The 144,179-nt window shown below is 45.5% G+C and overlaps 3 protein-coding genes and 4 long non-coding RNA genes across 18 annotated transcripts; 5 read left to right on the top strand and 2 right to left on the bottom strand.

Moving 5' to 3' along the window:
* Positions 1 to 51,329: 51,329 nt before the first annotated feature.
* Positions 51,330 to 60,962, bottom strand: phb2b (prohibitin 2b). Its single transcript, XM_052464651.1, has 10 exons — positions 60,795 to 60,962; positions 59,725 to 59,857; positions 59,550 to 59,634; positions 59,339 to 59,418; positions 58,880 to 59,064; positions 58,171 to 58,300; positions 57,888 to 57,991; positions 54,673 to 54,750; positions 54,235 to 54,311; positions 51,330 to 52,138 (listed from the first exon to the last, which is right to left on the bottom strand). Exons 1-10 carry the CDS (start codon positions 60,813 to 60,815, stop codon positions 52,117 to 52,119), a joined length of 915 nt encoding a protein of 304 aa, XP_052320611.1. The 5' UTR covers positions 60,816 to 60,962; the 3' UTR covers positions 51,330 to 52,116.
* On the top strand, positions 52,839 to 54,221 carry LOC127907944 (uncharacterized). 3 transcript variants are annotated; one of them, XR_008065631.1, is made up of 3 exons: positions 52,839 to 52,957; positions 52,996 to 53,109; positions 53,510 to 54,221. It is a non-coding gene; the product is annotated as an uncharacterized LOC127907944 (long non-coding RNA). The 3 variants fall into 3 exon arrangements; XR_008065629.1 differs by adding an exon at positions 53,288 to 53,325 and having other exon boundaries at positions 52,872 to 53,109; positions 53,434 to 54,221; XR_008065630.1 differs by adding an exon at positions 53,215 to 53,252 and having other exon boundaries at positions 52,872 to 53,109; positions 53,434 to 54,221.
* Positions 55,099 to 55,797, top strand: LOC127907946 (uncharacterized). The gene is made up of 3 exons (XR_008065633.1): positions 55,099 to 55,232; positions 55,589 to 55,659; positions 55,740 to 55,797. It is a non-coding gene; the product is annotated as an uncharacterized LOC127907946 (long non-coding RNA).
* On the top strand, positions 56,377 to 57,759 carry LOC127907943 (uncharacterized). 2 transcript variants are annotated; one of them, XR_008065627.1, is made up of 3 exons: positions 56,377 to 57,254; positions 57,290 to 57,464; positions 57,591 to 57,759. It is a non-coding gene; the product is annotated as an uncharacterized LOC127907943 (long non-coding RNA). The 2 variants fall into 2 exon arrangements; XR_008065628.1 differs by having other exon boundaries at positions 56,426 to 56,481; positions 56,528 to 57,464.
* A 167-nt stretch (positions 60,963 to 61,129) lies between the features above and the next one.
* pde6d (phosphodiesterase 6D, cGMP-specific, rod, delta) lies at positions 61,130 to 85,241 on the bottom strand. Its single transcript, XM_035787387.2, has 6 exons — positions 84,866 to 85,241; positions 65,409 to 65,497; positions 63,465 to 63,590; positions 62,069 to 62,174; positions 61,629 to 61,759; positions 61,130 to 61,526 (listed from the first exon to the last, which is right to left on the bottom strand). The coding sequence occupies exons 1-5, from the start codon at positions 84,931 to 84,933 to the stop codon at positions 61,678 to 61,680; spliced, it is 471 nt and encodes a 156-aa protein (XP_035643280.1). The 5' UTR covers positions 84,934 to 85,241; the 3' UTR covers positions 61,130 to 61,526; positions 61,629 to 61,677.
* A 6,094-nt stretch (positions 85,242 to 91,335) lies between these two features.
* On the top strand, positions 91,336 to 140,798 carry si:ch73-61d6.3 (occludin). The gene is made up of 8 exons (XM_035787378.2): positions 91,336 to 91,603; positions 95,869 to 96,672; positions 96,930 to 97,100; positions 115,146 to 115,303; positions 129,849 to 130,061; positions 134,494 to 134,665; positions 137,978 to 138,019; positions 138,131 to 140,798. The coding sequence occupies exons 2-8, from the start codon at positions 95,890 to 95,892 to the stop codon at positions 138,230 to 138,232; spliced, it is 1,641 nt and encodes a 546-aa protein (XP_035643271.1). The 5' UTR covers positions 91,336 to 91,603; positions 95,869 to 95,889; the 3' UTR covers positions 138,233 to 140,798.
* Positions 115,310 to 116,764, top strand: LOC127907936 (uncharacterized). 9 transcript variants are annotated; one of them, XR_008065603.1, is made up of 6 exons: positions 115,310 to 115,510; positions 115,556 to 115,645; positions 115,826 to 115,915; positions 115,949 to 116,038; positions 116,084 to 116,245; positions 116,498 to 116,764. It is a non-coding gene; the product is annotated as an uncharacterized LOC127907936 (long non-coding RNA). The 9 variants fall into 9 exon arrangements; XR_008065609.1 differs by having other exon boundaries at positions 115,949 to 116,128; positions 116,174 to 116,245; XR_008065611.1 differs by lacking the exon at positions 115,826 to 115,915.
* Positions 140,799 to 144,179: the final 3,381 nt, after the last annotated feature.

Raw genomic sequence — 144,179 nt, 5'->3', positions numbered from 1 at the left:
CCACCACAAGACTGTAGGACGGTACCACCACCACAGGACTGTACCACCACCACAGGACTGTACCACCACCACAGGACTGTACCACCACCACAGGACTGTACCACTACCACAGGACTGTACCACCACCACAGGACTGTACCACCACCACAGGACTGTAGGACTGTACCACCACAAGAGGACTGTAGGACTGTACCACCACCAGAGGACTATAGGACTGTACCACCACCACAGGACTGTAGGACTGTACCACCACCACAGGACTGTACCACCACCACAGGACTATAGGACTGTTCCACCACCACAGGACTGTAGGACTGTACTACCACCAGAGGACTGTAGGACTGTACCACCACCACAGGACTGTACTGTACCACCACCACAGGACTGTAGGACTGCACCACCACCACAGGACTGTAGGACTGTACCACCACCACAGGACTGTAGGACTGTACCACCACCACAGGACTGTAGGACTGTACCACCACCACAGGACTGTACCACCAGGACTGTACCACCACCCAAGAGAGGACTGTAGGACTGACTTCCACCACCACAGGACTGTACCACCACCACAAGACTGTTCCACCACCACAAGACTGTTCCACCACCACAGGACTGTAGGACTGTTCCACCACCACAGGACTGTACCACCACCACAAGACTGTTCCACCACCACAAGACTGTACCACCACCACAAGACTGTTCCACCATCACAGGACTGTAGGACTGTACCACCAACACAAGACTGTAGGACTGTACCACCACCACATGACTGTAGGACTGTACCACCACCACAGGACTGTAGGACTGTACCACCACCACAGGACTGTAGGACTGTACCACCACCACAAGACTGTACCACCACCACAGGACTGTAGGACTGTACCACCACCACAAGACTGTAGGACTGTACCACCACCACAGGACTGTAGGACTGTACCACCACCACAGGACTGTAGGACTGTACCACCACCACAGGACTGTAGGACTGTACCACCACCACAAGACTGTACCACCACCACAGGACTGTAGGACTGTACCACCACCACAAGACTGTAGGACTGTACCACCACCACAGGACTGTAGGACTGTACCACCACCACAAGACTCTACCACCACCACAGGACTGTAGGACTGTACCACCACCACAAGACTGTAGGACTGTACCACCACCACAGGACTGTAGGACTGTACCACCACCACAAGACTGTTCCACCACCACAAGACTGTTCCACCACCACAGGACTGTAGGACTGTACCACCACCACAAGACTGTACCACCACCACAGGACTGTAGGACTGTACCACCACCACAAGACTGTTCCACCACCACAGGACTGTAGGAATGTTCCACCACCACAGGACTGTAGGACTGTACCACCACCACAAGACTGTAGGACTGTACCACCACCACCACAGGACTGTAGGATTGTTCCACCACCACAGGACTGTAGGACTGTTCCACCACCACAGGACTGTAGGACTGTTCCACCACCACAGGACTGAAGGACCGTACCACCACCACAAGACTGTAGGACTGTACCACCACCACAGGACTGTAGGACTGTACCACCACCACAGGACTGTAGGACTGTACCACCACCACATGACTGTAGGACTGTACCACCACCACAGGACTGTACCACCACCACCACCACCAGGACTGTACCACCACCACAGGACTGTAGGACTGTACCACCACCACAAGACTCTACCACCACCACAGGACTGTAGGACTGTACCACCACCACACGACTGTAGGACTGTACCACCACCACAGGACTGTAGGACTGTACCACCACCACAAGACTGTTCCACCACCACAAGACTGTTCCACCACCACAGGACTGTAGGACTGTACCACCACCACAGGACTGTAGGACTGTACCACCACCACAAGACTGTTCCACCACCACAAGACTGTTCCACCACCACAGGACTGTAGGACTGTTCCACCACCACAGGACTGTAGGACTGTACCACCACCACAAGACTGTAGGACTGTACCACCACCACCACAGGACTGTAGGATTGTTCCACCACCACAGGACTGTAGGACTGTTCCACCACCACAGGACTGAAGGACCGTACCACCACCACAGGAATGTAGGACTGTACCACCACCACAGGACTGTCGGACTGTACCACCACCACAGGGCTGTAGGACTGTACCACCACCACAGGACTGTACCACCACCACTGGACTGTAGGACTGTTCCACCACCATAGGACTATAGGACTGTACCACCACCACAGGACTGTAGGACTGTACCACCACCACAGGACTTTAGGACTGTACTACCACCACAGGACTGTTGGACTATACCACCACCACAGGACTGTAGGACTGTACCACCACCACAGGGCTGTAGGACTGTACCACCACCACCACCACCACCACAGGACTGTAGGACTGTACCACCACCACAGGACTGTAGGACTTTACCACCACCACAGGACTGTAGGACTGTACTACCACCACAGGACTGCATGACTGTACCACCACCACAGGACTGTTGGACTATACCACCACCACAGGACTGTAGGACTGTACCACCACCACAGGGCTGTAGGACTGTACCACCACCACCACCACCACAGGACTGTAGGACTGTACCACCACCACAGGACTGTAGGACTGTACCACCACCACTGGACTGTAGGACTGTACTACCACGACAGGACTGTAGGACTTTACTACCACCACAGGACTGTAGGACTGTACCACCACCACAAGACTGTAGGACTGTACCACCACCACAGGACTGTAGGACTGTACCACCACCACAGGACTGTAGGACTGTACCACCACCACAGGACTGTAGGACTGTACTACCACCACAGGACTGTAGGACTGTTCCACCACCACAGGACTGTTCCACCACCACAGGACTGTAGGACTGTACCACCACCACAAGACTGTAGGACTGTACCACCACCACCACCACAGGACTGTAGGACTGTACCACCACCACATGACTGTAGGACTGTACCACCACCACAGGACTGTAGGATTGTACCACCACCACAACACTGTACCAACACCACAGGACTGTAGGACTGTTCCACCACCACAGGACTGTAGGACCGTACCACCACCACAGGACTGTAGGACTGTACCACCACCAGAGGACTGTACCACCACCAGAGGACTGTAGGACTGTACCACCACCACAGGACTGTAGGACTGTACCACCACCACAGGGCTGTAGGACTGTACCACCACCACAGGACTGTAGGACTGTTCCACCACCACAGGACTGTAGGACTGTACCACCACCACAGGACTGTCGGACTGTACTACCACCACAGGACTGTAGGACTGTTCCACCACCAGAGGACTGTAGGACTGTACCACCACCACCACAGGACTGTAGGACTGTACCACCACCACAGGACTGTAGGACTGTACTACCACCACAGGACTGTAGGACTGTTCCACCACCAGAGGACTGTAGGACTGTACCACCACCACAGGACTGTACCACTACCACAGGACTGTAGGACTGTACTACCACCACAGGACTGTAGGACTATACCACCACCACAAGACTGTAGGATTGTACCACCACCACAAGACTGTAGGACTGTACCACCACCACAGGACTGTAGGACTGTACTACCACCACAGGACTGTAGGACTTTACTACCACCACAGGACTGTAGGACTGTACCACCACCACAAGACTGTAGGACGGTACCACCACCACAAGACTGTAGGACGGTACCACCACCACAGGACTGTACCACTACCACAGGACTGTACGACCACCACAGGACTGTACTACCACCACAGGACTGTAGGACTGTACTACTACCACAGGACTGTAGGACTATACCACCACCACAGGACTGTAGGACTGTTCCACCACCAGAGGACTGTAGGACTGTACCACCACCACAGGACTGTACCACTACCACAGGACTGTAGGACTGTACTACCACCACAGGACTGTAGGACTATACCACCACCACAGGACTGTAGGATTGTACCACCACATCAAGACTGTAGGACTGTACCACCACCACCACCACAGGACTGTAGGACTGTACCACCACCACATGACTGTAGGACTGTACCACCACCACAGGACTGTAGGATTGTACCACCACCACAACACTGTACCAACACCACAGGAATGTAGGACAGTTCCACCACCACAGGACTGTAGGACCGTACCACCACCACCACAAGACTGTAGGACTGTACCACCACCACAGGACTGTAGGACTGTACCACCACCACAAGACTCTACCACCACCACAGGACTGTAGGACTGTACCACCACCACAAGACTGTAGGACTGTAGGACTGTACCACCACCACAAGACTGTTCCACCACCACAAGACTGTTCCACCACCACAGGACTGTAGGACTGTACCACCACCACAAGACTGTACCACCACCACAGGACTGTAGGACTGTACCACCACCACAAGACTGTTCCACCACCGCAAGACTGTTCCACCACCACAGGACTGTAGGACTGTTCCACCACCACAGGACTGTAGGACTGTACCACCACCACAAGACTGTAGGACTGTACCACCACCACCACAGGACTGTAGGATTGTTCCACCACCACAGGACTGTAGGACTGTTCCACCACCACAGGACTGAAGGACCGTACCACCACCACAAGACTGTAGGACTGTACCACCACCACAGGACTGTAGGACTGTACCACCACCACAGGACTGTAGGACTGTACCACCACCACAGGACTGTAGGACTGTACCACCACCACAGGACTGTAGGACTGTACCACCACCACAAGACTCTACCACCACCACAGGACTGTAGGACTGTACCACCACCACAAGACTGTAGGACTGTACCACCACCACAGGACTGTAGGACTGTACCACCACCACAAGACTGTTCCACCACCACAAGACTGTTCCACCACCACAGGACTGTAGGACTGTACCACCACCACAAGACTGTACCACCACCACAGGACTGTAGGACTGTACCACCACCACAAGACTGTTCCACCACCACAAGACTGTTCCACCACCACAGGACTGTAGGACTGTTCCACCACCACAGGACTGTAGGACTGTACCACCACCACAAGACTGTAGGACTGTACCACCACCACCACAGGACTGTAGGATTGTTCCACCACCACAGGACTGTAGGACTGTTCCACCACCACAGGACTGAAGGACCGTACCACCACCACAGGAATGTAGGACTGTACCACCACCACAGGACTGTCGGACTCTACCACCACCACAGGGCTGTAGGACTGTACCACCACCACAGGACTGTACCACCACCACTGGACTGTAGGACTGTTCCACCACCATAGGACTATAGGACTGTACCACCACCACAGGACTGTAGGACTGTACCACCACCACAGGACTGTAGGACTGTACTACCACCACAGGACTGTTGGACTATACCACCACCACAGGACTGTAGGACTGTACCACCACCACAGGGCTGTAGGACTGTACCACCACCACCACCACCACCACAGGACTGCAGGACTGTACCACCACCACAGGACTGTAGGACTGTACCACCACCACAGGACTGTAGGACTGTACTACCACCACAGGACTGTAGGACTTTACTACCACCACAGGACTGTGGGACTGTACCACCACCACAAGACTGTAGGACTGTACCACCACCACAGGACTGTAGGACTGTACCACCACCACAGGACTGCATGACTGTACCACCACCACAGGACTGTTGGACTATACCACCACCACAGGACTGTAGGACTGTACCACCACCACAGGGCTGTAGGACTGTACCACCACCACCACCACCACCACAGGACTGTAGGACTGTACCACCACCACAGGACTGTAGGACTGTACCACCACCACTGGACTGTAGGACTGTACTACCACCACAGGACTGTAGGACTTTACTACCACCACAGGACTGTAGGACTGTACCACCACCACAAGACTGTAGGACTGTACCACCACCACAGGACTGTAGGACTGTACCACCACCACAGGACTGTAGGACTGTACCACCACCACATGACTGTAGGACTGTACCACCACCACAGGACTGTAGGATTGTACCACCACCACAACACTGTACCACCACCACAGGACTGTAGGACTGTTCCACCACCACAGGACTGTAGGACCGTACCACCACCACCACAGGACTGTAGGACTGTACCACCACCAGAGGACTGTACCACCACCAGAGGACTGTAGGACTGTACCACCACCACAGGACTGTAGGACTGTACCACCACCACAGGGCTGTAGGACTGTACCACCACCACAGGACTGTAGGACTGTACCACCACCACAGGACTGTCGGACTGTACTACCACCACAGGACTGTAGGACTGTTCCACCACCAGAGGACTGTAGGACTGTACCACCACCACCACAGGACTGTAGGACTGTACCACCACCACAGGACTGTAGGACTGTACTACCACCACAGGACTGTAGGACTGTTCCACCACCAGAGGACTGTAGGACTGTACCACCACCACAGGACTGTACCACTACCACAGGACTGTAGGACTGTACTACCACCACAGGACTGTAGGACTATACCACCACCACAGGACTGTAGGATTGTACCACCACCACAAGACTGTAGGACTGTACCACCACCACAGGACTGTAGGACTGTACTACCACCACAGGACTGTAGGACTTTACTACCACCACAGGACTGTAGGACTGTACCACCACCACAGGACTGTAGGATTGTACCACCACCACAAGACTGTAGGACGGTACCACCACCACAGGACTGTACCACTACCACAGGACTGTACGACCACCACAGGACTGTACTACCACCACAGGACTGTAGGACTCTACTACCACCACAGGACTGTAGGACTATACGACCACCACAGGACTGTAGGACTGTTCCACCACCAGAGGACTGTAGGACTGTACCACCACCACAGGACTGTACCACTACCACAGGACTGTAGGACTGTACTACCACCACAGGACTGTAGGACTATACCACCACCACAGGACTGTAGGATTGTACCACCACCACAAGACTGTAGGACTGTACCACCACCACCACCACCACAGGACTGTAGGACTGTACCACCACCACATGACTGTAGGACTGTACCACCACCACAGGACTGTAGGATTGTACCACCACCACAACACTGTACCAACACCACAGGACTGTAGGACCGTACCACCACCACCACAGGACTGTAGGACTGTACCACCACCACAAGACTGTACCACCACCACAGGACTGTAGGACTGTACCACCACCACAAGACTGTAGGACTGTACCACCACCACAGGACTGTAGGACTGTACCACCACCACAAGACTCTACCACCACCACAGGACTGTAGGACTGTACCACCACCACAAGACTGTAGGACTGTACCACCACCACAAGACTGTTCCACCACCACAAGACTGTTCCACCACCACAGGACTGTAGGACTGTACCACCACCACAAGACTGTACCACCACCACAGGACTGTAGGACTGTACCACCACCACAAGACTGTTCCACCACCACAAGACTGTTCCACCACCACAGGACTGTAGAACTGTTCCACCACCACAGGACTGTAGGACTGTACCACCACCACAAGACTGTAGGACTGTATCACCACCACCACAGGACTGTAGGTTTGTTCCACCACCACAGGACTGTAGGACCGTACCACCACCACAAGACTGTAGGACTGTACCACCACCACAGGACTGTAGGACTGTACCACCACCACAGGACTGTAGGACTGTACCACCACCACAGGACTGTAGGACTGTACCACCACCACAGGACTGTAGGACTGTACCACCACCACAGGACTGTAGGACTGTACCACCACCACAAGACTGTTCCACCACCACAAGACTGTTCCACCACCACAGGACTGTAGGACTGTACCACCACCACACGACTGTACCACCACCGACTGTAGGACTGTACCACCACCACAAGACTGTTCCACCACCACAAGACTGTTCCACCACCACAGGACTGTAGGACTGTTCCACCACCACAGGACTGTAGGACTGTACCACCACCACAAGACTGTAGGACTGTACCACCACCACCACAGGACTGTAGGATTGTTCCACCACCACAGGACTGTAGGACTGTTCCACCACCACAGGACTGAAGGACCGTACCACCACCACAGGAATGTAGGACTGTACCACCACCACAGGACTGTCGGACTGTACCACCACCACAGGGCTGTAGGACTGTACCACCACCACAGGACTGTACCACCACCACTGGACTGTAGGACTGTTCCACCACCATAGGACTATAGGACTGTACCACCACCACAGGACTGTAGGACTGTACCACCACCACAGGACTGCAGGACTGTACTACCACCACAGGACTGTTGGACTATACCACCACCACAGGACTGTAGGACTGTACCACCACCACAGGGCTGTAGGACTGTACCACCACCACCACCACCACAGGACTGTAGGACTGTACCACCACCACAGGACTGTAGGACTGTACCACCACCACAGGACTGTAGGACTGTACTACCACCACAGGACTGTAGGACTTTACTACCACCACAGGACTGTAGGACTGTACCACCACCACAAGACTGTAGGACTGTACCACCACCACAGGACTGTAGGACTGTACCACCACCACAGGACTGCATGACTGTACCACCACCACAGGACTGTTGGACTATACCACCACCACAGGACTGTAGGACTGTACCACCACCACAGGGCTGTAGGACTGTACCACCACCACCACCACAGGACTGTAGGACTGTACCACCACCACAGGACTGTAGGACTGTACCACCACCACTGGACTGTAGGACTGTACTACCACCACAGGACTGTAGGACTTTACTACCACCACAGGACTGTAGGACTGTACCACCACCACAAGACTGTAGGACTGTACCACCACCACAGGACTGTAGGACTGTACCACCACCACAAGACTCTACCACCACCACAGGACTGTAGGACTGTACCACCACCACAAGACTGTAGGACTGTACCACCACCACAAGACTGTTCCACCACCACAAGACTGTTCCACCACCACAGGACTGTAGGACTGTACCACCACCACAAGACTGTACCACCACCACAGGACTGTAGGACTGTACCACCACCACAAGACTGTTCCACCACCACAGGAAGACTGTTCCACCACCACAGGACTGTAGGACTGTTCCACCACCACAGGACTGTAGGACTGTACCACCACCACAAGACTGTAGGACTGTACCACCACCACCACAGGACTGTAGGTTTGTTCCACCACCACAGGACTGTAGGACCGTACCACCACCACAAGACTGTAGGACTGTACCACCACCACAGGACTGTAGGACTGTACCACCACCACAGGACTGTAGGACTGTACCACCACCACAGGACTGTAGGACTGTACCACCACCACAGGACTGTAGGACTGTACCACCACCACAGGACTGTAGGACTGTACCACCACCACAAGACTGTTCCACCACCACAAGACTGCTCCACCACCACAGGACTGTAGGACTGTACCACCACCACACGGACTGGACTGTAGGACTGTACCACCACCACAAGACTGTTCCACCACCACAAGACTGTTCCACCACCACAGGACTGTAGGACTGTACCACCACCACAGGACTGTAGGACTGTACCACCACCACAAGACTGTAGGACTGTACCACCACCACCACAGGACTGTAGGACTGTTCCACCACCACAGGACTGTAGGACTGTACCACCACCACAGGACTGAAGGACCACCACCACCACAGGACTGTAGGACTGTACCACCACCACAGGACTGTCGGACTGTACCACCACCACAGGACTGTAGGACTGTACCACCACCACAGGACTGTACCACCACCACAGGACTGTAGGACTGTTCCACCACCACAGGACTGTAGGACTGTACCACCACCACAGGACTGTAGGACTGTACCACCACCACAGGACTGCAGGACTGTACCACCACCACAGGACTGTTGGACTATACCACCACCACAGGACTGTAGGACTGTACCACCACCACAGGGCTGTAGGACTGTACCACCACCACCACCACCACAGGACTGTAGGACTGTACCACCACCACAGGACTGTAGGACTGTACCACCACCACAGGACTGTAGGACTGTACTACCACCACAGGACTGTAGGACTTTACTACCACCACAGGACTGTAGGACTGTACCACCACCACAAGACTGTAGGACTGTACCACCACCACAGGACTGTAGGACTGTACCACCACCACAGGACTGCATGACTGTACCACCACCACAGGACTGTTGGACTATACCACCACCACAGGACTGTAGGACTGTACCACCACCACAGGGCTGTAGGACTGTACCACCACCACCACCACAGGACTGTAGGACTGTACCACCACCACAGGACTGTAGGACTGTACCACCACCACAAGACTGTAGGACTGTACCACCACCACAGGACTGTAGGACTGTACCACCACCACAAGACTCTACCACCACCACAGGACTGTAGGACTGTACCACCACCACAAGACTGTAGGACTGTACCACCACCACAAGACTGTTCCACCACCACAAGACTGTTCCACCACCACAGGACTGTACCACCACCACAGGACTGTACCACCACCACAAGACTGTACCACCACCACAGGACTGTAGGACTGTACCACCACCACAAGACTGTTCCACCACCACAGGAAGGACTGTTCCACCACCACAGGACTGTAGGACTGTTCCACCACCACAGGACTGTAGGACTGTACCACCACCACAAGACTGTAGGACTGTACCACCACCACCACAGGACTGTAGGTTTGTTCCACCACCACAGGACTGTAGGACCGTACCACCACCACAAGACTGTAGGACTGTACCACCACCACAGGACTGTAGGACTGTACCACCACCACAGGACTGTAGGACTGTACCACCACCACAGGACTGTAGGACTGTACCACCACCACAGGACTGTAGGACTGTACCACCACCACAGGACTGTAGGACTGTACCACCACCACAAGACTGTTCCACCACCACAGGACTGTTCCACCACCACAGGACTGTAGGACTGTACCACCACCACACTGTAGGACTGTACCACCACCACAGGACTGTAGGACTGTACCACCACCACAGGACAAGACTGTTCCACCACCACAAGACTGACTTCCACCACCACAGGACTGTAGGACTGTTCCACCACCACAGGACTGTAGGACTGTACCACCACCACAAGACTGTAGGACTGTACCACCACCACAGGACTGTACCACCACCACAGGACTTGTTCCACCACCACAGGACTGTAGGACTGTACCACCACCACAGGACTACCAACACCAGAGGAAGGACTGTACCACCACCACAGGACTGTAGGACTGTACCACCACCACAGGACTGTCGGACTGTACCACCACCACAGGGCTGTAGGACTGTACCACCACAGGACAGGACTGTACCACCACCACAGGACTGTAGGACTGTTCCACCACCATAGGACTATAGGACTGTACCACCACCACAGGACTGTAGGACTGTACCACCACCACAGGACTGCAGGACTGTACTACCACCACAGGACTGTAGGACTGTACCACCACCACAGGACTGTAGGACTGTACCACCACCACAGGACTGTAGGACTGTACCACCAGGACCACCACCACCACAGGACTGTAGGACTGTACCACCACCACAGGACTGTAGGACTGTACCACCACCACAGGACTGTAGGACTGTACTACCACCACAGGACCACCACCACAGGACTGTAGGACTGTACCACCACCACAAGACTGTAGGACTGTACCACCACCACAGGACTGTAGGACTGTACCACCACCACAGGACTGCATGACTGTACCACCACCACAGGACTGTTGGACTGTACCACCACCACAGGACTGTAGGACTGTACCACCACCACAGGACTGTAGGACTGTACCACCACCACAGGACTGTAGGACTGTACCACCACCACAGGACTGTAGGACTGTACCACCACCACAGGACTGTAGGACTGTACCACCACCACAGGACTGTAGGACTGTTCCACCACCACAGGACTGTAGGACTGTACCACCACCACAAGACTGTAGGACTGTACCACCACCACAGGACTGTTCCACCAGGACTGTAGGACCACCACCACAGGACTGAAGGACTGTACCACCACCACAGGAATGTAGGACTGTACCACCACCACAGGACTGTCGGACTGTACCACCACCACAGGGCTGTAGGACTGTACCACCACCACAGGACTGTACCACCACCACTGGACTGTAGGACTGTTCCACCACCATAGGACTATAGGACTGTACCACCACCACAGGACTGTAGGACTGTACTACCACCACAGGACTGTACCACTACCACAGGACTGTAGGACTGTACCACCACCACAGGACTGTAGGACTATACCACCACCACAGGACTGTAGGATTGTACCACCACCACAAGACTGTAGGACTGTACCACCACCACAGGACTGTAGGACTGTACTACCACCACAGGACTGTAGGACTTTACTACCACCACAGGACTGTAGGACTGTACCACCACCACAGGACTGTAGGATTGTACCACCACCACAAGACTGTAGGACGGTACCACCACCACAGGACTGTACCACTACCACAGGACTGTACGACCACCACAGGACTGTACTACCACCACAGGACTGTAGGACTATACCACCATCACAGGACTGTAGGACTGTTCCACCACCAGAGGACTGTAGGATTGTACCACCACCACAGGACTGTAGGACTGTACCACCACCACAGGACTGTAGGACTGTACCACCACCACAGGACTGTAGGACTGTACCACCAACACAAGACTGTAAGACTGTTCCACCACCACAAGACTGTTCCACCACCACAAGACTGTTCCACCACCACAGGACTGTAGGACTGTTCCACCACCACAGGACTGTAGGACTGTACCACCACCACAAGACTGTAGGACTGTACCACCACCACCACAGGACTGTAGGATTGTTCCACCACCACAGGACTGTAGGACTGTTCCACCACCACAGGACTGAAGGACCGTACCACCACCACAGGAATGTAGGACTGTACCACCACCACAGGACTGTCGGACTGTACCACCACCACCACAGGGCAGTAGGACTGTACCACCACCACAGGACTGTACCACCACCACTGGACTGTAGGACTGTTCCACCACCATAGGACTATAGGACTGTACCACCACCACAGGACTGTAGGACTGTACCACCACCACAGGACTGTAGGATTGTACCACCACCACAAGACTGTAGGACGGTACCACCACCACAGGACTGTACCACTACCACAGGACTGTACGACCACCACAGGACTGTACTACCACCACAGGACTGTAGGACTATACCACCACCACAGGACTGTAGGACTGTTCCACCACCAGAGGACTGTAGGATTGTACCACCACCACAGGACTGTAGGACTGTACCACCACCACAGGACTGTAGGACTGTACCACCACCACAGGACTGTAGGACTGTACCACCACCACAAGACTGTAAGACTGTTCCACCACCACAAGACTGTTCCACCACCACAAGACTGTTCCACCACCACAAGACTGTTCCACCACCACAGGACTGTAGGACTGTTCCACCACCACAGGACTGTAGGACTGTACCACCACCACAAGACTGTAGGACTGTACCACCACCACCACAGGACTGTAGGATTGTTCCACCACCACAGGACTGTAGGACTGTTCCACCACCACAGGACTGAAGGACCGTACCACCACCACAGGAATGTAGGACTGTACCACCACCACAGGACTGTCGGACTGTACCACCACCACAGGGCTGTAGGACTGTACCACCACCACAGGACTGTACCACCACCACTGGACTGTAGGACTGTTCCACCACCATAGGACTATAGGACTGTACCACCACCACAGGACTGTAGGACTGTACTACCACCACAGGACTGTACCACTACCACAGGACTGTAGGACTGTACTACCACCACAGGACTGTAGGACTATACCACCACCACAGGACTGTAGGATTGTACCACCACCACAAGACTGTAGGACTGTACCACCACCACAGGACTGTAGGACTGTACTACCACCACAGGACTGTAGGACTTTACTACCACCACAGGACTGACTATACCACCACCACAGGACTGTAGGACTGTTCCTCCACCAGAGGACTGTAGGATTGTACCACCACCACAGGACTGTAGGACTGTACCACCACCACAGGACTGTAGGACTGTACCACCACCACAGGACTGTAGGACTGTACCACCACCACAGGACTGTACCACCACCACTGGACTGTAGGACTGTTCCACCACCATAGGACTATAGGACTGTACCACCACCACAGGACTGTAGGACTGTACCACCACCACAGGACCGTAGGACTGTACTACCACCACAGGTCTGTTGGACTATACCACCACCACAGGACTGTAGGACTGTACCACCACCACAGGACTGTAGGACTGTACCACCACCACAAGACTGTAGGACTGTACTACCACCACAGGCCTGTAGGACTGTACCACCACCACCACCACAGGACTGTAGGACTGTACCACCACCACAAGACTGTAGGACTGTACCACCACCACAGGCCTGTAGGACTGTACCACCACCACCACCACAGGACTGTAGGACTGTACCACCACCACAGGACTGTAGGACTGTACCACCACCACAGGACTGTAGGACTGTACTACCACCACAGGACTGTAGGACTTTACTACCACCACAGGACTGTAGGGCTGTACCACCACCACAAGACTGTAGGACTGTACCACCACCACAGGACTGTATGACTGTACCACCACCACAGGACTGTAGGACTGTTCCACCACCACAGGACTGTTCCACCACCACAAGACTGTACCACCACCACAGGACTGTCGGACTGTACCACCACCACAAGACTGTTCCACCACCACAAGACTGTTCCACCACCACAGGACTGTAGGACTGTTCCACCACCACAGGACTGTAGGACTGTAACACCACCACAGGACTGTACTACCACCACAGGACTGTAGGATTGTTCCACCACCACAGGACTGTAGGACTGTACCACCACCACAGGACTGTAGGACTGTACTACCACCACAGGACTGTAGGACTGTACTACCACCACAGGACTGTAGGACTGTACCACCACCACAGGACTGTAGGACTGTACTACCACCACAGGACTGTAGGACTGTACTACCACCACAGGACTGTAGGACTTTACTACAAGACTGTTCCACCACCACAGGACTGTAGGACTGTTCCACCATCACAGGACTGTAGGACTGTACCACCACCACAGGACTGTAGGACTGCACTACCACCACAGGACTGTAGGACTGTTCCACCACCAGAGGACTGTAGGACTGTACCACCACCACAGGACTGTACCAGTACCACAGGACTGTAGGACTGTACTACCACCACAGGACTGTAGGACTATACCACCACCACAGGACTGTAGGATTGTACCACCACCACAAGACTGTAGGACGGTACCACCACCACAAGACTGTAGGACGGTACCACCACCACAGGACTGTACCACTACCACAGGACTGTACGACCACCACGGGACTGTACCACCACCACAGGACTGTACCACCACCACAAGACTGTAGGACTGTACCACCACCACAGGACTGTAGGACTGTACCACCACCACAGGACTGTATGACTGTACCACCACCACAGGACTGTAGGACTGTACTACCACCAGAGGACTGTAGGACTGTTCCACCACCACAGGACTGTACCACCACCACAAGACTGTTCCACCACCACAAGACTGTTCCACCACCACAGGACTGTAGGACTGTTCCACCACCGCAGGACTGGAGGACTGTACCACCACCACAAGACTGTTCCACCATCACAGGACTGTAGGACTGTACCACCACCACAGGACTGTAGGACTGTTCCACCACCACAAGACTGTAGGACTGTACTACCACCAGAGGACTATACCACCACCAGAGGACTGTACCACCACCACCACAAGCCTGTAGGACTGTACCACCACCACAGGACTGTAGGACTGTACCACCACCACAGGACTGTAGGACTGTACCACCACCACAGGACTGTAGGACTGTACCACCACCACAACACTGTACCACCACCACAGGACTGTATGACTGTACCACCACCACAACACTGTACCAACACCACAGGACTGTAGGACTGTTCCACCACCACAGGACTGTAGGACCGTACCACCACCACCACAGGACTGTAGGACTGTACCACCACCAGAGGACTGTACCACCACCAGAGGACTGTAGGACTGTACCACCACCACAGGACTGTAGGACTGTACCACCACCACAGGACTGTAGGACTGTGCCACCACCACAGGACTGTGGGACTGTTCCACCACCACAGGACTGTAGGACAGTACCACCACCACAGGACTGTAGGACTGTACCACCACCACAACACTGTACCAACACCACAGGACTGTAGGGCTGTTCCACCACCACAGGACTGTAGGACCGTACCACCACCACCACAGGACTGTAGGACTGTACCACCACCAGAGGACTGTACCACCACCAGAGGACTGTAGGACTGTACCACCACCACAGGACTGTAGGACTGTACCACCACCACAGGACTGTAGGACTGTTCCACCACCACAGGACTGTAGGACTGTACCACCACCACAGGACTGTCGGACTGTACTACCACCACAGGACTGTAGGACTATACCACCACCACAGGACTGTAGGACTATACCACCACCACAGGACTGTAGGACTGTTCCACCAACAGAGGACTGTAGGACTGTACCACCACCACAGGACTGTCGGACTGTACTACCACCACAGGACTGTAGAACTATACCACCACCACAGGACTGTAGGACTATACCACCACCACAGGACTGTAGGACTGTACCACCACCACAAGACTGTAGGACTGTACCACCACCACAGGACTGTACCACCACCACAGAACTGTAGGACTGTACTACCACCACAGGACTGTAGGACTATACCACCACCACAGGACTGTAGGACTGTTCCACCACCACAGGACTGTAGGACTATACCACCACCACAGGACTGTAGGACTGTACCACCACCACAGGACTGTACCACCACCACAGGACTGTAGGACTATACCACCACCACAGGACTGTAGGACTGTACCACCACCACAGGACTGTCGGACTGTACTACCACCACAGGACTGTAGGACTATACCACCACCACAGGACTGTAGGACTATACCACCACCACAGGACTGTAGGACTGTACCACCACCACAGGACTGTCGGACTGTACTACCACCACAGGACTGTAGGACTATACCACCACCACAGGACTGTAGGACTGTACCACCACCACAGGACTGTACCACCACCACAGGACTGTAGGACTGTACTACCACCACAGGACTGTAGGACTATACCACCACCACAGGACTGTAGGACTGTTCCACCACCAGAGGACTGTAGGACTGTACCACCACCACAGGACTGTACCACTACCACAGGACTGTAGGACTGTACTACCACCACAGGACTGTAGGACTGTACCACCACCACAACACTGTACCAACACCACAGGACTGTATGACTGTACCACCACCACATGACTGTAGGACTGTACCACCACCACAGGACTGTAGGACTGTTCCACCACCACAGGACTGTAGGACTGTTCCACCACCACAGGACTGTAGGACTGTACCACCACCACAGGACTGTAGGACTGTACCACCACCACAGGACTGTAGGACTGTACCACCACCACAACACTGTACCACCACCACAGGACTGTATGACTGTACCACCACCACAACACTGTACCAACACCACAGGACTGTAGGACTGTTCCACCACCACAGGACTGTAGGACCGTACCACCACCACCACAGGACTGTAGGACTGTACCACCACCACCACAAGACTGTAGGACTGTACCACCACCACAGGACTGTAGGACTGTACCACCACCACAGGACTGTAGGACTGTACCACCACCACAACACTGTACCACCACCACAGGGCTGTATGACTGTACCACCACCACAACACTGTACCAACACCACAGGACTGTAGGACTGTTCCACCACCACAGGACTGTAGGACCGTACCACCACCACCACAGGACTGTAGGACTGTACCACCACCAGAGGACTGTACCACCACCAGAGGACTGTAGGACTGTACCACCACCACAGGACTGTAGGACTGTACCACCACCACAGGACTGTAGGACTGTTCCACCACCACAGGACTGTAGGACTGTTCCACCACCACAGGACTGTAGGACTGTACCACCACCACAGGACTGTAGGACTGTACCACCACCACAACACTGTACCAACACCACAGGACTGTAGGACTGTTCCACCACCACAGGACTGTACCACCACCAGAGGACTGTAGGACTGTACCACCACCACAGGACTGTAGGACTGTACCACCACCACAGGGCTGTAGGACTGTACCACCACCACAGGACTGTAGGACTGTTCCACCACCACAGGACTGTAGGACTGTACCACCACCAGAGGACTGTACCACCACCAGAGGACTGTAGGACTGTACCACCACCACAGGACTGTAGGACTGTACCACCACCACAGGGCTGTAGGACTGTACCACCACCACAGGACTGTAGGACTGTTCCACCACCACAGGACTGTAGGACTGTACCACCACCACAGGACTGTCGGACTGTACTACCACCACAGGACTGTAGGACTATACCACCACCACAGGACTGTAGGACTATACCACCACCACAGGACTGTAGGACTGTTCCACCACCAGAGGACTGTAGGACTGTACCACCACCACAGGACTGTCGGACTGTACTACCACCACAGGACTGTCGGACTATACCACCACCACAGGACTGTAGGACTATACCACCACCACAGGACTGTAGGACTGTACCACCACCACAGGACTGTCGGACTGTACTACCACCACAGGACTGTAGGACTATACCACCACCACAGGACTGTAGGACTGTACCACCACCACAGGACTGTACCACCACCACAGGACTGTAGGACTGTACTACCACCACAGGACTGTAGGACTTTACCACCACCACAGGACTGTAGGACTGTTCCACCACCAGAGGACTGTAGGACTGTACCACCACCACAGGACTGTACCACTACCACAGGACTGTAGGACTGTACTACCACCACAGGACTGTAGGACTGTACCACCACCACAAGACTGTAGGACTGTACCACCACCACAGGACTGTAGGACTGTACCACCACCACATGACTGTAGGATTGTACCACCACCACAAGACTGTAGGACGGTACCACCACCACAGGACTGTACCACTACCACAGGACTGTACGACCACCACAGGACTGTACCACCACCACAGGACTGTACCACCACCACAGGACTGTACCACCACCACAGGACTGTAGGACTGTACCACCACCACAGAACTGTAGGACTGTACCACCACCACAGGACTGTACCACTACCACAGGACTGTACGACCACCACAGGACTGTACCACCACCACAGGACTGTACCACCACCACAGGACTGTAGGACTGTGCCACCACCACAGGACTGTAGGACTGTACCACCACCACAGGACTGTAGGACTGTACTACCACCACAGGACTGTAGGACTGTTCCACCACCACAGGACTGTAGGACTGTACCACCACCACAGGACTGTAGGACTGTTCCACCACCACAGGACTGTAGGACTGTACCACCACCACAGGACTGTAGGACTGTACCACCACAAGAATGAACAGTTTGAACTCCTGTCAGAGAGAGAGAGAGAAAGTTGTGCGTGGGCTGCACAAACCCAAGACAGATTGTGTAAAAATGTGTTTTACAGTGCAACATGTTGGACAATTGTAATAATTCATTACTACACTGTACTGGCCTTCCTGAGAACCTTTCAAATCAGCAATAGAGTACCAGTATAATACTAATATCTCCTCCATAACACTGCGGCAGCACCTGCAGCGTAACAACAGAAAACATCAGAGGGAAAGGTTCTTCGTTGGAGGGCTCAATACCAACACTGAACAATACCTGTAACGGCAACACTCTGAACAGTCTTTACATGTCACTTTTAAGAAGAAGAAAAAAAAAAACGTTTAATGAAAAAAACGTTTGTAAGCGTTTGTAAGGGTTAGGGTTATCACACAGCACCAAGCTTCCTGTTGTAAATTAAAGCAAAAAAAATAATAACCTTTGACCTTTGCAGTATTTCCTTCATTGTTTTCATCAATTGAAATGGAGATAACAGAAAACACCAATATTTGTTTTTCCTTTGCAACATGACACACAATGTATTCTATTGTGTACATGTTTTTTTTTGTCTCCTACATTGAAGGTCTAATGTCTCTATTGTCCGGCTGTGATTGCGAGTCCCGCAGGGCGGCGCACAATTGTCCCCACGTCGTCCAGGTTTGGCCTGGGGCAGGCCGTCATTGTAAATAAGAATTTGTTCTTAATAACTGACTTGCCTAGTTAAATAAAAGGTTAAATATATATATATATATATATATATATATATATATATATATATATATATTTATGTTACACACTGGAAGTTGACCCAGTTGGACTGTTTCTAAAGCAGAGCCACACGGTAAAGGTAAGATCCTTTCAACTGTGTTTTCTCAGGCCGCTGATTCATACATGAAGAATGTGTGTTTTCTCCACTCTGTGAAGATTAAACATCAAGAGTGAAACATTATTGACATTCACTGTGAAGATAGAAGATTAAACATCAAGAGTGAAACATTACTGACATTCACGAGTAGGATTCAAATATACAAAAAACACTATCACGTAAAAAGTAGAAAATTGAATAAGTACATTACATGAATTGATGTAATAAACTCCATTTTACCCCAATTTACTGTTTCTATATAGGGATTAAAACCTTCTTTTTATTTTAAAATCCTTTATTTAACTAGGCAAGTCAGTTAATTAAGAACAAATTCTTATTTACAATGACGGCCTCCTGCGGGGACGGGGCTGGGATTTAAAAAATGAAATAAAAAAATGAATAACATACAGTATACAGTTGAAGTCGGAAGTTTACATACATACTTTTCGCACCAAATTACGTTCATCTCTAGGAGACAGAACGCGTCTCCTTCCTGAGCGGTATGACGACTGCGTGGTCCCATGGTGTTTATACTTGCGTACTATTGTTTGTACAGATGAACGTGGTACCTTCAGGCATTTGGAAAATGCTCCCGAGGATGAACCAGACTTGTGGAGGTCTACAATTTTTTTTCTGAGGTCTTGGCTGATTTATTTAGATTTTTCAATGGTGTCAAGCAAAGAGGCAATGCGTTTGAAGGTAGGCCTTGAAATACATCCACAGGTACACCTCCAATTCACTCAAATTATGTCAATTAGCCTATTAGAAGCTTCTAAAGCCATGACATAATTTTCTGGAATTTTCCAAGCTGTTTAAAGGCACCTTCAACTTAGTGTATGTAAACGTCTGACCCACTGGAATTGTGATACAGTGAATTATAAGGGAAATAATCTGTCTCTAAACAATTGTTGGAAAAACTACTTGTGTCATGCACAAAGTATATGTCCTCACCGACTTGACAAAACTATAGTTTGTTTAACAAGAAATTTGAGGAGTGGTTGAAAAACTAGTTTTAATGACTCCAACCTAAGTGTATGTAAACTTCTGACTTCAACTGTAAATATAAGACAAAACACACATCACGACAAGAGAGACAACACTACATAAAGAGAGACAACTCAACACTACATAAAGAGAGACAACTCAACACTACATAAAGAGAGACAACTCAACACTACTACACTACAAAGAGAGACCTAAGACAACAACACAGCATGGCAGCAACACATGACAACACAGCGTGGTAGCAACACAACATGACAACACAGCGTGGTAGCAACACAACATGACAACACAGCGTGGTAGCAACACAACATGACAACACAGCGTGGTAGCAACACATGACAACACAGCGTGGTAGCAACACATGACAACACAGCGTGGCAGCAACACATGACAACACAGCGTGGTAGCAACACAACATGACAACACAGTGTGGTAGCAACACAACATGACAACACAGCGTGGTAGCAACACAACATGACAACACAGCGTGGTAGCAACACAACATGACAACACAGCGTGGTAGCAACACAACATGACAACACAGCGTGGTAGCAACACAACATGACAACACAGTGTGGTAGCAACACAACATGACAACACAGCGTGGTAGCAACACATGACAACACAGCGTGGCAGCAACACAACATGACAACACAGCGTGGCAGCAACACATGACAACACAGCGTGGTAGCAACACATGACAACACAGCGTGGTAGCAACACAACATGACAACACAGCGTGGTAGCAACACATGACAACACAGCGTGGTAGCAACACAACATGACAACACAGCGTGGTAGCAACACAACATGACAACACAGCGTGGTAGCAACACATGACAACACAGCGTGGTAGCAACACATGACAACACAGCGTGGTAGCAACACAACATGACAACACAGCGTGGTAGCAACACAACATGACAACACAGCGTGGTAGCAACACATGACAACACAGCGTGGTAGCAACACAACATGACAACACAGCGTGGTAGCAACACATGACAACACAGCGTGGCAGCAACACAACATGACAACACAGCGTGGTAGCAACACCTAAAAAAAACTATCACTGCTCTCTGTCTAGGCTCAAAACAAATGCTTGTGAAACCATGATGCAGTGAGGAGGAGGAGGAGGAGGAGGAGTGCAGGAGCAGGAAATGCCGCTGAGAGGTTTAGGCAGCTGAGCTAATGCTCTTTTTAGCCTGTCTAATTGACCTTTGTTGCCCTTAGATTTTTTCCCCTGAGAAGAACACAGTACTGTAGCAACAGTAGCTATGCTAACATACTGCAGCAGCCGGGGGAACCACGGTAAACTTCATCGGAGGCTGGTGTGATGGCCGGCTCTGTTATAAATCGATTTAGTCCTGATATGAGGGATCACATGACCAGCCTCTCAGAGACGCCTTCCCCTTGTCTCTTTATCAACCCCTCTCTCTCCCTTGTCTCGTTATCAACCCATCTCTCTCCCTCTTGTCTCTTTATCAACCCCTCTCTCTCCCTCTTGTCTCTTTATCAACCCCTCTCTCTCCCTTGTGTCTTTATCAACCCCTCTCTCTCCCTCTTGTCTCTTTATCAACCCCTCTCTCTCCCCCTTGTCTCTTTATCAACCCCTCTCTCCCCTTGTCTCTTTATCAACCCCTCTCTCCCCCTTGTCTCTTTATCAACCCCTCTCTCTCCTTGTCTCTTTATCAAACCCTCTCTCCCCCTTGTCTCTTTATCAACCCCTCTCTCCCCCTTGTCTCTTTATCAACCCCTCTCTCCCCCTTGTCTCTTTATCAACCCCTCTCTCTCCTTATCTCTTTATCAACCCCTCTCTCCCCTTGTCTCTTTATCAACCCCTCTCTCCCCCTTGTCTCTTTATCAACCCCTCTCTCCCCCTTGTCTCTTTATCAACCCCTCTCTCTCCTTATCTCTTTATCAACCCCTCTCTCTCCTTATCTCTTTATCAACCCCTCTCTCTCCCCTTGTCTCTTTATCAACCCCTCTCTCTCCTTATCTCTTTATGAACCCCTCTCTCCCCTTGTCTCTTTATCAACCCCTCTCTCTCCTTGTCTCTTTATGAACCCCTCTCTCTCCCCCTTGTCTCTTTATCAACCCCTCTCTCTCCCCCTTGTCTCTTTATCAACCCCTCTCTCCCCCTTGTCTCTTTATCAAACCCTCTCTCTCTCCTTGTCTCTTTAACAACCCCTCTCTCTCCCACTTGTCTCTTTATCAACCCCTCTCTCTCCCCCTTGTCTCTTTATCAACCCCTCTCTCCCCCTTGTCTCTTTATCAAACCCTCTCTCTCTCCTTGTCTCTTTAACAACCCCTCTCTCTCCCACTTGTCTCTTTATCAACCCCTCTCTCTCCCCCTTGTCTCTTTATCAACCCCCTCTCTCCCCTTGTCTCTTTATCAACCCCTCTCTCTCCCCCTTGTCTCTTTATCAACCCCTCTCTCTCTCCTTGTCTCTTTATGAACCCCTCTCTCCCCCTTGTCTCTTTTTCAACCTATCTCTCCTCCTTGTCTCTTTATCAACCCCTCTCTCCCCCCTTGTCTCTTTATCAACCCCTCTCTCCCCCTTGTCTCTTTATCAACCCCTCTCTCCCCCTTGTCTCTTTATCAACCCCTCTCTCCCCTTTTCTCTTTTTCAACCCCTCTCTCCCCTTGTCTCTTTATCAACCCCTCTCTCTCCCCTTGTCTCTTTATCAACCCCTCTCTCTCCCCTTGTCTCTTTATCAACCCCTCTCTCTCCCCTTGTCTCTTTATCAACCCCTCTCTCCCCCTTGTCTCTTTATCAAACCCTCTCTCTCTCCTTGTCTCTTTAACAACCCCTCTCTCTCCCACTTGTCTCTTTATCAACCCCTCTCTCTCCCCCTTGTCTCTTTATCAACCCCCTCTCTCCCCTTGTCTCTTTATCAACCCCTCTCTCCCCCTTGTCTCTTTATCAACCCCTCTCTCTCCCCCTTGTCTCTTTATCAACCCCTCTCTCTCTCCTTGTCTCTTTATGAACCCCTCTCTCCCCCTTGTCTCTTTATCAACCCCTCTCTCTCTCCTTGTCTCTTTATCAACCCCTCTCTCCCCCCTTGTCTCTTTATCAACCCCTCTCTCCCCCTTGTCTCTTTATCAACCCCTCTCTCCCCCTTGTCTCTTTATCAACCCCTCTCTCCCCCTTGTCTCTTTTTCAACCCCTCTCTCCCCCTTGTCTCTTTATAAACCCCTCTCTCTCTCCTTGTCTCTTTATCAACCCCTCTCTCTCCCCCTTGTCTCTTTATCAACCCCTCTCTCCCCTTGTCTCTTTATCAACCCCTCTCGCTCCCCCTTGTCTCTTTATCAACCCCTCTCTCTCTCCTTGTCTCTTTATCAACCCCTCTCTCCCCCTTGTCTCTTTATCAACCCCTCTCTCCCCCTTGTCTCTTTTTCAACCCCTCTCTCCCCCTTGTCTCTTTATAAACCCCTCTCTCTCTCCTTGTCTCTTTATCAACCCCTCTCTCCCCCTTGTCTCTTTATCAACCCCTCTCTCCCCCTTGTCTCTTTATCAACCCCTCTCTCTCCCCTTGTCTCTTTATCAACCCCTCTCTCCCCCTTGTCTCTTTTTCAACCTATCTCTCCCCCTTGTCTCTTTATCAACCCCTCTCTCTCCCCTTGTCTCTTTATCAACCCCTCTCTCTCCCCCTTGTCTCTTTATCAACCCCTCTCTTCTGTCTTTCTCTTTCTCTTCATGCATTATGGTACGTTTGTCGATTAAATGGAATGTGTAAAAAAAAAAACGTTTTAAGATAAATTGATTTTGGTGTGTATAACTTACTGTGCAGTACCAGCAATTATCCCGGATAAATAAATCAAATGAAAATCCAGGCCTATCGTCATGGTTTCTCTCAGTAAATCCAGGCCTATCGTCATGGTTTCTTTCAGTAAATCCAGGCCTATCGTCATGGTTTCTCTCAGTAAATCCAGGCCTATCGTCATGGTTTCTCTCAGTAAATCTAGGCCTATCGTTATGGTTTCTCTCAGTAAATCCAGGCCTATCGTCATGGTTTCTCTCAGTAAATCTAGGCCTATCGTCATAGTTTCTCTCAGTAAATCCAGGCCTATCGTCATGGTTTCTCTCAGTAAATCTAGGCCTATCGTCATGGTTTCTCTCAGTAAATCCAGGCCTATCGTCATAGTTTCTCTCAGTAAATCTAGGCCTATCGTTATGGTTTCTCTCAGTAAATCCAGGCCTATCGTCATGGTTTCTCTCAGTAAATCTAGGCCTATCGTCATAGTTTCTCTCAGTAAATCCAGGCCTATCGTCATGGTTTCTCTCAGTAAATCTAGGCCTATCGTCATGGTTTCTCTCAGTAAATCCAGGCCTATCGTCATAGTTTCTCTCAGTAAATCTAGGCCTATCGCCATAGTTTCTCTCAGTAAATCCAGGCCTATCGTCATAGTTTCTCTCAGTAAATCTAGGCCTATCGTCATAGTTTCTCTCAGTAAATCTAGGCCTATTGTCATAGTTTCTCTCAGTAAATCCAGGCCTATCGTCATAGTTTCTCTCAGTAAATCCAGGCCTATCGTCATAGTTTCTCTCAGTAAATCTAGGCCTATCGTCATGGTTTCTCTCAGTAAATCCAGGCCTATCGTCATAGTTTCTCTCAGTAAATCTAGGCCTATCGCCATAGTTTCTCTCAGTAAATCATAGTTTCGTCATAGTTTCTCTATTTCTCTATTAGTACGATGGCCCACATCCACTCTCATTTATATGTGTCACACAGGTGTGTGTGTGAGAGAGAGAGATAGAGATAGAGAGAGAGAGAGAGAGAGAGAGAGAGAGAGAGAGAGAGAGAGAGAGAGAGAGAGAGAGAGAGAGAGAGAGAGATAGATAGATAGATAGATAGATAGATAGATAGATAGATAGATAGATAGATAGATAGATAGATAGATAGATAGATACTAATACATAAACTGATACAAAAGTCTGTGATAGTATTGCAGTAGAGTCTATAAAGCAATTGATTCAGTTTCATAGCATTTTCTTCCAGTGTAATGAACAAACCGTGGCATGAGGAAGTGAAACAATTACTTGACGTCCCACAATTTTATGTTAATTACAGACTTTTGCAATTAACATTTAAATGTTTTATTTTTTAAACTTAAATACATCATCCAATAAACAGGCCATGTTGGCCTTGTGACTCGTACACAACCTTTTCTCCACCGGAGTCCTTAACTCTGTCATTCACATGGCAGAGTACAACACAGAGAATGGTACTTCCTGTTCATTTAGAGAAGAGTGAATAAAGACCTGGGGAACTGTATCCTGCCATTAACCTCATCCATCCACAGTCTAACGGCACTTTCTGGCTTCGTATTTGAAACATGCGTTCTGTCCATTTTTTTCTCTCCCAATTGTACATATTCTAATCACCCACCTGGTGTCCCAGGTCTAAATCAGTCCCTGATTAGAGGGGAATCACCCACCTGGTATCCCAGGTCTAAATCAGTCCCTGATTAGAGGGGAATCACCCACCTGGTGTCCCAGGTCTAAATCGGTCCCTGATTAGAGGGGAATCACCCACCTGGTATCCCAGGTCTAAATCGGTCCCTGATTAGAGGGGAATCACCCACCTGGTATCCCAGGTCTAAATCGGTCCCTGATTAGAGGGGAATCACCCACCTGGTATCCCAGGTCTAAATCAGTCCCTGATTAGAGGGGAATCACCCACCTGGTATCCCAGGTCTAAATCAGTCCCTGATTAGAGGGGGAATCACCCACCTGGTATCCCAGGTCTAAATCAGTCCCTGATTAGAGGGGAATCACCCACCTGGTATCCCAGGTCTAAATCAGTCCCTGATTAGAGGGGAATCACCCACCTGGTATCCCAGGTCTAAATCAGTCCCTGATTAGAGGGGAATCACCCACCTGGTATCCCAGGTCTAAATCAGTCCCTGATTAGAGGGGAATCACCCACCTGGTATCCCAGATCTAAATCAGTCCCTGATTAGAGGGGAATCACCCACCTGGTATCCCAGGTCTAAATCAGTCCCTGATTAGAGGGGAATCACCCACCTGGTATCCCTGGTCTAAATCAGTCCCTGATTAGAGGGGAATCACCCACCTGGTATCCCTGGTCTAAATCAGTCCCTGATTAGAGGGGAATCACCCACCTGGTATCCCAGGTCTAAATCAGTCCCTGATTAGAGGGGAATCACCCACCTGGTATCCCAGGTCTAAATCAGTCCCTGATTAGAGGGGAATCGCCCACCTGGTATCCCAGGTCTAAATCAGTCCCTGATTAGAGGGGAATCGCCCACCTGGTATCCCAGGTCTAAATCAGTCCCTGATTAGAGGGGAACGATGAAGAAAAATGCAGTGGAACTGGCTGGGGGTCCACCGTTGAGTTTGAGGGTCTAGAAGGTAGAATGTTCAGGTTTCAAGTTCTTTCCACCTCAGTTCATAGAAAGTACATTGTCTCTGACTATACTGTGATGTATTAGTAAGCTGAGCCTTGAGCATGCATACAGCTACATACAATCACTCTCACTTCCATTTTCAGTATGACAGCAGAGGAATTCTAAAGAGCTTTTTTTACGTGTTAATAGGAAGTGTCTATGAGACTAACGGCTAAACTGTGACACTTCTGTATCAGGGAATTTCTACTGATAATCACCTTGACTTCCACTCACTTTCCCTCAGAAAGTAAAAATATAAATAAAAAACTACTTGCATTACTTTGAAGTAAATTTGTGGATGAAAGGATGTATTGTCTATCTAGTCTAAACCCATGTTTTGTACCCAGACAAGGCATGCTTTAAACAGCATGTTGTTTACAGAGAGCAGGTATATTTTGTGATATGTATGATATTTATGTCACATCAGCTACTGCAGGAAGAGAACAGGTGTGTGACACAGGAAGAGTGTTCATCTGTAGCCTGCTGGGTGCGTCTCAGGGACGCAGCATCTCACAGACGCAGCCTAGTGATTCAGCCTAGTGGAACCTAGTAAACATGCTTCAGTGGGCTTTCAGAGGCCATCTTCACATCACTGTGACAAGCACACTGACAACCGGAACAGAGAGGAGAGGAAGAGAGGAGTGGAAGAGAGGAGAGAAACGAGAGGAGAGAAACGAGTGGGGAAGAGGGGAGAGATGAGAAGAAGAAGAGACAAGAGAAGAGACGAAGAGAGGAGAGAGATAGGATGACAGAGGAGGAGAGAGGAAAGAGATAGGATGATAGAGGAGAGAGGAAAGAGATAGGATGACAGAGGAGGAGAGAGGAAAGAGATAGGATGATAGAGGAGGAGAGAGGGGGACAAAGAGATGGTAGACAGAGAGAGAGTTTAGACAAAGAGAGGGTAGACAGAGAGAAGGGTAGACAGAGAGGGTAGACAGAGAGAGAGGTTAGACAAAGAGAGGGTAGACAGAGAGAAGGGTAGACAGAGAGGGTAGACAGAGACAGAGGTTAGACAAAGAGAGGGTAGACAGAGAGAAGGGTAGACAGAGAGGGTAGACAGAGACAGAGGTTAGACAAAGAGAGGGTAGACAGAGAGAAGGGTAGACAAAGAGAGGGTAGACAGAGAGAAGGGTAGACAGAGGGAGAGTTTAGACAAAGATAGGGTAGACAGAGACAGAGGTTAGACAAAGAGAGGGTAGACAGAGACAGAGGTTAGACAAAGAGAGGGTAGACAGAGAGAAGGGTAGACAGAGAGAGAGGTTAGACAAAGATAGGGTAGACAGAGACAGAGGTTAGACAAAGAGAGGGTAGACAGAGACAGAGGTTAGACAAAGAGAGGGTAGACAGAGACAGAGGTTAGACAAAGAGAGGGTAGACAGAGAGAAGGGTAGACAGAGACAGAGGTTAGACAAAGAGAGGGTAGACAGAGAGAAGGGTAGACAGAGAGAGAGGTTAGACAAAGAGAGGGTAGACAGAGAGAAGGGTAGACAGAGAGAGAGGTTAGACAAAGAGAGGGTAGACAGAGAGAAGGGTAGACAGAGAGAGAGGTTAGACAAAGAGAGGGTAGACAGAGAGAAGGGTAGACAGAGAGAGAGGTTAGACAAAGATACAAAGCGAGAGGGTAGATAGAGAGGGTAGACAGAGAGAAGGGTAGACAGAGAGAGAGGTTAGACAAAGATACAAAGAGAGAGAGGTAGAAAAAGAGAGAGGGTAGACAGAGAGGGTAGACAAAGAGAGAGGGTAGACAGAGAGAGAGGGTAGACAAAGAGAGAGGGTAGACAAAGAGAGAGGGTAGACAGAGAGAGAGGGTAGACAAAGAGAGAGGATAGACAGAGATGGATGGTAGACAGAGAGAAGAGAGAGGGTAGACAGAGTAAGGGGTAGACAGAGAGAGAGGGTAGACAGAGAGAGAAAGCGAGATGGAAGATGGAGAGAGAAAGAGAGTAGTTGACAGTAATATTAGAGCCTTCAGAAGGGAAGACATCAATTTCAATTAAATTAAATCCCATTTTAGGGCTTTATTGTTATGGGAAACGTATGTTTACATTGCCAAAGCAAGTGAAATAGATCATAAACAAAAGTGATCAGAAATGAACAGTAAACATTAATTACACTCAGAAAAGTTTCAGCAGTCATATCATGTACAGTGTTGTAACAATATCTCACAAAAGGATCTTTTATTTTCTTACATATGAAGGAAACAGACTCAATTATCATTAGTAGAACATGTTTATTGAGGGTTATAGAGAAACGGCAAGGCAATGCCTTTTGGATGACATGGGTCCCATAATGCCTGGCGAAAACACAACACTGCATTTCACAGTAAAAACCTCATACCAATGGCCAAGCATAGTGGTGGCGGTGTGATGCTTTGGGGATGCTTTGCTGCCTCAGGACCTGGACGACTTGCCTTAATAGAAGGAACCATGAATTCTGCTCTGTATCAGAGAATTCTACAGGAGAATGGCAGGCCATCCATCTGTGAGCTGGAGCTGAAGAGTAGCTGGGTCATGCAGCAAGACAATAATCCAAAACACACAAAGTCTACATGAAAATGGCTAAAAAGCAAAAATGATGAAGTTTTGGAATGGCCTAGTCAAAGTCCAGACCTAATCTCAGTTGAGATGTTGTGGCAGAACTTGAAACGAGCAGTTTATGCATGAAAACACACAGATGTCTCTGAGATAAAGCAGTTCTGTGTGTAAGAGTGGCCCAGAATTGCTCCACAGTGATGTGAGAGACTGATCAACAACTACAGGAAGTGTCTAGTTGGAGTCATTACAGCTAAAAGGGGGCACAACCAGTTACTGAGTGTAAAGTGGAATGACTTTTTCACACAGGTGCATGAGGTGTTGCATAACCTTGTTTATGAAATACATTAAATAAGTATGTAATTGTTGTGTTTTTTGTTTACTCAGGTTCCCTTGATCTAATATTAGATTTAGGTTAAGATCTGTTTCAACATTCAATATCAAATACAATAAATGCACAAGTAGAGAAAATGAGAAAGGGAGCAAATACTTTTTCACTGCATTGTATGTGTCCTACATATACTGTAGTTCCTCCTATGTAAACAGAGCTCCTCTCCACCCTTCCCCCTCTGGCCTCCACCCTCCCCCTCCACCCTTCCCCCTTTGGCCTCCACCACTCCCCCTCCACCCTTCCCCCTCTGGCCTCCACCATTCCCCCTCCACCCTTCCCCCTCTGGCCTCCACCATTCCCCCTCCACCCTTCCCCTCTGGCCTCCACCATTCCCCCTCTGGCCTCAACCATTCCCCCTCCACCCTCCCCTCCACCCTTCCCCCTCTGGCCTCCACCATTCCCCCCCCTCCACCCTCCCCCTCCGCCCTCCCCCTCCACCCTTCCCCCCACACTGGCCCCCCTACACCCCTTCCCCTCCACCCTTCCCCCTCTGGCCTCCACCCTCCCCCTCCACACTTCCCCCTCCACCCTCCCCTTCCACCCTTCCCCCTCTGGCCTCCACCCCCTTCCCCCTCTGGCCTCCCACCATTCCCCTCCTCCCCCTCCCCTTCCCTCTTCCTCCTCCACCCTCCCCCTTCCTCCTCCACCCTTCCCCCTCCTCATTGATCTCCAGCAGATGACCTGTCCCTCTCAGCTCATCTCTGAAAGGGGCTTTTCCCACTGGACACAGACGTCAATGAGTTGAAATGACCTGGAAACAGCGTTGATTCAACCAGTGAGTTATGATGGGACCATCTGAAATTCCACATCCCAGGGTCCCCTCTATGTAACAGCCACACCGGCAAGTCAAACAAAGGGAGGTAGTGGAAGGTTGAATTTTGTATTTACAAAGAAGTAGAAGTAAAAATGGAATCTCTATTGTCATAGCTCTGTGATGTGGTGAAGGTTTTCTCTGGCACAAAAATGGCTGCCGTGGTGGATGAATGAGGTGGACTAGCTAGCCCAATGCATGTAAAAGGGCTTTGACATGGAGTGAAAAGTACAATCCATTATCAAATTGATTACATGAAAAGCAATATCAGTCCACATTAAATAGAAGAGTGATGTCTCTCATCCTCCTTCCTCCTTCTCCTACATCCCCCCTCGCTTTGTCCCTCCTAGTCTATTTTCTCTCCTCCCTCCTACCCCCGTCCATCAGTCCCTTCCTCTACCTTCTCCTCCCGCCCTCCCCCAGCCTCCTGTCCTCATCCATAAAGTCCTAGTGCTTACCCCTCAGACAGCCCCGGGGCAGGGCGGGAGGGAGGAAGGGACAGATGGAGGGGTAAGCAAAAAAGTGTTAAACAAATGAATATACATTTTATGTTTGAGATTCTTCAAAGTAGCCACCCACAGTTTGGCATTCCCTCAACCAGCTTCACCTGCAATTATTTTCCAACAGTCTTGAAGGAGTTCCCACATAATGCTGAGCACTTGTTGGCTGCTTTTTCTTCAGTCTGTGGTCCAACTCATTTCAAACCATCTCAATTGGCTTGAGGTCGGGTGATTGTGGAGGCAAGGTCATCTGATGCAGCACTCCATCACTCTCCTTCTTGGTCAAATTGTCCTTACACAGCCTGGAAGTGTGTTGGGTCAATGTCCTGTTGAAAAACAAATGATAGACCCACTAAGCGCAAACCAGATGGGATGGCGTATCGCTGCAGAATGCTGTGGTAGCCATGCTGGTTAAGTGGGCCTTGAATTCTAAATAAATCACTGACAGTTTCACCAGCAAAGCACCATCACACCTCCTCCTCCACAGTGGGAACCACACATGCGGAGATCATCCGTTCACCTACTCTGCATCTCACAAAGACAGCGGTTGGAACCAAACATCTCAAATTTGGACTCATCAGACCAGACAGTGGTATAATGTCCATTGCTCATGTTTCTTGGCCCATGTAAGTCTCTTATTATTATTGGTGTCCTTTAGTAGTTTATTTGCAGCATTTTGACAATGAATGCCTGATTCACGCAGTCTCCTCTGAACAGTTGATATTGAGATGTGTCTGTTACTTGAACTCGGTGAAGTATTTATTTGGGCTGCAATTTCTGAGGCTGGTAACTCTAATGAACTTATCCTCTGCAGCAGAGGTAACTCTGGGTCTTCCTTTCCTGTGGCAGTCCTCATGAGAGCCAGTTTCATCATAGCGCTTGATGGTTTTTACACTTGAAACTTTTTGAAATATTCAGTATTGACTGACCTTCATGTCTTAAAGTAATGATGGACTGTCATTTCTCTTTGTTTATTTAAGCTGCTCCTGTCATAATATTGACTGCCTTCCTGAAGACAAACAACGTATATGAAGTGCTTCAGTCTGGTTTTAGACCCCATCATAGCACTGAGACTACACCCGTGAAGGTGGTAAATAACTTTTTAATGGCGTCAGACCAAGGCTCTGCATCTGTCCTCGTGCTCCTAGACCTTAGTGCTGCTTTTGATACCATCGATCACCACATTATTTTGGAGAGATTGGAAACCCAAACTGATCTACACGGACAAGTTCTGGCTTGGTTTAGATCTTACCTGTCGGAAAGATATCAGTTTCTCTCTGTGGATGGTTTGTCTTCTGACAAATCAACTGTAAATTTCGGTGTTCCTCAAGGTTCCGTATTAGGACCACTATTGTTTTCACTATATATTTTTCCTCTTGGGGATGTCATTCGGAAACATAATGTTAACTTTCACTGCTATGCAGACGACACGCAGCTGTACATTTCGGTGTTCCTCAAGGTTCCGTTTTAGGACCACTATTGTTTACACTATATATTTTACCGCTTGGGGATGTCATTCGGAAACACACTGCTATGCAGATGACACGCAGCTGTACATTTCAATGAAACATGGTGGAGCCCCAAAATTTCCCTCCCTGGAAGCCGGTGTTTCAGACATAAGGAAGTGGATGGAGGCGAAAGCAGAGACAAAGCAGAGATGCTAGTTCTAGGTCCCAAGAAACAAAGAGATCTTCTGTTGGATCTGACAATTAATCTTGATAGTTGTACAGTCGTCTCAAATAAAACTGAAAAGCATCTAGGCGTTACTCTGGACACTGATCTCTCTTTTGACAAACATATCAAGAATATTTCAAGGACAGCTTTTTTTCTCCATCTTCGTAACATTGCAAAAATCTGAAACTTCCTGTCTAAAAATAAATCCATGCTTTTGTCACTTCTAGATTAGACTACTGCAATGCTCTACTTTCCGGCTACCCGGATAAAGCACTAAATACACTTCAGTTAGTGCTAAACATGGCTGCTAGAATCTTGACTAGAACCCAAAAATGTGATCATATTACTCCAGTGCTAGCCTCCCTCTGATTTCAAGGTTTGACTGCTAACCTACAAGGTATTACATGGGCTTGCTCCTACCTATCTCTCTGATTTGGTCCTGCCATACATACCTACACGTATGCTACGATCACAAGACGCAGGCCTCCTAATTGTACCTAGAATTTCTAAGCAAACAGCTGGAGGCAGGGATTTCTCCTATAGAGCTCCATTTTTATGGAATGGTTTACCTATCCATGTGAGAGACACAGACTCGGTCTCAACCTTTAAGTCTTTATTGAAGACTCATCTCTTCGGTAGGTCCTATTATTGAGTGATGTCTGGCCCAGGAGTGTCAAAGTGAACGGAAAGGTACTGGAGCAACGAACCGCCCTTGCTATCTCTGTCTGGCCGGTTCCCCTCTCTCCACTGGGATTCTCTGCCTAAACCCTATTACAGGGGCTGAGTCACTGGCTTACTGGTGCTCTTCCATGCTGTCCCTAGGAGGGGTACGCCACTTGAGTGGGTTGAGTCACTGATGTGATCTTCCTGTCCGTGTTGGTGCCCCCCTAGGGTTCGTGCCGTGGGGGAGGTCTTCATGAGCTATACTCGGTCTTGTCTCCGGGTAGTAGGTTGGTGGTTGAAGATATCCCTCTAGTGGTGTGGGGGCTGTGCCTTGGCAAAGTGGGTGGGGATATATCCTGCCTGTTTGGCCCTGTCCGGGGTTATTGTCAGACAGGACCACAGTATCTCCCAACCCCTCCTGTCTCAGCCTCCAGTATTTATGCTGCAATAGTTTGTGTGTCAGGGGGCTAGGGTCAGTCTGTTATATCTGGAGTATTTTTTTCTCTCTCTCTCATATGACCTGAGCCCTAAGACCATGGCTCAGGACTACCATGCCTCAGGACTACCATGCCTCAGGACTACCAGACAGACCTGCTGTTTTGGACTCTCTCTCTACCGCACCTGCTGTCTCTAACTCTGAATGATCGGCCATGAAAAGCCAACTGACATTTACTCCTGAGGTGCTGACCTGTGATTATTATTATCTGACCCTTCTGGTCATCTATGAATGTTTGAAAATCTTGGTCATGTTCTGTTATAATCTCCACCTGGCATAGCCAGAAGAAGACTGGCCACCCCTCAGAGCCTGGTTCCTCTCTAGGTTTCTTCCTAGGTTCTGGCCTTTCTAGGGAGTTTTTCCTAGCCACCCTGCTTCGACACCTGCATGGCTTGCTGTTTTGGGTTTTAGGCTGGGTACAGCACTTTCAAATTAGAGCACTTTGTGACATTGGCTGATATAAAAAGGGCTTTATAAATACATTTTATTGTTTGATTGATTGACTTGGTCTTTTACCAAATAGGGCTATCTTCTGTATACCACCCCTACCTTGTCACAACACAACTGAATGGCTCAAACGCATTAAGAACGAAAGAAACTCCACAAATGAACTTTTAACAAGGCACACCTGTTAATTGAATTGCATTCCAAGTGACTACATCATGAAGCTGGTTGAAAGAATGCCAAGAGTGTGCAAAGCTGTCATCAAGGCAAACTGTGGCTACTTTGAAGAATCTCAAATATAAAATATATTTGGATTTGTTTAAACACTTTTTTGGTTACTACATGATTTCCATATGTGTTTTTTCATAGTTTCGATGTCTCCAGTATTACTTTACAATAGTAAAAATAAAGAAAACCCTTGAATGAGTAGGTGTGTCCAAACTTTGGATATATATATATATATACACATACACTACCATTCAAAAGTTTGGGGTCACTTAGAAATGTCCTTGTTTTCCATGAAAACATACATGAAATGAGTTCGAAAATGAATAGGAAATATAGTCAAGACGTTAATGATTTTTACTTGAAATAATAATTGTGTCCTTCAAACTTTCATCAAAGAATACTCCACGTGCAGCAATTACAGCCTTGTATATCTTTGTCATTCTATTTGTCAATTTGTTGAGGTAATCTGAAGAGATTTCACCCCATGCTTCCTGAAGCACCTCCCACAAGTTGGATTGGCTTGATGGGCACATCTTACGGTCAAGCTGCTCCCATGACAACAAAATTTGGTTGAGATCCGGTGACTGTGCTGGCCACTCCATTATAGACAGAACACCAGCTGACTGCTTCTTCCCTAAATATTTCTTGCATAGTTTGGAGATGTGCTTTGGGTTATTGTACTGTTGTAGGAGGAAATTGGCTCCAATTAAGCACCGTCCACAGGGTATGGCATGGCATTGCAAAATGGAGTGATAGCCTTCCTTAGATTTGTCTGTCCATAACACTTTTTTCCAATCTTCCTCTGTCCAGTGTCTGTGTTCTTTTGTCCAGTGTCTGTGTTCTTTTGCCCATCTTAATCTTTTGTTTTTATTGGCCATTCTGAGATATGGCTTTTTCTTTGCAACTCTGCTTAGAAGGCCAGCATCCCAGAGTCGACAATTCACTGTTGACATTGAGACTGGTGTTTTGTGGGTACTATTTAATGAAGCTGCCAGTTGAGAACTTGTGAGGCGTCTGTTTCTCAAACTAGACACTCTAATGTACTTGTGCTCTTGCACAGTTGTGCACCGGGGCCTCCCACTCCTCTTTCTATTCTGGTTAGGGCCAGTTTGCGCTGTTCTGTGAAGGGAGTAGTACACAGCGTTGTACGAGACCTTCAGTTTCTTGCCAATTTTTCGCATGGAATAGCCTTCATTTCTCAGAACAAGAATAGACTGACACGTTTCAGAAGAAAGTCATTTGTTTCTGGCCATTTCGAGCCTGTAACCGAACCCACAAATGCTGATGCTCCAGATACTCAACTAGTCTAAAGAAGGCCAGTTTTATCGCTTCTTTAATCAGAACAACAGTCTTCAGCTGTGCTAACATAATTGCAAAAGGTTTTTCTAATGATCAATTAGCCTTTTAAAATTAGAAACTTGGATTAGCTAACACAACGTGTCATTGGAACACAGGAGTGATGGTTGCTGATAATGGGCCTCTGTACGCCTATGTAGATATTCCATTAAAAAAATCAAACGTTTCCAGCTGCAATAGTCATTTACAACATTAACAATGTCTACACTGTATTTCTGATCAATTTGATGTTATTTTAATGGATACAAAAATGTGCTTTACTTTCAAAAACAAGGACATTCCTAAATATATCAATCATTATGGAATACATGCTGAATACATGCTGAAGGCAAGAAGGGTCATGTAACTTGTTCCCCAAGTGGGGGGGTCAACAGATTTGTTGCACCAGTTCCCACCCATGATACACCAGCAGAACAGCCAGAGGGCATTCTCTAGTCTCGATGGATGCCTTGAAAGTTGAAGTTTTTTTTCTCTTAAGAATCTGTAGGCATTTTCCATAATGAGCAGAAATATATCGTATTGACTATTTATATGTTTTACAGAAGAGCTGTAAAACCAGCGTTTCAGCGTGCACCGTTGACACAACATTGCAGTGTGCCCCCTTCACGCTGATCCCAGACCTGTGCCTGCGGGGAAAACTTCTATCCAGAACCATGTTTGCACATGCTTGGAGAGACACAGGAGAGAGACACAGGAGACACGGGGCTGTCCACAACAGATGTTTCACATTCAACACGTGTGGTGAGAGATAGCTACAGCTGTACCCTTAAATCATGTATGCAAATATTCCCAAATTAAGTTCAAGAATGCAGCGAGGGTTCACCCAGCGTTTGTGACGACGTAGCCCCATAAAACATTAATCAATGATGCAAACACAGACATAAATCAATTTCTATAGTTTACTGTGGCTCAGTTGGTAGAGCATGGCGCTTGTAACGCCAGGGTAGTGGGTTCGATTCCCGGGACCACCCATACGTAGAATGTATGCACACATGACTGTAAGTCGCTTTGGATAAAAGCGTCAGCTAAATGGCATATATTATTATATTATTATACTATGTTATTAGTTCCTTATTGGCCAAATGCCTCAAGTAAACATGATGGAGGGATGCTTTCATTCACACAACACTGTCCAAGAAACAGTGACATCAATCCATATAGTCCTGTGTAGTTCAGTTGGTAGGCACTTGCAATGTCAGGGTTGTGGGTTCAATTCCCATGGGGGACCAGTATGAAAACCTATGCACTCGCTAAACTGTAAGTTGCTCTAGATCTGTGTGTCTGTTAAATGCGTATAATACATAGTTGTTTTAATTAACTTGCCTTCAATGTCTAAGATATATTATTATTGACAAAGACCTTTTGAAATGCAATGCCCACATGTGCTTTTGGCAAAGGCCAACACTCCAGAAAAAGACTTCCTTTATTAGTCAAGAACATCAAAACCACAAAAAGCTAGACCGCATTTGATGCCATTTGGCACACGCTCTCTCCTGACTGACTTCATCAGGCTTATTATGTCTGTGTGTGTGGCGTTCAGGGTCTGTGTTGAATCGGGGAGATAGCCTTACCTTGTATGCCACCTGACAAAGCAGACACAACATGAGAGAATGGGGTCTACAGTTAATAAATACTGAGAGGAAGAAGGAAGGGGGGCGGACCTGAATGAAATCAGTGAAATGTAAATGGAGAGAAGATGAGTCACAGAAAAGAGGGAGATAGCGAATAAAGGAGAGGCATCAACAAACAATAAATATTCATGTTTTGCTCACAGTACCTCTGTGTGCTGTGTTTACATATTCAGCTTGAACCAATGCACACGGGAGAAACCATTATGGGAGGAATAGAGGGGTGCAAAGAAGGCTTAGGAATGTGCACCCATTGGCCAGTGGTGACCTTCGAAGGCGTTCAGTATAGCAGAATAATGTTCCCGAGTGGCGCAGCGGTCTAAAGGCATTGCATCACAGTGCTATAGGCGTCACTACAGACCCTGGTTCGATCCCGGGCTGTATCACAACTGGCCGTGATTGTGAGTCCCATAGGGCGGTGCACAATTGGCCCAGTGTTGTCCTTGTTAGGGTTTGGCTGGTGTAGACCATCATTGTAAATAATAATTTGTTCTTAACTGACTTGCCTAGTTAAGTAAAGGTTAGAAAAGTACATACGCTTCTTTCTCCTCTAATCAGGGACTGATTTAGACCAGGGACACCAGGTGGGTGATTCCCCTCTAATCAGGGACTGATTTAGACCTGGGACACCAGGTGGGTGATTCCCCTCTAATCAGGGACTGATTTAGACCTGGGACACCAGGTGGGTGATTCCCCCTCTAATCAGGGACTGATTTAGACCAGGGACACCAGGTGGGTATTTCCCCTCTAATCAGGGACTGATTTAGACCTGGGACACCAGGTGGGTGATTCCCCTCTAATCAGGGACTGATTTAGACCAGGGACACCAGGTGGGTGATTCCCCCTCTAATCAGGGACTGATTTAGACCAGGGACACCAGGTGGGTGCAATAGAAAACCAGCAGTGCTCCTCCAGACCACGTAGGGTCAGAGTTAAATAGCCCTGACATACTGGTTCTCTACTGGTGCATCAGGAACCACTGGTTGGTCATGGCCAGTCCCTCTTGGGTCACGACTAAAGGAACATGGTTTAGTGTATCTATATAGTCATTTAAGCCTGTTCAGCTGTAGGTGGGTCACTCATAATGCAGGAATTCTAGACAGCTGCCAATGATATAAGCAACATGAGCACCTTATTACTAAATACCTCCAAACAGACATTCCTTCATTCCCCTCATGATCACAGTTATGGCATTAGGTCAGCTCTCTCTCACCCTGCCAGCAGACAACATCTCATTCAGGCTGACTGTTCTCTGTGGCAGGTATACTGAAGCTCTTCTGTGGCATACCAGGGACTCAGAGTTGAAGGATCTTTTGAGAAGAAACATGAGGCTGCAGATTATTAATTCACTCTGAACAGGAATTCACTTTCTATCATTCACAGTTCGCTCTAAATTGGAGCCAGACAGATATGATACTTCCCGAGGACATGTCTATATAGGATGAAATACCTTATAAGCACTGAATAACGGACAGAAAAAGGGCCATCTTGGATCAAATAGCATCAGATGAAATCAGAACGGCTATTGTGCTGTACATTTTTCATCCTGCAATTTTATTTTCCAAACGGCCTGAGACATACTTGAGAATAATACCATAGAATAGACTCCATAAACGGTCTGTTCCTTCTCTGCTTTATGATATCAATCAAATGTATTTATAAAGCCCTTTTTTACATCAGCTGATGTCACAAAGGGCTGTACAGAAACCCAGCCTAAAACATCAAACAGCAAGCAATACAGATGTAGAAGCACGGTGGCTAGTTAAAACTCCAGAGAAAGGCAGGGAACTAGGAAGAAACCTAGAGAGGAACCAGGCTCTGAGGTGTGACTGTAGAAGTTAACCTTTGATGTGACCGTAGAAGGTAACTTTTGATGTGACCGTAGCAGGTAACTTTTGATGTGACCGTAGGTGACCTTTGATGTGATCTTTGATGTGACTGTAGAAGGTAACTTTTGATGTGACCGTAGCAGGTAACCTTTGATGTGACCGTAGGTAACCTTTGATGTGACTGTAGAAGGTAACCTTTGATGTGACTGTAGAAGGTAACCTTTGATGTGACTGTAGAAGGTAACCTTTGATGTGACTGTAGAAGGTAACCTTTGATGTGACTGTAGAAGGTATCCTTTGATGTGACTGTAGAAGGTAACTTTTGATGTGACTGTAGAAGGTAACTTTTGATGTGACTGTAGAAGGTAACTTTTGATGTGACTGTAGAAGGTAACTTTTGATGTGACTGTAGAAGGTAACCTTTGATGTGACTGTAGAAGGTAACCTTTGATGTGACTGTAGAAGGTAACCTTTGATGTGACTGTAGAAGGTAACCTTTGATGTGACTGTCGAAGGTAACTTTTGATGTGACTGTAGAAGGTAACTTTTGATGTGACTGTAGAAGGTAACCATTTAAGCACTGAGTCTTTTATCCCTCTTCTTGTTCCTATCTAAACGATAGACAGGAACAAATGTACCCTGCAGCCATCTTCAGTTCAAATTATATACTGCAACCTCATGACCAAGCTGTTCACTCCTGCCCTTAAGCACAGATCTAGGATCAGCTTATCCTGTCCAGTCCCTAACCTTAACCACAAGGGAGACAAAATAAAAACTGACATTAGATCAGAGTGTAGGGGCAACGTCACCACGCGGCCTCTTAGCATTCTCAGTAAGGAACATAACTTTTAATGGTGACACTCATTTCAAACAAAGGTAATTGGAAAGGGTATCACACAGCCACTCTCATCTCCTTCAGCCTTTTGCGTCATTCTTCCTTCAGGATGCATTTCAGATTCGCATAGACCACGAAGAGTAAACTACCCCCCCCCCCCAAAAAAAAATATTCCCAGGGCACATTTTTTTCATTACTATAATGAAAGAATAACAATATCGATGACAACAACAAAGTATCTTGAATGCAGCTCATAATTGAAGTCTGTATCAACAGAGTCTCTTGGCAGTTGGTTTAATGGAGGTAGACTTCGTGCCCATTGAATACAGAGAACTCAAGCTAAAACAGTGAGAAACCCGTGGAACTGTTACAAAGTAAATATGGCAGATTTATCAAACAGAATAATCACATTTGAAAGCAGACTTAAGGTTAACTTTAAACTCACAGATTTATTTATTTAATATTATTAAATGTAACCTTTAATTTAACTAGGCAAGTCAGTTAAAAACCTCTTGCCGCTCAGATCCCTTTAGCGGGATCATTTTCGTCTACATCCGGTGAATTGCAGGGCGCCAAATTCAAATTAAATTACTACAAATATTTAATTTTCATGAAATCACAAGTGCAATACACCAAAACACAGCTTAACTTGTTGTTAATCCAGCCGGTGTGTCAGATTTTTAAAAGGCTTTACAATGAAAGCAAACCATGCGATTATCTGAGAACAACTTTCAGCAGACAAAACATTACATACAGCTAGCAGCAAAGTAGATGGGTCACGAAAAGTCACAGAAGCAATAAAATGAATCACTTACCTTTGATGATCTTCATATGTTTGCACTCAGGAGACTCCCAGTTACAGAATAAATGTTCATTTTGTTCGATAAAGATTCTCTTTATATCCAAAAACCTCCATTTGGTTGGTGCGTTTTGTTCAGTAATCCACAGGCTCGTACGGTCACGAAGGGTAGATGAAAATTCCAAATAGTATCCGGAAAGTTCGTAGAAACATGTCAAACGTTTTTTTTTAATAATCAACCCTCAGTTTGTTTTTACAACAAATAATCGATAATATTTCAACAGGATGGTAGCCTTTTCAATAGAAGAGAGAAAGAAAAGGTCTCGCTCCCGGCACGCACGCATGCACAACTCTGAGGACATCTGGCTATCCACTGACGCGATGCGATCATTCTCGTTCATTTTTCAGAATAAAAGCCTGAAACTATATCTAAAGACTGTTCACACCTTGTGGAAGCCATATGGAAATGAATCTGGTTGATATCCCTTTAAATGGAGGATAGGCTTACAATGGAAAAGAGTAGTTTCAGAAAAACAGTACTTCCTGGATGGATTCCCCTCAGGTTTTCACCTTCCATATCAGTTCTGTTATACTCACAGACAATATTTTGACAGTTTTGGAAACTTTAGAGTGTTTTCTATCCTAATTTGCCATATTCTAGCTTTTGGGCCTGAGAAATAGGCAGTTTACTTTGGGCACGTTTTTATCCAAACATCAAAATACTTCCACCTAGCATAAAGAGGTTTTAAGAACCAAATTATTATTTACAATGACGGCCTACTCCGGCGAAATCCTAACGACGCTGGACCAATTGTGCGCTGCCCTATGGGACTCCCAATCACAGGCCCGGTTGTGATATAGCCTAGAATCTAACCCGGGTCTGTAGTGAGGCCTCTAGCACTGAGATGCAGTGTCTTAGACCGTTAAAATACTACCCTGCTCTTGTTACACCAGTTGTCCTGTGGTACACAAGTCCTAATTTAGCCTGCTTCCTTCAGCTCTGTACAAAAATACCTCTATTGTGAGGACTATCCCTTAATGTTTCCTGCAGGGTGTCTGTTTGAGTCAGACACAGAATCCACAGTGAGGTCCTGTAGTTTAAGAGAACACACAGGAAAGAGGTGGTTCAATTTGATCTCTGCTTATAAGCATTGTGGTTTAAAAAAAAGTCAGTTCCCTACTGAGCCGACATATGCAGCACAATCGTATTTATGGAAATGAAGGCTGTTCTGACAGGCATGGTGGTGGCTAGATATGTACCTGGGGCACACTTCCTCCTAGGTAGAACAGGATGCAGTGGTTTATCAAAACAGCAGAGCAGACACAGAGAGGTTGGGCTGCTCTCACACAGAGCTCTGAACACACAACTTGGGAGAATGTTGCCAGATCCTTTATTGTGGATTGATCTAACTAAACCTACTCAAATCGGTCACATACTAGGTTTGGCACCCTATTCCCAGAACGACCCTAATTGTCTTTCTCAGTTATCAGATACACTAGGGGGGAGAACCAGGTTGAAACCAGATGCTGCGAGGTGACCCTGGGATGCTGGGACAGACCACGTGAGGGAGTAAGGAACTGATCAAACTCGCCAGTCAGCAGCCAGACCAGCACCATCCGTAATGAAACCTAATTTACCATAATGACCTGCACGCTCAGAAAGCAGGTTCATCTCTATCCTCTAGCTTGCTCACACACTAAGGAACAAGACCCATGTACGCCAGCCTGCCTCTGCCTGACCACCTGGTTGAAAAACAGAGATGTGCTGCAGTGCATGAGTGATGACAGACAGAGAGGCAGTGATGACAGACAGATAGGCAGTGATGACAGACAGACAGGCAGTGATGACAGACAGTGAGACTGGCTGCACCGGAGGTGATTACTGTACTCCGTGGAGACTGTAAAAAAATAAACGTACCACACAATTTTACAAAAGCACACAGTCATTTTTTGGGAACACACACAACACTCAGGAGAACATAGGCACTCACCACAAACACACACATTACATTTTAATCATTTAGCAGACACTCTTATCCAGAGCGACTTACCCCAGTGTGAGTACACACATTTTGGTACTAAATGTCATAATGCCCTTAATACAGGTCCCTGGATACCCAAATCTTTATAATGAGCCATTACTAAACATATTGTAATTCTATGAAAACACAGGATCAGAATGGGCCACATGATAGAGTAGATCTGTCTTTAAGGTTCCTACCTGCTGTGTGGCCTAGTGAATAAAACACGAAATACATGTGTTCATATGGAGAAACACTCTGAATGGTAAAACTGACCAGAGAACAGAGGAGCTTAATGACAGTGTCGAGTATATAGTAGAGAGACGGACGGAAGCATGTGTCTACACACACACACACACACACACACACACACACACACACACACACACACACACACACACACACACACACACACACACACACACACACACAGAGAGAGATTAAAGCGAGTACATAGAGATGCTAATGTAAAGCTAGCAGCATCTCCGGATTACCCTCAGAGCTGATAATCCTGTGTGTCCTTGGAGCCCTGTGCAGCCCTCTCAATGACACTGAGCACAGATGCAGTGTAAGCGTGCACACACACACAGCACATTTACCCTCAGCCATAGACAACCAGATGCTATGCCACACACACACACACACACACACACACACACACACACCCTCAGCCATAGACAACCAGATGCTATGCCACACACACACACACACACACACACACCCTCAGCCATAGACAACCAGATGCTATGCCACACACACACACACACAGCACATTTACCCTCAGCCATAGACAACCAGATGCTATGCCACACACACACACACACACACACACACACACACACACACACACACACACACACACACACACACACACACACACACACACACACACACACACACACACACACACACACACACACACTTACCCTCATTCGCTCTACCAGACACACAGACGCTCCAGCAGTCAGTAGCTGATGTAATGGGGATACAGTCCAGACAGTGATTGTATATTCCCATTACATCTGCGTGACTGTGGTCGTACATAGTACGTACACCTATAAATGAGAGATGGGCAACCACGGTCAGAACACAGATCTTTTCCTGCATGTAGGCTACTGCACTCTGCTGCACACGCAGACAAGGACAGAATGACAACACAGATCTTTTCCTGCATGTAGGCTACTGCACTCTGCTGCACACGCAGACAAGGACAGAATGACAACACAGATCTTTTCCTGCATGTAGGCTACTGCACTCTGCTGCACACGCAGACAAGGACAGAATGACAACACAGATCTTTTCCTGCATGTAGGCTACTGCACTCTGCTGCACACGCAGACAAGGACAGAATGACAACACAGATCTTTTCCTGCATGTAGGCTACTGCACTCTGCTGCACACGCAGACAAGGACAGAATGACAACACAGATCTTTTCCTGCATGTAGGCTACTGCACTCTGCTGCACACGCAGACAAGGACAGAATGACAACACAGATCTTTTCCTGCATGTAGGCTACTGCACTCTGCTGCACACGCAGACAAGGACAGAATGACAACACAGAACACAATATGGCGCTGTGTAAAAACTGGAACATTGTAATAAGGCTCAAAGACGAGGACTGAAATAGCTGCTGCTGAGCCGGTAGGTGTGGTATCATGGCAACTAGAGGCTCAGGTTTGATGTCACAGCAGATCACCATGGCAACCGGCCCAGATCGCCTGTCACAGCGTGAGGTCAGTGTTTCTATGGAAACACACCAGCTGAGCAGTAAGCTGCTGCCCCCCTCTGCTCTGAGTGAGCGAACAGGAACGGGGACAGGAAGAGAGTGAAAGAGGGGGGAGGGGGAGGGAGATAGAGAAAGGGGGAGGGAGAGAGCAGAAGAGGGAATGGGAGTGAAGAAGGGGAGGGAGATAGAGGGGGAGGGGATAGGGAGTCAAGAAGGGGAGGGAGAGAGAGGGGGAGGGGATAGGGAGTCAAGAAGGGGAGGGAGAGAGAGGGGGAGGGGATAGGGAGTGAAGAAGGGGAGGGAGAGAGAGGGGGAGGGGATAGGGAGTCAAGAAGGGGAGGGAGAGAGAGTAAGAGAAAGATGCATATTCAGAACTGCCTGTAATAGTAGTCTACTCACAGGAACAGGCAGCCAGCAAACAGGAACAGGCAGCCAGGACACAGGAACAGGCAGCCAGCCAGCACACAGGCAGCCAGCACACAGGAACAGGCAGCCAGCCAGCACTCAGGCAGCCAGCAAACAGGAACAGGCATCCAGCAAACAGGCAGCCAGCACACAGGAACAGGCAGCCAGCAAACAGGAACAGGCAGCCAGCAAACAGGCAGCCAGCACACAGGAACAGACAGCCAGGACACGGGAACAGGCAGCCAGCTAGCAAACAGGCAGCCAGCACACAGGAACAGGCAGCCAGGACACAGGAACAGGCAGCCAGCCAGCACACAGGAACAGGCAGCCAGCAAACAGGAACAGGCAGCCAGCAAACAGGCAGCCAGGACACAGGAACAGGCAGCCAGCCAGCAAACAGGCAGCCAGCAAACAGGAACAGGCAGTCAGCAAACAGGAACAGGCAGCCAGCAAACAGGCAGCCAGCACACAGAAACAGGCAGCCAGCAAACAGAAACAGGCAGCCAGGACACAGGAACAGGCAGCCAGCCAGCACACAGGCAGCCAGCACACAGGAACAGGCAGCCAGCAAACAGGCAGCCAGGACACAGGAACAGGCAGCCAGCCAGCAAACAGGAACAGGCAGTCAGCAAACAGGAACAGGCAGCCAGCACACAGGAACAGGCAGTCAGCAAACAGGAACAGGCAGCCAGCAAACAGGCAGCCAGGACACAGAAACATGCAGCCAGCCAGCATACAGGCAGCCAGCACACAGGAACAGGCAGCCAGTGCACAGGAACAGGCAGCCAGCACACAGGCAGTCAACACACAGGCAGTCACAGCACACAAGAAGCCAACACACAGGCAGCCAGCGCACAGGAACAGGCAGCCAGCACACAGGAACAGGCAGCCAGCACACAGGAACAGGTGCTGCACGTGGTCAAAACGAACACATTAAACAGAGCATTACCTCTAAACTACAAGCATCTTGGCAAACACACATGTAGAAACATAACCTTCATTGCACACAGACTGCACACCACATAATCATTCACGGCAGTGCACATCCACAATACCTGCAGCAGCAACATGTCTGTGTTTGGACTTAAAACCTGCGTTGTTCAATTACGTCATAGAAGCCCGAAAATTATTACATTATAAGATTTGATCAAATAACGGCCATGGCTTCTCTGCAGTGTCCCGAGATTATATCAAGGCTTAAGGAGTTCCATAGCTTTGCAAGGGGCGCCATCAGGTGGGGAAAAGGGGGAACTACCTGGACAACATTATAACTGCACCACGTCATAGAACAAAGACTTGTTGTTTGAGAACAAAATAAATTCCGATTTGAATTGGGGGGGGTGCAAATTTATAAATAGTTGTGTTTCGGAGGATGCACGACTCTCGGGCTTCGTCTGTCCTGAGTCCGATGTGACAAGACTGTAACTACCAATTGGAAACCACAAAATTGGAGGAGAAAAAAAGGGGTAAAGAAAATATATAATTATTACCCACCCCTACTCTACAATATTCAGTTCGTTTTTAGCATGTTGAGCCAAAGCAGACACCCTTCCAAAAATACCACTTCCCACTTACGATTTAAGAAGCTCATTGGTGCCCTTGGATGAATGCAAATACAAAGAAACTAATGGGAGATCTGTACGTGATTACATCTTGCTAGAGGGACAGTAGAATGGATTGTGTCATAACAGGAGTACTTTATCAAATAGGACCCCCCACCACCACTGATATAAGGTTTGTTTTGCATTCTGCGCCTAAGGGAAACTTCTTATATCCAACATAAAGAAAATATACTATAGATGACTTCTCTCCCTGTGAGGGCACATAACCACAACCAGATGAATAGATGAATAGAGTTATGTTATTTAGGCCACAGGGGAAGAGCAGTGGGCCCAGGTTCAGAAGCTGATGTTATAGGGTAGAAAATAAAATAAAAACTTGAAACTGAGCTCAGGTGCATCCTGTTTCCATTGATCATCCTTAAATTGTATTTCCAACTTGATTGGAGTCCACCTGTAGTAAATTCAATTGATTGGACATTTTTTTGGAAAGGCAGACACCCTTCCACACCTGTCCTTATAAAGGTCCCACAGTTGACAGTGGATTCCAGAGCAAAAACCAAGCCATGAGGTCGAAGGAATTGTCCGTAGAGACAGGATTGTGTCGAGGCACAGATCTGGGGGAGGGTACCAAAACATTTCTGCAGCGTTGAAGGTCCACAGGAACACAGTGGCCTCCATCATTCTTAAATGGAAGAAGTTTGGAACCACCAAGACTCTTCCTAGAGGTGGCTGCCCGGCCAAACTGGGTAAACGGAGGAAAGGCCTTGGTCAGGGAGGTGACCAAGAATCCGATGGTCACTCTGACAGAGCTCCAGAGGTCCTCTGTGGAGATGGGAGAACCGTCCAGACGGAAGACACTCCTCCGTAAAAGCACATGACAGCCCGCTTGGAGTTTGCCAAAAGGCACCTAAAGGACTCTCAGAACATGAGAAACAAAGTTCTCTGGTCTGATGAAACCAAGATTGAACTTTTTGGCCTGCATGCCAAGCATCAAGTCTGGAAGAGAGAAGGCACGGGTCATCATCTGGCCAATACCATCCCTACAGTGAAGCATGGTGGTGGCAGCATCATGCTGTGGGAATGTTTTTAGTGGCAGGGACTGGGAGACTAGTCAGGATCGAGGCAAAGAAGTACAGAGTAAAGTACAGAGAGATCCTTGATGAAAACCTGTTCCAGAGCGCTCAGGACCTCAAACTGGAGCAAAGGTTCACCTTCCAACAGGACAATAACCTTCAGGACACAGCCAAGCCAACGCCCAGCCACAGCCCGGACTTGAACCTGATCAAACATCTCTGGAGAGACCTGAAAATAGATGTGCAGAGACGCTCCCCATCCAACCTGACAGAGTTTGAGAGGATCTGCAGAGAAGAATCGGAGAAACTCCCCAAATACAGGTGTGCCAAGCTTGTAGCGTCATACCCAAGAAGACTCGAGGCTGTAATCGCTGCCAAAGGTACTTCAACAAAGTACTGTGTAAAGGGTCTGAATACTTATGTGATCAACTTTCAACGCTTCTCCACTGGGATTCTCTGCCTCAAACCCTTTTACAGGGGCTGAGTCACTGGCTTACTGGTGCTCTTCCATGCAGTATTTAGGAGGGTTGCGTCACTTGAGTAACTGACGTGATCTTCCTGTCCGGGTTGGTGCCGTGCCGTGGGGGAGATCTTCGTGGGCTATACTCGGCCTTGTCTCAGGATGGTAGTTGAAGATATTTCTCTAGTGGTGTGGGGGCTGTGCTTTGGCAAGGTGGGTTGGGTTATATCTTGGCTGTTTGGCCCTGTCCGGGGGTATCGTCGGACGGGGTCAGAATGTCTCCCGACCCCTCCCGTCTCAGCCTCCAGTAGTTATGCTGCAATAGTTTGTGTTGGGGGGCTAGGGTCAGTCTGTTATATCTGGAGTATTTCTCCTGTTTTATCTGGTGTCCTGTGTGAATTTAAGTATGCTCCCTCTAATTCTCTTTCTCTCTGAGGACCTGAGCCCGAGGACCATGCTCAGGACTACCTGGCCTGATGACTCCTCGCTGTCCCCAGTTCACCTGGTCGTGCTGCTGCTCCAGTTTGAACTGTTCTGCCTGCGGCTATGGAACCCCGACCTGTTCACCGGATGTGCTACCGGTCCCAGACCTGCTGTTTTCAACTCTCTATAGACACTGTTAATGATCGGCTATGAAAAGCCAACTGACATTTTACTCCTGAGGTGCTGACCTGTTGCACCCTCTACAACCACTGTGATTATTATCTCACCCTGCTGGCCATCTATGAACATTTGAGCATCTTGGCCATGTTGTTATCTCCTCCCGGCACAGCCAGAAGAGGACTGGCCACGCCATCATAGCCTGTTTCCACTCTAGGTTCTGGCCTTTCTATGGAGTTTTTCCTAGCCGCCATGCTTCTTCTACACCTGCATTGCTTGCTGTTTGGGGTTTTAGGCTGGGTTTCTGTACAGCACTTTGTGACATCAGCTGATGTAAGAAGGGCTTTATAAATTTGAGTTTGTCTAAATATGTTTATTTTTTTCATTATAGGGTGTTGTGCCAACTGAAGGAAAAAAAAACAATTTAATACATTTTAGAGTAAGGCTGTAATGTACCAAAATGTGGCTAAAGTAGAGAGTGGATATTTTCCTAATACGCTGTAGTTCCCATCTGTTTTTTTCACCAGTTGGCTGAACATGGACCAGAACTCCAGTATTTTTCCTTCAGTTTGTTCTCCATCTTTTTAAACAGGAAGCCAATTCGGTTTCACCACTTATTTCCACGACTCATTTTCTCATGCCTCCCTTGTCCCTCTGCAGACATACAGTAAGCAATAGGTTTGGAACATCGAATGGCAATTAAACGTTTATATTTTAAAAATCACTGTACTGAGTAACAATACATATCTTATCGTGAGGTCCCTGGCAATTCCCACCCCTACTATATGACCCACATTCACAGGCTGATGTCATACAGGCCAGAGGCAGAAAGCAAAAAACGATTTAAAACGGGACAAAAACGAGTCCATGTGTAGGCTACTTGTGCATTTGGAACGTTCATGTTTCCATTTTGAAAATGTTCCTTCTCGTTTATGCCTAACGAACACAGCCCAGGATTAAACATCAGTGCATGTGTTAGTCAACAACTATTTATATGTTCGATTCCCAAGGGGAGGATACGGCAGCAACACATTCACTCCATTAAAAGGCCACTGCAGATGTACAGCTAAAGATCTCCCTAGTACAACAGGCCGTACTGTTATCCAATACGTCTGTTTCCGTCATGGGATAATTTCATTTCTCAGAAAACCTGAATGTGGACAATAGCAAGCAATTTTGCAATAGTATTACATAATGTGTTTTTTCCCCCAAAACAAAAACATACACGTAAAAAGGTTTTGAAATTAAACGTACTGTCCCTGTTTATTTTCAGTCACGTCAACAGTGAACAATGTATTAACACTTAGAAGGGCAAAGCCTTTTTGTCAGCTCCAAACTAGTGGATGGAATCATTTTGGCAGACCCTTGATCGCCACGAGGAGTAGTACCTTTCCCCAGCAGAGCTGCATCAGATAATATGGTCGTGTATGAAATAACATGGCCGTCATATAACGCAACGAGGGCAGCTGGTCCCTGCAGTAGTTTCATAGAAAACAAAGAGGACTTAAGTCATTATTTAACACTTGATGCACCAAGGCTGAGTTTAGAACAGCAGCCCAATTCAGATATTTGCTCTATTTGCTCTTTTGACCAATCACACCAGATCCGATTAATCAAAAGACCAATTAGTAAAAAAAAAGTTAAAAAAGATCAGAATTGGGCTGCCTGTCTAAACGCAGCCCAAGAGCCTAGTCCTGCTGTTCTCAACACATGTACACAAACACATCTAGGGATTAGACAGAACAAGCAGGATTCCTACAGCATCATCTACACAGCTTAATGTTAACGAAGCACCTGATTATGTTGTTATAGGCGGGTGCCATTTGGTTTGATTCCACAAAACACTATTGATTCCAAATCCCAGTATGACATCATCCCTGCAGGTTCCATCTGCACCTAGCCATGTCAGACCACTAGTCCCAGAGGTTTACTGTACAGAGTCTTCTTCAGAGAGATGGTAAACCACCTGGCAGTAGATGTAGCCTCAGACCGGTGGAATGCTAGAGGCCTCTCAAAAGCCTACTTCTTTCCCAGTGATAGACTGAAACGGAAGCAGAGAGGGGGGTTGCCCGTGTTAATGATACATAGTATTCTTTATAGTCCTTTCCTAAAAAACTAAAAGAGGATTCACAATAAGGCAATCACAAGGGGAAAACATATCAGCAATTTCAGCATTTCTTCAAGGCTTTGACAAGACACTAAGTCCAGTAAACAGGTCATCAACACACAATGGACAGGGTTGCAGACGTGTTTCTGAATATATCTCATGATGGTTCGTCTTGCCATTATTGTCAACTGTATAATAATTTAAGATGTATATGAGTTTTGAATGACTGGCGTTTTTGCACCAGGCCTGTGTCTCCGTTTCTGTGAACCGCTACACACGGACACTAAAGATCCTTGGCAGCATTAAGAGAAGAGGAGAATTACTTCAGTGTGGCACAGATCGTCTGACCAGAGTCATTCTCATTCCAGTGACCAGGCAAAGCAGTGAGATGGAGAGCAAAGACCAGGGTTGTGTTCAATTAGCGCACACCGTAACAAAACATGCTCATGTTTTGTAAGGAAAACTAGCGTTTCTTGTTGGATAGTCCTTCCCTGTTTTCAGCCTGTCGTCTTCCATTTACGTACCTAATGAACACCCTCTGGTGGTCATAGGTCAAAGCTGTGAAAATGACACGACATGCACACTGGAGGGAATGTGAGAAGAGCAGTCATAACGGTCATGGTTTTGCTAAAAATCATGTTCTCTTAGAGCTAGCATAGAGCCGCTTCACAAAACACTCCAGAGCAACTTTAGGGAATGCCTACTTTTCCCACAGGTAATGTGATAGAGAAGGAATGCCTACTTTTCCCACAGGTAATGTGATAGAGAAGGAATGTCTACTTTTCCCACAGGTAATGTGATAGAGAAGGAATGCCTACTTTTCCCACAGGTAATGTGATAGAGAAGGAATGCCTACTTTTCCCACAGGTAATGTGATAGAGAAGGAATGCCTACTTTTCCCACAGGTGTGATAGAGAAGGAATGCCTACTTTTCCCACAGGTGTGATAGAGAAGGAATGCCTACTTTTCCCACAGGTGTGATAGAGAAGGAATGCCTACTTTTCCCACAGGTAATGTGATAGAGAAGGAATGCCTACTTTTCCCACAGGTGTGATAGAGAAGGAATGCCTACTTTTCCCACAGGTAATGTGATAGAGAAGGAATGCCTACTTTTCCCACAGGTAATGTGATATAGAAGGAATGCCTACTTTTCCCACAGGTGTGATAGAGAAGGAATGCCTACTTTTCCCACAGGTGTGATAGAGAAGGAATGTCTACTTTTCCCACAGGTAATGTGATAGAGAAGGAATGCCTACTTTTCCCACAGGTAATGTGATAGAGAAGGAATGTCTACTTTTCCCACAGGTAATGTGATAGAGAAGGAATGCCTACTTTTCCCACAGGTAATGTGATAGAGAAGGAATGCCTACTTTTCCCACAGGTAATGTGATAGAGAAGGAATGCCTACTTTTCCCACAGGTAATGTGATAGAGAAGGAATGCCTACTTTTCCCACAGGTAATGTGATAGAGAAGGAATGCCTACTTTTCCCACAGGTAATGTGATAGAGAAGGAATGCCTACTTTTCCCACAGGTAATGTGATAGAGAAGGAATGCCTACTTTTCCCACAGGTAATGTGATAGAGAAGGAATGCCTACTTTTCCCACAGGTAATGTGATAGAGAAGGAATGCCTACTTTTCCCACAGGTAATGTGATAGAGAAGGAATGCCTACTTTTCCCACAGGTAATGTGATAGAGAAGGAATGCCTACTTTTCCCACAGGTAATGTGATAGAGAAGGAATGCCTACTTTTCCCACAGGTAATGTGATAGAGAAGGAATGCCTACTTTTCCCACAGGTAATGTGATAGAGAAAGAATGTATTTTCCCCCCAATATCGCCATTGATTTCCCCCAGCACCTGTAATGCACGACACAGTGTGCCAAACTGTGGATGTGAACACTCACGTCAGAGCTAACCCTGTTTGAGGCAACGACAACAAGCCATCTGGGTAGTGGTGAGCCATGCAAGAAAGGACAAAAGCCAGACGAGGACATGATGTTGCGAGAGTGAAGCTAAGAGAAACATACTTGTTAAAAGAGTCGTCTTGAAGGTTGAGGACCAGGTTGTCGGCGGAAAGGTACACCTTGTTCTGGGACGTTGCCACCTGAGACAACATAACAGACAAAACACCCCGTTGAAAACACAGTGTCACAGAGCTAAGTCTTTGTAGCAGCTCCTAGTACGAGGGTAAACAACCATCGTTCAGTCCTATTGCCTCAGAAAATAACAGAAGATAGCGATATAACCAGCTAACTGCACTGTGGGTTACCATAGCAATGAGAACCAAACAGCCACAACAAGAACAGGCTGCTAAAAATGAATGACCCCATTCTGACTGGAACAATAAGATCAAAAGTTGAGTAACGATTTCCTCCTAAATGAATGAATGTAGTAGTGATGAGGACAATAACGCCATTGATCTCCAAATTCCTTTATACAGGAACAAGGACACGATTACAACTCACCGTCTTAGCAATGGCCTGGGCAGCTCTGATTCGTCGAAGCTTCAGGTATCCAGGATTCTTCGTCACTGCTTGTCCCAACTACAACACCAAACACACAAGAGCCATAATGAAGGAATACTTCATGAAATTCACACGTGTCAGAAGTATTACAATGTAAATGTACTTTTAAATCCGTCTGTCTGCATATTTTTCAAGACATGGCATATGAAGGTGAAGTGAGAGACCCGATGGATTGGACCATACTTTTCTCGTCCACCATCTTGGGAAAACACGTGTATATAAATATAACACGTATCAACCAATCCTCCATCGTTAACACAACGGACAGGTCACATGCTCTATTATCTAAATGTTGAAAGCTTGTGGGCGACAGAGACACAAAATGGTGCAGTTTGAGGTCATGTGGCAGAGATTGATGCAGGCGCTGGAGATGGGGGTGTGAGCAGGTGGGTCTGGGCAGGGTTATGTAGTTGATGGGGGTGTGAGCAGGTGGGTCTGGAGATGGGGGTGTGAGCAGGTGGGTCTGGGCAGGGTTATGTAGTTGATGGGGGTGTGAGCAGGTGGGTCTGGAGATGGGGGTGGGCAGATGAGTCTGGAGATGGGGGTGGGCAGGTGAGTCTGGAGATGGGGGGTGGGCAGGTGGGTCTGGAGATGGGGGGGTGGGCAGGTGGGTCTGGAGATGGGGGTGTGAGCAGATGGGTCTGGGCAGGGTTATGTAGTTGATGGGGGTGTGAGCAGGTGGGTCTGGAGATGGGGGGTGGGCAGATGAGTCTGGAGATGGGGGGTGGGCAGGTGAGTCTGGGCAGGGTTATGTAGTTGATGGGGGTGTGAGCAGGTGGGTCTGGAGATGGGGGGTGGGCAGATGAGTCTGGAGATGGGGGGTGGGCAGGTGAGTCTGGAGATGGGGGGTGGGCAGGTGGGTCTGGAGATGGGGGTGTGAGCAGGTGGGTCTGGGCAGGGTTATGTAGTTGATGGGGGTGTGAGCAGGTGGGTCTGGAGATGGGGGGTGGGCAGATGAGTCTGGAGATGGGGGGTGGGCAGGTGAGTCTGGAGAGGGGGGTGGGCAGGTGGGTCTGGAGATGGGGGTGTGAGCAGGTGGGTCTGGGCAGGGTTATGTAGTTGATGGGGGTGTGGCAGGTGGGTCTGGAGATGGGGGTGTGAGCAGGTGGGTCTGGAGATGGGGGTGGGCAGATGAGTCTGGAGATGGGGGTGGGCAGGTGAGTCTGGAGATGGGGGGTGGGCAGGTGAGTCTGGAGATGGGGGGTGGGCAGGTGAGTCTGGAGATGGGGGTGGGCAGGTGAGTCTGGAGATGGGGGGTGGGTAGGTGAGTCTGGAGATGGGGGGGTGGGCAGGTGAGTCTGGAGATGGGGGGTGGGCAGGTGAGTCTGGAGATGGGGGGGGTGGGCAGGTGAGTCTGGAGATGGGGGGTGGGCGGGTGGGTCTGGAGATGGGGGGTGGGCAGGTGGGTCCGGAGATGGGGGGTGGGCAGGTGGGTCCGGAGATGGGGGGTGGGCAGGTGAGTCCGGAGATGGGGGTGAGCAGGTGGGTCTGGTGATGGGGGGGGGTGAGCAGGTGGGTCTGGAGATGGGGGGGTGAGGTGGGTGGAGATGGGGGTGAGCAGGTGGGTCTGGAGGGGGGTGAGCAGGTGGGTCTGGAGATGGGGGGTGAGCAGGTGGGTCTGGAGATGTAGGTGAGTCTGGAGGGGGGTGAGCAGGTGGGTCTGGGTAGGGTGATGTAGTTGATGGAAGGGGGTGTGAGCAGGTGGGTCTAGACAGGGTGATGTAGTTGATGGAGGGGGGGTGTGAGCAGGTGGGTCTAGACAGGGTGATGTAGTTGATGGAGGGGGGGTGAGCAGGTGGGTCTAGACAGGGTGATGTAGTTGATGAGGGGGGGTGAGCAGGTGGGTCTAGATAGGGTGATGTAGTTGATGAGGGGGTGTGAGCAGGTGGGTCTAGACAGGGTGATGTAGTTGATGGAGGGGGGGTGAGCAGGTGGGTCTAGACAGGGTGATGTAGTTGATGAGGGGGGTTGTGACGTAGTTTGGGTGACGTAGTTTACAAGAAAAAAAGGAATTCATATACCACGTTAAGTCAAAAAAAACAATTGTCGACCAGAATAATCTGGTTTTAAGTCATGTGAGGAAGAGGGAGCAGATTGTCTAGAGGTTGTGGTGAAGATAATATGTTACCATCTTGGCAGGTTGTAGTGAAGTTAATGTGTTACCATCTTGGCAGGTTGTGGTGAAGTTAATGTGTTACCATCTTGGCAGGTTGTGGTGAAGTTAATGTCACCATCTTGGCAGGTTGTGGTGAAGTTAATATGTTACCATCTTGGCAGGTTGTGGTGAAGATAATATGTTACCATCTTGGCAGGTTGTAGTGAAGTTAATGTGTTACCATCTTGGCAGGTTGTGGTGAAGTTAATGTGTTACCATCTTGGCAGGTTGTAGTGAAGTTAATATGTCACCATCTTGGCAGGTTGTAGTGAAGTTAATATGTTACCATCTTGGCAGATTGTAGTGAAGTTAAAGTGTTACCATCTTGGCAGGTTGTAGTGAAGTTAATGTGTCACCATCTTGGCAGGTTGAAGTGAAGTTAATGTGTCACCATCTTGGCAGGTTGTAGTGAAGTTAAAGTGTTACCATCTTGGCAGGTTGTAGTGAAGTTAATGTGTCACCATCTTGGCAGGTTGAAGTGAAGTTAATGTGTCACCATCTTGGCAGGTTGTAGTGAAGTTAAAGTGTTACCATCTTGGCAGGTTGTAGTGAAGTTAATGTGTCACCATCTTGGCAGGTTGTAGTGTTACCAAGGTTTAAAGTTAATGTTACCATCTTGGCAGGTTGTAGTGAAGTTAATGTGTCACCATCTTGGCAGGTCACCATCTTGTGAAGTGAAGTTAATGTGTCACCATCTTGGCAGGTTGTAGTGAAGTTAATGTGTCACCATCTTGGCAGGTTGTAGTGAAGTTAATGTGTCACCATCTTGGCAGGTTGTAGTGAAGTTAATGTGTCACCATCTTGGCAGCCTCTGCCTCTCCCTCTGCCAGAATAATCTGGTTTTAAGTCATGTGAGGAAGAGGGAGCAGATTGTCTAGTGAAGTTAATGTGTTACCATCCATGTGTCACCATATTGGCTTAAAGTGTTACCATCTTGGCAGGTTGTAGTGAAGTTAATATGTTACCATCTTGGCAGATTGTAGTGAAGTTAAAGTGTTACCATCTTGGCAGCCTCTGCCTCTCCCTCTGCCTGAATAATCTTGTGTCTCTGGTCCTGTTTGGCTTTCTCCACGTAGAACTGGGCTCTCTGGGCCTCCTGTTGGGCTGTAAAGACACATAGGCTGTGTTTTAAAACCCAATGCATGTTCTCACACACACACACACACACACACACACACACACACACACACACACACACACACACACATATGTATACAACCAACACATACAAGTACACATCCACAGATACCCATTGTCCCCCCCTCCTTACAATGGCTACGTACCAACTTGTTTGGCCTCTACGGCAGCAGTATACTCCCTGCTGAAGCTCAGCTCTGTGATGGCCACATCGTCCAGGATGATGTTGAAGTCTTTGGCTCTCTCAAACAGCTCCCGGCGAATCAACAAGGACACCTACAGTAGACCCAGGAACACGCCAGAATCATAAAACACCGCCAGGGAAAGCCTAAACATATGCAGGAGTTCACGTGTCAATCTAATGCATGTACATTTTTTTTAAAGCAGAGACTGGCAAAGTACACAACCTTGGTCCCGTATAATCCATCACTCCTGTGTGGCAGTACCTGTGCTCTCTGAGATGAGCTGTAGTCTACCTGTGCTCTCTGAGATGAACTGTAGTCTACCTGTGCTCTCTGAGATGAACTGTAGTCTACCTGTGCTCTCTGAGATGAACTGTAGTCTACCTGTGCTCTCTGAGATGAACTGTAGTCTACCTGTGCTCTCTGAGATGAACTGTAGTCTACCTGTGCTCTCTGAGATGAGCTGTAGTCTACCTGTGCTCTCTGAGATGAGCTGTTGTCTACCTGTGTGGCAGTACCTATGGTCTCTGATGAACTGTCGTCTACCTGTGCTCTCTGAGATGAGCTGTAGTCTACCTGTGCTCTCTGAGATGAGCTGTAGTCTACCTGTGTGGCAGTACCTATGGTCTCTGATGAACTGTAGTCTACCTGTGTACGAGTCCCTGTGCCGTACCTGTGCTCTCTGAGTAATGAGCTGTGAGGCATTGAACTTGGCCACCACGCTCTTTAGCACCTCGTTGACAATGGAGGGTAGTACTCTCTCGTCATAGTCTTTCCCCAACTGCTGGTACATGGCAGGCAGGTTGGCGGCCACAGGACGAGACAGCACACGCAGCCCAATGTTTATCATCTGCAGATCTACACAAGGGAAACAGAGACAGGGAGAGAGAGACCGGGAGAGAGAAGAGTCACAGGGCTGTATCCCAACTGGCTGTGATTAGGAGTCCCATAAGACGGCGCACAATTGGCCCAGCGTCATCCGGCTTCGGCCGTCATTGTAAATAAGAATATGTTCTTAATTAACTGACTTGCCTATTTAAATAAAAGGTTAAAACATTACATCTTTACTGATCTGCTGGACATAATGTATTGGTCTACATGCGTCCATCCCTCCATTTCTGCCATCATGTACCTTTACTTCCAGTTAGTGAAGCGATCTTCCTGGGCCTGGCTCTGATGTCATAGATGATTGGGTACTGGATCCATGGTAACCTGAAGAACAACAACAACTGTTCAGTTACAATATGGTCATGTGAATTCAGTTTTGTTTCAAGTTGGAGCCTACCGAACATGACGACCCTGGCTTCATGATAAACCCCGGAGACAAGAGTCCAACAGTGTACCTGAAGTGCAGTCCCTCAGCCAGCACTGTGTCCATCTGCATCCCCCCAATTCTGTTGAAGATGATCGCTCTCTGACCTCCATCCACTGGGAACAAACCATTTCACACAACATTAGAGGGGTGCACTCATGATTGTGATAAGTGTTACCCATTCCACTACCAGAGGTTAAGCATACCCGTGAATGTAGCCTCTTTGACGCCATAGGCCAGAGCTCCAGCACCAATGAGCAGCTTGAGACCTATCCCTGCTCCCTTGCCCCCCGCACCAGACATACGACCGGCCAGGTCCCGCAGATGTGTCAGGAAGCGCTGGGAAGACAGAACAAGGACGTCATGTTAAGCATCTGACAGAGACCCTTTCTCCACAAATGACTACATGGCTTCCTCTACAGTTGTTCATTTATTAGGCCAGTAATACATTGAGCGATTTGGAGGGTTTCTTGCGATGGTCCAGATATTTAACACCCCTCCCCCATCTGGTGGCCTTGAGGGGTACTTGTGTCCAGGACAATGCCTGCCATTCATATTCACCTCGAATATTCTTGACCATTTATAACAGAACTGGATTGGGCAGGTCAATAAGTAATGGATGTGCATGTAAACTGGTCACGTTAACGTTTAAGCAGCACTTAAATCCATGTATTCCACGTAGAAACGGGTAGGCAAATGACTTGCATGTGTGTTGACATTGAATGAATGACTTGGAATTTGTTGGTTCTGCTAACTAGTTATATTTTGGTAACTGCCTGCTAGGCTCGTCTGTTATTCCAAATACCAATATGTTCCCATACTTCAGAAAGAAGCTAGCTATGTTTAACTAGCTAGCAAATATGAACAAAATACATTTAAGTTAGCTAGCTTATTAGCATCTGATGCAACGTGAGACCTGGCCTGTTTCTAGCTGGTTAGAGAACTGTTTAGCTAAATTGGCATCGGCAAACCTTAGCTTTCAAATGGAATCTAAAAATATATATACTTGCTATATTTGATAGCTAGTTGTCAAGCATTGCAGAGAGGATATGAGTCTTAACTACCAGCGTAGTTAGCCAGTTAACCATAACTAGCTAACGTTAGTTATTAGCTAACCTGTGCTAGTTATCTCCATCTCCTCTCAAGCATAGCCTGTAAGTCATAATATATAACACACGTGTCTGAAATACAAACAGCGTCTACAAGCTGACACTATAACAATTATTTATTCCCTGTCTATAGTAAGTATGGTTGGTAGCTATTTTAAAATACTCACGTTGGGCTCTTTATTCGCCATGCTTGCAGTGCAGTCGATATCCAAGGTCGTCACAGACAACTTTACTCATTCAGGCGAAAGGCTTTCTGGGACTTGAAGTTCACTGCAGCTAAAATGATATAACTGACATGTGGTGGGCTAGGCTAGTCTGCCCACGGGTTTATTGAAGTGTTGAGTGGCTTAGTCAAAAATATGCATGAATGTTTAGTTCTAATTTGCATACAGGTGCCCCATGCCTCATACACTAGCCAAGTTTGGGATCCTAGGAGACAAAATATCTTGCATGAACCACTCTGTTGCAGTTAAACTTCATCAACTACAAAAAATAAAAAAAATGTAGTGAACATATTTTAATCCATAATTGTGTAGTAATAAACACAGCCTATTTTACAAGATTAGTAACAGCTATAAAAAAAAATCCAAATAATGACAACATCAGCAACCACAACATCAACTGAAAGCAAACATCAAAAACACAAGGTGACAATGGAGCTGTGTACATCGCAGGGTGACACTTCTGGAATGACAAGGGGTAAATAATGAATGTACAAATAAAATAATTTACATGGTTTCTTGCCATGAGCATCATCTTTGCCCATATATATATATATATATATTTACATACAAAAAGTCTCATCTGCCAAGAAGCCAGTGTGATCTTGATGACTTGGTTGGATGTCACTTTCTTCCTGCATTGTCCCCTTTTAGTGCTGCCGTCACCCGTACCCGTCACTGTAAAGAGAAACGCACTCCGTCGAACTCTGCTTCCAGTGACCATTGGGTAACAACAATCAGTTGTGTATGCATGGTCCTGTTCCCCCCCCACTCCCTCACTTCAAGGATTAATAGAAAAAAGAAAAAAAGTGAAGTTGTTCGTTCTTCTTCAGACGTAGAAAAGTCGTACTCGGGAGGTGCTGACGTGAAGATCGTCATCAAAGAACTTGGTCTCAATAACAACATTTCCACTGCAAGGGAGAGAAACATTACAATTCAGCAAACACTAATCTCTAGCTGCAAAATGAGGCAAAGACGCCTCCATAAACGAGGACATTGCAGTTTACAGGAAGTTTGGTGTAGAATAGATCAAGTGTGAAGGAATATTTGGCTGTAGCCTCATTACTTATTCAAGATGCAGCCTAGTGAGTGACAGTTCTGTATTACCTACAAACAATTGCACAACCCAAAAGTAGGACAATGAACAAAAGACCCAACGACCCATGCAGATAAATGCAAAAGGCTGAAATAGTTTCTCCAAAATATATATGAACTCTTACGTTAAAACATTTGCAGGCATCATCTGCGACTCTGGAGCCGCCTCTATCAAAGACTGCCATGTGTTTGTGGAGTTGGGAATCACAAAGCCAAACTCAAAGAACCATTCTGCAGGTAGAGGAGAGAGCCATCCAAAATACATTCAATCAGTGTTTATTCACTATGCACGGATATTGTATTCTTTAGTACATACAGGCAGAAAGGAAGAGGCGAAGCGAGAGGGATAACTGAGCCCAAAATCTGTCTTCTTCAGCAGGTGGGTGGTCGTTTTAAAAATGTTTTTTGCTCACCAAGCAGAGTTTTTGATTGGAGGTCAATTAGTGTTGAATTTGGTTAACAAAAAATGTAATGGCTTTTTTGCTATGCGTGGCTCATTAGACCGAATATACGTTTCGTAGTGATTAGGTTGTTACGAGTGTACTGATATAAGTAGGACACATGAAATCCCGGCAACTTAAAAAAAAACATTGGAGGTATGCCTGGTTGACACTAGTTAACCCTGCCTATTTCTAAGATGTGATTTTAAACCTAACATTACTCACACTGCTAACCTTATACCTTACAGTAATCTTAAATAATATTTCACGATATAGCCAATTTTGACTTTGTATCTGTGGTAACCGTTGTGCCTATTGTTCACATGTGTATCTGCCCTCTCATTGGCTAGAATGGTCCAACCGGCTCTTGCCTCCTCCAGACTGCCTTCCATTTTTGAAGACATTTCTTTTACCTTGTTAGAGCGGCCACTACAGTATCATATCAATAAAATGGATAATCTGTGATATAGGTAACTGCCAAAATAAAGGAAAAACTTGAGTAAATGAGGCATACAAAGTATATTGAACAAAAATGTAAAACGCAACATGTAAGTTGTTGTTCTCGTGTTTGAAGAGCTGAAATAATAGATCCCAGAAATGTTCCATATGCACAAAAAGCTTTACATCCTTGTTACTGAGCATGTCTCCTTTGCAAAGATAATCCATGTCCCAAGTTGAGGGAGCGTGCAATTGTCATGCTGACTGCTGCAGGAATGTCCAAAAGAGCTGTTGTCAGATAAATTAATGTTAATTTCTGTCTGTAATGGGTGTGTGTGTCTCTGTCATCAGATCTTAACCCAATTAAACACTTATGGGAGATTCTAGAGCGGCGCCTGAGACAACGTTTTCCACCACCAACAAAACACCACATTTTATTTTATTTATTGTGGACGAATGGTGTTGTATCCCTCCAACAGAGTTCCAGACACTTCTAGAATCTATGCCAAGGCGCATTTGAATATGTTCTGGCAGCTCGTGGTGGTCCAATACCCTATTAAGACACTATGTTGGTGTTTCCTTTATTTTGGCAGCTACCTGTATATGAAACGCTTATTGAAACAGATCAGAGACTAACTAGTACCTTCTAAACACTGGCCTTTGAAGAAGACCTTCTGCTCAAGGCGGAACTTTTCTAGTTTTTCTGATGAAGAGAAATTTAGCTCTCTGGACACAGCTTTGCACTTGAGAATTTTCTTGGGGACTCGAGCTGCAAGGAAATAAAAAAAAACAGACGGTCAAACTACCAATTAGGAGAGAAGAAATGCAGTCACACAAACACAAACAACATCCTGGGGCCTCATTTACAAACTGCGTATATACAAAATATACCCCAAAACGTGCGTGTGCCAGTTCACGCTAAAGTTGGCATTTATTTAAAAAATGTACTTGATGTGAGAATGTGTTCACATCCCTGTCAACTTTAGACCATGCGTAAGCACATCTGCTTGTGATTGAAATATTGTATTGCAAGCTGGCAAGTAAGTAATTTGTGCAAATCGCATTGATGCATATTCATAAAAAATAAAACAGTAAAAAAAAGAAAAAGAATGCAGCCATTTACCATTACTGAGAGGATCCATTTTTCTTTTAGAATCTAAAATCCTTTGAAATAGGAATCTTTTTCCTATATATTATATAGCCATTGCCATTGCATATATTCATTACCTTTTCTGGTCTTGATTGGGTTTATATTCCTGAAGAAGCCATACAACAAATTACCATGCGCATCTCTCATTTAATTGGACCTAGTAGCCTAGTAAATAGATAGGGTTATATGTATTTCAAGTTTTGCAATATCATAGGTGGTGCGGTTTATAATACCGTTATGCAGGTCGAATTTAACAGGTGAACCATTGATCTTGAACACTGATTTAGGTCTTAGTAAGCTACTGGAAGTAAGTTAATGGAATTCCATTTTAATTTGTAGCCTGCCTTAGACAATGTTTCACATTTCGCAGGCAGTCCATATTTACGTCGGGGGGGATCAATGCAAAACATTGAATTCAAATGTTCTGTAGACATGTCCACAACAATTTTCTCTCTTTCAGAAACTGACAGTCCTTTTCCAGAAACAGCATAAATGACTGCAGAAGATTAGAACATGCTGCACACACAGTAAACAAACCGGTAGCTTTATGTAAAATATTTGACAGTTTGGGGAAACTTAGGCTACAGTATTGCTGTGTGATAGGTGGCGACATCAATGTCCATTTAAGCTCATAGTCTATACCAAGGTAGAACATATAAACCCAATAATATCTGGATGAACTAAATATTGAATGTCTTTTGCATGCTGTGGCCTAATGCCAATAGTTCCAAATTATAACTCAAATAAAAAGGGCGTTATTGTCACCACATGGAGAGCGTTTTTTCAGGTGGAGCACTTTTTATTTAATTTAACTAGGCAAGCCAGTTAAGAACAAATACTTATTTTCAATGACGGCCTAGGAACAGTGATTTAACTGCCTTGTTCAGGTGCAGAATGACAGATTTTTACCTTGTCAGCTCGTGGGGTTCGATCTTGCAACCATTCGGTTACTAGTCCAACGCTCTAACCACTGCCGCCCCACCAATGCACGTTCACACACAGTTTTATGACAGGTTTGATTTATAACGAGAAACATGCTTATGTATGGCATGTGCCAAGTTGATAAATCCCTCTATTTTTGTACATGCAAACTTTTCAGAAATGGCGAATTAAGAAATGATAGATTTATAAATTAGGCCCCTAATGTTTACCTAGAGCTAGGCTACTTTCTCACGTCACATACATGCTCCCTTTTCTATTGATTATAATATACACAATATTAACATGGCACAACATGTTAACTATGTTTAGAGGTAAATTGCTAATTATCATTTTGGGTATTTTGACATTGGTTCAGGGGTTCAAGCTCTTAAGGAAAAACTGACTGCTGGGATGGTTAGAACCGAGTGGTCATCTTGGTAGTGGTTGGAATATTCGGCCTAAAAATCCAGGTTTCCTCCAGGAGGGAAGCAAGATGACAGTAAAACCAGCCAGTACCTTCATGTTCGACCCCAGGAAGAGACAGATCCTCCGTTCCCTGCCACAGCACCTTCCCAGTCTCAGCATCGCGCAAGTTCATCCAGTTTCTGGCAGAGGGAGTCGAGGAACACTACGGACACAGTCATGTACTTCCATCAGGCAACAGTAGCCTTGTCTAGGTTCTGGTCTGTACTGTTTGTGTCTGCAGCTCGTGGCAAACCTTAGAATTTTCCCTCAGAGCCAGGGATCAATTAAGTAACGCCAATATTCCTCAAGGTTGCCGGATAACAGGAAACCCATCAAGTTACGATTGTTTAGTGGAAGCCAACTGTCAGACAATTCAACGAGTAGCCAAGCCCAATCAAAAGGAGGTAAATACACAACGATATACAACCTTTGATCTCTCAGAACCAACAGGTAATCCAGAAGTATGCAACAGATGTTCAACTCAGTCTCGGACAACAACAAAAAAGCTAACCAACGGACACAGGTTTTGTTGATAATTCAACTAGTGGGCACGAGTTAAAGCCAAATAAAAAAAAACTGTCTAGGTCTATTTTTATACTTCCGAAACTCTTAAGAGAGCTGACGTTTGTGGCTCTAGTTATTTACATCAGCTCTCACACAATGTTATTTTATTGGAGTGGCCAATAAAGCCGCCCATGATTATGTAGCTACTACTAGCTAACGTCTTCTAATAGGTCAAGTGGTGCAAGCCGAGGCAAGTGTGCCACGTAACAGTTCTCCAGCTGGTGCTAACAGAACAAAGAGTTTCTGACTCGGCTCTGGAAGCCGACCTGAAGATGTGGCTCGTGTGTCAACTAGAGGGTACTCCATGTCAGAAGCACCTGAACTCCTGTGTCAAGACCATCTGTGCTCCCCCTCCCCCCAAAAGGGTGTCAGCACCAGCCTGCACAGCCCTCCTCAGGACACAATGCCATTCAGTTGACATGACTATTTCATGACTAAGTGCTTCAAACAGCAAAACATAATTAAATCGGAGGAGCAAAGTGTCTGTCGATTCATTTCAAACACGGGATCAATTCTTTCAAACTAAGAGTCAAAATATAGAATGACCAAATTTCAAAACAGCATGTAGGAAAATAACAGTTGATGTCAAGTGAAAACAGAAACATGACGCAACCAACTCCTACACTGAGCTTAGCTAGCTGCTGTGGGGCGAGGACTGTCTTAGCTAGCTGCTGTGGGGCGAGGACTGTCTTAGCTAGCTGCTGTGGGGCGAGGACTGTCTTAGCTAGCTGCTGTGGGGCGAGGACTGTCTTAGCTAGCTGCTGTGGGGCGAGGACTGTCTTAGCTAGCTGCTGTGGGGCGAGGACTGTCTTAGCTAGCTGCTGTGGGGCGAGGACTGTCTTAGCTAGCTGCTGTGGGGCGAGGACTGTCTTAGCTAGCTGCTGTGGAGCGAGGACTGTCTTAGCTAGCTGCTGTGGAGCGAGGACTGTCTTAGCTAGCTGCTGTGGAGCGAGGACTGTCTTAGCTAGCTGCTGTGGAGCGAGGACTGTCTTAGCTAGCTGCTGTGGAGCGAGGACTGTTTTAGCGAGATTAAACGTGTGGTGCTTTGAATCATTTAATCCTTTCAAAATGTGACAGACTGCATCCCAGCAACATTGGGTCAGCTCAATCACCAACCTCCCAGCAGCTTCCCACAACCTCCTAGACTGAAACTCAAGTCTACAGTGCGTGGCTCTGTCACCTCAATAGAAACTTCCTCAGAAAACACAGGCCTACTACCAAAAGGTTTACTAGCTTCGCAAGCCACCCTGATCTTGCAAGCTTACAGGAATGGTTTGCTGCGCAGCGGTAATCAGTCTGGTATACACGAGGCTACAGTTTTACCCCTTCATTCAAAATCTCTGTACATGACTGGGATGCTGTGTGTGAGGCGGGTTTGTTAGGTAATATTTTGGCTGTGGACTTTGTGCTGTCTGTCTCCTACATCATTTAAATTGATTTCAACAGTTGTCAGTCCTGCTGGACAATGACTAGGGGACGAAGCAACTTAGCAGCGTCGACCCATCTAATGTTTTATGAATGGATTAGAATACGATCTGTCCTGCTGCTGCTTCAATGTGAATTATATATATATATATATATATATATATATAAAAATTATATTTAGATAATTTAAAGATATATATATTTATAATATAAGCTCCTTAACTGGCTGCAGAGAACAATTCCGGGAAAATGTTTCCAGTACATTCTAAGGTCAAAGCCTAGACAACACAAAGTTCTTCATAATAGGCCCGGATAAAGATGTCAGCTCAACGCAGTTCTATTAGGCCCGGTGGGGAAACAGGTGACAGATGTCTCCAGGATCATACCTACTGAGATCCCTGGCGCTAAGCAGAGAATATCCGCAAGGGGGATAGACCCTTGTTCCTGAACATACTCAAACAGGCTTTTAATTAGCCCCTAGGGTCATGCTAGCCTCACTTAAGCCCCATCCATTTTTAAAGAGTAGCTTTAAAAATGGTCCATGTAGACTTTTTCCCCCCCTCTTCTTCTCAATATCAAATCGGTTCTGGGTAGCAATTAAGTACCTTACTGTGATTGCTTTTCAATTAAAATGGTTAAAAAAAAATTTTTTAAAGTAACTTCTAAGCAAAAAAGCAATTTCTTAAAGAACAATTTTGCTAAGACTGTCTGGGAGTAGCCTGAGTGAGGGGCATAATTGGAGGAGCCTAGTGTGAGGGATATGTAACCTGAAAACTAGCTATAAATGGAGGGCAAACTCTCTTTGTTATGGTCTATTAACCAAATGAATCCAAGGTCATACCGTCTATAATATTGTAACAAGCTCACATAGTTGCTGTCAAACTCCACACAGTTGTCACTGACTAGATGGATATTGATTCCCCACAGAGCAAACCATTTCTGTATTTACAGCATTCAGAAATGCATTTTTATCATTTTTTTTGTTTGTTGCTTTGGCAGACATTTTAGTTGTTGTTGAGATTTGTCAATAAAACTCATGAATGCAACTGTTTATGTCAAATAGTTGTGTTCTACTTGGAGCCGTGTTTGTCCTGAAAAGAACATAGTAAAACACTTCATTGTGAGACTAAATATAAAGGCTGGACATTCAGATCAATGAAAATACTATTTTCGCTGGCGTCTCGGGAACTGATAGGGTTAACTTGTATCACCTGGCAATGTAGCCAAGTGGCATAAAGAACCCACCCATGCAAACAAGCTGACATTTCAAAAATCTTTTTTTTTTCTCTCTCCAAAACAGATCTTAGACTATCACAGAGTATTATTCCTACCTCATAGTGGGAATATAAACCACAGGAAAATCACATTTGACTGCACATGCAATAAACACGAGACATAAAAGTCATGACGCATGGAATATTGCATAAACTGTCAAATGAAAGCATTGCAAATTAATACATTTCAAAAAACATTTTTTTGTAACAAACATCTTCAGAAATGCAATTGAGACAGTTTTACTTTTCTGAAGTCTTAAAGCTGAACTATCCTACCACTACTAGACCCACTCAAGACTTTCCCTGTGAGGTTAGCCAGTCATTGTGTTCACACAGTTCTGTGAATCAGTTTGTTACAGGGACAGATTAAAATGCAAGTCAGGTCTACTCAGGGGAAGCAGAAGCTGGCTACAGTGCACACTGCATTCTCCTCCGAGGCCAGCCTTTGCCTTTCCTTAGGGACATAACAGAGGCAATGTTGTACAAGCCAGGAAGCCCAATGCAGCAACAGCATCATACATAAATCAGTCATGTAGCCTGTAGATTTTTAGTCTGAGATGTACATTTGTCTAATTAACCCAACTGCAGAGAGGTTTTTCAATACAATGAACTACTGTAGGGCGGCTTAATAAAAAAACTGTGGTGTTCTATGGAAAGGCAGGATTCTCAGCACGACTTGGGTAATCGGCTATAGCCTAGGCCTAAGGCACACGCTACTGGGTTATTCATGGATGCAAGGCAGTTCCCAGGAATCAAAGTATCAAATAATCTGATTAGGCAGCACAAGGGAAAAGCACACAAATCACACTTTCATAATTTCAGGTTATACCCACATTCATTACAGAATGTGAATATTACGCTAGACTTAGAATTTGTAATAACTGAAAGCAATTACGATAGTGTCGTCGTCAAAGTTTGCAAAAACAAGCAAATTGGTGATGAAGCTGAGTTGTAGCACATCTTGTGCCTTCTTTGAAATCTCCCTGCTGTGATACAACTTCTAGTGCTTTCTATAAATATCCTCATTGCATAAGACAATGACCTACAGGTCAAAGACCTGGTCATGCTGGGGAAGACTTCCTGACCTCCTTAACCCGATAGTCACCACACAGCACACATCAAATAAATATACCACTTCTAGATTCATTTGGAAAAACCTTGAGAAATCTGTGTGAATGTAGCCGGTTTCTTGATTATGTTGTAATCACGATTAATCTGATGCTCGCTACGTACATTTTTAAGGGGGGTTGGGTTTTAGTTCAAAGATGGGCAATTCCTCAGAGTACAGATTGATTGGTCTCAGAAGAATCAGCTTACACTTGAAACAGCTAGACTATCCTCTGTATCATTTAGTTTTTTTAATAAAAAAAAATGTAACCTTTATTTAACTAGGCAAGTCATTTCAGAACAAATTCTTATTTACAATGACGGCCTAACCCAGACAACGCTAGGCCAATTGTGCGCCACCTTATGGGACCCTTATGGGACAATCCACAACAAAACAAAATTCAAAGGCTAACCTCTTTTGCAAAGGTTGTAAAATCAGTTACACAATAGAGCCCCATAAAACCTAGCGGTCAAAAACGGAAATGGTTCCTACATTTATAAACCACCCATTTTAGAACCCTTTCAAACAAGGCCTGCATTTCATGTAGGTTTTCCCTGGCATTACATTTTGATAACCATGTAAATCACTCTAGGACAAGGTTACTTTTATCAATATAGTCAGCTCCATTTACTTTGAAATTTGAAAATGCTAATTACCATCAAAGTACACATCATATAAATTCCTGCAAGACTTCTCTAACGGACACCTTTGCTGTCAGCTAGCTCGCTACCTTGTAACAAAACATTGTGATTTACTGATCTATATTTTATTTAAATAATATTTGTTGGCTTATTTATGCATTTGGTCTTGTACACAATACTATCAGTCAGATATTTACATTATGTCATGAATATTAGGCTATATATATATATATTTTAAATTGCAAAGACGCTAGCTAGCTAACCTACCTAGGTGAAAATAGCAACATACCCTTATTTTACCAGATCCTCTTCTCCTTTAGCTGGTGGTATACATTTAATCCCTTATCAGTTCTGCCAACTATATGAACGAGGTGATACCTATTTCAATTAAATGGTGTCAGAATGCACTACTGTATTAAAGCGATTCAGAACTAACTTGACACATTCCGTTGCAGATTCAAAGCCAAACTAATTCATAGTAGAATTTAACAGGTCATGAATGAATAAGCATATTTATTTGACAAGAACGCACCTAGTCACCCATCAATCAAGTCAAACACCTTAACTCCAACAATTACATTGTTTTACAGAAATCGAAATAGTAAACAATGCATACATAAAATAAACATCTCTCTTGAAGTAAAGCTTAAACTATTTATTCATCTGAGAGCGCACAGATTCTTCAGCTTTTCCATGATAGGAATTAGACCAGCATAAATAAAGCAAAATGTAAAACGGCATATTGTGATTTTTGGTGGGTGAGTTACAAATGGAGAAATAACTGGATGTTGAAGGTAGGCTTAAAACACACTGAACAAAATAAACCATTTTTTCTCAATATTTAGCTAGTTTAGCAGATACTGTAAATTGCTCTGGATAAGAGTATGAGTGAATACATTTCCATTCTTTTTGCATTGGTCCCCTGTGGGAATAGAACCCACAACCTTGGCATTTGCAAGCACCATGCTCTACCAACTGAGTCAAACAGGACTGTGTCGATCCCATGTTATATGAGCTGAAATAATAGACCCCCAAAATGTTCCATGTGCACAAAAAGCTTATTTCTCTCAAATTGTGTGCATCCCTATTAGTGAGTTTCTCCTTTGCCAAGAAAATCCATCCACCTGACAGGTGTGGCAAATCAAAAAGCATGATCATTACACAGGTGTACCTTGTGCTGGGGACAATAACACAATGCCACAGATGTCTCAAGTTGAGGGAGCATGCAATTGGCATGTTGACTGCAGGAATGCCCAACAGAGCCAGATCATTTTATGTTAATTTCTCTACCGTGAGTCGCCTTCAACGTATGGCGCTGTGTGGGTGAGCGGATTGCTGATGTCAACGTTGTGAACAGAGTGCCCCATGGTGCCAGTGGGGTTACAGTATGGGCAGGCATAAGAGACAGACAATGCACACAATTGCATTTCACCGATGGAAATTTGAATGCACAGAAATACTATGACGAGATCGAGGCCCAAGGTATCTGTGAACAACAGTTGCATATCTGTATTTACAGTCACGTAAAATCCATAGAGTAGGGCCTAATTAAATGCATTTACTGAACTGTTATTTAACTAGTCTAGTCAGTTACGAACCAATTATTATTTATAATGACGGCCTAACAAAAAGGCCTCCTGTGGGGACAAGCGCTGTGATTTTTTAATTTATTTTTTAAATGACAAAAGGCAAGAGAGACACCAAAGATACCTAAGACAACAACATGGCAGTAACACATGACAACACAGCATTGTTGCAAAAAAAAAAAAAAGACATGGTAGCAACACAAACTGTAACTCAGAAAATATTTGAGGTGATTGCATGTTGTGTTCATATTTTTGTTCAGTATAAAATACTAGGTAAACTCCAGCAGAATGAGAAATACTTAAGATAACAACAAAAAATGAAGCCATGCCTAAATACAGCTTCTTCATGAACTATTCATACCCTTTGACTTCTTCCACATTTTGTTGTGTTACTAAGTGGGATTAAAATGGATGTCATTTTTTGGCAAAAAAAATCTACTAAAGTGTCAAAGTGGAAGAATAATTCAATGGAAAATAACACGTTTTTGATTAGCACAAGTTCCCAAAGTTGACACAAATGATAAACCAAGAAATGCGAGAAACTATTACACATACAGTGCATTCAGAAAGTATTCAGACTCCTTACCTTGTTACGTTACAGCCTTGTTCTAAAATGTATTAAATATTTTGTCAGTCGTGGCCAAAAGTTGAGAATGACAAATATTAATATTCATAAAGTCTGCCGTCTCAGTTTGTATGATGGTAATTTGCATATACTCCAGAATGTTATGAAGAGTGATCAGATGAATTGCAATTCTTCACTATGCAAATGAACTGAATCACCTCCCCAAAAAAACATTTCCACTGCATTTCAGCCCTGCCACAAAAGGACCAGCTGACATGTCAGTGATTCTCTCGTTAACACAGGTGTGAGTGGTGATGAGGACAAGCCTGGAGATCACTCTGTCATGCTGATTGAGTTCGAATAACAGACTGGAAACTTCAAAAGGAGGGTAGAGCTTGGAATCATTGTTCTTCCTCTGTTAACCATGGTTACCTGCAAGGAAACATGTGCTGTCATCATTGCTTTGCACAAAAAGGGCTTTACAGGCAAGGATATTGCTGCCAGTAAGATTGCACCTAAATCAACCATTTATCAGATCATCAAGAACTTCAAGGAGAGCGGTTCAATTGTTGTGAAGAAGGCTTCAGGTCGCCCAAGAAAGTCCAGCAAGCGCCAGGACCGTCTCCTAAAGTTGATTCAGCTGCGGGATCAGAGCACCACAAGTTTTGGAGGATGGCCTGGTGTCAAGAAGGGCAGCAAAGAAGCCAATTCTCTCCAGGAAAAACATCAGGGACAGACTGATATTCTGCAAAAAGGTACAGGGATTGGTCTGCTGAGGAGTGGGGTAAAGTCATTTCCTCTGATGAATCCCTTTTCCGATTGTTTGGGGCATCCGGAAAAAAGCTTGTCCGGAGAAGACAAGGTGAGCGCTACCATCAGCCTTGGGTCATGCCAACAGTAAAGCATCCTGAGACCATTCATGTGTGGGGTTGCTTCTCAACCAAGGGAGTGGGCTCACTCACAATTTTGCCTAAGAACACAGCCATGAATAAAGAATGGTACCAACACATCCTCCAAGAGCATCTTCTCCCAACCATCCAGGAACAGTTTGGCGATGAACAATGCCTTTTCCAGCATAATGGAGCACCTTGCCATAAGGCAAAAGTGATAACTAAGTGGCTCGGGGAACAAATCATCAATATTTTGGGTCCATGGCCAGGAAACTCCCCAGACCTTAATCCAATTGAGAACTTGTGGTCAATCCTCAAGAGGCGGGTGGACAAAAACACCCACAAATTCTGACAAACTCCAAGCATTGATTATGCAAGAATGGACTGCTATCAGTCAGGATGTGGCCCAGAAGTTAATTGACAGCATGCCAGGGTGGATTGCAGTGGTCTTGAAAAAGAGGGTCAACACTGCAAATATTGACTCTTTGCATCAACTTCATGTAATTGTCAATAAAAGCCTTTGACACTTATGAAATGCTTGTAATTATAATTCAGTATTCCATCGTAACATCTGACAAAAATATCTAAAGATACTGAAGCAGCAAACTTTGTGGAAATTCATATTTGTGTCATTCCCAAAACATTTGGCCACGACTGTACACACAATATCCCATAATGGACAAAACAATAACAGGTTTTTAGAAATGTTTGCAAATTTTTTTTACAAAAAATTAAAAAAGAAATACCTCATGTAAATAAGTATTCAGACCCTTTGCTATGAGACTCGACATTGAGCTCAGGTGCATCCTGTTTCCATTTATCATCCTTGAGATTTCTACAACTTGATTGGGGTTCACCTGTGGTAAACCTGTCTATATTAAGTCCCACAGTTGACAGTGCATGTCAGAGCAAAAACCAAGCCATGAGGTCGAAGGACTTGTCTGTAGAGCTCGAGCAGAGACAGGATTGTGTCGGGGCACAGATATGGGGAAGGGTACCAAAACATTTCTGCAGCATTGAAGGTCCCCAATCATTCTTAAATGGAAGAAGTTTGAAACCAACAAGACTCTTCCTAGAGCAATCGGGAGAGAATGGCCTTGGTCAGGGAGGTGACCAAGAAGTGACCATCGAGTTCATAACAACCCTAAGCACACAGCCAAGACAAAGATCATTTCTGTGGCACTACACCAATCAGGCCTTTATGGTAGAGTGGCCAGACAGAAGCCGGGGCGGCAGCGTAGCGTGTTGGACTAGTAACCGGAAGGTTGCGAGTTCAAACCCCTGAGCTGACAAGGTGTCTGTCGTTCTGCCCCTGAACAGGCAGTTAACCCACTGTTCCCAGGCCATCATTGAAAATAAGAATGTGTTCTTAACTGACTTGCCTGGTTAAATAAAGGTTTAAAAAAAAAGCCACTAAAAGGAACATGACAGCCCGCTTGGAATTTGCCAAAAGACACCTAAAGGACTCAGAACATGAGAAACAAAATTATCTGGTCTGTTGAAACCAAGATTTAACTATTTGGCCTGAATGCAAAGCATGACATCCGGAGGAAACATGGCACCATCCCTACGGTGAAGCATGGTGGTGGCAGCTTCATTCTGTGTTGATGTTTTTCAGCGACAGGGACACTAGTCAGTATCGAGGGAAAGATGAATGGAGCAAAGTACAGATATTAATCTTGGGTCTTGGCTGTTGGAAGGTGAACCTTCACCCCAGTTTGAGGTCCTGAGCTCTCTGGAGCAGGTTTTTAATCAGCCAGTATTGAGTATCGAGGAGTGGCATTGGGCCATTGGGCCATGTCTCTGAGCGTCCTCGAGTGGCCCAGCCAGAGCCCGGGCTTGAACCCGATCGAACGTCTCGAGAGACCTGAAAATAGCTGTGCAGCGACGCTCCGATACAACCTGACAGAGCTTAAGAGGATCTGCAGAGAGGAATGGGAGAAACTCTGCAAATACAGGTGTGCCAAGCTTGTAGCGTCATACCCAAGAACACCCGAGACTGTAATCGCTGCCAAAGTTGCTTCAAAAAAGTACTGAGTAAAGGGTTTGAATACTTATGTAAATGTGATATTTCAGTTAATGAAATTGCACACATTTCTAAACCTATTTTTTCTTTGTCATTATGGAGTACTGTGTTGATGAGGGGGAAAACAACTAATCAATTTTAGAATAAGGCTGTAACTTATCAAAATGTGGAAAAAGTTTCAGAAGGCACTGTAAAGACTGTACAATAGCCTACACATGGCGAGGAACTGAAAGGCACATGCCAGTACCAACCAATACTACTCATCCGACAGACAGGGCAGGTGTGGACCAGTGATGCCTTCTAGTTGCAACCGCTCCCTTCTTAGCATCAGTCAACAAGTTCAACTTGAGTGTGGCATGAATTATATATACACACTGCTCAAAAAAATAAAGGGAACACTTAAACAACACAATGTAACTCCAAGTCAATCACACTTCTGTGAAATCAAACTGTCCACTTAGGAAGCAACTCTGATTGACAATACATTTCACATGCTGTTGTGCAAATGGAATAGACAACAGGTGGAAATTATAGGCAATTAGCAAGACACCCCCAATAAAGGAGTGGTTCTGCATGTGGTGACCACAGACCACTTCTCAGTTCCTATGCTTACTGGCTGATGTTTTGGTCACTTTTGAATGCTGGTGGTGCTTTACTCTAGTGGTAGCATGAGATGGAGTCTACAACCCACACAAGTGGCTCAGGTAGTGCAGCTCATCCTGGATGGCACATCAATGCGAGCTGTGGCAAGAAGGTTTGCTGTGTCTGTCAGCGTAGTGTCCAGAGCATGGAGGCGCTACCAGGAGACAGGCCAGTACATCAGGAGACGTGGAGGAGGTCGTAGGAGGGCAACAACCCAGCAGCAGGACCACTACCTCCGCCTTTGTGCAAGGAGGAGCACTGCCAGAGCCCTGCAAAATGACCTCCAGCAGGCCACACATGTGCATGTCTTCTCAAACGGTCAGAAACAGACTCCATGAGGGTGGGATGAGGGCCCGACGTCCACAGGTGGGGGTTGTGCTTACAGCCCAACACCGTGCAGGACATTTTTAATTTGCCAGAGAACACTGGCGCCCTGTGCTCTTCACAGATGAAAGCAGGTTCACACTGAGCACATGTGACAGACGAGACAGAGTCTGGAGATGCCGTGGAGAACGTTCTGCTGCAGGCAACATCCTCCACAATGCTAGACCTCATGTGGCTGGAGTGTGTCAGCAGTTCCTGCAAGAGGAAGGCATTGATGCTATGGACTGGGCCGCCCGTTCCCCAGACCTGAATCCAATTGAGCACATCTGGGACATCATGTCTCGAACCATCCACCAACGCCACATTGCACCACAGACTGTCCAGGAGTTGGCGAATGCTTTAGTCCAGGTCTGGGAGGAGATCCCTCAGGAGACCATCCGCCACCTCATCAGGAGCATGCCCAGGCGTTGTAGGGAGGTCATACAGGCATGTGGAGGCCACACACACTACTGAGCCTCATTTTGACTTGTTTAAAGGACATTACATCAAAGTTGGATCAGCCTGTAGTGTGGTTTTCCACATTCATTTTGAGTGTGACTCCAAATCCAGACCTCTATGGGTTGATAAATTTGATTTCCATTGATAATTTTTGTGTGATTTTGTTGTCAGCACATTCAACTATGTAAAGAAAAAAGTATTTAATAAGAATATTTCATTCATTCAGATCTAGGATGTGTTATTTTAGTGTTCCCTTTATTTTTTTTGAGCAGTGTATATAGCAATTCCATCTAAATTAAATTCCCCTCCTCACAAAAAATGTGTACCCATAGTACAGAATAATTACAGATCTGAATGGCTGGAGTGTGTATAAGCTTTTGTTCCTGCCCAGCTCATATCGGAATACAAATCTTAGCTTACAACCGTGATTCATTATGTTGATTATTTAAGCCAGGTGTTAGAGCTGGGCTGGGACAAAACCCTTCTTACACTCCAGCTCTTCAGGACTTCTTGCAACGACAAACAGACCAAAGCAGGAGAAAAGTGTTCCAGGTTGAAACAGCTTCCTTAGTTGAGAGGTGATGAGACTCTGGCACACCCATTGGTTCTTCAACAGAGAAAATGCAAATAAGGTCTGCAATTAGGCATCAATAACACAACATTTATTCTACTTCAAAAAGAAACGTGTGAACACCAATTACATTAAAGCCCACCATAGCAGGTCTGACTAAATAAGGTTACATAACTTTGCCTACTAGTGTAAATACAGGCAACTATATTGATAAAAGTCACCTTGTCCGGGGCTTCCTGAATGGCACAGCGGTCTAAAGCAGTGCTAAGTGTGTCACTACAGAGCCGGGTTCGATCCCGGACTGTATCACAACCAGCCATGAGCGGGAGTCCCCTAGGGTGGCGCACAATAGGCCGAGTGTTGTCCGCGTTAGGCCGGGGGGCTTTACTTGGCTTATCACGCTCTAGCGACTCAGGGCCAGGTGCCTGCAGGCTGACCTCGGTTGTCAGGTAAACGGTGTTTTGTCCGACACATTGGTGCGGCTGGCTTCCGGGTTAAGTAGGCTGGTGTTAAGAAGCGTGTTTGGCGGGTCATGTTTCGGAGGACGCATGACTCGACCTTCGCCTCTTCCAATGAGACAAGATCGAAATTGTGGAGAAAAAAGGGGGCAAACAAAATACATTTTTTTAAAAGTGGGACCTTGTCAGAGAGAGATTTAAGTGTTTCTATAGTCCCCTACGGGGAAAAATGAAGAGTGGAAAAACCATTGGAACCATTTCATTGTTTGACTGCTAGGTTTTATGGGTATTATGACCGCGACTGTGGTACTCTAGGAGTATGCAGCGGGCCGTGTCTCCATGCAGTGCTTGGTAGCATGTTAACTCAGTCACCAGGCCTGTTAGGAGAACCATAAGGCAGTAAATCCCTGTCCTTGCAAATCAAGGATTTAAGAATGAGAAGACTAGAAAATGAAGCCTATCTTGCCTTGAATGTCATGAATACGCAGTCTGCTACACAAGTCACGATCCCTTACCTATTCAACACTGAATAGGCCTACCCTCAGTGCTACCAAGTCATGTTTAATGTACAGGGAGTAATTAAAGAACGATGGATCTTCAGTCTTGAAGCAGATGGCAGTAGAGTAGGTGCGATTAATCTCGTCCGCATTACCGTGCCTATTTTGGGACCGTTGGCTTGCGTTAGCCTATGTAAACCAGAAGAAGGGCTTCTATCTGAGCTACAGTAGGGGAGGTGCACTGAACATTACCCATGGAAGGTACATGGAAAGCTCCTCAAATGACCTCCTCCACTATGGTAGGATTAAATATGTTAGACATAGGTATGAGTTACAACAACCTGCCCTACACCACTGCCCGCCCTCTCTCCCAGACACCATTTGGACAGCACTGACTACTTGCAAAGACAAGTCTCAGTCCTCAGGTCTCTACTCCACACACACACACCATAACACATATGGAATCCTGACCAAAAAGTAACCAAAAAATAAATAAAAGTGTTAAAAAAATATATTTTGTGGTTTAGATTCTTCAAAGTAGCCACCCTTTGCCTTGATGACAGCTTTGCACACTCTTGGAATTCTCTCAACCAGCTTCACCAAGAATGCTTTTCCAACAGTCTTGAAGGATTTCAAATCTCACCATACCTTCTCTGCTATACAATCTGGTTTCAGAGCTGGTCATGGGTGCACCTCAGCCACGCTCAAGGTCCTAAACGATATCTTAACCACCATCGATAAGAAACATTACTGTGCAGCCGTATTCATTGATCTGGCCAAGGCTTTCGACTCTGTCAATCACCACATCCTCATCGGCAGACTCGACAGCCTTGGTTTCTCAAATGATTGCCTCGCCTGGTTCACCAACTACTTCTCCAAGTCTCCGACCACTACCTTGTATCCTTTTCCCTCTCGCTCTCATCCAACACTTCCCACACTGCCCCTACTCGGATGTTATCGCGCCGTCCCAACCTTCGCTCTCTCTCCCCCGCTACTCTCTCCTCTTCCATCCTATCATCTCTTCCCTCTGCTCAAACCTTCTCCAACCTATCTCCTGATTCTGCCTCCTCAACCCTCCTCTCCTCCCTTTCTGCATCCTTTGACTCTCTATGTCCCCTATCCTCCAGGCCGGCTCGGTCCTCCCCTCCCGCCTCCGTGGCTCGACGACTCATTGCGAGCTCACAGAACAGGGCTCCGGGCAGCCGAGCGGAAATGGAGGAAAACTCGCCTCCCTGCGGACCTGGCATCCTTTCACTCCCTCCTCTCTACATTTTCCTCCTCTGTCTCTGCTGCTAAAGCCACTTTCTACCACTCTAAATTCCAAGCATCTGCCTCTAACCCTAGGAAGCTCTTTGCCACCTTCTCCTCCCTCCTGAATCCTCCCCCTCCCTCTCTGCAGATGACTTCGTCAACCATTTTGAAAAGAAGGTCGACGACATCCGATCCTCGTTTGCTAAGTCAAACGACACCGCTGGTTCTGCTCACACTGCCCTACCCTGTGCTCTGACCTCTTTCTCCCCTCTCTCTCCAGATGAAATCTCGCGTCTTGTGACGGCCGGCCGCCCAACAACCTGCCCGCTTGACCCTAACCCCTCCTCTCTTCTCCAGACCATTTCCGGAGACCTTCTCCCTTACCTCACCTCGCTCATCCCTGACCACTGGCTACATCCCTTCCGTCTTCAAGAGAGCGAGAGTTGCACCCCTTCTGAAAAAACCTACACTCGATCCCTCCGATGTCAACAACTACAGACCAGTATCCCTTCTTTCTTTTCTCTCCAAAACTCTTGAACGTGCCGCCCTTGGCCAGCTCTCCCGATATCTCTCTCAGAATGACCTTCTTGATCCAAATCAGTCAGGTTTCAAGACTAGTCATTCAACTGAGACTGCTCTTCTCTGTATCACGGAGGCGCTCCGCACTGCTAAAGCTAACTCTCTCTCCTCTGCTCTCATCCTTCTAGACCTATCGGCTGCCTTCGATACTGTTAACCATCAGATCCTCCTCTCAACCCTCTCCGAGTTGGGCATCTCCGGCGCGGCCCACGCTTGGATTGCGTCCTGCCTGACAGGTCGCTCCTACCAGGTGGCGTGGCGAGAATCTGTCTCCTCACCACGCGCTCTCACCACTGGTGTCCCCCAGGGCTCTGTTCTAGGCCCTCTCCTATTCTCACTCTACACCAAGTCACTTGGCTCTGTCATAACCTCACATGGTCTCTCCTATCATTGCTATGCAGACGACACACAATTAATCTTCTCCTTTCCCCCTTCTGATGACCAGGTGGCGAATCGCATCTCTGCATGTCTGGCAGACATATCAGTGTGGATGACGGATCACCACCTCAAGCTGAACCTCGGCAAGACGGAGCTGCTCTTCCTCCCGGGGAAGGACTGCCCGTTCCATGATCTCGCCATCGCGGTTGACAACTCCATTGTGTCCTCCTCCCAGAGCGCTAAGAACCTTGGCGTGATCCTGGACAACACCCTGTCATTCTCAACTAACATCAAGTCGGTGGCCCGTTCCTGTAGGTTCATGCTCTACAACATCCGCAGAGTACGACCCTGCCTCACACAGGAAGCGGCGCAGGTCCTAATCCAGGCACTTGTCATCTCCCGTCTGGATTACTGCAACTCGCTGTTGGCTGGGCTCCCTGCCTGTGCCATTACACCACTACAACTCATCCAGAACGCCGCAGCCCGTCTGGTGTTCAACCTTCCCAAGTTCTCTCACGTCACCCCGCTCCTCCGCTCTCTCCACTGGCTTCCAGTTGAAGCTCGCATCCGCTACAAGACCATGGTGCTTGCCTACGGAGCTGTGAGGGGAACGGCACCTCAGTACCTCCAGGCTCTGATCAGGCCCTACACCCAAACAAGGGCACTGCGTTCATCCACCTCTGGCCTGCTCGCCTCCCTACCACTGAGGAAGTACAGTTCCCGCTCAGCCCAGTCAAAACTGTTCGCTGCTCTGGCCCCCAATGGTGGAACAAACTCCCTCACGACGCCAGGACAGCGGAGTCAATCACCACCTTCCGGAGACACCTGAAACCCCACCTCTTTAAGGAATACCTAGGATAGGATAAAGTAATCCTTCTCACCCCCCTTAAAAGATTTAGATGCACTATTGTAAAGCGGCTGTTCCACTGGATGTCATAAGGTGAATGCACCAATTTGTAAGTCGCTCTGGATAAGAGCGTCTGCTAAATGACTTAAATGTAAATGTCCTTCTTGGTCAAATAGCCCTTACACCGCCTGGAGGTATGTGTTGGGTCATTGTCCTGTTGAAAAACAAAAGGATAGTGCACTAAGCCCAAACCAGATGGGATGGCGTATCGCTGCAGAATGCTGTGGTATCCATGCTGGTTAAATGGGTCTTTCATTCTAAATAAATCACTTACAGTGTCAACAGCAAAGCACCCCTACACCACCACACCTCCTCCTCCATGCTTCACGGTGGGAACCACACATGCGGAGATGATCCGTTCACCTGCTCTTCGTCTCACAAAGACACGGCAGTTGGAACCAAAAATAAAATTTGGACTCATCAGAACAAACAGATTTCCACCGGTCTAATGTCCATTGTCGTGTTTCTTGGCCCAAGCAAGACTCTTCTTATTGGTGTCCTTTAGTAGTGGTTTCTTTGCAGCAATTCAACCATGAAGGCCTGATTCACGCAGTCTCCTCTGAACAGTTGATGTTTAGATGTATGTTACTTGAACTCTGTGAAGCATTTATTTGGACTGCAATTTCTGTGGCAGGTAACTAATGAACTTATCCTCTACAACAGAGGTCCGCTCCGGGAAAATGTCAAACTTTGAACGTTTCTTCATGGCAAAAAACATCCAGAGCAATGATGAAACTGGCTCTCATGAGAACCGCCAGAGGAAAGGAAGACAGAGTTACCTCTACTGCAGAGGATAAGTTCATTAGAGTTACCAGCCTTAAATTGCAGCCCAACTAAATGCTTCACAGATTTCAAGTAACAGACATCAACTGTTCAGAGGTGACTACGTGAATCAGGCTTTATGGTCAAATTGCTGCAAAAAAAAAAAAAACGACTAAAGGCACCAGGATGTGTAAGGGCTGTTTGACTAAGAAGGAGAGTGATGGGAGTGCTATAATGAGTGTGCAAAGCAGTCATCAAGGCAAAGGGTGGCTACTTCGAAGAATCTCAAATATATTTTGATTTGATTAACACTTATTTAGTTACATGATTCCATGTGTGTTATTTCATAGTTGATGTCTTCACTATTATTCTACAATGTAGAAAATAAAGGCAAACCCTTTGAATGAGTTGGTGTCCAAACTTTTGACTGGTACTGTATATATGAAAGGACAACGGCATCGATCACGTGACACCATTCACTCCCATGTGAAGACTCAATAGCGCATTGTCTCATGGACACATAACATGCACACTTTGAGCTACTCCAGGAAGAGATGTTGCAGGCTCAGTACTGCCCCCTCATTGAGTAACTCAAGTTGAAGGCTGACCAGGTTAATGCAACCTGCCATTAGCGACTAAATTATCCTTCTAACTTTTTCTGTGTGAGATTTAAAAGTAAATTGGTTCAAGGACATACATCTAGTGTATTAGAAAGCAATTATGATTGTCTTATAAACTTTATTGCACAGATTTTATTTCTTTCCATTCACTATAATGGTGGGGATCCTGCTTTCTGCTAATACACAATATTATGATAATCAATCATAGTTGAATTCCGATTCGAACTATAGCTGAAATCTTTGTGAAAACTCTTGTCACAAGCACAGTATTCAGCAGGAGCAGGCTGTTGTGGAGTGGGTTGAGAACTTCAAGTTCCTTGTCGTCCACATCACTAAAGACTTAACAACGGTACAGACATACCCACGACGAGGGCACGGCAGCACCTCTTCTCCCTCAGGAGGCTGATAAGATTTGGCACGGGCCCTCCGGATCCTCAAAAGTTCTACATCTGCACCATCGGGGGCATCTTGAATGGCTGCATCACCGCTTGGTACGGCAAATGCACCACCCTCGACCGCAAAGCGCTACAGAGGGTGGTGCAGACAGCCCAGCACATCACTGGAGCCGAGTTCCCTGCCATCCAGTACGATGTCAGAGGAAGGATGTCATATTATGCGATGTCAGAGGAAGGCCTGAAAAATTGCCAAAGACTCCAGCCACCCAAGACATAGACTGTTCACGCTGCTACCGCCAGGCAAAGAGTACTGGAACATCGGCTCTTGGACCAAAAGGCCCCGAGACAACCATAAGACTGCTAAATAGTGAATTAATGATACAAACTATATGCACCAAAATCTATTTTGCACTGAGGCACACTCACTAAACTACACACTCAGTGTACAAAACACTGAGTGTACAAACCTAATATTGAGTTGCACACCTCCTTTGGCCTTCAGAACAGCATCAATTCATCGTGGGCATGGACTCTACAAGGTGTCGAAAGCATTCCACAGGGATGCTGGACCATGTTGACTCCAATGCTTCCCCCAGTTGTATCAAGTTGTCTTGTTGTCCTTTGGGTGGTGGACCATTCTTGATACACATGGGAAACAGTGGAGCGTTTAAATAATACAATAAATAATGCCATTTAGAAGAAGACACTTATGAAGAAAAAACCCAGCAGCGTTGCAGTTCTTGACACAAACCCTATTCAAAGACACGTACATATTTTGGTCTCGCTCATTCACCCTCTGAATGGCACATAAACACAACTCAGGTCTCAAATCATTCCTCCCCTTCATCTACACTGATGTGGATTTAACAAGAGTTCGGGAAAAACCGCACCAAACCAACTTGGTAAGAAAGACCCCGAAAACACGAAACTGATGCTGTAAGAAAGGATGCTCTTGCACAAGTAATAGGCAATACATGACAATTGGCCAATACTGTCCTGTATGTTCGAACAGGTAACGCTACAGGGACTGAGCATCAGCAAACGACTCCAAGTTTAGTGGCAGTCAGAACCAGTCAGCAAACTAGCGACGGCAACAATTCAGCTAACCTTAAATGCATATCTAAAAAGCATCTCATTGTCCGATGTAACTGCTCCTTATCAACTTATCCGAAATAATTGGCTAAAGTTAACCACCACATCTTTGAGTTGAGTATATAACTTAGATAACATAGCGAGGCCTGTTACTGTTAGCTAACGTTAAGCTAACTTGACAGCAAACTAACGTTAGATTCAGAGCATATGGCCAAGAAAGACACTAGCAACACTAACGCTACCAACTAATTAGTTAATAAACCATCAACAGACTGAAAATATTATCTAACTTCGCTAACGTTGCCTAGACTAGCCGGAACCAGCTAACAACTTAACGGTAGCCAGCGTGGTACAACAAGGACAGGTAACGTAACTGGCTTAGCTAGCTGACTGAAGACTGTAGCCAAATAGCTAGCTAAACAACCAAGCAAAACTCAATTAATTGAAAAGGATACAGCTTAAACCCCTTCAGAATCTCCTTGGCTCTGTCTTCGGCTGAAGACATTATGTCGGAGTCGGACATCTTCAATTTCGTGAGCGTAGAAAAAAAAACTGCCAAATAAAACTGAGGTTGCTTGTGATGTTACTGTACAGTTAGTTAGCTTTACCAAGCTAATGTAAATGCACCTGAAACTGGCATAAAGTCCAAGGACTCTATCGCATTAACCTCTAACAGACCCAGAATTAATCTCACTGGCAATTGCTACAGTACTGATCCCTTAATCAACCTACCCTAAATATATTTTTGGTCGGAGATTGACAGCTAATTCGTCCGAACGCCTTGCGCGGGTAGCAAAGCAACACGCAAAACAACAAATGAAACCGGGCGTCTAGGGAGGGATCAGGCTGGGGGAGACGCGTCACCAGTGGCAACGCCAAAAGGCTGAGGCAACGCCCCATTTCCGCCCCCTTTTTTTCTTGCACGAGTGCCACAGGCAGAATCTATACAAGATAAATCATACAGGAGCACCGCTCAATTTGCAGACACAAAAGCTTTGAATCTAGTGTAGGGGCTGTTGCACCTGTGCTTTAAATCAAATTGTCTAGATAGAACCATGAACAAATAGTATGATTACACAATCCTGAGTGTCCTTTTTTTAATCTCATAATTGTATTCTTAATATAAACCAATCAGGTTTTAGGCCTGGGCATAATACTATCACAGCAACCACGCTAGTTGTTAATGATCTTGTCAATCAAATCAAATGTATTTATATAGCCCTTCGTACATCAGCTGATTTCTCAAAGTGCTGTACAGAAACCCAGCCTAAAACCCCAAACAGCAAGCAATGCAGGTGTAGAAGCACGGTGGCTAGGAAAAACTCCCTAGAAAGGCCAAAACCTAGGAAGAAACCTAGAGAGGAACCAGGCTATGTGGGGTGGCCAGTCCTCTTCTGGCTGTGCCGGGTGGAGATTATAACAGAACATGGCCAAGATGTTCAAATGTTCATAAATGACCAGCATGGTGGAATAATAATAAGGCAGAACAGTTGAAACTGGAGCAGCAGCACAGTCAATGCCTTGGATGCTAAAAAGAGCTGTGCTGCCTTGTTCATTGACCTGTCAAAGGCGTTCAACACTGTTGATAATTTTAATGTAAGTTATCAAACCCGTTCACAGGAACGGATAACACTGGAGATCCCTCCAGTCTCCACAGATTTGGGAAAATCTGCGTTTTGTTTTTATGCTACAAATCTGTGGAACAATCTGCAGAGTTCACTGCAGTTGGATGTGCTGGTGCCACTGAGGCAGTTGAAATTATTGATTGAGGACCTCTACGTGTTGAATGTGATTGCTTTTCTTAAATGTTATATATATATATTTACTGTTTTTTTTGTGCTGAATTCTATTGTTTTATACACATGTATGTTGTTTTAATATTATGTTTTTATTTGTAATGTGTTCATGGCTCTCTTGTAAAATATATTTGAATCTCAAAGTGACTCCCTGTTTAAATAAAAATAAATATATAAATAAATAAAGATAAATGGATGTTTGTAGAGATGAGAATGTCTAGCAATTTAAAATGGATAGAGGGATGATCTTATACAGTTGGCCTAAATCATCACTCAAGGGCGCTCACACAGGCCTATGTCTGCAAACAGTGAACAAAACTGTAATTGCCCAGATTTCCTGCAGTCTCTCTGATCACCTCTGGACTAGTATGATATATTATACAGCTGCTTCACACTGTCTATACGTCGGAAGTCACCCAGCTGCTCATGGCAACGTCAGAAATCTGCAGGCCTCAAAACTGAAGGAATGGAAAATATTAGCGTAGTGTAATTCCATCTAATTAGAAGGTGCCAATCTTTCCCATTGATTAGGGATTGAGGCCCTTTATCCTAATATACACATGACAGGCTTACTACATGGTGACCCAACATGGTATGGGGAATATGGACACGAGTCAACTTAAGACCACTTACTCTGTATACATTGTAAAACATCTGACTAACCTTTTGGGGTAAACTATCTCTTTAAGGATATATGCAGCAACCTGTCAGTCATCACAGTGCTGAATATTGGCTTGATAGCAAGGTGCAATTCCCAACACAATCAAAGGTGACTACAACAGACAAAGGGACTGAGTATAGCAAATTAACTCCATCTTCAAGAGAATGACCTTTGACTTCTGCCATAAAGGTAGTCAGTAAAATGTCCTTCAGTATTCACATAAGCCTCTCAGTGTGCTCCAGCTGAACTCCTCATCAGCTAATTAATGAATGTCATTTATCCTCAGAGAGGACAATTGTAGGCTTGCCAACAGCCACAGACATAGATATACAGTACATTACAGAGACTCACCGATACACAGAACATAGAAAGGAACCAGGAAGAACACCGGGAAGAATGCTGTAATGGGACAACACCAGTTTGCGGGGCCACAGGTGGCCATCTAGTGATTACAGAATGGACTCACACCTTCTGATGAGCATCAGATTAAAAGGGGGGGAAAGGTCCTATAGAAACATTTTTGTGTACTCTGTCAAACATTCTTTCAATAAAAACAAATTTAATGCAGCACAGATAATGATACAGATTATTTTCAATAAAAATAAGACTGTTAGTGGAACTGTCTGTGACTGTTTACCTCATTAGAAATATATTTGGTTCTATATTTGTACTGTCTATGAGATGTTAATAATGTATTTCAGTAAAATGTGTACATTTTCTTGTTTACTTAATGCTGGTGTGTCATTATACTGCGTTAACAGGCAAGTGATACTGTGATGTGAAGATTCTTACAGTACCCAGAAGCTATAGAAAGGGGGAGCCATCCACCATAAACAAAACACATACAGTACTCCTGGGAATTAATGAATAACTAGGCTACCTCAGATATCCAAAGAACTAGGCAACCACTGAGAACAAAAAGAGAATAAATAAAGAGAGTAAAAAAGAGAAATGTAGATCATGCCATACATTTGGCAAAGCATGTCAAATCAAATCAAATGTTATGTCACATGCACCGAATACAACAGTGAAATGCTTACTTACAAGCCCTTAACCAACAATGCAGATAAAAAAAATACGTAAATAAGATATAAAAGTTAAAAATAATTAAAGAGCAGCAGTAAAATAACAATAGTGAGGCTATATACAGGGGGTACCAGTACAGAGTCAATGTGGAGGGGCACCGGTTAGTCGAGGTAATTGAAACTAGACTTGGCGCTCCGGTACTGCTTGTCGTGCGGGAGCAGAGAGAACAGTCTATGACTGGGGCAGCTGGAGTATTTTTAGGGCCTTCCTCTGACACCGCCTGGTACAGAGGTCCTGGATGGAGGGAAACCTGGCCCCAGTGATGTACTGGGCCATACACACTACCCTCTGTAGTGCCTTGCAGTTGGAGGTCGTGCAGTTGCCATTCCAGACAGTGATGCAACCATGGTGCAGCTGTAGAACCTTTGAGGATCTGAGGACACATGCCAAATCTTTTCAGTACCCTGAGGGGGAATAGGTTTTGTCGTACCCGCTTCACGACTGTCTTGGTGTGCTTGGACCATGTTAGTTTGTTGGTGATGTGGACACCAAGGAACTTGAAGCTCTCAACCTGCTCCTTTACAGCCTCGTCGATGAGAATGGGGGCGTGCTCGGTCCTCCATTTCCTGTAGTCCACAATCATCTCCTTTGTCTTGATCACGTTGAGGGAGAGGTTGTTGTCCTGGCACCACACAGCCAGTAGATAAGGATCTACACTGAGTGTACAAAACATTAGGAACACCTTCCTAATATTGAGTTCCACCCCCTTTGGCCTTCAGAACAGCCTCAAGTTGTCGGGGCATGGACTCTACAAGGTGTCAAAAGCATTCCACAGGGATGCTGGTCCATGTTGACTCAAATGATTCCCACAGTTATGTCCAGGTGGCTGGATGTTTTTCAGGTGGTGGATCATTCTTGATACACACAGGAAACTGTTGAGCATGAAGAAAACCCAGCAGTGTTGCAGTTCTTGACTCAAGCCGCACCGCGCCTGGCACCTACTGCCATACATATCAATGGTACTTAAATGTTTTGTCTTTCTTGCCCCATTCACCCTCTGAATGGCACACATACACAATCCATGTCTCAATTGTCTCAAGTCTCAAGGCATAAAAATCCATCTTTAACCTGACTCCTCCCTTTCATCTAGACTGATTGAAGTGGATTTAACAGGTGACATCAATAAGGGATCATAGCTTTCACCTGGATTCACTTGGTCATGAAAAAGAATAGGTGTTCCTAATGTTTTGTACACTCAGTGTACAATCCCAGTCCCTCTGTGTAGTCTCTGGACCACATATACAGTACATCCCATAGGATCTCACTGTCGTTGCCTGCACTGCAGTTGATGAAAGGCATTCATGCAATAAAAATTGGTTCAAAAAGGTAGTGAAATGGCTGATCAAAGCAGCTATACTGACATGCCTCATCTTGTATGTAAGTATACGGGTTGCAATTACAATACTATTATTTCCATTTGGGATGGATAGGCCTACAGTAAAAGTCAAAAGTTTGGACACACCTACTCATTCAAGGGATTTTCATTATTTGTACTATTTTCTACATTGTAGAATAATAGTGAAGATATCAAAACAATGAAATAGCACATATGGAATCATGTAGTAACCAGAAAAGTGTTAAACAAATCAAAATATATTTTTTATTTTTGATTCTTCAAAGTAGCCACCCTTTGCCTTGATGACAGCTTTGCACACTCTTGGAATTATCTCAACCAGCTTCACCTAGAAGTCTTTTTGAACAGTCTTGAAGGAGTTCCCACATATGCTGAGCACTTGTTGGCTGCTTTTCCTTCACTCTGCGGTCCAACTCATCCCAAACAATCTCAATTGGGTTGAGGTCAGGTGATTGTGAAGGCCAGGGCATCTGATGCAGCACTCCATCACTCCCCTTCTTGGTCAAATAGCCCTTACACGGCCTGGAGGTGTGTTGGGTCATTGTCCTGTTGAAAAACAAATAATAGTCCCACAAACCAGAAGGGATGGCATATCGCTGCAGAATTCTGTGGTAGCCATGCTGGTTAAGTGTGCCTTGAATTCTAAATACATTACAGACAGTGTCACCAGCAAAGTACCCCCACATCACACCTCCTCCTCATCCATGCTTCACGGTGGGAACCACACATGCAAAGATCATCTGTTCACCTACTTTGCGTCTCACAAAGACACAGCAGTTGGAACCAAAAATCTAATATTTGGACTCATCAGACCAAAGCACAGACTTCCAACAGTATAATTTCCATTGCTTGTGTTTCTTGGCCCAAGCAATTATCTTCTTCTTATTGGTGTCCTTTAGTAGTGGTTTCTTTGCAGCAATTCAACCATGAAGGCTTGATTCACGCAGTCTCCTCTGAACAGTTGATGCTGAGATGTCTCTGTTACTTGAACTTTTAGGCATTTATTTGGGCTGCAATTTCTGAGGCTGGTAAGTCTAATGAATATCCTCTGCAGCAGAGGTAACTCTGGGTCTCCTTTCCTGTGGTGGTCCTCATGAGAGCCAGTTTCATCATAGTGCTTGATTGTTTTTGCGACTGCACTTGAAGAAACTTTCAAAGTTCTTGAAATTTTCCAGATTGATTGACCTTTATGTCTTAAATTAATGATGGACTGTCATTTCTCTTTGCTTATTTGAGCTGTTCTTGCCATAATATGGACTTGGTCTTTTACCAAATAGTGCTATCTTCTGAATACAACCCCTACCTTGTCACAACACAACTGATTGCTTCAAATGCATTAAGAAGGAAAGAAATTCCACAAATGAACATTTAACAAGGCACACCTGTTAATTGAAATGCATTCCAGGTGACTCATCTCATGAAGCTGGTTGAGAGAATGTCAAGAGTGTGCAAAGCTGTCATCAAGGCAAAGTGTGGCTACTTGGAAGAATCTTAAATCTTAAAATATATTTTTATTTGTTTAACACTTTTTTGGTTACTACATGATTCCATATGTGTTATTCCCTCGTTTTGATGTCTTCACTATTATTCTATAATGTAGAAAATGGTAAAAATAAAGAGAAACCCTTGAATGAGGTGTGTCTAAACTTTTGACTGGTACTTGACCAGCGCAAAGTTTGCACATGTTATTTTCTGGTGGAAATAAACATCTGACCAAACCCCAAACCTTTTATAGAAGTCCAGTTTATATATAATGATTAATTTATACTTTTTATTTTTTATTTATACTTATCTTGAAGGGGCGAAAGTTCTGAAAGAGCCTGGGCAAAGGAATTGAATTTGGTCTATTGGTTGTTACATGGTAATTACATGCTAAGATAGATCAAATGCTAATACCTGTAAAAATGGATGAGAAAATGCACAGAACCAGTGATTTCAGAATTCAATCAACCAATGGACTTTTTCTCTCAAGTATAACACACTGGGTAGTCGACTAGTCTACAAATCACACCTACTTCCAGACAGCGTAGGGTTGGGCAGTCAACCAAGGTCCTTGGAAAGCACAACAAAGCACTTGTTCACAGACACAGAACCGTCTCTGCGCGTGGGACGGGACGAAAGAGAGAGCCACCACAACTAAAGCAGGTCACTAATAAACAGGTTCATTTCGTTGCTGAGTTTATTTCAACCTCTCTGGTCTACATCTTCACGGATACAAAGTAAACTCGCAAAACGACGGCGTTTTCGGTACTGCGTTAAGCGCCAACAACCGTCAGTTTTTTTCTTTTAATTTCAGGTAAGTGGAATGGGCGTTACATCGAATTTAAACCGTTAGAAAGCGAAATAATAACCTGTTTAAATGGGTAGGCTTAATTTTAACATTTAGTTTGAGGACTTTTCCCACGCACTCTACGGCGGTTCAAAAAAGTCAACAAGACATGTTGCTCGATTGGCTACATATTGAACACCATGTCTTCTAGACCAAGGTTTCCCAAACTGGGTCCTGGGGCCCCCACGTTTTGATTTTTGCCCTAGCACTGCTACACAGCTGATTCAAATAATCAAAGCTTGATGATGAGCAAAAAACCTAAAGGTACACCCGGCGGGTGCAGGACCTAGTTTGGGAACCCCTTTAGAGTATACTGTAAGTGGGGATAGGCCTCAAACTACATTTTTAAAATAACATCGACCAATTTAAATAGGTTATTATTTCGCTTGTAAATGTTTTAGGCTACGTTTTGAGTATTTTATAATTCATATTAGTTGCTCTAAACTACAGGTTTTCTTTTGGTCTATATATTGTCAAGTGTTCCCGTTCTCTCACACAAGCTCGCAATTGTGCCTGCTCTGAGAGACGTGAAGTGCGCTCATGGGGCTTGAGGGGGGCTCTCACAGGTGTGGCCTGTGGGGCTTTCCGTTTGCATTGTTAGTAGCTTTTCTCTGTTATTTATGTTATTTCAAATTTTACATCCTGTATTAGGAAAATATGCCTAGTGGTTGACCTGGTCGACTCTTCAGTAAACCTGATCTTACTGCGTACATAAAATCAGATAGCCTTTAATGGGAACATCTCAGGCTAAAAAGTTCAAATACATTTGCATGATGCCCATTTGTGTTCTCTAAGGGAGAATCATTCAGTTATTTTTGCTCTAATCTGTCTAGCCCTGTATTGGGAGATTGTGAGACATTATTTGTTCATTCTTTTCTTGTACTCCTTTATTCTTCAGTTTGATTTATTAGAGTGCTCCTCTCTATAGAGTGTTTTTAATAGCCATGTAACTAGAGTCTCTACTACTAGCTGTGCCCCAGCCTTAGCCTACATTAGGCATGGGGGATAATAGTTTTTGACAGATGTGAGGCATGTGATTCAGGGTTAGAATTCTGTTATCAACAAGAGATGATTGAGTGTGTGGCTGTCTGTACTGGATGACAGCAGCTCAGTGAGTAGTGAGTGGGTGGCTGACCTTTGACTCCAGCTTAACAGCCTCTATCACTCTGTTGTCTGTTTCATAGAGGCAACATTTACATGGAGCTCTGAATTGTAGGCTGCTGTTAAACTGTATCGTATTATTGTATTTTATTTATTTGATGATTTAAAAAACACAATACAATCACACGTGGATACAACCAGGGATGGAAAGTAAGCAGTATATATATATACACTGTATAGCCTCAAAGCATGGTTAAAACTATAATGTTGATGTCATGGATGCTCAGTCCTTCCATCCATAGCTCTGTCCATGAATTTGAGAGTGGTGACATCTCTCCAGGCCCAATCAAAACAGAGTAGGGATGGCCGCTTTGTTATTGTTTCAGTTAAGGACTTTAGCTTTAAAGCATTTAGCCCATGAACCATTTCTTAAGGTTTGCCTTAAGATTCCCTAACATAGGGGGTGGCTTTGTCTCTTCTGTCAAAATGTCCAGTTGGAGGTGTTTCTTTTGGTGAGGCAGTATCATCACCACGTACATGTAAAGCAGAGTCCTGGAATGGTGTAATGGACACCGGTGTCTAGACTTTACACACTGCAGAGGGAGTTATTTCCAATATGTTGTGATGATGGAAGCTACGAGACAGGCTATTGATAAACAGAGGTGCAACCCCCTTCAGAAGACACCTGATCCTCCTGCCCAAATGTACCCCTCCCTCTCTCCCACAGTATCCACACAGGAGAGCTCTTGTTGGATCCTTTTTTTTTTCTTTACTGTGGCCCATTTTTTTCTTCTAAATACCATGGCAACCACATTTCCCACACCTAGCAGTCTTGACTTTTCCCTTCACCCTCCAAAAACAAAGACAATAAGTTAGGGAGCGAGGAGGGGAGGGAGGGGAGGGAGGGGTAAGAGGGGGAGAGGGAAGACGGAATGAAAGATATGGAGTGGGGGGGGGGTTGTGGGAGGAAGGGGGAGAGGATGAGGGGAAGGTGTATGAGAAGGAGGCTGTCAGTCAGGAGAGACCCCTACTGAACTGAGTCATAAAGAGAGAGAAGTAATGGCTGTACTGGGTTGAGCCTGGCCTGTCTGTTTTGTTTGTCCTCCATGATGTAAAGCTTTGGGCCGTTCACAGTGTGTCTGTGAGTGTGACTGTAAGGACACAGTGAGTTATTTACCCCCTTTCAGGCAAGAAGACAGACAGGCAGACAAGCAGGAAGACAGGCAGGCAGACAGACAGGCAGGAAAACAGGCAGACAGGCAGACAAGCAGGAAGACAGGCAGACAAGCAGGAAGACAGGCAGGAAAACAGGCAGGCAGGCAGACAAGCAGGAAGACAGGCAGACAAGCAGGAAGACAGGCAGGAAAACAGGCAGGCAGGCAGACAAGCAGGAAGACAGGCAGGCAGACAGACAGGCAGGAAAACAGGCAGGCAGGCAGACAAGCAGGAAGACAGGCAGGGAGGAATACAGGCAGAGAGGAAGACTGGTAGGCAGCCAGGCAGGCAGGAAGACAGGCAGGCAGCCAGACAGGAAGACAGACAGGTTGGTAGTCAGGCAGGCAGGAAGACAGCCAGGGAGGAAGACAGGCAGCCAGGCCGGAAGACAGGCAGGCCGGAAGACAGGCAGGCAGGAAGACAGGCAGGAAGTCTAAATGTCTTGTACTACTGTTATCTAATGAATTTAGCCACACACTGTTCTTGCCCGGTGCTACAATGTGTCATGATAAATAGATGGAACAATGCAGTCTTTTGATGTCAAAGACTGACATGGCCTCCTCAGCATCAGCACTAAAATAAATACTTCACATCTGCACTTCACAAATGTAAAAATCTTTAAATATTTTTTCTTCTTTAATTAAATCAGCTTGTGAATGCCAAACTTTTGCCTGTTGACTTTTATAAAATAATGGCCATTGTTAAGTCTGTTTATACTGTGTGCTAGCAGTTACGTGTGGCCTAAATTCAAAACAAAACCACATTTGGCCGAGGGTGGGATATGAAGTGTTCAAAGGCAGCAGAACAATTTGAGGGATTGAAGGAGACTCCCACTGCCCACGGGGCCCGGGTGAAAAGCAGCATTGTGCTGGGTTGGGCTGCTGTCTGATCTCTGGTTCCTGGTACCAACATCTCCATGCTGGTTCTGACTTTGTTGGTTCATAGAACTGAAAGCTAAGGTCATCTGTAAAGTGTCTATGTTGTAAATGATGGCCTGATGCACCCCCTCTAAATAAATGATGGCCTGGTGCACCCCCTCTAAATAAATGATGGCCTGATGCACCCCCTCTAAATAAATGATGGCCTGGTGCACCCCCTCTAAATAAATGATGGCCTGATGCACCCCCTCCAAATAAATGATGGCCTGATGCACCCCTCTAAATAAATGATGGCCTGGTGCACCCCCTCTAAATAAATGATGGCCTGATGCACCCCCTCTAAATAAATGATGGCCTGGTGCACCCCCTCTAAATAAATGATGGCCTGATGCACCCCCTCTAAATAAATGATGGCCTGGTGCACCCCCTCTAAATAAATGATGGCCTGATGCACCCCCTCCAAATAAATGATGGCCTGATGCACCCCTCTAAATAAATGATGGCCTGGTGCACCCCCTCTAAATAAATGATGGCCTGGTGCACCCCTCTAAATAAATGATGGCCTGATGCACCCCTCTAAATAAATGATGGCCTGGTGCACCCCTCTAAATAAATGATGGCCTGATGCACCCCTCTAAATAAATGATGGCCTGATGCACCCCTCTAAATAAATGATGGCCTGGTGCACCCCCTCTAAATAACTTAACATTAGTAGTATTCATAAAGGAGATCAGACATTGGACTGCTGTCTGTAAATGTACAATCAATCATCAAACACGTCTGTTTAATTAGTCATACATGTTGGGACCAGTCAAGTAAATCATGTTTATTAGGAATATAATAGCAAACATATGTATTTAATTATATTACTGTAAAGCTTGCCAAGTGTATTCATGTAGATTCATTCTATTCGTGTAAATCTTGAGATGAGCACGGTCAAGTGTAATCCTGCACATTGCCACACCTCACACCTCATCAAAGCTATGTCTCAGTGCTGTTGTGCTTTAGTGTCCACTAGCATATATTTTGTCTCTGTAGGTCCCTGCCAATCTTTGAGAGATGTTTGAGAAGCAGCGTTACGACAGCCCTCCCGTCTACAGTCCTCCATACAGCCCGGAATCCAATGGCTACGGCCCCCCACAAAGCTACCACCCGCCCAGGAGTGAGTTTGACCCATACCCACCCCCACCGGGCTCCTACTACATGGAAGAGAAGCCCCAACACTTCTACAAGTGGATCTCTCCTCCTGGCATCGTCAAGGCCATGTTTGGCACAATCATAGTGCTCTGTGTGGGGATCTTTGCCTGTGTGGCCTCCACCCTTGTCTGGGACATGCAGTACGGGATGGGGGGGATGGGCTCCTACGGCGGAGGGATGGGCTACGGTGGCGGTTATGGGGGAATGGGAGGCGGCTATGGCTCCAGCTATGGCTCTGGCTATGGAGGAGGCTATGGAGGAGGCTATGGTAACTATGGTAGCTCCTATCCGACACCTTACTCGGCCAAAACAACCATGATAGCTATGGCGGCCATCAACTTCTTTGTGGCGCTGGGATTCTTCGTGGCCAGTTTCTCTAAATCGACCACGTTCAGGAGCAGGAAGTTCTTCCTGGTGGTTCTGGTGGTCAGTGTCATCATGGCTGTCATCCAGGGTATCATCACCATTGTGTACGTCGTAGGGGTTAACCCTATGGCACAGAGCTCTCAGAACATGATGTACAACCCTATGCTGATGATGTGCCAGAACCTGTACGGAAGCAGCTATTCTAATATGGGTGGAGTGGGTGGTTTCGGCATGTATAACCAGTACCTCTATCACTACTGCTACGTGGACCCACAAGAGGTAGAGCAACAGTTATATTACCTGTGTAATGTATCATTTGATTGTGGTGTTGTTGGTGCTCTGAAGATGTAGAATTGGTCTATGATTACAGTCGGTTCCTTAACCCCTTTATTGAACCCTTATACTGTGTATATTTTTTTGTAGCCCTTTAAGCCTTAAATAACAATGTAGTGTTTCAGATAGTTTAATAATTGTCTTCCATAATAATGTAATAATTGTCTTCCATAATCTCCTTGATGTTGATGTGTCTCCTTCAGGGTGTAGCCATGGTGTGTGGCTTCCTGGTTACCGCTGCCTTGGTCGTGGCTGCTTTCTTCTCCCACAAAACCAGAGGCAAGATCTGGCGCTACGGCAAGCCAAACATCTACTGGGAACAGCCCCCTGAGACTGGAGGACTAGTTTCTGAAGGCAGAGATGTGAAGGACTGGGTAAGGAAAACTCATACTGGTATGAATATCATGTTCATACTCTTGATTGATGGATTTTATGTGCCAGTAAAAAAACAACAACATATATACAGTACATATATTGAAAAAATATAATAATAAAAAACAATAAATGTGATGGGATATCACAATAAACGTGATGGGATATCACAATAAATGTCACGATCGTTAGTATAGACGGACGAATGCGCAGCGTACGTAGAGTTCCACATATGTATTAGACAGTGAAACTTAGAAAAAACAAAACAATAAAGAATCAACTAAACGTGACGACAATGCAGGGCTAACAGGCAACTAAACATAAACAATATCCCAATTACCCACAGGTGGAGAAAATGCTACTTAAGTATGATCCCCAATAAGAGACAACGATAGCCAGCTGCCTCTTATTGGGAATCATACCAAAACCCCAACATAGAAAAAAATCAATCTAGAACCCCATATAGAAAATATAAACTAGACTAACCCCCCTAGTCACACCCTGACCTACTCTACCATAGAAAATAAAGGCTTTCTATGGTCAGGACATGACAATCAATGTGACAGAGATATCACAATAAATGTGACAGGGATATCACAATAAATGTGATGGGGATATCACAATAAATGTGACAGGGATATCACAATAAATGTGACAGGGATATCACAATAAATGTGACAGGGATATCACAATAAATGTGACAGGGATATCACAATAAATGTGACAGGGATATCACAATAAATGTGATGGGGATATCACAATAAATGTGACAGGGATATCACAATAAATGTGATGGGGATATCACAATAAATGTGATGGGGATATCACAATAAATGTGACAGGGATATCACAATAAATGTGACAGGGATATCACAATAAATGTGACAGGGATATCACAATAAATGTGACAGAGATATCACAATAAATGTGATGGGGATATCACAATAAATGTGACAGGGATATCACAATAAATGTGATGGGGATATCACAATAAATGTGACAGGGATATCACAATAAATGTGACAGGGATATCACAATAAATGTGACAGGGATATCACAATAAATGTGACAGAGATATCACAATAAATGTGACAGGATATCACAATAAATGTGACAGGGATATCACAATAAATGTGATGGGGATATCACAATAAATGTGACAGGGATATCACAATAAATGTGACAGGGATATCACAATAAATGTGACAGGGATATCACAATAAATGTGACAGAGATATCACAATAAATGTGACAGGGATATCACAATAAATGTGACAGGGATATCACAATAAATGTGACAGGGATATCACAATAAATGTGACAGGGATATCACAATAAATGTGACAGAGATATCACAATAAATGTGATGGGATATCACAATAAATGTGACAGGGATATCACAATAAATGTGACGGAGATATCACAATAAAGGTGACAGAATATCACAATAAATGTGACAGAGATATCACAATAAATGTGATGGGGATAATCACAATAAATGTGACAATAAATGTGACAGGATATCACAATAAATGTGACGGGGATAATCACAATAAATGTGATGGGGATAATCACAATAAATGTGATGGGGATAATCACAATAAATGTGACAGGGATATCACAATAAATGTGACAGAGATATCACAATAAATGTGACAGAGATATCACAATAAATGTGATGGGGATAATCACAATAAATGTGACAGGGATATCACAATAAATGTAGATATCACAATAAATGTGACAGGATATCACAATAAATGATGGGGATAATCACAATAAATGTGACAGGGATATCACAATAAATGTGAGATATCACAATAAATGTGACGGGGATAATCACAATAAATGTGGGATATCACAATAAATGATAATCACAATAAATGTGGGGATAATCACAATAAATGATGGGGATAATCACAATAAATGTGATGGGGATAATCACAATAAATGTGGGGATAATCACAATAAATGTGATGGGGATAATCACAATAAATGTGACAGGGATATCACAATAAATGTGACAGAGATATCACAATAAATGTGACGGGGATATCACAATAAATGTGACAGGGATATCACAATAAATGTGACAGGGATATCACAATAAATGTGACAGGGATATCACAATAAATGTGACAGGGATATCACAATAAATGTGACAGGGATATCACAATAAATGTGACAGGGATATCACAATAAATGTGACAGGGATATCACAATAAATGTGACAGAGATATCACAATAAATGTGACAGGGATATCACAATAAATGTGACAGGGATATCACAATAAATGTGACAGGGATATCACAATAAATGTGACAGGGATATCACAATAAATGTGACAGGGATATCACAATAAATGTGACAGAGATATCACAATAAATGTGACGGGGATATCACAATAAATGTGACAGAGATATCACAATAAATGTGACGGGGATAATCACAATAAATGTGACGGGGATCATCACAATAAATGTCACAGGGATATCACAATAAATGTGACAGAGATATCACAATAAATGTGACGGGGATAATCACAATAAATGTGACGGGGATCATCACAATAAATGTCACAGGGATATCACAATAAATGTGACAGGGATATCACAATAAATGTGACAGAGATATCACAATAAATGTGACGGGGATAATCACAATAAATGTGACAGGGATCATCACAAATTCAGAGACTACACACAATACCCCGTAATGACATAGCAAATGTTTGCAAATATATTAAAAATGAAATATCAGACCCTTTACTCAGTACTTTGATGAAGCACCTTTGGCAGTGATTACAGCCTTGAGTCTCCTTAGGTATTACGCTACAAGCTATTTTCAGGTTTTTCCAGAGATGTTCGATCGGGTTCAAGTCCGGGCTCTGGCTGGGCCACTCAAGGACATTCAGAGACTTGTCTCGAAGCCACTGCTGCATTGTCTTGGCGGTGTGCTTAGGGTTGTTGTCCTGTTGGAAGGTGAACCTTTGCCCCAGTCTGAGGTCCTGAGTGCTCTGGAGCAGGTTTTCATCAAGGATCTCTCTGTACGTTGCTCTGTTCATTTTTCAACTCAATTCTGACTAGTTCCCCAGTCCCTGCCGCTGAAAAACATCCCCACAGCATGATGCTGCAACTACCATGCTTCACCGTAGGGATAGTGCCAGGTTTCCTCCAGACGTGACACTTGGCCAAAGAGTTAAATCTTGGTTTCATCAGTCCAGAGAATCTTGTTTTCTTTCGGTGCCTTTTGGAAAACTCCACGCCGCCTGTCATGTGCCTTCTACTGAGGATTGGCTTCCACCAGGCTGCTCTACCATAAAGGCCTGATTGGTGGAATGCTGCATAGATGGTTGTCCTTCTGGAAGATTCGCTCATCTCCACAGAGGATCTTAGGAGCTCTGTCAGAGTGACCAACGGGTTCTTGGTCACCTCTCTGATCAAGGCCCTTCTCCCCTGTTTACTCAGTTTGAGTGGGTAACCACCACTAAGAAGAGTCTTGTTGGTTCCAAACTTCTTCCACTTAAGAATGATGGAGGCCACTATGTTCTTGGGGACCTTCAATGCTGCAGAATTGTTTTGATACAGTTCCCCAGATCTGTGCCTCGACACCATCCTGTCTCAGAGCTCTACGAACGATTCATTCTTTTGACCTCATGGCTTGTTTTTCACTCTGACATGCACTGTCAAATGTGGGACCTTATATAGACAGGTGTGTGTCTTTCCAAATCATGTGTAGTCAAATTCATTTACCACAGGTAACATCTCAAGGATGATCAATGGAAGCAGGATGCACCTGAGCTATATTTCGAGTCTCATAGCAAAGGGTCTGAATACTTATGTAAAAAAAGGTATTTCTGTTATTTAAAATAGTTAATACATTTGCAAAAAATTCTACAACCTGTTTTTGCTCTGTCATTATGGGGTATTGTGTGTAGATTGATGAGCATCTTTAAAATCCAATTTAGAGTAAGGCTGTAATGTAACAATGTCCTTGGGCTCCCGAGTCGCGCATTCGGCCGCGATTGGGAGTCCCATAGGGCGGTGCACAATTGGTCCACCGTTGTCCGGGGTAGGCCGTCATTGTAAATAAGAATTTGTTCTTAACTGTCTTAAGTAAAATAATAAAATAAATAACAAAATGTGGAGAAGGGGTCTGAATACTTTCCGAATGTACTGTATTTCCATTGTGGTTCCTCTTAAGAGTAGAAAACTGATACTGGTATTAATACAGTGTAAGTATGTGTTTTTAGATGCTCCTCGGTTTAATGCAGGAGTATTTCATTTACTACATTTACATTTACATTTAAGTCATTTAGCAGACGCTCTTATCCAGAGCGACTTACAAATTGGTGCATACACCTTATGACATCCAGTGGAACAGCCACTACGAGTCATTGTCAGGTTGAACATGATAAGTTACTGTGACTAATCTATCCTCTCCCCCCTAATCAGTTGTAAGACATTAAGCAATGTTACATATTTGACAGTTAGAATTGCACAATACCTCTGTCAGTTACAATGTTTTCTTTACCCGAGGTAAGTTCTAGTTGAAAACGGACTTTGGAATGCGAGGTTGCGGTTCCCTGGTTTTACTTTATGAGTTGAAAGTCCACAAGGAGTATCGTCATTTCATGCTTTTTATGACAGAAAATGTCAATAAAGAGTGTTTTGTTTTTAAATGACACACTTACAGATACAGTATAATTCCATAGTGGGGGCTTGGTTTAGGTGTGTGTCTGTATGTTTTCACGTATCTGACTGTGCCCCTGTAGGTCAAAGGTTATCAGTGAATACAGTGAGTATTGTATTAGCTGTGACACATTGACTGGTCATTGATCAATCTCAGCCCAACATTTTCCTCTTGTACACTTTCTTTCAATTCATGATTCTCGCCTCAACCTTCTCTCAATTACCAGACAATCGAGAATTGTCTGATCATAAAATGTTGGCCACGCTTAGGAAAATCAGACTAGTAACCTTTAACCCGTGCCCTACTCTAGTTTCACATTTTAAGAGCAGCCTTTTTGACTCCTCAGGTTAGTTTTCTAGCTGCTAGCTATTGCTACAGTGTTGCCACTCTACTGAGGGGCTGTTGCTAACAGGCGGGTAGCATGGCTGTGTGTAGTGTGTGGAGCTCATAGTTGCTGTTTGTTCAGTCTACCTAGTTTCACTCTGGCTGATCATTAACTAGTATAAACAGGCGGTTTCTAGAGCTCTTATCTAAGGCTGACTGCCTGGCTGGCTGGCTGGCTTGCTGGCTGGCTGGCTGGGGTTTTAAACATCAACAACATGTCAGGGTTGCATGTCAACAAAAGGCACTGTTACCGTGGTTATTGTTGCCAGGAGGAAGGCATTGTTTCCAGGGTTTTTGGTGCCAGGGGGAAGGCATTGTTACCAGGGTTAATTGTTGCCAGGGGAAAGGCATTGTAACCATGGTTAATTGTTGCCAGGGGGAAGGCATTGTTACCATGGTTAATTGTTGCCAGGGGGAAGGCATTGTTACCATGGTTAATTGTTGCCAGGGGGAAGGCATTGTTACCATGGTTAATTGTTGCCAGGGGGAAGGCATTTTTACCAGGGTTAATTGTTGCCAGGGGAAAGGCATTGTTACCAGGGTTAATTGTTGCCAGGGGAAAGGCATTGTTACCATGGTTATTGGTGAACTAGTACTGATCTACACTGGGGATGTGTTGTTCCTGTTGACAGATGTGTTGCATGTGAAAGTAGTCAATGTAAAGCAGTCACAAGTCAATTTCACTTAATCCTCAGTTAAATGAGCAAATGATTGAAATTCATAAAATAATCCTTAAAGGCATATGAATGGAATTGAAATGTACTTCCTGTCATTGACTGATGGCAAAAGGAATGTGTCCCATTCCTCCTTGTTATGTTGTGTTCGTTCAGCAGGGTTGGGATCAATTCCATTTCAATTCTAGTCCATTCAGAAAGTAAACCAAATGTTCCTCATTAAGAAGCATTGCAGAGTATTGGAATAAACATTTCAATATACTTCCTGAATTGACTGTAATCTACCCCAACCCTGTACTTCAGTAAGGCTTTTTACAAGGGGTGTTATCTAGTTGTTTATGGTGAGAGTGGTTGTCACAGAGCATACCCACAGATGGCCCTCGTCAGAGGACAGGAAAGGACAGGAGAGGACAGCAGAGGACTGAAGAGGTCAGGAGAGGACAGGAGAGGACAGCAGAGGACTGAAGAGGTCATGAGAGGACAGGAGAGGACAGCAGAGGACAGAAGAGGTCAGGAGAGGAGAGGGCAGGAGAGGACAGGACAGGAAAGGACAGAAGAGGTCAGGAGAGGAGAGGACAGAAGAGGTCAGGAGAGGACAGGAAAGGACAGGAGGGGACAGAATAGGTCAGGAGAGGATGGGAGAGGACAGGAGAGGAGATGAGAGGAGAGGACAGGACAGGAGAGGACAGAAGAGGTCAGGAGAGGACAGGAGAGGAGAGGACAGAAGAGGTCACGAGAGGAGAGGACGGGAGAGGAGAGGACTGGAGAGGACAGGACAGGACAGGACGTGTAGTATGTACTAAAGTATCTTTCAGCCCATGCTGTGAGTCACCCCACACTGGTTCAATGACAGTTACTTTGACTCCCTCTGCCCACTGTGCCCAGGGCCCTGTCTCTGTCTGATGACCTCACCCACACTGGCCTCATTCAGCCTGACCAGGCTCCTTTGTCCTCTGACAGATGATGTCACATGTTCTGCAGATGTAAGGCTGAATGATGCGGTAGAATATTAGACCAACCTTAACTCTGGTAGACAACATGATGACATGCATTGGTTGACAGTTTATTACACTGTTCAATGCACAATGCATTACCGCAGTTGTCCAAACTAAAGCCTTGCTCTTTGAGTGCATACTAGTGTTTCGAAGTGCTTGGCTGTTCCCTGCTCTGCAAATACATTGATTTGGATGAAGACGTGGCTGTTGAAACTGGCTTTCAGTAATATGGCTAATTGCATTTGCTTCTTTTTAGTATTCTCTGTAAACCCTGCAATTAATATTTCATTGAGTGATACTCAGTATAACTCCTTCTGGTGCCGCCTACTTCTTTAAGGCAAGGAATAGTGCAGCCTACTTCTTTAAGGCAAGGAATAGTGCCGCCTACTTCTTTAAGGCAAGGAATAGTGCCGCCTACTTCTTTAAGGCAAGGAATAGTGCAGCCTACTTCTTTAAGGCAAGGAATAGTGCCGCCTACTTCTTTAAGGCAAGGAATAGTGCAGCCTTAAAGGTGCGGATATGCAGAAATCCACTCCGCCATTTCCTGGTTGCTCAAATTCTAATAGTTTGTCTAATTTCAGTTTATGTGACAAAACAAACAAGTATAGTGTAGAGAATCATTGTACCATCTAAACTGCTGTGAAATATATTTTCCATAACCACAAATATAGTATTTTCAGCTGTTTGAAGCTGGTGTTCAAAACCCAGAGTAAAAAAAACACAAAAAACAAACCTTAAGAACGGGAAACATAGAAATAACACACACAGAACAGATCTACATCCTTCTTAGAGTTCCTTTTAATGAGAATGGCAGATCTATAACGCACATTTCTATGTGAATTTGGTCGGGTCGCAGCTTTAAAAATGACATGATAGTTACAGTAAGTATTAACAGATGTAGGGAGGGACTTCCAAGTAAAGTATTATCAACTGTTAGATAAAAAGAGGGGGTGTGGTTGGTTGCTGCTTATTTACCCTCTACCATGCTCAGTGGGAACATAGCAGCTGACTCCCTCCATCTCTGCCCCATGCCTGCCTTCCTTCCCCTCACCCCTCCCTCCCACCCCCTGTCTTTGCCTTTCTGTCCCTACCCCCTCTCTCCTTACCCATAATCCTCCCTGTCCCTACCCCTCTCTCCTTACCCATAATCCTCCCTGTCCCTACCCCCTCTCTCCTTACCCATTATCCTTCCTGCCCCTACCCCCTCTCTCCTTACCCATAATCCTCCCTGTCCCTACCCCTCTCTCCTTAACCATCATCCTTCCTGCCCCTACCCACTCTCTTCTTACCCATCATCCTTCCTGCCCCTAATCCCTCTCTCCTTACCCATCATCCTTCTTGTCCCTAACCCCTCTCTCCTTACCCATTATCCTTCCTGCCCCTACCCCTCTCTCCTTAGCCATCATCCTTCCTGCCCCTACCCCCTCTCTCCTTAGCCATCATCCTTCCTGCCCCTACCCCTCTCTCCTTACCCATCATCCTTCCTGCCCCTACCCCTCTCTCCTTAGCCATCATCCTTCCTGCCCCTACCCCCTCTCTCCTTACCCATCATCCTTCCTGCCCCTACCCCTCTCTCCTTAGCCATCATCCTTCCTGCCCCTACCCCCTCTCTCCTTAGCCATCATCCTTCCTGCCCCTACCCCCTCTCTCCTTAGCCATCATCCTTCCTGCCCCTACCCCTCTCTCCTTAGCCATCATCCTTCCTGCCCCTACCCCCTCTCTCCTTACCCATCATCCTTCCTGCCCCTACCCCTCTCTCCTTAGCCATCATCCTTCCTGTCCCTACCCCTCTCTCCTTACCCATCATCCTTCCTGCCCCTATCAATTAAATTTAAGGGCTTTATTGACATGGGAAATATATGTTAACATTGCCAAAGAAAGTGAACTAGATAATAAACAAACAATAAACATTACACTCACACAAGTTCCAAAATAAAGAAATTACAGATGTCATATTATGTGCAAATAGTTAAAGTACAGAAGTGAAAATACATGTGTTGTATTTACAATGGTGTTTGTTCTTCACTGGTTGCCCTTTTCTCGTGGCAACAGGTCACAAGCTGCTGTGATGGCACACTGTGGCATTTCACCCAATAGATATGGGAGTTTATCAAAATTGGGTTTGTTTTCAAATTCTTTGTGTATCTGTGTAATCTGAGGAAAATATGTATCTCTGATATGGTCATACATTTGGCAGGATATTAGAAAATGCAGCTCAGTTTCCACCTAATTTTGTGGGCAGTGAGCACATAGCCTGTCTTCTCTTGAGAGCCAGGTCTGCCTATGGTGACCTTTCTCAATAGCAATGCTCACTGAGTCTGTACATAGTCAAGGCTTTCCTTAAATTTGGGTCAGTCACAGTGGTCAGGTATTCTGCCACTGTGTACTTTCTGTTTATGGCCAAATAGCATTCTAGTTTGCTCCATTTGTTTTGTTAATTCTTTCCAATGTGTCAAGTAATTATCTTTTTGTTTTCTCATGATTTGTTTGGGTCTAATTGTGTTGCTGTCCTGGGGCTCTGTGGGGTCTGTTTGTGTTTGTAAACAGAGCCCCATGACCAGCTTGCTTAGGGGACTCATCTCCAGGTTCATCTCTCTGTGGGGTCTGTTTGTGTTTGTAAACAGAGCCCCATGACCAGCTTGCTTAGGGGACTCATCTCCAGGTTCATCTCTCTGTGGGGTCTGTTTGTGTTTGTAAACAGAGCCCCATGACCAGCTTGCTTAGGGGACTCATCTCCAGGTTCATCTCTCTGTGGGGTCTGTTTGTGTTTGTAAACAGAGTCCCAGGACCAGCTTGCTTAGGGGACTCATCTCCGGGTTCATCTCTCTGTGGGGTCTGTTTGTGTTTGTAAACAGAGCCCCATGACCAGCTTGCTTAGGGGACTCATCTCCAGGTTCATCTCTCTGTAGGGTCTGTTTGTGTTTGTAAACAGAGTCCCAGGACCAGCTTGCTTAGGGGACTCATCTCCAGGTTCATCTCTCTGTAGGGTCTGTTTGTGAACAGAGCCCCAGGACCAGCTTGCTTAGGGGACTCATCTCCAGGTTCATCTCTCTGTAGGGTCTGTTTGTGTTTGTAAACAGAGTCCCAGGACCAGCTTGCTTAGGGGACTCATCTCCAGGTTCATCTCTCTGTAGGGTCTGTTTGTGTTTGTAAACAGAGTCCCAGGACCAGCTTGCTTAGGGGACTCATCTCCAGGTTCATCTCTCTGTAGGGTCTGTTTGTGTTTGTAAACAGAGTCCCAGGACCAGCTTGCTTAGGGGACTCATCTCCAGGTTCATCTCTCTGTGGGGTCTGTGTGTGCTTGTGAACAGAGTCCCAGAACCAGCTTGCTTAGGGGACTCATCTCCAGGTTCATCTCTCTGTGGGGTCTGTTTGTGCTTGTGAACAGAGTCCCAGAACCAGCTTGCTTAGGGGACTCATCTCCAGGTTCATCTCTCTGTGGGGTCTGTTTGTGCTTGTGAACAGAGTCCCAGAACCAGCTTGCTTAGGGGACTCATCTCCAGGTTCATCTCTCTGTGGGGTGTGTTTGTGTTTGTAAACAGAGCCCCAGGACCAGCTTGCTTAGGGGACTCATCTCCAGGTTCATCTCTCTGTAGGGTCTGTTTGTGTTTGTGAACAGAGCCCCAGGACCAGCTTGCTTAGGGGACTCATCTCCAGGTTCATCTCTCTGTAGGGTCTGTTTGTGTTTGTGAACAGAGCCCCAGGACCAGCTTGCTTAGGGGACTCATCTCCAGGTTCATCTCTCTGTAGGGTCTGTTTGTGTTTGTGAACAGAGCCCCAGGACCAGCTTGCTTAGGGGACTCATCTCCAGGTTCATCTCTCTGTGGGGTCTGTTTGTGTTTGTGAACAGAGCCCCAGGACCAGCTTGCTTAGGGGACTCATCTCCAGGTTCATCTCTCTGTGGGGTCTGTTTGTGTTTGTGAACAGAGCCCCAGGACCAGCTTGCTTAGGGGACTCATCTCCAGGTTCATCTCTCTGTAGGGTCTGTTTGTGTTTGTAAACAGAGCCCCATGACCAGCTTGCTTAGGGGACTCATCTCCAGGTTCATCTCTCTGTGGGGTCTGTTTGTGTTTGTGAACAGAGCCCCAGGACCAGCTTGCTTAGGGGACTCATCTCCAGGTTCATCTCTCTGTAGGGTCTGTTTGTGTTTGTGAACAGAGCCCCAGGACCAGCTTGCTTAGGGGACTCTTCTCCAGGTTCATCTCTCTGTAGGGTCTGTTTGTGAACAGAGCCCCAGGACCAGCTTGCTTAGGGGACTCTTCTCCAGGTTCATCTCTCTGTGGGGTCTGTTTGTGTTTGTGAACAGAGCCCCAGGACCAGCTTGCTTAGGGGACTCATCTCCAGGTTCATCTCTCTGTGGGGTCTGTTTGTGTTTGTGAACAGAGCCCCAGGACCAGCTTGCTTAGGGGACTCATCTCCAGGTTCATCTCTCTGTAGGGTCTGTTTGTGTTTGTGAACAGAGCCCCAGGACCAGCTTGCTTAGGGGACTCTTCTCCAGGTTCATCTCTCTGTAGGGTCTGTTTGTGAACAGAGCCCCAGGACCAGCTTGCTTAGGGGACTCATCTCCAGGTTCATCTCTCTGTGGGGTCTGTTTGTGAACAGAGCCCCAGGACCAGCTTGCTTAGGGGACTCATCTCCAGGTTCATCTCTCTGTGGGGTCTGTTTGTGAACAGAGCCCCAGGACCAGCTTGCTTAGGGGACTCATCTCCAGGTTCATCTCTCTGTAGGGTGTGTTTGTGAACAGAGCCCCAGGACCAGCTTGCTTAGGGGACTCATCTCCAGGTTCATCTCTCTGTAGGGTGTGTTTGTGAACAGAGCCCCAGGACCAGCTTGCTTAGGGGACTCATCTCCAGGTTCATCTCTCTGTGGGGTCTGTTTGTGTTTGTGAACAGAGCCCCAGGACCAGCTTGCTTAGGGGACTCATCTCCAGGTTCATCTCTCTGTGGGGTCTGTTTGTGTTTGTGAACAGAGCCCCAGGACCAGCTTGCTTAGGGGACTCATCTCCAGGTTCATCTCTCTGTAGGTGACGGCTTTGTTTTGGAAGGTTTGGGTCTCGCTTCCGGCTCTTTTTTTTGTTGGATTTTGATCATTATCAGGTATCGGCCTAATTCTGCTCTGCATGCATTATTTGGTGTTTTACGTTGTACACAGAGGATATTTTTGCCGAATTCTGCATGCAGAGTCTCGATTTGGTGTTTGTCCCATTTTGTGAATTCTTGGTTGGTGAGCAGACCCCAGAACTCACAACCATAAAGGGGAATAGGTTGTATAACTGATTAAAGTATTTTTTAGCCAGATCCTTATTGGTATGTTGAATTTTATGTTCCTTTTGATGGCAAAGAAGGCACTTCTTGCCTTGTCTCTCAGCTCGTTCACAGCTTCGTGGAAGTTACTTGTGACGCTGATGTTTAAGCCGAGGTATGTATAGTTTTTTGTGTGCTCTAGGGCAACGGTGTCTAGATGGAATTTGTATTTGTGGTCCTGGCAACTGGACTTTTTTTGGAACACCATTATTTTTGTTTTACTGAGATTCACTATCACGGCCCTGGTCTGACAGAATCTGTGCATAAGATCTAGGTACTGCTGTAGGCCCTCCTTGGTTGGGGACAAGGATCCCCCTCTGTCTATCCCCCTCTCCCTCCCACTCTCCCTGCCCCTCAGCCTCCCACCTTCCTTTCTTGCCACATACCCTCTGACCTACCTCTTTCATCCTCCCACGTTTCTATCCCTACACTTACCCCCCTCTTTCTTCTGCTCACCCTCCCACCGTCCCTCCCACCCTACCCCAGGTCCTAGGGGCTCAGACATTCCTTCCCTGCTTATTTAGGCTGCTCACGGCCCAGCACCACTCTACTTCATGCAGAGAGGGGCATTGTTGGAATTCCTAGATGACTTGCCTTGTGCTCTTCAAAAGGTGTCCTTCTTCCTGGTTCCTGCAGCTGCAGGGAAGTGCTGCCTGTACCCCACCCAATGATTGTTTCTTTCTAGCAGCAGGTTTGCTGCTGTTAAAGAGAACCTGCCCTGTGAAGTTAGTAATGCAGTGCACGTCTTAGGAACAGTAGCCTACTACGTTAGATCTCTCTCTGAGGTCGACCGATTATGATTTGTCAACACCGATACCGATTATTGGAGGACCAAAAAAGCCGATGCCGATTAATCGGCCAATTAATATATATATTTTTTGTAATAATGACAATTACAACAATACTGAATGAACACTTATTTTAACTTAATATAATACGTCAATAAAATCAATTTAGCCTCAAGTAAATAATGACACATGTTCAATTTAGTTTAAATAATGCAAAAACAAAGTGTTGGAGAAGAAAGTAAAAGTGCAATATGTGCTATGTAAGAAAGCTAACGTTTCAGTTCCTTGCTCATGAGAACATATGGTGGTTCCTTTTAACATGAGTCTTCAATATTCCCAGGTAAGAAGTTTTAGGTTGTAGTTATTATAGGACTATTTCCCTCTATACCATTTGTATTTCATTAACCTTTGACTATTGGATGTTCTTATAGGCACTTTAGTGTTGCCAGTGTAACAGTATAGCTTCCGTCCCTCTAGTTAACTAGCTAGCCATTTCACTTCGGTTACACCAGCCTCATCTCGGGAGTTGATAGGCTTGAAGTCATAAACAGCGCAATGCTTGACGCACAACGAGGAGCTGTTGGCAAAACGCACGAAAGGGCTGTTTGAATTCATGTTTACGCTCCTGCTTACCACCGCTCAGTCAGATACTTGTATGCTCAGTCAGATTATATGCAACGCAGGACTTGCTAGATAATATCTAGAAATATCATCAACCATGTGTAGTTAACTAGTGATTGTGATTGTTTTTTATAAGATAAGATTTATAAGAAGTTTCATGCTAGCTAGCAACTTACCTTGGCTTACTGCATTCGCGTAACAGGCAGTCTCTTTGTGGAGTGCAGCGAGAGAGAGGCAGGTCGTTATTGCGTTGGACTAGTTAACTGTTAACTGCAAGATTGGATCCCGAGCTGACAAGGTGAAAATCTGTCATTTTTGCCCCTGAACAAGGCAGTTAACTCACTGTTCCAACGTCATCATTGAAAATAAGAATGTGTTCTTAACTGACTTAAAAGGTATACCAAAAAAAAAAAAAAAAAAAAAAAAAAAAAAAAAAAATTGGCAAATCGGCGCCCAAAAATACCGATTTCCCTAATTAATCGGCCATTCTGATTAATCGATCGACTTCTCACACACACATTGCATTGTTAGTGACAGAGATTAAATAAAGTGACAGATTGCCTATGCTTGCAGTGTGACTCCATCCTGAGACCTTTATTGTAGAGACGACACACGACCTTTCCACTCACACAGGAAGGACTTGCCGATGTAGATTAAGACTTGGTTGTTTATATCCCAGCGACCTCTCCCTTTGTATGGAGGAAAAGGAAAGAGTTTGTTGCATAAAACCAAGCCTTTTTTCTTTTCTTTGACTATTCGTTTTTAAATAATTTTTCTACAGAACTCAGTTAAATTTAATCTCAGTGTCAATATGCATCTAATTTTCAGCAATTCGACCTACTGTAGATTACAAAACTTTCTCCGATATTGATCAACAATATTTACGTTTCTCAACAGACATTTGTGGAAATTGATGGATATCAATTCCTAGACACAATAAAATGATAGCACATACTTTATCCCAGAACGGGTGTCAGTTTGTCACAGGACCACAGCAAATGTAATAGAATACCACAGTATGAGTCATAATACCCATAAACCTTAAAGGTCAAACACTGAAATGGTTCCAATCGTTTTTCCACCATTCATTTTTCCCATAGGAGGTGATTTTAGTGTTTTGTGTAGGCTTACCCTGCCGTGACATTTTGATAACTGTAAATCTCTCTAGGACAAGGTGACTTTTATCAATATATTTGCCTGTATTTACCCTAATTAGCTGCTAATGTGGCTATCATAAGGAACTACAAATACCATGACGTTCTGGACCAGACTGCCGAATTCAGGCAAAGGTAAGAGTCTCTGGATTAACTATCTATATAATAATAATATCAACTATCTAATGTTGGTGTTACGAATCCCTTTTGGCCCGACAGTCTAGGGGGGATGGTAATGAGACCCGTAACATAACTCATGCAAATTATTATTGTGACAAAGTAAAAGTGTGAACGAAATAACCACGACAACAGAAATCTACCGTCAAACTCTAGGTTTATTTATAAACACACGGTAATGGGGGGAGCAGGGAAAGGGGCTGAGCTGGACCCAAGGAAAGAAACAATAAGTATTCAAAAACACCCCTAAGCTAGACTAGCCTACTTCAACAACAGCTAACTAACTAACCAAAAATACAGTGGGTGGTCCGCCCAGTTCTAACTAGTGTATTTAACAAAGTTCACCTACGGGTAGTGTATGCCCATGGGCGACTTGTCTTGGTTTCCCCCTTTTCCCACCAGCAACAAACAAAACACCATAACCAAAAACAATACTCACAGGTGATGAAAGTGCTATGGAGGTGCTTTAAACAAAAGAGAGGTTTAAGACACAAAGCGAGCATGAAACACAGAGACCTACAGACATGGCATTTACAGAGAGAGTGAGCTCTAGAACAAACAAATGATGGGGTTTTTAAACCATGGGGAAGGAACTGTGATAGGATAGGAAGTAGGAGGAGGTGTGTCTTCTGATTGATGATTGATTGTTGACTGATTGGGGAGTGATGGTTTTCACCTGTGAGGGGAGAAGGAGAGAAAAGAAACACACACACAGGATACACACACACACAGGATAACTGTATCCGTAACAGTTGGCTAAATGTAGAACTTAATAAATAGGCTACATTTCTTTTCAAATGGACAATTCTGTGAGCTGTCTTGTTTAAATTGACACTATATGTTATCAAAGATATCAGCTAGAGATAATGTGCAGGTATTTGTAGTTTTGCATGATGTCTACTTTTATCCTAATTAGCATTTTCGAATCTGAGAGTAAATAGAGCCGAATATATTGATAAAAGTCAACTTGCCCAAGAGAGATTTATATGGTTATCAAAACCTCACGCCAGGGTAAACCTACACGAAACACAACCTATATTTTAAGTGTTTCTAAAATTCCCTATGGGGAAAAATGAATGTTGGAAAAACGATAGGTAGGTTTCATGGGTATTATGACACCTCCACTGTGGGCCTCTATAGGGATCCTTTGTGCTTTTTTGTATCTAGAGATGTGACATTTCTGGGTGCATTAAATGCATTCTGGCAGGAGTGTAGTAAGTCCTATGTATTATCTTAAATTGCAGTAGTTTATGTCTTTGTGTTGTAGAAGCAGGTTTGAACATTTTCACATATCGGTTCTCCTCAATTTCTTCCTTTAGTTCTGTTTCCTATTTTTGACTTACAGGTTCTGAACCATCAGGTAGAGTTTCAATCAACCATTGATATAACCTGGCAATCAACTTGTTAGGCATAGCAGCTTCTCTCAGTATTTTTCTCTCTGCTAGAGGCCTTAGGTACATCCAGATTCTGTTGACTCGATTTAATAAGATTTCTGAGTTGTAAAAGAACTTAAAGAAATTGGCCTTGGATAATCCAAATATTTAGTGTAATTGATTGAATGACAGTAGAGATCCATCCTAGTGCACATGATCAAAATTCACAATGCCACTTTAGAACCAGGACTTAAAGGTGTTTTCATTGACCCCTGGAGGTAAAGTGGGGTTAATCCAAATAGGAGTGGGCCTGGCAATATTGGTTCTTTCCACCTCATGAATTTATGTACATTGGATTGTCATTGGATTGTCTGTTTTTTTCTGCAGTGCCTTGGACCCGATGTGAATATATTTCCGATCATACGGTATTACGTTTGTGGCTTCGATAGTCATCCATGCACAAGGATAGTCTGCTGTCCATTATTTAAGTGAAAGCAGTTGTGGATCCCAGTAATACATCTTCATATGAGGTAGTCCAACAACCTCCAGCTTTATAGGCGAAGTGTAAAACAGTCAATTTGACTCTTCAGGTCTTTACATTCCAAATCAAGTTGGAGAGAAGGCCATTCATTTTATTTTAAAAAGATGGATGGAATTGAAACTAGCAAGGCATGGAATAAATACATCCACCTTGGTAATATATATTTATTTGGATTATGTTGACCCTACCTAACATAGAAATAGGGAGAAATCTCCATCTCTGAACATCAGTTTCAAACTGATCTATTAAAGGAGATATATTGATTTTATATGCCTCCTCCAGGCTGCATGATATCAGTACACCCAGGTATTTCGTACGTGTCTTTGTCCATTTCCACTTAAATTTACTTTCTAATCTTGAGAAGTAATGATTATTTCAGTCTTCTCCCAATTCACTTTGAATCCTGATACAGCGCTATATGTGTCCAACAGTAGTAAAAGACATGACAGGGAATGTTTTGGTTCAGATAAATAAAGTAAAATGTAATCTGCATACAAGAAAGTCACATTTTGATCTCACCAATCTCTAAACCCCGGATTGAGCCATGAGTTCTAATTATTGATTCTAGGGGTTCTGTGGGCTAATGAAAATAAATAGCTAGACAAAGGACATCCCTGTCTTGCAAGCCCTTTCCTTAGCTAGCGTGGATGTTCAAATGGAATCACTGTCATATCATAAACTTTCCCTCCGTTTCACGTCCATGATAAGACTGGAGCTGGACAGAGAGAGCTTCCTGCTAACATAAATACACTAATGGTCATTTTTTTGGAGACAGTAATTAAGGGAAATTGGTCTGTGGTGATTGTTGGTAACTTGGCATGGTGTCCTCTTGATTCTGGTGAACCAAGCAGGTAATCCACATTTCACTCAAGACCCGGGCTGGCTAATTATATGCCTGGCCGACTGCTCAGCCAGGCTGAGAACAGTTATTTTTTTAAATGCCATTCTTGGCATAGAGTCAGACCTATTAAAGTGAATCACTGTCTAATGACATACGCGCTCACATAATGCCCTGTCGTAAGAAGGGGCCCAGTCTCTTGTATCATGATACTATAGGTTGTGGAGAGGAGGCCTAAAGTTGCTCTAGCTTCAAATCTGAAACAAACTTTGAAACAAACTTTGAAACAAAGTCTCAGCCTGTCGTCTACATTACTTTCAAGGTCAAAGCCTAGTGTTTTTATTCCAGGTCTTCACCAGAGAGGATGTTAGGTATAATGTTATGGTCATATTAGGAAGTTAGCATGAAAACAGTCTCGTGACACAATAGCCAACTCTTTGTTTGTGTTTGTTGGTGTGCTGCTGACAGAGGCCCCTCTCTGTGTGTGTGTTTCCTGGCTGCTTTAGGTGAACAATGTAGAGGACGGACAAAGTACTCAGGGTGCACCTACCGTGGTGCTGTCAGAGAAGTCCGTCCCCCTCAACGCCTCAGCCAATAGCATCATCTCCTACCCGACCAAGGCTGACAGCAGGGTGTACACTGGAGACGCCTACAATGATGACGTGTGAGTAAACAGACAAACAACACCAACTCAGCCCTGTTCCAATGTATCTTTCCTTTCTCTCTTCATCGGTTATATGCTCCCTTTCCTTGAACATACTCAAATCATTTCTATTTGTCACATCCGCCGAATGCTGTGAATGTGCAGGGTTACACTGTATTTGAGGTAGATACTGTATGTACATGAAGGCAGGGTTACACAGTATTTGAGGTAGATACTGTATGTACATGAAGGCAGGGTTACACTGTATTTGAGGTAGATACTGTATGTACATGAAGGCAGGGTTACACGGTATTTGAGGTAGATACTGTATGTACATGAAGGCAGGGTTACACGGTATTTGAGGTAGATACTGTATGTACATGAAGGCAGGGTTACACGGTATTTTTAGATACTGTATGTACATGAAGAGGGTTACACTGTATTTGATAGTACATGAAGGCAGGGTTACACGGTATTTGAGGTAGATACTGTATGTACATGAAGGTATTTGAGGTAGATACTGTTACATGAACGGTATTTGAGGTAGATACTGTATGTACATGAAGGCAGGGTTACACGGTATTTGAGGTAGATACTGTATGTACATGAAGGCAGGGTTACACAGTATTTGAGGTAGATACTGGTTACAGGGTTACGGTATTTGAGGTAGATACTGTATGTACATGAAGGCAGGGTTACACGGTATTTGAGGTAGATACTGTATGTACATGAAGGCAGGGTTACATGGTATTTGAGGTAGATACTGTATGTACATGAAGGCAGGGTTACACGGTATTTGAGGTAGATACTGTATGTACATGAAGGCAGGGTTACATGGTATTTGAGGTAGATACTGTATGTACATGAAGGCAGGGTTACACGGTATTTGAGGTAGATACTGTATGTACATGAAGGCAGGGTTACATGGTATTTGAGGTAGATACTGTATGTACATGAAGGCAGGTAGATACTGTATGTACATGAAGGCAGGGTATTTGAGGTAGATACTGTATGTACATGAAGGCAGGGTTACACGGTATTTGAGGTAGATACTGTATGTACATGAAGGCAGTAGATACTGTGTACATGAAGGCAGGGGTATTTGAGGTAGATACTGTATGTACATGAAGGCAGGGGTTACATGAAGGCAGGGTTATTTGAGGTAGATACTGTACATGTACATTTGAGGTAGATACTGTATGTACATGAAGGCAGGGTTACATGGTATTTGAGGTAGATACTGTATGTACATGAAGGCAGGGTTACACGGTATTTGAGGTAGATACTGTATGTACATGAAGGCAGGGTTACATGGTATTTGAGGTAGATACTGTATGTACATGAAGGCAGGGTTACATGGTATTTGAGGTAGATACTGTATGTACATGAAGGCAGGGTTACACGGTATTTGAGGTAGATACTGTATGTACATGAAGGCAGGGTTACACGGTATTTGAGGTAGATACTGTATGTACATGAAGGCAGGGTTCATGTGACTAGGGATACTTGAGGATAGATAATAATAAGAGTAAAATAAAGAACAGAGTAGCAGCAGCAAGTGTGGTGTGTGTGTACATGAAGGCAGGGTGTGTGTGTGTGTGTGTGTGTGTGTGTGTGTGTGTGTGTGTGTGTGTGTGTATGTGTGTGCGTATCTAGTGTGAGTGTATTGTGTGTGAGTGAGTGAGTGAGTGAGTGGTGGTGAGGTGAGTGAGTGTGAGTGAGTGAGTGAGTGTAGTGTGTGTGTGTGTGCATGCATGTGTGTGCGTATCTAGTGTGAGTGTATTGTGTGTGTGTAGTGTGTGTTGTGTGTGTATGTACATGTGTGTGTGTGTGTATCTAGGTGTGAGTGTATTGTGAGTGTGTGTGTGTGTGTGTGTGTGTGTGTGTGTGTGTGTGTGTGTGTGTGTGTGTGTGTGTGTGTGTGTGTGTGTGTGTGTGTGTGTGTGTGTGTGTGTGTGTGTGTGTGTGTGTTTGTGTGTGTGTGTGTGAGTGTATTGTGTGTGTGTGTGTGTGTGTGTGTGTTGTGTGTGTATCTAGTGTGAGTGTATTGTGAGTGTGTGTGTGTGTGTGTGTGTGTGTGTGTGTGTGTGTGTGTGTGTGTGTGTGTGTGTGTGTGTGTGTGTGTGTGTGTGTGTGTGTATTGTGTGTGAGTGAGTGTGTGCCTTGAGAAAGTATTCATACCCGTTGACCTATTCCACATTTTGTTGTTTTACAGCCTGAATTAAAAATAGATTTTTACGCATCTACACACAATACCCCATAATGACAATGTGAAAAAAACATGTTTTTAGACATTTTAGAAAATGAAATACATAAATATCTAATTTACATAAGTTTTCCCACCTTTCACAGAGATTATAGCTGTGAGGGTTTATGGGTAATTCTCTAAGAGCTCTCCACACCTGATTTGTGCAACATTTGCCCATTATTCTTTTTAAAATTCTTCCAGTCAAATTGGTTGGTGATCATTGCCAGTCAACCATTTTCAGGTCTTGCCATATATTTTCTAGTAGATTTAAGTCAAAACTGTAACTCTGCCACTCAGGAACATTCACTGTCTTCTTGGAAAGTAACTCCTGTGTAGATTTGGCCTTGTGTTTTAGGTTATTTTTCTGAAAGGTAAATTCATCTCCCAGTGTCTGGTGGAAAGCAGACTGAACCAGGTTTTCCTCTAGGGTTTTGTCTGTGCTTAGCTCCATTCCAATTCTTTTTAATCCTGAAAAACTCCACGGTCCTTGTTGATTAAAAGCATACCCATAACATGATGCAGACACCACTATGTTTGAAAATGTGGAGAATGGGTTTTTCCCCAAACATACACTTTGTATTTAGGACATAAAGTACATTTCTTTGCCACATTTTTAGCAGTATTATTTTAGTGCCTTGTTGCAAACAGGAAGCATGTTTTGGAATATTTTTTAAATTCTGTACAGGCTTGCTTTTTTTCATTCTCTGTCAATTAGGTTAGTGTTGTGGAGTAACTACAATGTTGTTGATCCATCCTCAGTTTTCTCCTATCACAGCCATTAAACCCTGTAACTGTTTTAAAGTCATCCTTGGCCTCATGGTGAAATCCCTGAGCGGTTTCCTTCCTCTCCACCAACTGAGTTAGGAAGGACTCCTGTATCTGTGTAGTGACTGGGTGTATTGATACACCATCCAAAGTGTAATTAATATCTTCACCATGCTCAAAGTATATTCAATATCTGCTTTTTTAAATATTTTGTACCCATCTACTAATAGGTGTCGTTTGTGAGGCATTGGAAAACCTCCCTGGTCTTTGTGGTTGAATCTGTGTTTGAAATTCACTGCTGAACTGACAGACCTTACTTTATTGTATGTGTGGGGTTCAGAGAGGGGGTAGTCATTCAAAAATCATGTTAAACACTAATATTGCACACAGAGTGAATCCATGCAACTTATTATGTGACTTGTTTAAGTACATTTTTAGACCTGAACTTATTTAGGCTTGCTATAACAAAGGTGTTGAATACTTATTGACTCAAGACATTTCAGCTTTTCATTAATTAATTAATTTGTAAAAATGTATAATTATTTTGTCCACTTTGACATTATGGGCTATTGTGTGTAGGTCAGTGACAACAACACATCTGAATTCAGCCTGTAAAGTCAAGGGGTGTGAATACTCTCTGAAGGCAAAACACGTCCAGAACATTAGGAACACCTGCTCTTTCCATGATATCGACTGACCAGGTGAATCCAGGTGAAAGCTATGATCCCTTATTGATGTCACCAATCCACTTCAGTCAGTGTAGATGAAGGACAGGAGAACTGTTAGATGGATTTTTAAGCCGTCTCGGCAATTGAGACACGGGGCTCTATTTCAACAAACCTAACGTCATGGTGAATATAAGCGCTAGGCGGTAGCGCTATGGTTTCGGGTGTATGTCAGAAATATTTGTTCTGTTTTCACAAGCACAATTATCGGCGCAGTTGCTGGCGTTGGCGCGAAAGGGCCAGGTTTTTGATGAATTAACAAGCTGTGGGTGTGTCAAGGCGTGGCCCTTCACTGGCCAATCAGAACGTGCTCCATGGCTGAATATGTGGTTGCTTCAAGTCGTGTATTTACGGTCTTTTATGGACTGCCTTGGAATCAACTCCAATTCCATTGTTAGTCCATTATAGTTTGTTTAACTGTTACAGAAAGAGAATAACAAAATCCAGATTTGTCCCATCTATTCTAAATATGTTAACTTGAACCTGTTTGAGGTCCACATTGTTCTAAGTAATTGCATGTCTTCAATGTTAAAATACAGTATGTAGTGTACATAACATTCACACTGATATAGGGGCTAGGCCTGCTGTAAATACAGTATGTAGTGTACATAACATTCACACTGATATAGGGGGCCACAGATGTCCTCACCATAAAACCAGGACAGTGAATCATTCTAATAATTTTGTTTTTAATAAAATGAAATGAAAAACAAGCTTTTTTTTCAGTAAATTTATGTCAAATGTAATGATATCATAAAATTGCCAGGATAAAGAAGAAACAGAATGCATTGCTGTTGAACCAGCCTGTTGTAGTAGAACTAGGGAAAGTAAGGGCAGCCTACGGAGGGCTTGGGTTTAAAAAATATTAAACGGAAAACAAACAATTGTGACAGGAAAATAACCTCTAAATACGAGGTTCACCGGTATTCACTGAGGCTCTCATCTCTTGTTTCATGATGGACATGGACACATGTAGACTACATCATGGAGGGGGTTTTAGGCACGTCCAAAACGGGAGCTGCATGGCTAAAGTTATGTAGGCCTGCCTACAATCAGTGGAGTAAAGTACTTAAGTAAAGATACTTCAACTTAAATAGTGTTTAGGGGTATCTGTACTTTACTTCACTATTTATATTTTTGACAACTTTTACTTCACTACATTCCTAAGGAAAATAATGTACTTTTTACTCCATACATTTTCCCTGACACCCAAAACTAGGCAAACTTAGGCAAGTCATTACATTTTTTGATTGGTTAGCACTCAGGAAAATGGTCAAATTCAAGCACTTATCAAGAGAACATCCCTGGTCATCTCTATTGCCTCTAATCTAGCGGACACACTAAGCAGAGAACTTCCCTGGTCCTCCTTACTACCTCTGATCTGGCAGATCTAAATGTTGGGCAAGACAAAAGATTTAAGTTCTTTGAATGGGATATAGTAGTAGGTGCCAGGCACACCGGTTTGAGTAAGTCAGGAACTGCAACGCTGCTGGGTTTTTCACGCCCAACAGTTTCCTGTGTGTCTCAAGATTATTATTATTATTTATTTTTAATTTGACCTTTATTTAACTAGGAAAGTCAGTTAATAACACATTCTTATTTTACAATGATGGCCTTCCCCGGTTAAACCCTCCCCTAACCCGGACGACGCTGGGCCAATTGTGCGCCGCCCTTTGGGACTCCCGATCACAGCCGGTTGTGATACAGCCCAGGATTGAACCAGGGTCTGTAGGGATGCCTCTAGCACTGAGATGCAGTGCCTTACACGCTAGACCCACTCCAATTTGCTTACCGCCACAATAGGTCCACAGACAACACAATCGCAATCACACTGCACACTGCCCTAACCCATCTGGACAAGAGGAATACCTATGTAAGAATGCTCAATTACAGCTCAGCACTCAACACCATAGTACCCTCCAAATTCGTCATTAAGCTCGAGACTCTGGGTCTCAATCCCGCCCTGTGCAACTGGGTCCTGGACTTTCTGACGAGCCGCCCCCAGGTGGTGAAGGTAGGAAACATCTCCACTCCGCAGATCCTCAACACTGGGGCCCCTCAAGGGTGCGTTCTCAGTCCTCTCCTGTACTCCCCGTTCACCCATGACTGCGTGGCCATGCACGCCTCCAACTCAATCATCAAGTTTGCAGACGACACTACAGTGGTAGGCTTGATTACCAACAATGACGAGACGGCCTACAGGGAGGAGACGAGGGCCCTCAGAGTGTGGTGTCAGGAAAATAACCTCACACTCAATGTCAACAAAGGAAAGGAGATGATCGTAAACAGCAGAGGGAGCACCACCTATCCACATCGACAGGATAGTAGTGGAGAAGATGGAAAGTTTTAAGTTCCTTGGCGTACACATCACGGACAAACTGAAATGGTCCACCCACACAGACAGCGTGGTGAAGAAAGTGCAACAGCGCCTCTTCAACCTCAGGAGGCTGAAGAAATTTGGCTCGTCACCGAAAACACTCACAAACCTTTACAGATACACAATCGAGAGCATCCTGTCGGGCTGTATCACCGCCTGGTACGGCAACTGCTCTGCCCACAACTGTAAGGCTCTCCAGAGGGTAGTGAGGTCTGCACAATGGCCCACCACTCAAAGGACATCCAGTCAACTTGACAGAACTGTGGGAAGCATTGAAGTCCATATGGGCCAGCATCCCTGTAGAATGCTTTCGACACTTTGTTGAGACAAATTGAGGCTGTTCTGAGGGCAAAATGTGGTGCAACTCAATAGTAGGAAGGCGAATCCTAATGTTTTGTACACTCAATGTATAGTCTTGCGAGTGTGCAAAATCTCAGTGCAAGATAGGGTCAATGCAGATAATCCGGCTAACCGTTTAATTAACTTTTTTAGCAGTCTTATGGCTATCTAGCAGTCTTATGACTTGGGGGTAGAAGCTCGCTGAGCCTGCTTGTCCGAGAGCCGATGCTCCGGTGCCGTTTGCCGGACGGTAGCAGAGTAAACAGAATAAACAGTCTATGGCGTGGGTGGCTGGAGACCACTTCCGTATTTAGCGCATCACTGGTACTTCCTGTTGGAGCTTTTGTTTGTAAACAGGAAGCAGGAGAATAGAGTCATGGTCAGTTTTGCATAAAGAAGGACAAGGGAGGACCTTTTATGCATAAAAGTGGTCTAGAGTTTTAGCACCTCTGGTTGGTCGAAGTGAGGTAGACGTGTTGATAGACGTGTTGGTAGACGTGTTGATAGACGTGTTGGTAGACGTGTTGGTAGATATGAGGTAGACGTGAGGTAGACGTGTTGGTAGAAGTGAGGTAGATGTGAGGTAGACCTGTTGGTAGAAGTGAGGTAGACGTGAGGTAGACGTGAGGTAGAAGTGAGGTAGACGTGTTGGTAGACGTGTTGATAGACGTGTTGATAGACGTGTTGGTAGACGTGTTGATAGAGGTGTTGGTAGAAGTGAGGGAGACGTGAGGTCGACGTGTTTGTAGAAGTGAGGGAGACGTGAGGTAGAAGTGAGGTAGATGTGTTGGTAGACGTGTTGGTAGACGTGAGGTAGACGTGTTTGTAGAAGTGAGGTAGACGTGTTGGTAGAAGTGAGGTAGACGTGAGGTAGACGTGTTGGTAGAAGTGAGGTAGACGTGTTGGTAGACGTGTTGGTAGACGTGTTGGTAGAAGTGAGGTAGACGTGTTGGTAGAAGTGAGGTAGACGTGAGGTAGATGTGTTGGTAGAAGTGAGGTAGACATGAGGTAGATGTGTTGGTAGAAGTGAGGTAGACATGAGGTAGACGTGTTGGTAGACGTGTTGGTAGACGTGTTGGTAGACGTGTTGGTAGACGTGTTGGTAGACGTGTTGGTAGAAGTGAGGTAGACGTGTTGGTAGACGTGTTGGTAGACGTGTTGGTAGATGTGTTGGTAGACGTGTTGGTAGACGTGAGGTAGAAGTGAGGGAGACGTGTTGGTAGACGTGTTGGTAGACGTGTTGGTAGGCGTGTTGGTAGGCGTGTTGGTAGACGTGAGGTAGAAGTGAGGTAGACGTGTTGGTAGACGTGTTGGTAGACGTGTTGGTAGACGTGTTGGTAGACGTGAGGTAGAAGTGAGGGAGACGTGTTGGTAGACGTGTTGGTAGACGTGTTGGTAGACGTGTTGGTAGACGTGAGGTAGAAGTGAGGTAGACGTGAGGTAGACGTGTTGGTAGACGTGTTGGTAGACGTGTTGGTAGACGTGAGGTAGAAGTGAGGTAGACGTGTTGGTAGACGTGTTGGTAGATGTGTTGGTAGACGTGTTGGTAGACGTGTTGGTAGGCGTGTTGGTAGACGTGAGGTAGAAGTGAGGGAGACGTGTTGGTAGACGTGTTGGTAGACGTGTTGGTAGACGTGTTGGTAGACGTGTTGGTAGACGTGAGGTAGAAGTGAGGGAGACGTGTTGGTAGACGTGTTGGTAGAAGTGAGGTAGACGTGTTGGTAGACGTGAGGTAGAAGTGAGGGAGACGTGAGGTCGACGTGTTTGTAGAAGTGAGGTAGAAGTGAGGGAGACGTGAGGTAGAAGTGTTGGTAGACGTGTTGGTAGACGTGAGGTAGACGTGTTTGTAGAAGTGAGGTAGACGTGTTGGTAGAAGTGAGGTAGACGTGAGGTAGACGTGTTGGTAGAAGTGAGGTAGACGTGTTGGTAGACGTGTTGGTAGACGTGTTGGTAGAAGTGAGGTAGACGTGTTGGTAGAAGTGAGGTAGACGTGAGGTAGATGTGTTGGTAGAAGTGAGGTAGACATGAGGTAGACGTGTTGGTAGACGTGTTGGTAGAAGTGAGGTAGACGTGTTGGTAGACGTGAGGTAGACATGTTGGTAGAAGTGAGGTAGAAGTGAGGGAGACGTGTTGGTAGACGTGTTGATAGACGTGTTGGTAGACGTGTTGATAGAGGTGTTGGTAGAAGTGAGGAGACGTGAGGTCGACGTGTTTGTAGAAGTGAGGGAGACGTGAGGTAGAAGTGAGGTAGATGTGTTGGTAGACGTGTTGGTAGACGTGAGGTAGACGTGTTTGTAGAAGTGAGGTAGACGTGTTGGTAGAAGTGAGGTAGACGTGAGGTAGACGTGTTGGTAGAAGTGAGGTAGACGTGTTGGTAGACGTGTTGGTAGACGTGTTGGTAGAAGTGAGGTAGACGTGTTGGTAGAAGTGAGGTAGACGTGAGGTAGATGTGTTGGTAGAAGTGAGGTAGACATGAGGTAGATGTGTTGGTAGAAGTGAGGTAGACATGAGGTAGACGTGTTGGTAGACGTGTTGGTAGACGTGTTGGTAGACGTGAGGTAGACATGAGGTAGACGTGTTGGTAGAAGTGAGGTAGACGTGTTGGTAGACGTGTTGGTAGATGTGTTGGTAGACGTGTTGGTAGACGTGAGGTAGAAGTGAGGGAGACGTGTTGGTAGCGTGTTGGTAGACGTGTTGGTAGACGTGTTGGTAGACGTGTTGGTAGACGTGAGGTAGAAGTGAGGTAGACGTGTTGGTAGACGTGTTGGTAGACGTGTTGGTAGACGTGTTGGTAGACGTGAGGTAGAAGTGAGGGAGACGTGTTGGTAGACGTGTTGGTAGACGTGTTGGTAGACGTGAGGTAGAAGTGAGGAGACGTGTTGGTAGACGTGTTGGTAGACGTGTTGGTAGACGTGTTGGTAGACGTGTTGGTAGACGTGAGGTAGAAGTGAGGTAGACGTGTTGGTAGACGTGTTGGTAGATGTGTTGGTAGACGTGTTGGTAGACGTGTTGGTAGACATGTTGGTAGACGTGAGGTAGAAGTGAGGGAGATGTGTTGGTAGACGTGTTGGTAGACGTGTTGGTAGACGTGTTGGTAGACGTGAGGTAGAAGTGAGGAGACGTGTTGGTAGACGTGTTGGTAGAAGTGAGGTAGACGTGTTGGTAGACGTGAGGTAGAAGTGAGGGAGACGTGAGGTCGACGTGTTTGTAGAAGTGAGGTAGAAGTGAGGGAGACGTGAGGTAGAAGTGTTGGTAGACGTGTTGGTAGACGTGAGGTAGACGTGTTTGTAGAAGTGAGGTAGACGTGTTGGTAGAAGTGAGGTAGACGTGAGGTAGACGTGTTGGTAGAAGTGAGGTAGACGTGTTGGTAGACGTGTTGGTAGACGTGTTGGTAGAAGTGAGGTAGACGTGTTGGTAGAAGTGAGGTAGACGTGAGGTAGATGTGTTGGTAGAAGTGAGGTAGACATGAGGTAGACGTGTTGGTAGACGTGTTGGTAGAAGTGAGGTAGACGTGTTGGTAGACGTGAGGTAGACGTGTTGGTAGAAGTGAGGTAGAAGTGAGGGAGACGTGTTGGTAGAAGTGTTGGTAGACGTGTTGGTAGAAGTGAGGTAGATGTGTTGGTAGACGTGAGGTAGAAGTGAGGTAGACGTGTTGGTAGACGTGTTGGTAGATGTGTTGGTAGACGTGTTGGTAGACGTGTTGGTAGACGTGTTGGTAGACGTGTTGGTAGACGTGAGGTAGAAGTGAGGAGACGTGTTGGTAGACGTGTTGGTAGAAGTGAGGTAGATGTGTTGGTAGAAGTGTTGGTAGACGTGTTGGTAGAAGTGAGGTAGACGTGTTGGTAGGCGTGAGGTAGAAGTGAGGTAGACGTGTTGGTAGACGTGTTGGTAGATGTGTTGGTAGACGTGTTGGTAGACGTGTTGGTAGACGTGTTGGTAGACGTGAGGTAGAAGTGAGGGAGACGTGTTGGTAGACGTGTTGGTAGAAGTGTTGGTAGACGTGTTGGTAGACGTGAGGTAGAAGTGAGGAGACGTGTTGGTAGACGTGTTGGTAGACGTGTTGGTAGACGTGTTGGTAGACGTGTTGGTAGACGTGAGGTAGAAGTGAGGGAGACGTGTTGGTAGACGTGTTGGTAGACGTGTTGGTAGACGTGTTGGTAGATGTGAGGTAGACGTGTTGGTAGAAGTGAGGTAGATGTGAGGTAGACCTGTTGGTAGAAGTGAGGTAGATGTGTTGGTAGACGTGTTGGTAGATGTGTTGGTAGAAGTGAGGTAGACGTGAGGTAGACGTGTTGGTAGAAGTGAGGTAGATGTGTTGGTAGAAGTGAGGTAGACGTGAGGTAGACGTGTTGGTAGAAGTGTTGGTAGAAGTGAGGTAGACGTGTTGGTAGAAGTGAGGTAGATGTGTTGGTAGAAGTGAGGTAGATGTGTTGGTAGAAGTGTTGGTAGACGTGTTGGTAGAAGTGAGGTAGACGTGTTGGTAGAAGTGAGGTAGATGTGTTGGTAGAAGTGTTGGTAGACGTGTTGGTAGAAGTGAGGTAGACGTGTTGGTAGACGTGTTGGTAAAAGTGAGGTAGACGTGTTGGTAGACACACCCCTCCCCCATTAGACTTTTCGGAGGCCGTCTTCGACCGATCGTGCCGCTGCATGGAGAAACCACTGAGTTCTACGTACATATCAAATCAAATTTTATTTGTCACATATGGGTGTTTAGCATGTTATTGCAGGTGTAGCGGAATGCATGTAGAAATGCTTATAGTAATCCAGCAACGTTTCTGCAACACATATAATATTGCAGCTTTTCAAATCTCTCTGATATTAGACTCGCGAGTGAAGCTCATCCATCTTATTCTCCGGTGACTGAACATTTGCCAATAGAACGGAGGGGAATGCCGGTCGATTTTCTCTTTGTTCCAGTCTCGCCAGGATGCCGGCCCGTCTGCCACGTCTACGCCTGCATCGTTTTGATAGCCAATGAAACAAAGGTCTGGTATGAACAAAGGAACAGCTGAGTCGGAGTTGAAGTGGGATTTGAAGTTAAATTGAGGTTTGTAAGTGTCGATCTGATGTCCAGAAGTGCTTGGTGGTCACATATGATAATAGTATGAACTTTCTGTAAAAAAAAAAAAAAAAAAAAGTCAAGATAAACACGAAAAAGTCACTGAAGTCTGTTTGGATGTTGCGCTTCTCCGTTGGAACCATCTTTCTGTAAGGGTTGTCGTCGGTGGAAGGAGGAGAGGACCAAAGCGCAGCGTGGTTAGTGTTCATCTTTTTAATAAGAAACTGAACACTTCAAAAATACAAAACAACAAAGTGACAACCGAAACAGTTCTATCTGGTGCAGACACACAAAGACTGAAAATATAGAAAATCTAACACAGACTGCCCACCCCAACTCACGCCCTGACCATACTAAATAAAGACAAAACAAAGGAATAAAGGTCAGAACGTGACACTTTCATAGAGAATATAGAACTGCATCTTGCGCAACTCTATACAAATAAGAGAAAGTACTGTACTTCAGCTTGTTGGCTATGTGTAACTGTTAAAGTAAAATTAGGTCTGTTTGAATGTGTTTACAATAACCTGCACCATTCCTTCCTCCCTTCGTAATCACTGATCTAACATAATAGGGATGGGTGTGAGACAGGTTTCCAGTAAGTAGCTTTCACCTATCCGCCGGTGATGTCAGATCATTGATAACATTCAGGAAGGACGGAAGGAACGACGCATGTTGAAAGTTTACGGACAGACGCACTTCTCTGTCAGAGTTACACATATCAGGTCAAGTACTTGGTCACGTGCCTGGTCAAGTGGTCTTATTTGGTCTTATTTGCAAATGGGTGCACAAGACCTGGTGCTGTGCAGTAAACAATGCCTCTATCAGGCCATATGTCAAACAAAACATACTTCATGAGGTCCAGTGCCTGGGACAGGAGGGTACTGTATCGACCGCCCTCGGAAGTATCATGGAAAGTCAACACACACATCTGTAAACTGCTCATTAAGAGTTGAGGCTCATACATATTTAGAACAGTTATTGGAACAATAATAATGGATACATGCTTATAAATTATTATAAACAAATCAATTAGACTGAATAAGAAATATTGTAGCTCTCACCATATATCAACCCTTAGTGATGCTTTATGAACTTAGCAAAAAAAAAACAGAAACCTCCCTTTTTCAGGAGCGTGTCTTTCAAAGATAATTCATAAAAATCCAAATAACTTCTCATCGTGAAGGGTTTAAACATTGTTTCCCATGCTTGTTCAATGAACCATAAACAATTGATGAACATGCACCTGTGAAACGGTCGTTAAGACACTAACAGCTTACAGACGGTAGGCAATTAAGGTCACAGTTATGAAAACTTCGGACACTAAAGAGGCCTTTCTACTTACTCTGAAAAACACCAAAAGAAAGATGCCCAGGGTCCCTGCTCATCTGCGTGAACGTGCCTTAGTCATGCTGCAAGGAGGCATGAGGACTGCAGATGTGGCCAGGGCAATCAATTGCAATGTCCGTACTGTGAGACGCCTAAGACAGCGCTACAGTGAGACAGGATGAACAACTGATCGTCCTCGCAGTGGCAGACCACGTGTAACAACACCTGCACAGGATTGGTACATCCGAACATCACACCTGCGGGACAGGTACAGGATGGCAACAACAACTGCCTGAGTTACATCAGGAATGCACAATCCCTCCATCAGTGCTCAGACTGTCCGCAAAAGGCTGAGAGAGGCGTGGTTTTGTCTCACCAGGGGTGATGGTCGGATTCTCGTGTATCGTCGAATGGAATGAGCGTTACACCGAGGCCTGTACTCTGGAGCGGGATCGATTTGGAGGTGGAGGGTTTGTCATGGTCTGGGGCGGTGTGTCACAGCATCATCGGACTGAGTTTGTTATCATTGCAGGCAATCTCAACACTGTGCGTTACAGGGAAGACATCCTCCTCCCTCATGTGTTTCCCTTCCTGCAGGCTCAACCTGACATAACCCTCGAGCATGACAATGCCAACAGCCATTCTGCTCGTTCTGTGGGATTTCCTGCAAGACAGGAATGTCAGTGTTCTGCCGTGGCCAGCAAAGAGCCCGGATCTCAATCCCATTGAGCACATCTGGGACCTGTTGGATCAGAGGGTGAGGGCCAGGGCCAGGGCCATTCCCCCCAGAAATGTCCGGGAACTTGCAGGTGCCTTGGTGGAAGAGTTGGGTAACATCTCACAGCAAGAACTGGCAAATCTGGTGCCTTGAGGAGAAGATGCACTGCAGTACATAATACAGCTGGTGGCCACACCAGATACTGACTGTTACTTTTGATTTTGACCTCCCCCTTTGTTCAGGGACACAATATTCCATTTCTGTTAGTCACATGTCTTGTTCAGTTTAGATCTCAGTTGTTGAATCTTGTTATGTTCATACAAATATTTACACATGTCAAGTTTGCTGAAAATAAACGCAGTTGACAGTGAGAGGACGTTCTTTTTTTTGCTGAGTTTATGTCATGTTGATGAAACTCCTAAAAAGTCCTGCTTCATAAACAGAGGAATGCTAGCCTCAAGACTTCCCCGACCTTGTTGACATAACCTGCTAGTTTAAATTATATGGTGCTCTGCTGTAATATCATAGCCACTTCCACTGTGCCTTGAGATGAAACCTTAAATCCCTGCTAACTCAACAGTGAACTTGCTCTTCCCCTCCTTTTATTAAGGAAATCCGGAGTCTGTCTCTTGCATTTGTCCAGTGGTTTCGGTGATTTGTGATCAGTTACATTCACGTACTTCATTGTCGTTTTTCCCTTTAAGTGGATCAGAAACCATAGGAAGGTCATGTCTGATATGTTCTTGGTTGTATGTGACAATAAACTATGGCCATGACTAAGGTCATAGAAACTAAAGTCAAAACGAAGGTACATAGAGCAGATGTATTCAGGTATTCACAGAGTGTTTTTGGTACATAGAGCAGAGGTATTCAGGTATTCAGAGTGTTTTTGGTACATAGAGCAGAGGTATTCAGGTATTCAGAGTGTTTTTCGTACATAGAGCAGAGGTATTCAGGTATTACATTCATTGTTGAGTTTATATTGAATGTTATTGTTGTGCCTTAGGTATTCAGAGCATCGGTCTATCCTTCCCTCGGACCAGCCCTCCCAGGGGGCAAGTTCCAGCCCCTCTGAGGAGGCAGGTGGGGTCAGGAAGCCCTCTGCCAACAGGGGGAAGAGGCGCCGGCGCAACCCTGAGCTGGATGAATCACAGTACGAAACAGAGTACACCACTGGAGGAGAGACTGGCAACGAACTGGACCCAGAGGAGTGGGAGAGGTGAGACACACAGGGAGGCATACACATGCACATGCACATACACATGCACATACACATACACATGCACATGCACATGCACATGCACATGCACATGCACATACACATGCACATACACATGCACATACACATGCACATACACATGCACATACACATACACATGCACATACACACACACATACACACACACATGCACATACACACGCACATACACATGCACATACACATACACACATACACATACACATACACATGCACATACACATGCACACACACATGCACATGCACATACACACGCACATACACATGCACATACACATACACATGCACATACACACGCACATACACACGCACATACACATGCACATACACACGCACATACACATGCACATACACATGCACATACACATGCACATACACATACACATGCACATACACATGCACATACACATGCACATGCACATACACACGCACATACACACGCACATACACACGCACATACACATACACATACACATGCACATACACACGCACATACACACGCACATACACATACACATGCACATACACACGCACATAAACACGCACATACACATACACATACACATGCACATACACATGCACATACACATGCACATGCACATACACACGCACATACACATGCACATACACATGCACATACACATGCACATACACATACACATGCACATACACACGCACATACACAAATGTATTACACGCTTGACTAACTCGCTTTCGATAAAAGCGTCTGCTAAATGGCATATATTATATATTATTATATCACACAAATTGGCAGGCACATTCACACGCACACACACACATGCAAGCGCAGGCGGGCATATTCACACACACACAAACACACGTTCACACTCACACACACCTGCAACAATGCAATGGTAGTGGGGGACGTTAGACACACACGGCAAGCACTCATACACACACGCACACACACACAAACACTAGAGCCATATTAGTCAGAGATTTTACGTACACACAAACACACACAAACACTAGAGCCATATTAGTCAGAGATTTTACACACACCCAGAACACGCTTTGAAGAAAAGGTGTTATCGAGAACTTGAATAACCCTTTTTGGTTCCAGGTAGAACAGTTTCAGTTCCAGGTAGAACACTTTCAGTTCCAGGTAGAACCCTTTCAGTTCCAGGTAGAACCCTTTCAGTTCCAGGTAGAACACTTTCAGTTCCAGGTAGAACCCTTTTGGGTTCCAGGTAGAACACTTTCAGTTCCAAGTAGAACCCTTTTTGGTTCCAGGTAGAACACTTTCAGTTCCAGGTAGAACACTTTCAGTTCCAGGTAGAACCCTTTTGGGTTCCAGGTAGAACCCTTTTGGGTTCCAGGTAGAACCCTTTTTGGTTCCAGGTAGAACACTTTCAGTTCCAGGTAGAGCCCTTTTGGGTTCCAGGTAGAACACTTTCAGTTCCAGGTAGAACCCTTTTTGGTTCCATCTACATGGAACCAAAAAGGGTTCTACCTGGAACCAAAAAGTGTTCTACCTGGAACCAAAAAGTGTTCTACCTGGAACCAAAAAGTGTTCTCCTATGGGGACAGCTGAAGAGCCCCTTGGAACTCTTTTTTTTCTAACAGTATAGCAGTCTGGGCTGTTCTTGTTTGGTCCAGTACAGTAACTAATCTCTACTGGCATGCCATTCCACATGAGGTTGTAATTGGAAATAATGAGAGAATTGGGCCAAAGGTTTAAGGTGTTGGGGGTCAGTTGTGGGTAGGTCGTTAGTGAGAGAGCTGCATCCACCTCCCCTCTGCATTTCCTCTCCTTGAGACTGAGAGGGCCCTGGTGAGAGAATTGGGATCTGAAAACCATTATTTGACTGATGTAAAACAGAAGATATGAAGCCCTAGCTTGCTTTACTGTGTATTACAAGGAGCATTAAATTCCTGTAAATGGTCAAGAAGTGGCCAAAATGAAAGCGGAGCTTCTCGTTGAAATATGCTGAGTGTACAGCAATACAGAATATGACCCTAATACTGTTGATCATAGTACATTCGAGTTATATTGATCAAATACACTACATGACCAAAAGTATGTGGACATCTGCTCGTCGAACATCTCATTCCAAAATCATGGGCATTAATATGGAGTTGGTCTCTCCCCTTTGCTGCTGTAACAGCCTTCACTCTTCTGGGAAGGCTTTCCACTAAATGTTGGAACATTGCTGAGGGGACTTACTTGCATTCAGCCAGAAGAGCATTAGTGAGGTCGGCACTGATGTTGGAGCAATTAGGTCTGGCTCAAAGCCGGTATTCCAATTCATCCCAAAAGTGTTTGATGGGGTTGAGGTCAGGGCTCTGTGCAGGCCAGTCAAGTTCTTCCACACTGTATGGACCTCGCTTTGTGCACGGGGCATTGTCATGCTGAAACAGGAAAGGGCCTTCCCTAAATTGTTGCCACAAAGTTGGAAGCACAGAATTGTCCAGAATGTCATTGTATGCTGTAGTGTAAACATTTCCCTTCACTGGAACTAAGGGGCCTAGGCCGAACCATGAAAACAGCCCCAGACAGTTATTCTTCCTCCACCAAACTTAACAGTTGGCACTTGGGGCAGGTAGCATTCTCCTGGCATCCACCAAACCCAGATTTGTCCATCGGACTGCCAGATGGTGAAGAGTGATTCGTCACTACAGAGAGCGCGTTTCCACTGTTCCAGAGTCCAATGGTGTCGAGCTTTACACCACTCCAGCCATCGCTCGGCATTGCACATGGTGATCTTAGGCTTGTGTGCAGCTGCTCAGCCATGGAAACCCATTTCATGAAGCTCCCGACAAACAGTTATTGTTCTGACGTTGCTTTCCAGAGGTAATGAGTGTTGCAACCAAGGACAGATGTTTTTTTACACGCTTCAGCAACCTGTGGTCCCGTTCTATTAGCCTATATGGCTGAGCTGTTGGTTCTAGATGTTTCCATTGCACAATAACAGCACTTACAATTGACTGGGGCACCTCTAGCAGGGCAGAAATGTGACGACCTGACTTGTTGGAAAGGTGGCATTTCTATGACGGTGTCACATTTAAAAGTCACTGAGCTCTTCAGTAAGAAAGGGTGTCCACATACTGTTGTGTATGTACAGTTGAAGTCAGAAGTTTACATACACTTGGGTTGGAGTCATTAAAACTTGTTTTTCAACGACTCCACAAATTTCTTGTTAATAAACTATAGTTTTGGCAAGTCGATTAGGACATCTACTTTGTGCATGACACAAATAATTTTTCCAACAATTGTTTACAGACAGATTATTTCACTGTATCACAATTCCAGTGAGTCAGAAGTTTACATACACTAACTTGACCGTGCCTTTAAACAGCTTGGAAAATTCCAGAAAATGATGTCATGGCTTTAGAAGCTTCTGATATGCTAATTGACATAATTTGAGTCAATTGAAGGTATACCTGTGGATGTATTTCAAGGCCTACCTTCAAACTCAGTGCCTCTTTGCTTGACATCATGGGAAAATCAAAAGAATTTAGCCAAGACCTCAGAAAAATAACTGTAGACCTCCACAAGTCTGGTTCATCCTTTGGAGCAATTTCCAAATGCCTGAAGTACCACATTCATCTGTACAAACAATAGTACGCAAGTATAAACACCATGGGACCACGCAGCCATCATACCGCTCAGGAAGGAGACACGTTCTGTCTCCTAGAGATGAACGTACTTTGGTGCAAAAAGTACAAATCAATCCCAGAACAACAGAAAAGGCCCCTGTGAAGATGCTGGAGGAAACAGGTACAAAAGTATCTATATCCAATTATTTGGATATATTGAAGCAACATCTAAAGACATCAGTCAGGAATTTAAAGCTTCGGTCTTCCAAATGGACAATGACCCCAAGCATACTTCCAAAATTGTGTCAAAATGGCTTAAGTACAACAAGGTCAGGGTATTGGAGTGGCCATCACAAAGCCCTGACCTCAATCCCGTAGAAGATGTGTGTGCAGAACTGAAGGAGTTTGCGAGCAAGGAAGCCTTCAAACCTGACTCAGTTACACCAGCTCTGTCAGGAGGAATGGGCCAAAATTCACCCAACTTATTGTGGGAAGCTTGTTGGAAGGCTACCTGAAACGTTTGACCCAAGTTAAACAATTGAAAGGCATTGCTACCAAATACTAATTGTGTATGTAAACTTCTGACCCACTGGGAATGTGATGAAAGAAATCAAATCTGAAATAAATCATTCTCTCTACTATTATTCTGACATTTCACGTTCTTAAAAATAAAGTGGTGATCCTAACTGACCTTAGACAGGAAGTAAATGTCAGGAATTGTGAAAAACTGGTTTTAAATGTATGTAAACTTCTGACTTCAACTGTATAGCGTATGTGTAAACAATGTCTAACAATGTTCTCTGACTTTGTCTATTTCTCTCTCTCCCTTCAGCGTCTACCCAGAGATAACGTCAGACGGCCAGCGTCAGGAGTACAAGAGGGAGTTTGATGCCGACCTGAGGGAGTACAAACATCTGTGTGCTGAGATGGATGACATCAGTGACCAGATGAACAAACTCAGCAGGCAGCTGGACACACTGGACGAGACCTCCGCCCAGTACCAGGTGAGAAACCAGAGGGAGCCCAGTGGAGGCTTTTTAATTTTAATTGTTATGTTATTATTTTTGAGAGTACAGCAGGAACTGTAGAGAGAAAGACAGCCAGTAGGGTCATAGAGAGAGGGTGGAGACAGCCAGTAGGGTCATGGACAGAGGGTGGAGACAGACAGTAGGGTCATGGACAGAGGGTGGAGACACAGTAGGGTCATGGACAGAGGGTGGAGACACAGTAGGGTCATGGACAGAGGGTGGAGACACAGTAGGGTCATGGACAGAGGGTGGAGACACAGTAGGGTCATGGACAGAGGGTGGAGACACAGTAGGGTCATGGACAGAGGGTGGAGACACAGTAGGGTCATGGACAGAGGGTGGAGACACAGTAGGGTCATGGACAGAGGGTGGAGACACAGTAGGGTCATGGACAGAGGGTGGAGACACAGTAGGGTCATGGACAGAGGGTGGAGACACAGTAGGGTCATGGACAGAGGGTGGAGACACAGTAGGGTCATGGACAGAGGGTGGAGACACAGTAGGGTCATGGACAGAGGGTGGAGACACAGTAGGGTCATGGACAGAGGGTGGAGACACAGTAGGGTCATGGACAGAGGGTGGAGACACAGTAGGGTCATGGACAGAGGGTGGAGACACAGTAGGGTCATGGACAGAGGGTGGAGACACAGTAGGGTCATGGACAGAGGGTGGAGACACAGTAGGGTCATGGACAGAGGGTGGAGACACAGTAGGGTCATGGACAGAGGGTGGAGACACAGTAGGGTCATGGACAGAGGGTGGAGACACAGTAGGGTCATGGACAGAGGGTGGAGACAGACAGTAGGGTCATAGAGAGATGGTGGAGACACAGTAGGGTCATAGAGAGATGGTGGAGACACAGTAGGGTCATAGAGAGATGGTGGAGACACAGTAGGGTCATAGAGAGATGGTGGAGACACAGTAGGGTCATAGAGAGGGTGGTGACACAGTAGGGTCATAGAGAGATGGTGGAGACACAGTAGGGTCATAGAGAGAGGGTGGTGACACAGTAGGGTCATAGAGAGATGGTGGAGACACAGTAGGGTCATAGAGAGATGGTGGAGACACAGTAGGGTCATAGAGAGAGGGTGGTGACACAGTAGGGTCATAGAGAGATGGTGGAGACACAGTAGGGTCATAGAGAGATGGTGGAGACACAGTAGGGTCATAAGAGAGATGGTGGAGACACAGTAGGGTCATAGAGAGAGGGTGGAGACACAGTAGGGTCATAGAGAGAGGGTGAGACACAGTAGGGTCATAGAAGAGGGTGGAGACAAAGTAGGGTCATGGACAGAGGGTGGAGACACAGTAGGGTCATAGAGAGAGGGTGGAGACACAGTAGGGTCATGGAGAGAGGGTGGTGACACAGTAGGGTCATAGAGAGATGGTGGAGATACAGTAGGGTCATAAGAGAGAGGGTAGAGACACAGTAGGGTCATGGACAGAGGGTGGAGACACAGTAGGGTCATGGAGAGAGGGTGGAGACACAGTAGGGTCATAGAGAGAGGGTGGAGACACAGTAGGGTCATAGAGACAGGGTGGAGACACAGTAGGGTCATAGAGAGAGGGTGGAGACACAGTAGGGTCATAGAGAGAGGGTGGAGACACAGTAGGGTCATGGACAGAGGGTGGAGACACAGTAGGGTCATGGAGAGAGGGTGGAGACACAGTAGGGTCATGGAGAGAGGGTGGAGACACAGTAGGGTCATAAGGGAGATGGTGGAGACAGACAGTAGGGTCATAGAGAGAGGGTGGAGACACAGTAGGGTCATAGAGAGAGGGTAGAGACACAGTAGGGTCGTAGAGAGAGGGTGGAGACACAGTAGGGTCATAGAGAGAGGGTGGAGACACAGTAGGGTCATAGAGAGAGGGTGGAGACACAGTAGGGTCGTAGAGAGAGGGTGGAGACACAGTAGGGTCATAGAGAGAGGGTGGAGACACAGTAGGGTCATAGAGAGAGGGTGGAGACACAGTAGGGTCATAGAGAGAGGGTGGAGACACAGTAGGGTCATAGAGAGAGGGTGGAGACACAGTAGGGTCATAGAGACAGGGTGGAGACACAGTAGGGTCATAGAGAGGGTGGAGACACAGTAGGGTCATAGAGAGAGGGTGGAGACACAGTAGGGTCATGGACAGAGGGTGGAGACACAGTAGGGTCATGGAGAGAGGGTGGAGACACAGTAGGGTCATGGAGAGAGGGTGGAGACACAGTAGGGTCATAAGGGAGATGGTGGAGACAGACAGTAGGGTCATAGAGAGAGGGTGGTGACACAGTAGGGTCATAGAGAGAGGGTAGAGACACAGTAGGGTCGTAGAGAGAGGGTGGAGACACAGTAGGGTCATAGAGAGAGGGTGGAGACACAGTAGGGTCATAGAGAGAGGGTGGAGACACAGTAGGGTCGTAGAGAGAGGGTGGAGACACAGTAGGGTCATAGAGAGAGGGTGGAGACACAGTAGGGTCATAGAGAGAGGGTGGAGACACAGTAGGGTCATAGAGAGAGGGTGGAGACACAGTAGGGTCATGGAGAGAGGGTGGAGACACAGTAGGGTCATAGAGAGAGGGTGGGGACACAGTAGGGTCATGGAGAGAGGGTGGGGACACAGTAGGGTCACGGACAGACTGTAGGGTCACAGACAGACTGTAGGGTCACAGACAGACTGTAGGGTCATAAGACAGACTGTAGGGTCACAGACAGACAGAGGGTGGGGGTGGGGGCTACAACCCCTGTCGCCAGGGGCCATATGTGTGAATGGTGGAGGTGGGGGCTACAACCCCTGTCGCCAGGGGCCATATGTGTGAATGGTGGAGGTGGGGGCTACAACCCCTGTCGCCAGGGGCCATATGTGTGAATGGTGGAGGTGGGGGCTACAACCCATGTCGCCAGGGCGCATATGTGTGAATGGTGGAGGTGGGGGCTACAACCCATGTCGCCAGGGGCCATATGTGTGAATGGTGGAGGTGGGGGCTACAACCCATGTCGCCAGGGGCCATATGTGTGAATGGTGGAGGTGGGGGCTACAACCCATGTCGCCAGGGCGCATATGTGTGAATGGTGGAGGTGGGGGCTACAACCCATGTCGCCAGGGCGCATATGTGTGAATGGTGGAGGTGGGGGCTACAACCCATGTCGCCAGGGCGCATATGTGTGTCCGGATGGTGGAGGGCTGGTGTCAATTTAAATAGGAGGACAAGCTCAATACTATGAGCTCTCCTTCACCAGCCTCCACTGAGATACACACTTAGAACCAGGGAGAAATAGTTCTTATTCTCCTTATTCTTTACTTTAGGTTATGGCAGAGGAATATAATCGACTGAAAGACCTTAAGAGGGTGAGCAGACATTTCTATGAAATCTTTCTACATTATAAAGAATGAACTTTTACCACCCCATAATGGAGAATAGACGATGAAACTATCTGTTTTCTCTCTGCTCCTCCCCAGACACCAGACTACCAGGCTAAGAAGCTGGAGTGTCGCAAGTTGAGACACAAACTGTTCCATATCAAACGTGTGGTCAAGGCCTACGACAAGAGCCTTTCTTAAAGCCAAGCTCTCCCTCCAACCCTATCCACCCCCTCTGTCGTCATGACAACACCACACTCCTGGACTAAGAATATGCAGAACACTAAGAATATGCAAAACACTAAGATTATGTAGAATGTTGAAAACCAAAGCTCCCTTCTTGGCATTCACACACACGCACACACACACACATTCATGACATGGTTATGTGATTCCTTCTGCCTCGATTAATTTCAGACCAGTTCTCTTCTCTATGTGGATTGCTTCACAGACACTATCGTACACTGTGGGGTTGAAAGACTATATTCATAATACTTCACACGTAACACACAGCCCACTAGCACTGCCATATTCCTAACTGTGCCTAGTAAGTAACATTGTTGTACATGCTTGCCTTGAAACACAGCAGTCTATTTGACTGAATGGGTGTGGTTATAAAAGGTTACTTCAATGTCGTTTCACCTGAGGTCGTCTGTGATAGAGGCATTGGGCCTTTTGCTGGTTCCTGTTTGCATTGTTTTATCTCCACAGATAAGGCAGTATCGTAGAAAAGGTCGAGTCACATTGCTGAGTATGCATCAATCCTACTAGAACAAACCCGTGCTGTGTGCTTCAAGCACTCCACAAAAGAAAGCTAAAATCCCCTCTGTTTTCTCTTAAAAAGGACTGAATTCCACCAAATATTATGATAGTTGGAGGACCTGCAGTATGTGAACACTCTCTGAGCTGCCGTAAATTCATCCTGGTTATCTACCCGGATTTCAGAGCACTCTAGTCTTTGTGTCAGAGCGCAAATAACTGACATCAGATGAACATGACTGGTGTCAGTTAACGTCGGTAAAAAAGAAGGGAAAATGTGTAATTAAATTGTTGCCAGCAGCACAGTTACAGTCACCAACGCACCAGGGTAACATGAAAACAGCATAACCAGCTCTGTCAGGGCGAGTCAAGTGGTCAGAGGGAGGTGTTCTAGCGTTTGTGTCTGGAAGTAGCTAGCAAGCTAGGCAACGTTAGTTTGGGAGCTTGACTGCCATTGGGAGGTCAGAACGCACGGAACAACCGTAGTCCTCGGGCCACAGCGTCCAGTGCGCTTCTCTGAACGCTCGGACGAGAGCGAAACGCTCTGAATGTACGAACTGACAACACCACACTCTGAACGTACTCGGCCATTACAGATTGAATTTACAAACTGACACTCTGACAACACCGCACTCTAAATTTACTCGGGCATTACAGATTGAATTTAGGAACTGACACTCTGACAACACCACACTCTGAACGTACTCGGCCATTACAGATTGTATTTACGAACTGACACTGACAACACCACACTCTGAACATACTCGGCCATTACAGATTGTATTTACGAACTGACACTGACAACACCACACTCTGAACATACTCGGCCATTACAGATTGTATTTACGAACTGACACTGACAACACCACACTCTGAACATACTCGGCCATTACAGATTGTATTTACGAACTGACACTCTGACAACACCACACTCTGAACGTACTCGGCCATTACAGATTGTATTTACGAACTGACACTCTGTTGTGTATTGCCATGACAACCTCAATGTGGTGTTTGAGAAAAGTCGGGCTATGTTTGCAACATTGTCAGTGAAATTACTATTGTACCGTGTCTGCAGATAATTTCCAATATCACCATCTAGACTTCTTCTAAATCTGTTGTCCATTGTGATTAACTGTATATTTTGTATATATTTTGGAGTTAAACAGGATTTAAATGGTATTTACTAATAACACAGGATCAAGAGGAACAAAACGTTTTTGTATTTGTCCTATGCATTCTTCATGTTAGGAGCCGTCTGTATGAATTCCTGCCATGTTCACGCGCCAGTCAGAACTAGGAAACGCTGACATTTCCCACTCGTTATCTGGTTTGAACGCAGCACGTCTGTAACTTCAAACAGTTAGCAAGTCGGACATTTCTGAGTTTCCTAGTTCTGATTAGTACATGAACGCGGCAATATAGTGACATTTTGGTCATTGTGTACTTACTGAAGAGACAAATGAACTGTTGTCCAGGGTGTTTTCTCAGTGGTCATTCACAATGCACTGATGCTATGCACATATTAATTAACCAATGACAGGGGCAGTATTTTATGAACAATGTTTGTCTCATCATGTGCTCTTTAAACACTGTGGGAAGCATGCATCAATGTGGTAAATGTATCAATAAGCTCAACTCGGTTTTGATTGGATTTTTCTGCTGTGATATAATGATTACCTGTTGATTTATTATGTGTTGTTGTCCCTGCTCTGCTAATACACACCTTCTGCAAGGTAATGCTTCTCAATGTCAGTTAGAAAATTATTTACAGCTATTTGGATTATTTGTCATTCATTTGTATTTTCTATGTTTGAATTGATGAGTTTTATGGAGAACAGATTTTTGTCTCCCCCCCCCCTCATTTATGAGTCTTATTTTTATATGAATGTATTTCCTTTCATGTTACTGTAAAATCTCTTGTAAAAAGGCATAATTTCTAAAACGTGTTGGTTTTCATGAAAAAAAATAAACTTCTGTAATTCTTTAACAACGGTAATGTAACAAATACAGTATCCAGGATCCCTTTCCTTTCTCCTAATGCCATCTAAAACTATACTGCTGGTCAAGTTACCAGCTTGTTAGACAGCTAAACATGACTGGACTAGGCTGTTTATTTTTAAACGAATATCTAGCAGCCTGCAAGTACCAGGGGAAACATTTAAGTTTAGCTCCGGTAATATAGTATATCATAGTTTTTGAATGGTTTTCTGCATGGTAAAGTCTGTCTAATCAGACATGCTCATGGTTCTCACAGGGGAGGTGCAATTAAGCGGTCGCTAACTCACTCTTCAGTAAAGAGGAAATTCAGCAACTCTTTGAGGACAGCGGGGGAGAATCTCAATTAGATTTTGTTCGACTCCTTGCAACCTCTTCTCTGTCCTCTTCTTGCCTCCTTTTGAAAGAGACTTACATATGTTTCAATTATCGATCAGATTTTCACAACTCATTTACCAATCACATCATGTCTTGTCTTCCGATTTGTTTTTCCACCTGTAAACCCCTGGTGAAGAGTGAAGACAAAGGCCCCTGATGCGTTGGTTTTATCAACTGTTATCAACTTTCACCTTCCTCAAAGAGTTGCTGAGTTACTTCTCCAGTCTCACAGGTGAGGTGAAATGATACAATGTATCCACTTTCCTCAAAGAGTTGCTGAGTTACTTCTCCAGTCTCACAGGTGAAATGATACAATGTATCCACTTTCCTCAAAGAATTGCTGAGTTACTTCTCCAGTCTCACAGGTGAAATGATACAATGTATCCACTTTCCTCAATGAGTTGCTGAGTTACTTCTCCAGTCTCACAGGTGAAATGATACAATGTATCCACTTTCCTCAAAGAGTTGCTGAGTTACTTCTCCAGTCTCACAGGTGAAATGATACAATGTATCCACTTTCCTCAAAGAGTTGCTGAGTTACTTCTCCAGTCTCACAGGTGAAATGATACAATGTATCCACTTTCCTCAAAGAGTTGCTGAGTTACTTCTCCAGTCTCACAGGTGAAATGATACAATGTATCCACTTTCCTCAAAGAGTTGCTGAGTTACTTCTCCAGTCTCACAGGTGAAATGATACAATGTATCCACTTTCCTCAAAGAGTTGCTGAGTTACTTCTCCAGTCTCACAGGTGAAATGATACAATGTATCCACTTTCCTCAAAGAGTTGCTGAGTTACTTCTCCAGTCTCACAGGTGAAATGATACAATGTATCCACTTTCCTCAAAGAGTTGCTGAGTTACTTCTCCAGTCTCACAGGTGAAATGATACAATGTATCCACTTTCCTCAAAGAGTTGCTGAGTTACTTCTCCAGTCTCACAGGTGAAATGATACAATGTATCCACTTTCCTCAAAGAATTGCTGAGTTACTTCTCCAGTCTCACAGGTGAGGTGAAATGATACAATGTATCCACTTTCCTCATAGAGTTGCTGAGTTACTTCTCCAGTCTCACAGGTGAAATGATACAATGTATCCACTTTCCTCAAAGAGTTGCTGAGTTACTTCTCCAGTCTCACAGGTGGTGAAATGATACATTACATCCACATTTAAGTCATTTGCTGAGTTACTTCTCAGTCTCCAGAGGTGAACTGACAAATGTATCCACTTTCCTCATAGAGTTGCTGAGTTACTTCTCCAGTCTCACAGGTGAAATGATACAATGTATCCACTTTCCTCAAAGAGTTGCTGAGTTACTTCTCCAGTCTCACAGGTGAAATGATACAATGTATCACTTTCCTCAAATAATTGCTGAGTTACTTCTCCAGTCTCACAGGTGAAATGATACAATGTATCCACTTTCCTCAAAGAGTTGCTGAGTTACTTCTCCAGTCTCACAGGTGAGGTGAAATGATACAATGTATCCACTTTCCTCAAAGAGTTGCTGAGTTACTTCTCCAGTCTCACAGGTGAAATGATACAATGTATCCACTTTCCTCATGGAGTTGCTGAGTTACTTCTCCAGTCTCACAGGTGAAATGATACAATGTATCCACTTTCCTCAAAGAGTTGCTGAGTTACTTCTCCAGTCTCACAGGTGAAATGATACAATGTATCCACTTTCCTCAAAGAGTTGCTGAGTTACTTCTCCAGTCTCACAGGTGAAATGATACAATGTATCCACTTTCCTCAAAGAGTTGCTGAGTTACTTCTCCAGTCTCACAGGTGAAATTATACAATGTATCCACTTTCCTCATGGAGTTGCTGAGTTACTTCTCCAGTCTCACAGGTGAGGTGGAATGATACAATGTATCCACTTTCCTCAAAGAGTTGCTGAGTTACTTCTCCAGTCTCACAGGTGAAATGATACAATGTATCCACTTTCCTCAAAGAATTGCTGAGTTACTTCTCCAGTCTCACAGGTGAAATGATACAATGTATCCACTTTCCTCAAAGAGTTGCTCAGTTACTTCTCCAGTCTCACAGGTGAGGTGAAATGATACAATGTATCCACTTTCCTCAAAGAGTTGCTGAGTTACTTCTCCAGTCTCACAGGTGAAATTATACAATGTATCCACTTTCCTCAAAGAGTTGCTGAGTTACTTCTCCAGTCTCACAGGTGAAATGATACAATATATCCACTTTCCTCAAAGAATTGCTGAGTTACTTCTCCAATCTCACAGGTGAGGTGAAATGATACAATGTATCCACTTTCCTCAAAGAGTTGCTGAGTTACTTCTCCAGTCTCACAGGTGAGGTGAAATGATACAATGTATCCACTTTCCTCAAAGAGTTGCTGAGTTACTTCTCCAGTCTCACAGGTGAAATGATACAATGTATCCACTTTCCTCAAAGAGTTGCTGAGTTACTTCTCCAGTCTCACAGGTGAGGTGAAATGATACAATGTATCCACTTTCCTCATGGAGTTGCTGAGTTACTTCTCCAGTCTCACAGGTGAAATGATACAATGTATCCACTTTCCTCAAAGAATTGCTGAGTTACTTCTCCAGTCTCACAGGTGAAACGATACAATGTATCCACTTTCCTCAAAGAGTTGCTGAGTTACTTCTCCAGTCTCACAGGTGAGGTGAAATGATACAATGTATCCACTTTCCTCAAAGAGTTGCTGAGTTACTTCTCCAGTCTCACAGGTGAGGTGAAATGATACAATGTATCCACTTTCCTCAAAGAGTTGCTGAGTTACTTCTCCAGTCTCACAGGTGAAATGATACAATGTATCCACTTTACTCATAGAGTTGCTGAGTTACTTCTCCAGTCTCACAGGTGAAATGATACAATGTATCCACTTTGCTGGCGGATGTGTCCTGCTCAAATAGTTATAATTATTAATATAACAATTATAACAACATCCGAAAGTGAACCAGACATGAGCCAACAACTTTAACATCTCTCTTTAGTAGGAATACGGTACCCTACAGCAGTGGTTCCCAACCAG

The sequence above is a fragment of the Oncorhynchus keta genome, chromosome 1, assembly GCF_023373465.1.
Source record: "Oncorhynchus keta strain PuntledgeMale-10-30-2019 chromosome 1, Oket_V2, whole genome shotgun sequence".
Taxonomy (NCBI): Eukaryota; Metazoa; Chordata; class Actinopteri; order Salmoniformes; family Salmonidae; genus Oncorhynchus; species Oncorhynchus keta.
Note: the sequence above shows the minus strand (reverse complement) of the source record. Positions and strands in the feature narration are given on the sequence as shown.

Excerpts from the sequence above, each read along its gene's own strand:
- phb2b (XM_052464651.1), bottom strand. The coding sequence starts at position 60,815 with ATGGCGAATAAAGAGCCCAAC. Across the intron at positions 59,858-60,794 it reads TGGCGAATAAAGAGCCCAAC|CGCTTCCTGACACATCTGCG; the intron begins GTGAGTATTTTA and ends CTGTCTTCCCAG. Across the intron at positions 59,065-59,338 it reads TTCACTAACTGGAAGTAAAG|ATCTGCAGATGATAAACATT; the intron begins GTACATGATGGC and ends TCCCTTGTGTAG.
- pde6d (XM_035787387.2), bottom strand. The coding sequence starts at position 84,933 with ATGTCCGACTCCGACATAATGTCTTCAGCCGAAGACAGAGCCAAGGAG. Across the intron at positions 63,591-65,408 it reads TCCTGGGGTCGAACATGAAG|CTCGAGTCCCCAAGAAAATT; the intron begins GTACTGGCTGGT and ends ATTTCCTTGCAG. Across the intron at positions 61,760-62,068 it reads ATGCCTGCAAATGTTTTAAC|TGGAAATGTTGTTATTGAGA; the intron begins GTAAGAGTTCAT and ends TCTCCCTTGCAG.
- si:ch73-61d6.3 (XM_035787378.2), top strand. The coding sequence starts at position 95,890 with ATGTTTGAGAAGCAGCGTTACGACAGCCCTCCCGTCTACAGTCCTCCA. Across the intron at positions 96,673-96,929 it reads GCTACGTGGACCCACAAGAG|GGTGTAGCCATGGTGTGTGG; the intron begins GTAGAGCAACAG and ends TGTCTCCTTCAG. Across the intron at positions 115,304-129,848 it reads GACGCCTACAATGATGACGT|GTATTCAGAGCATCGGTCTA; the intron begins GTGAGTAAACAG and ends GTTGTGCCTTAG.